Source organism: Falco rusticolus, chromosome 8 (genome assembly GCF_015220075.1).
Source record: "Falco rusticolus isolate bFalRus1 chromosome 8, bFalRus1.pri, whole genome shotgun sequence".
Classification (NCBI taxonomy): Eukaryota; Metazoa; Chordata; class Aves; order Falconiformes; family Falconidae; genus Falco; species Falco rusticolus.
Genome location: NC_051194.1, coordinates 6,535,326 through 6,659,289, shown reverse-complemented (window position 1 = coordinate 6,659,289; position 123,964 = coordinate 6,535,326). Strand labels below are relative to the sequence as shown.

Below are 123,964 nucleotides of genomic sequence, written 5' to 3'. Positions count from 1 at the left end.
AGGGAGGGCTGGGAGGTCCCCAGGGCCAGGCTGCAAACAGCTATCACAGATGGAGCAGGTTTGCAGGGGAGACAACCCCACCATCTCCTCCTCCCAGGGAGGAGGCTCTCGCCTTGGGAAACTAAGCCCTGCCTTTTCCCCCAGCTTGCTCTGGTTTCAGCAGGACAGGGAGATGCCTACAAAGGGTCAAGCAGGTGCCTCCCCTTGCTCCCCTTTCACCCCAGAGCCTCCTGCCCCACCACTGCCCTGGCAGCCCCATGGACCCATGACCTCCCCACTCCCCCCAGTGCCTATTGCTCCCAAAGGCAAACCTGTGGCCTCAGACCAGCACATCCCAGAGCTGCGTGGCTCCATGTACACCTCAGCCCAGCCAGCACCTTCCTCCCATTCCGCAGCTTCTCCTGCTGCCCTCCTGCAGCAGGAGGAAAGGGAGAGCACAGCACATCTGCTATGCATCGTTCCTGCCGTACATCTTTGGAGCACCATCCTAGAGAACAAGGGAGGGTTGGGGCAAGCACAGCCACCCCACTGAATGCCCCGAGAGCATCCCCTCCTCTCTGGCAACAGAGACATCAGTGCAACCCTCTTGCAGAGGACAACCTGCTGTCCCAGCTCCATCAGTCCCACTGCAGACTCCTGCATGCCCTTTGGCTTTTCCCAGCTGCCTGAACCGTGTCTCTGCTGGCACTAGTGGCCCTGTGCTGAGGTGGGCTTTGCAGAGCTGCTCTCCAGAGAGAGGAGTGCTGGGCTGGGATAGCCCAAGACGGATGTGCTGCCAGCACTGCTGTACAGCCCCCGTCTCCCCACCCCTGGGCTTGGTGTTGCTCTTCAGGATCTGGATCAGCTTTCCTGGCAAAATGCAAATGCCACAAATCTTGGGACTATCCTCAAGAGTGCGTTAGGGACAGGGACACATGCTGGCATGTTGCTTTCCAGCACATGCAGGGCCTCTGCTCTCACTGAGTTGGTGATGCAATTCCCCCTGCACCAGCACAGAGCTGGGTGCTCACTATGCAGCTGATGGGTGCTGAGCATGGCTCACCCACCCAGCCTGTGACAGGAGGCATGGGGTCCCAAAGGTGGCCAGGGCCTGGCAGGGAGCATCCTGGCCATGTTTCGCTCCTTCGCTGTGTTTCAGGAGCTGCGTAAGCAGAGGGTTAACGATTCCCACATTAAGTGGCTGCAGATGTGTGGGAAAGTCTGGGGCGACCGGACGGCATCCCTATTAGTATTCACCCAGGAGCCTGCCGCTGCCTCCCGGGGCTCTGCGGAGCACATTTAATACCGAGGCTCATCATGGGGGTTAGGAAGAGTGCGTGGGACGGGGGCGGAAAGGCCCCAAGGCAGGGAAAGGCAGCGGGCTAGCATCCTCTGCCACTGGCTAGTGCCTCCTCCAAACGGCCAAACCCAGGGGATGTAGGGGACGGGCCAGCATCTGTAGGGTCCCAGCACTGTATGGCATATGGTGAGTGCTACCTCCTGACACCACTGTCACCCTGCGGTGTCCGTGGCTGGCATTCACAGTGCTGCAGGATGCTCCCCAGCCCAGGATGCTCCCCGGCATATTGGTCACTTTGGAAGGAGCCCAGCACCTTCTGCCTCCCCTTCATCCCTGGGCCCCCCACTGCCACCCTGGCGAAGCAGGACCATGCACAGGGTAGCCGTTCCTCTGGAGGCCAGGTCAGAGCCCTGGAAAGGGCTGGATGAAGCCTCCATGAAGCTCTCCCCAGGGCCCAAGAGCTGGATCCAGCCAGGAGCAAGTGTTGGCAGCTGCCACACCGGGTGGGTTGCCCAGATGTGGTGCTGTGCTCCCTGGCACCCGCCGCTCCTCTCTTGTGGTCTGTGGCTTGACACCACACCAGAGCGATGCTGAAATTCCTGAGCTGACTTGGAGTTGGTAGAGGCTCAGAGGAACCGAAGCCAGGGGCAAGTCTAGCCCTTGTTAAACCTTTGGAGATGTGGGGAAAGCCAGCATCTGCTTCTTCTTTCCTACCTGCCTCCCTGCTGGCACATGAGACCCATTGCTGGCTCCAGCGTGGCCATTCCCAACATTGTGTTGGGTCACCTGGCTCTGGTGTCTCTTCTCCATGTCAAGTGCAGGATATGGGCTTTTCCCCGTGGTCCCAGCTCCACCTGGGATGGGGCAGGAGATCAGAGAGCTGCTTTGATCCAGGTGATGCCAGAACAATCCAAATACTGCAGTGTCCCTATCTCAGTGGCTGCTGTCCCCTCCAGAGACGTAGCACTACGTGACCCCAGTTTCCCACTAGCACTTAACGGTGCTTATTGAGGCTGGAAATCTCAGCTGAGAGTGGCTCTGGCAGCCCACACTGCAGCTGTCCCAGCCTTGGGGGAATCACTAAGTCCTGCAAGCGCCACAAACAGGGGTGCAGGCACCAAAAATAGAGGTGAGCAATGAAGGGGGGATGAGGCAGAGGTAGCTGAGCTGCTGCACTCCACCCACGCACTCACACAGACGAGTCCCTCTGGCTTCGCTGCTTCCTCTGAGCTGGCCTTTCCCAGGAGCTGCCGTAACCCCGATGTGCTGTTCTTAAATAAAGTGCAAGCCCTGGATGCTCCCTGGGGACATACAGCACGGGCCGCCGTGTGCTTGCTGGGATGCTGTCGGCTTTCCAGGGCTCCCCCAGCATCCCAAAACAATGAACCCTGCTGGCCTTTGCAGACAACTTCTGGGAGAGTGTTTTGTTTGCCCAGGTTGTCTCTGCTCCCAGCCCGGGAGTAGGCATTGGGGTGACCCATTTGCAGGGGGGAGACAGGGGAACATATCCCACCTTGGGATCAGGATGCACTGCCCTCAAGCGGGGTCCATGCTAGGTTTTCCACCCTCTGCCCACCCCAGATAGCCCGTCTCCAGTGCGAGGGGCCCAGCAGGATTGTACCAGTGGGTCTCTCCATCTCCCGCTGGGTTGGGAGCAGTGATGCTGTCCTTGGCACGAGGATACTACCAGGAAATAGCTCTGCTGGGCTGTTCCCAGCAGCCCACATGTCCCTGCACAGCGACCCGTCAGACACATCTTTATCCCTTGGGAAAAGTGTTGGGAAAAGCCATGTGCGCAGCACGTCCCCTCTGACGTCTGCCCCCCATATGAACTGCTCTCACGCTTGCTGGCTCCTTTTCAGCACTACAGCCCATCTCAGCTCTGGGGGGGCTGCCAAGGACCCCCAACACGTGGCCACCACCACACCTGGAGTAAGGGAATCTGGCCGGCCCAGCACAGGGGAGCAGCGGGGTCTCACCCAGCCACCACTGCTTCACACCCTCTCTGCCCCAGCCCAGTGTAGGAGCCCCTCCATCTCCCAGGGGGCTGCCTCTCAGCATCCTTCCTTTCCCCAGCCTCCCTCTCCTGCCCAGGCTCAGCCAGACCCGCATGTCCCCTGCCCTGCATGCAGCTGTACCTGTGCAGCGGCAGGGGTGCCACAGCTGTATCTGTGCAGCTGCAGGGGTGCCGCAGCCAGGCTCTCCTCACCTTCCGCGGTTGCACAGAACAAAGGCTTTCCCCTTTGATTTTTGGCAGTGCAAAGAAAACACTGAGATAAAGGATGATAAGTAGCAATCTCTTGGTATCATCCAGCTGGGGAATCATTAGCTGTGCCCATTGTGCAGGCATTCGTTAGTGAGGCAGAAGGGGATGAGTCTGCCTTGCAAACAAGCCAGGAACATAGATTTCAGTGATGTTGTCCTTACGGGAAGGGCTTTTTAATTCTTGGAAAGGAAAAGAAAGAAAGATAGAAAAGCATCTTTTCAGGGGAGTCTCCTTTTTCAGGATAGCCAGTGTATTTTTGCAGTTTTTCTTGTCTGGATCAGACAAAAGCACATCCCCAAGATGGAAATGGTGACAAGAACTGATGAGTCAAACAACAATTTTGATCCAAAGAGCTTCTGCACCTCATTACAGTCCTGAAACAAATCGAAAAAAATAATACTCTTTTGGATAAACAATAATGCTGTGCCTCTTGAGAGACTCTCAGAAACTATTTGGACTCATCAAATGACTCAGCATGTTCCTCAGCTGGCTTCCACCCTGCCAGAGCAGGAGGGGTGCAGGACATCTGAGATGATGGCATGGCTGAGGTGGAAACTCCTGCTGCCTCTCCCAGCTCCATGCCCCTCGGCAGCCCAAACGGCCCTGAGTCCACAACCAAACCACCGTCTGCTGCAGCATCCCAGTCGCACAAGACCTTTTATTCCCCTTTCCAAAAAAACAAAAGGGCTGGGAGGGCGCGTTGGCGGTCCCCGAGCGGCCGTGGCCAGCCGGGGGTCAGCGGGGCGGGAGGCGCAGTGCCGGCACGGCACGGGGAGGCGTCCGGGGGGAATATGCGGAGTCGGTTCAGTACAGGCCTTCTTTAATAAAAACATGAGTCAGCTGCTGGCGTGGGCAGCGGATTTTCTAAACATCCCCTCATATCCTGAGAAAGGGAGGAAAAAAAAAAAAAAAGAAAAAGGGGAGGGGGGCTTGAAGCCGGGGGGGGGGGGGGGGGGGGGGGGGGGGTGGGGGGAAGAAAAGAAAAAAGAAAACAGGGAAAAAGGCCAGAATTGAAAGCAGACACAGGGAGAGAGCAGCTCCTTTCCTCCGGTTTAAGGAGGCGAGAGCCGGGCTGGTCTGGGCTCCTTTTGTTTCCCGTTAGCCAGGCCCTCACTTCTCGCAGTCATCGGCAGCCTGCAGCAAAACTCCCCTCTCTTGCAGCCCCTTTGGCTTCTCCTCCTTTCTCAATTTTTTTTTTTTTTCCCTCCCCTCACACTCATCTGCTGGGCTTTAATCGCAAGTTTTGCTCTGCAAAGGGTCCCCGCAGAGGGTGGAGGGAGGAAGTCGGAGGGACTCCGCTCCTCATTGGCGAGGCAGCCTCCCCCCTTCTCCTCCTCCCGAGGTCTCTTTTATTTATACACGCACACACACACGCGTGCACACCCCTCAGCCCGGGGCTTTGCTCCACGCTGGGGTTCGAGGTGGCTGGACCCCCTCCCAGGTGGGCTGGGGGCTGCCCAGGGTGCTGCTAAGATGCACTAGAGGAGCAGAGCAAGGGCTTGGCTGCAGCCCAGCCCTGGCACAGCCTTGCCTCTCCTTTTGATTTTATTTTTTTTTTTTTCCCCTCCTCCCCTCCACTTCATTTCTTCCCTTCCCTCTTTTTCTCCTTTAAGTGGAAAAGCCTTGCCAGCTGGGGAAAGCTGGGAGGGCAGGGAGAGCTTCGGCAGGCAGCAGATAAAGAGTGCGGAGGAGGAGAGGAAGGAATTTCGGGGCGGCCAGCGCCCGTGGGACGTGCGGCACAGGCATTTGCCGGTGAGACCCTGCCCAAGGTAAGCCCTCATGTCACCCACCCAGGGGTCAGCTGGCCCTCCTGCTCTGCTCTGGCTCTCTGGCCAGGGAGCCGCGCGCTGGAGGTGGTACAGACCCCAGGGATCCTCTCCTCGAGCTAGCCTAGTTGCTCTGGAAGGGGCTTTGCTCGCCTGCATGGGGCTGGCACCACAAAACACCCTGCCAGGCCCTGGGGAGGTGGTGGTTGACGAAGAGCAGCTGAGCTCTGCGGCATCCCGCGGGAAAAGCCATCCCATCCACTCTCTCCAGGTCCTAGGCTGGGAAAACTGCAGGGAGCCGAGGGACTGGAGGGGTATAGTGCTGCAGCGGGAGCAGGGCCCAGTGGATCTCTGCTTCTCCCTGGGGAGCTCTCGGTCCTTCCCTGGGTCAGAGGGTTACCCTGGCTCTCGCAGCCTGGTGGCTGTGGGAGGGCTGGGATGTGCATGGGGAAGGGACTGCTTGCCACCCCTAGCAAGACATCTTCTAGAAGTGTAAGTGTACCCCACTGCAGAGCAGCATCACCGCAGCATTAGACTGTTTGAACATACCCGTGGTCATCCCTAAATGCAGGGTCTCCTAGGACCATGCTGCTTCGGTCTGTGCCCTTGGTGGGACTCCTGTCCTTGTGGACCAGGCCAAAGTGGAGAGGGATGTCTGCAAGCCCTGCTCAGGGCCTGCACCCTGGAGTGCCGTGTACTGGAGGGGCAGAGCCTTGTAAAACCCTTCTAGGCATGGATATGGGCAACCGCTCTGCTGTCGCAAGTGCCCAGGAGCTGAGGATCTCCAGCAGGCTGGAACTGGTGTGGAATAAAGCTGTGCTGACTCAGGCAGCCCTGACAGTCCAGGGACAGGGGCTGCATGACCTGTGGGGCTTTGGTGCTCATGCTGGGACCACTGCGGGCTCAGGGCATCCAGTTCCTGCACTCATCCGCCAACAAGGAGACTTTCAAAGTAGGACTTGTGGTGGAAAGGGATGTTGTGCTGCTCCATCCTTGCCCTGTTTGCAGGGGCTTGGCAGTCCCAAATCTTTTCAGAAGGTCTTCTATCAATGGCAAGGACTGGTAATGCTGAGCCCCAGTGCTCCCCAGGGGTCATTGGGGCGTTGGTTGAAGGGTCATTTCCCCCTCAGCACTCTGCAGGACAAGGTGACTGTGCATCCCATACTCTTGGGAAAGGGGCACGTTTCGTTCAGGCAACCGGAGCCAGTGGCAAAGCCATAGGTCTGCCTGGCAGAGGCCATGTGCTGGCTTGGAGAGGGAGTCGCCAGGTAGCCGCCTTGGTTGACAGTTAACTCTGGGCATGGTCTGACATGAGGCTTGAAGTTGCTCCTTGACATTGATGTCACCCAGGCTTGGGTGAGATGTGGCAGTCACCAACCCCTGACAATGTCCCTGGGTCCAGGAAACACTTCTAAGTCAGTTGGTGCATCAAGAGGGGTCAGGGGTTTGGAGAAGAATCAAGCCACAGCCACCCATTTGCAGCATGCAAAGGGATTTTCTCTCTCCCTAAAAACCAGCTGCCCCTTTCTCCAGCTCAACAACATGGCGGGTCCTCGCTGAAGGAGCAGGCGGAGGGACTGTGGCCACCCGATCACCTGCCCTCAGCTCCTCTCCTGCATCCCCACACAGGGCTGCAGGTTCAGGCTGCCCATAGTCCGAACGGGCAGCATGATCTGAATACAAGCACGTCCAGCTGTGATGCTGCAGTCAGGGAGAAGTTAGCCATGGCTTGTTGTCCAAAGTCCTGGTCATTTCTAGTGGGGTCCCACAGGGCTCTGACTTGGGCTTGGTCTTCTGCAATCTCTACATTAACTGCCTGGGCAACAGACAAGCACGCGTGCTAAACTCTGGGCTGGCACCAAGCTGGGTGGGCAGCTGGTGTGCAGGCAGATCAGAGTGCAGGAGGATCCCAAGGGCACTGGGATCAGCAACAGCAAGCTGTGACAGCACGCTGCCATTAGGAAAGAAATACTAGATGTCTGTGTGTCATCTTCGGAGCTAACAGCCCAGGCAGCTCATGCAGTGGGAAAGGATCTGGGGGCTATAGTGGACACAAACCGGATTGCAGCGTGGTGTGGGGAAACCCACAGCTCTTCCCATGGGGTGTGCCAAAAGGCGCGTGGCTGGGGGCGTCATGAACAGGCAGGGTGGGGGGAGCTAGTCCCCCCAGCAAATGATGCCAAGCACTTCATCAGGGATAGAAAAGCTCCAGTCCACAGAGTGGAAAGGCTGGGGAGAGCAGAGAGGGATCAGAAGCCCAGAAGAGGATGCAGAGGGCTCGGGGAGGGGTTGATGGGGCTCATTGGTCACTGGATGTTGTGGGGATGTAGTGCACAGTCTTCATGCAAGGGAAAGGTCACTGCAAAGAAACAAGTTAGCTTTCAGGGGAAATGTCTGTAGGTTTAAAGGTGAGAGGCTGGGTGCCTTCAGCCCTACCGGCTTTAAAAGACATGTTGGGCAAACCTCTGGCTGGGGAGATGGGGGCACTGCAAGCAGGGCAATGACCCCATGATCTCTTTCAGCCTCATTTTTGATGGGTCTGTGACAGGATTTCCAAAGCGTTCAGAACAACACTGTTAGAGAGAGGAGAGCACTGAGCCCTTCTCCAGGACTAGGGCAAGACAAAATTGCCTTGGTGAGTACTGGAGGAAAGCTGAGGTTAAGAACCTATCTCTAGCTGCGATAGTGATGCTGTACAAAGAAAGACCATGTTGGCTGGCCGAAGCATCACCCAAATGACAGGCAGGTGTTGCGGGCCGCTGCCAGAGGGTCCGGGCAGGGACTCCTGTGCCCTGCTCCACCCTGGGGCCAGGAGGCCCTGAGGTCCCACTGGCCCCAGTGCCTGATGCCGCACTGGAGTGGGATGGGATTGCAATGGTGTTCATAGGGTCAGGCTCCAGCAAAGTGTCTTCCCAGGATGCAGCAGCAAAGGGCAGGGAGTGGAGGAGCTACATGGTGGCCAAATCCCACAGGAGCACAGCTCTGGTGCTGGCAGTGGGGGCTGCCTTTGGCCCAGAGCTGGGGGGAGCTGGGGACCATGCAGGCTTGGGGCTGGTGGGATGCATCCTATCCCTGCAAGGGAGGATCTGAGCTGAACACTTCATGGAGTTTGTTTGTTTGTACTTCAACCAAGGCAAAGAAATCCCCTGGAGAGTAGTTGCAAGGGGAGGGTATAGACTGGGTATTGTTTCCTCAGAGGCTGGAGCAGCTCCAGGAGGCTCCTTCCGCTCCACCAGTCAAATTGGACATAACCAGGCTTGTTTTAGGGGTGGCTGTTTCCCCTCCTCCTCTCCCTGGTTGCCTAATTAGGCTCCCCGAGCCAAGTGCACCTCTGCCCTGCTCTGCTCCCACTGGGACAACTCCTCCTGGAAGTGCAGTGCTTTCCTGACACCATGGGGGACACTGAGCAGACCCAGCTGGGACAGGGACAGGAACACATACCAGAGATGCACAGAGGGGTGCTGGGATGGATCACGTGCTTACAAGGGTCCATTGGCCCTCCAGCCTGGCAGCAGGAGACGTACAGTGATGCGCTGCCCCTCACACCCTGCTTTTTCATTGTTCCTGGGTGCACACCTGGCACACAGGCTGTGGCATGCCCTGGTCTGTGTTTGTGCCCTTCTCTTGCAACCACCAGCCTGCAGAGCCAGAGGATCACGGTGGGGAGAGCCTGTGCAGAGAGCAGGGAGCTCACAAAAGCTCCCACAGAAAGGCTGCTACCAGGAAAGCCAGGCTGGTGTAGTGCAAATGGTGTATGTCTTGCGCCCATGGCTGGACTCATCTTCTCCAGGGCATGCCTGCAGGGGCATCTGCTCATCTGTCCAGGTCCCTGCCAACAGCCACCCTATGTTCTTCTCCAGGCTCAATGAGAGCTGGTGTGTCATGGAGCTTGCAGGATGCTGTGGGGTGCAGGAGCAGGGAAGAGCTGGAGAGTGCAGGGATTTAACTAGGGCACTGTGCTGGCCGTCAAACCCTGGGCTGCAGACTAGGAGACAGATTGAGTAGGAGGGACCACCTACCCATTATGGAAAGGGTCTTCTCAGCATGTCCCCATGGGTAGCACCAGGGCTGCTCGGAGGGATGAGGGTCCCAAAGCAGGCAGGGGACCCCATCCTGCTGGTCCCTCTGCCTTCCCCCTGTGGGCCCATCTACCACGCGGAAGGGTCTGTGACTGAAATCTTAATGCTACAGAGACACAGTAATTGGCACCAATTAAATTGCTACATTCATGTTTGAATTGCTTTAACTGGCGAGACACACTGTCTTATTTATACAAAAAAATATGTTTGCTTGTGGGTTTGTCTGAACTGGGGCCAGCAGAAAATACACCATTTCGAGCTCCACTCTCTGCAAGCGCATTCTCTGCTCGCAAACTGGAAGTCACCTCGGTTTCAGCCTTTGCTGAGCAAATGGTTGCAGAACAGAAACCCTGCTTTCCTCGGGGCCAAGCACTGCCGGCATCGTGACAGGGGTCCCCTCCGCTCTCCTGCAGGCAGCTGCCAAGTTTCACTCTCCAGCCTGGGAGCTGTTTGGGAGAATATGGTTTGATTCAGGAATTCCTTGTGCAGGGAGCAGGACTCGGCGCCCATTTTAAAGCTGTGCTCAGGGGAGGGCAGGGGGTGATGGCAGCTGCTAGCCCTGACACAGAGTCCTGTCTTAGCTTCTCCTCCAGAGGATCTGCGAGGTTTGGGGGGCAGGGGCTGTTTGCAGAGCATGGGTGCACAGGGAAGCTGATTTTTGCTCCATGACTGAGGGGAGAGGAACTGCTGGAGGTTATAGAGGACCCTGCAGGCAGGATGGCAAGAGCCTGGCCAGAGCACATAGGAGAAGGTTATCCAAGAGGGAGGCATCCCCTGTGCAACCTGCAGATACATAGGGAACGTGTTGGATTTCTGCACCCCCTGCTCCAGAAAGCTCCATCGTTGCCCCCAGGTCCTGCTGTTATAAGGAGGTGGGGGCCAGACCTACATCATATGCAATTGCCTCCTGGGGGTCTGACCCCAGCTTGCCAGCAGACAGGAGAGGGGGGATGGGATGAGGGTGGCTGCCCCACCACTATGGTTCAGCCCTCTACTGTCCTGGGTGCCACCACCCTGGTCCTCCTGCCCCACAGGTGAGCTTATGGAGGAGGGGGCAGGATCAGTCCCCAGCACCAAGAGCTGCACCAGCAGCTGCATTTTGCTTCCTCCCAGGAACCTAGGAGCAGCAGGGCCAAATTAAACACAGCTCCCCTCTGGAAGCAGCCTCTGCCCTTCACACCCCAGCACTACCTGGCGCTGCACTCTCCCACCCCAGCTACAGTGCCAGGCTCCTCTCTGGGTCCCACAGATGGGCAAAGGGTGCCCTGACCACAGAGCTGATGAGTGCCTAATCCCAGATACGAGAGTTTAAAACTCCAGAACAAAGCGATTAAGCTCGGGTCCCTCACAGGCAGCTGAGAAGAGCTGATGCATCTACAGATTATCTCCTCCTCCCTGGTAGATCTGTGTCTCAGGGAAATTGTCAGAGAAGGATCAGGTTGCTCATCCTTCACTGTTGTGTAGGACTAATAAGACCACAACATTCTGACTGCTCCTGGGACTTTGCAAAGCCCCTACATCCTACCAGGGCTCAGGATGGCTCTCTTTCTCCTGCCTCCATCACCCTCCCCTCCCAGCTGATGATTAGTGGTTAATTAGAGCAAGCTGGGACCTTTGGCTCTAGCCCTGGCCCCATCATAGCAGCCACCCTCAAATAGCAACTCTGAGCAGGTGATAGCGATGCTGACATGCTGGGGATTATTTTCCTCCTCATGTATACCTTAGCAGAGCGCTTCCCTTGCATCTCATCTCCGTGGGAAAGCAGACGCAGCTTTCTGGCAGCCAAGGTATGTGAGCAGGGAAAGCCCTGGGGGTGCCAGGACATGAGACCAGCAGCCAGGATGGTGCCTAACCCTTGGTCCCACATCCCCTGCTTGCCCCCTCCACTCCACCAGTGGTGGGGAAAACCAGCAGGCAAACAGGTGGGCTCTGCTCGGAGAGGCAAGCCCCATCCAGCCCCACGTGCTTGGGAGCTGGGAGCCCTCAATATGCCACTTCAGGGGTGGAGGGGCCAGAGAGCTCTTTGAGTCACTGCTGCCAGCCAGCCCTGAGGTGCTGCTGCTTGGTTGGAGGGGCCAGCAGTGAAGCAATGCAGGGAGCTGTGTGGGTACTGAGCCGTGGTTTAGGTGCCCTGCAGCTACGTTCATAACTCGCGTGATGCGTTCTCCTGAAATGTCTTTGCTGTCGGGGCAATGGGGAAGTTGGGGGACGGTAACGGACAGCCAGCTGGGCTCTGTTGCATCCTTTAGAGCATCTTGCTGGAGAAGGGTGCTGGGAAAGGCTGAAATGCTCCCAAGGGGCACATTTGTGCCTCCCCAGGGGATCACTGCACTGCATTGGGCCAGCCCCAAGGCTGAGCAAAGCCCTGCTCCCCACACCCGGTGCGAGCATCCCTTGTCACACACAACGCCAGACTTCGGGGCTGTGCTCCGAAATGCTGGCCAGTCCCCAGCACCACCATGGACCCGTCGTGGCATCACCATGGCCCTGGCACTGATTGGCTGCCCTAGGGAGGGTAAGGGAGACAGGATTTGTCTGGGGTGAGGAGCAGGGTATGCAGCAAGGGACAGCCAGGCACTGCCTCAGCTTTGCCTGGCACGTGGCAGCCGTTCTTCCTAACACCCCCATTCCTCCTTCCCCGACCCCAGGTGAGCCCTGGTCCTCACCCAGGGTTTTCCCACAGCCTGGGCCAAGCTCGCAGGCTCTGGGGAGCAGCCCTGTCAGCCCTGGGGCATGGCCTTTCCTCCGAAAGTGGAAGCAGGGGAGCATATGCAGCTGAAAGGGCCACAAATACCAGCACTCGAGGCTGGGGGATTATTTGTAATGCTGGCACGTCTCCAAACAGATGTTTTGTTTTATTTTGAACTTACACTAAATAGGTCGCTTTTTTCCTCCATCTCCCATGGGCTTAAAATGGAGTGGGAAAGCTGGGGGGGGATTAAAGCTGAGAGTGCAGGGCTCACCATGGTCCCATGTCCCCCTGTCCCAGGTCCTCGCAGCGAGAAAGCCCATGGCTTGAGGTTTTCTGGATCGCATGCGTGCACGTTACAGTCACCCCACACTCGGATGGGGAGGGTGGCCGCAGCTGAAATGGGGCTGCATGGGGCTCACCACCCCACCCCATTCCTCACATGGCTGACCCCAGGGCTGCTGAATCATACCGCCAGGGCTCAATGCGGACTCATCATCCTCCCCGGCAGCTTCCCTCCCTACTTTGGAGTCATGATCCTCATTTTCAGCTTTCTGACAGATGCTGTCAAAGCCTGCAATAGCCCGTGGCAGGCTGGCCCGGAGAAGGCTGCCTGTGATAGCTCATGTCCTGCCATCTGGCTGCAGGACCAGTGCCCTCATGACCACACAACCACCTCCTCCAGGTGCCACTGAAGCAGGGGACCAGGATCTGAGGTCCTGGGCAGGGTCTCTGGTCACACTATCCCTGCTTTCTGCAGCAGAGGCAAGCAGGAAAGCTGTCCCCACCTGTGGCTATGTGGTGGCCCTGAGCTCATACTGCCCTGGAGGTGGCATATGCCCCTGCTTTGACCATCTCCTAAGAGCGTGGTCCACACCAGAATTGTGGCTTTAATCACATCTTCACAGACCAAAGAGCTCTGGCAAAACCACTCGGAGGGTTCAGGCGTTAGCAGTGCTGCCTCTAAGTGCTTGCAAAACCTCACCTCTGCAAGGAACCCCCAAACTCAGGCATGCTGCAAACAGGCACCCAGGGCTCTCAGCATCCCTTGGTCTCACCGGTGCCTGGGTAAAGCCTCAGAACTCCTTGGTGCTGGCAGGTGGTTGGGTGAGGCGGGTTTTGCCCCCAGATGTTCATCCCTTGGGCAGGGATGGCCTGTGGGACCCCAGGGACTCCCCTCCCCTCTGCCCCTCAGCCTGGTTTCAGATTTCCTACCTCTGTGTTTTATCAGCAGCTGTTTATGGGCCTTGGGACGGCAGGCTCCCCATGTGTGTGCCCTGCCTAATTCTAGCCATGTGCTGGGAAAAAGAAAAAGGACTCTGTGATGATAATCTGGCCTGTGAGTAAACACGGTGTCATGAGAGCCAAGGGACCCCAGAGGAGAGATGTTGCAACTCCGGATGGTTCCAGCCAAATGGAAAAAAAAAAAACACCACCAACCACTCAGTTTTATTTAGATTAAAGGGTGGGAAAGAAGCAGTTGCAGAGGCCAGAGGGAGGGTGGCAGAGGAACACAGGACAAGCCAAAGAGTTTCACTGCCAGACAAGCAAAGCTTGGGTTTCAGGAGTCTCCAGCCTTTGCTCAGGGAGCTTTTTGCTGTCGAAAGAGGGGGACGGTGCTCCCTCCAGCCAGGAAAAGCCCTCGCTCCCTGGCTGCGAGTAGCACTGATCATGGGATCCATACGGGGCTGCTTTTTTTATTGCATACGGGCACCCACGATCTCACTTAATGACTCAGATGCGCTTAGACAAAGAAGAAATAAAGTATATTTTATTTCCCGCTAATTTGCACCAGATGTCCCTCGCCTGCTTGGCAGGACGGCAGGGCCAACAAGCATTGTGGGAGCGCCTGGAAGCACAGCCCCAGCAAGAAAAGTTGCTAGAAATAGAAAGCCAGAGGAAGAGAAAGGACCAGAGGCTGTGCGAGAGGCCTGGCTTTGCTTCTCCACTCCCTCTCTCACCGCGGTCGTCCTGTCGCCAGCCGAGATGCCCTGGCAAGCCGGGCTGGCAGCCAGCACCTCTGCCCAGCATTGCAGGATGAGGGAGGCTTGGGCCAGGGGAGCACAGTGAGTGTAGAAAAGCAATGTGGGGCAATGGGTGCAGGAATTGCCCTGGTAATGTAAATTTGCTGAGCTGGGTCTGTGCACCCTGATTTCCAGCAGATAGCACATCCCCTTGCTGGTGTGTAGGGACCAGAGCTCCTCCCAAGGTGGCTGTCAGCACAGCTGCGGCTGCTCTCCTCCTCCCTGGCACGCCGAGCCATCTCCTTCCCCATGCACTAGCTTTAAGGCTGGTTCCGGCTCCCACGGCACTGGAGGTGCTCGCAGGACCCCCATACTGGTTCTCCACAGGACGTTAGTGGTTGTGGAGGAAAGGCAAGAAACATAGGCTAGGCATGCTTGGGAGGAGGGCAGTGGCCTGGGAGGGCCCCCTTGGTGTGGACGCTCATGGTTTAAGACATTTGCAGTGCTGGAAATGTCCCCATCCTACATGATCCATGCTTGGGCACGGGCAGTGTCATGCGATGCTCGTGCCAGTGCTGCCATACGTGCTGTGGTGCTCTGCCAGGAGCACTGCCCCGTACACATGCTGGGAGCAGCAGCAGAGGGAAGGGAGCTCAGAGGTGTGGCAGGGCATGCTGAGCTAAGTCAAAGGAAATTCTCGCCTCGTTTCCCAGGAATAGTCAAGACTGAGCCCACACAACATATTTTGGGCATTAGCAAAGGCATCTTTGGCTTACTAGCATCATTAAAGAAGAGATAGGTCTGAAGTGCGGGAACAGTAATAAATCAATAAGGTTTGGTGATGCCTGGTCTGCTGAGCAAGGCACTGTGAAGTGGGAAGAGTGGCAGAGATGGCTGGAGGGATGGTACTTACTAAATAAAGATGTGACCACCCCCAGAAGAGGCTGGATACAGCATTTCCTCATATCCAAGACCCTGGGTGTAGCCCTGCTCCCGCTGCAGAAATTCCTCTCCAAGTTCATTAGCCACAGAGGCATCAGCCCCTGGCCACCACTCGCAGCAGCAAGCTGGGGAGTGGGAGAGGAGGTGGAGAAGAAAGCTCAGCTGTCTTCATATTTGGGATGCAGGAGAAATGAGAGGGGGCTGCTCTGGAGAAGCTGTGAAGTCATGATATGGGGAATTGGGAGACTTGAGTACTGGTCCTGGCGCAGCCGTGGCCCTGACACATGGCCTTGGCCGTGCCGTCTGACCTCTTTGCTCTGGCTCTCTCTCCTGTGTCCCGTCTGTGAGGGCATGGCTCCATGGGCCATCAGAGCCCAGGGTGCCTTCTGCACAGCGCTGCTGCTGCTGCTCAGGGATGTTGGGGTGCCCCCATTTATCCCATTGCCCCATGCAACATGCTGCAAAAGCATGAGGGTAGAGCTGCTCAGACAGGCTCTCAGCGGTGCCTGGCCACAGCCAGCTCTGGGATGCTGCCCCTTTGCCAGTGCGGCAGCGGGCTGGGAAACCCGGCAGCCCGAGCTGGCTCAGCTCTCCCATCTCGCCAGCAAACCCGCTCGCCACTCCTGTCCGGAGGAGGAGCGGCCGCATTCCTAAAGCCACACGTGCAGCACCGCTGGGCTGATGTGATTACAGAGGACAGATAAGGACAGACAATGTGGCCCTGTCACCGGGCAGGGACAGTCGCCTGTATCTGTGTCTCATTTGGACTCGAAACCCTCCCAGATATTCACTGTCCTGAAGTGCCCAGATCCCAGCCTCGCTGGGCAGCAGCGCAGAGGCGAGCAGGGACGTGGTGTGCAGGCTGGCAGGGAGCCATCCTCCCCCATGGCACTTGGCAGAGCCCCAGCATGGCCCCAGGGACCCCAGACTCCGGGAGAGCGCGGCCACCCCACAGGCATGTGGGCCTGAATGTGGGCACAGAGCTGCATTGCCCAGCCAGCCCAGCCTCCCTGCGAGCCAGCTGACCTCCTGTCTTCTCTCCCAGCCAAATTCCTCTTTTAGAATAATAAACACTGCAGCTTAACAGAAAAGCTCCCTGCCCTGCTGGGCCAGGGACAGCTTGCCCTCACATCACAGTGCCAGAGAGGGGCAGAGGAAGGTCTGTACCTGTGCTGGCAGGGAGGAGAGGATGGTGAGGGGTATAACGTGGGGATGGAGAGCTCAGACTTCACCTTGGCAGCTGCAAGGTGGGAGGCTGCTGCAGAGCCGCAGGGCTGAGGGAAGGGCGCTGGAGGTGGCATTGCTGCAGGACCTCCCTGGCTTCCAGGCATGTACCAGGATGGATGGAAGAAAGTAGTCCCATGGCTTGAAAATCCTCAGGTCCTGGCTGATGGGAAGGTTGTAGGAGTCTAAGGGGTCCATGGCACCCTGCTAACCCATAGTGTTTGGGTCTCTGGGTGGGAAAACATCTGGGACCCTGCTTTCGGATCACTGAATGGGGCTGTACCCACCTCAGCTCTTCCTTGTCTGGCACTCATAGGGTGTATCTTATTGCTCTTGCTGAGAACAAAAGCTGAGATTGAGGAGCAGAACAAGTGCTCTCAAGGCTGGCAGTGAGCTGGGGGTATTTGCATCCCTTGTGAAATGCCTGTGTGCACATGACAGGGAGAAAAAGGTTTGTCCTTCTGCTAGCCATGTTCTGCGTGCATCCTGCAGGACGGGCAGAGCTCAGCACCTCCAGGCATACGTCTTGCCCTGGCCAGAGCAGACAAACAAGGGAGAGCTCACCACTTCTTGTGAGATGTTGCCACCCTCCCACTTTGCTTGGGAAGTGTCTCCAAGAGAAATGCTTTTCTGCAAAACCAGCAGCTTTATTAAAAACAACTATGAACACAGGGGAAGCAGCCAGAGGCAGCAGGTGAAGGCTGCAGGGCTCCCACTGCTCGCTGAACCAGCAGCCATGCTAGCCCAGCATCAACATGCACTTGCAGCCAGCTCTGGCAGAGCCATGGATTGCCCTATCAGTTATCCTACAGAGATCACTGGTGGAGTGAAGGATCTGTCTTTGTGGGAAGAGGAATCCAAGATCTCACCTGGAATAGGACCAACAGTGACAGCCATGAAGATGGTGGACAGGCAGCTAAAAGCTGGGCATGAGTTTGGGAAGACCTTAGGTGCTGTCAGGAGATACTTTGGGAGGGGTCGAATGCAGCCTGGCTTGTGCATGCAGGCAGGGAGGGGTGAAAGAAGAGGATCCCAGTGGTCCTTAAAACCTTGGACATTGAATAATAGATGAATCACAAACCTCTGCAAGGGAGAATTGGGAAAAAAATCTAACTGTTCTCATGGCAGTGCCTTGGAGGGCATTGAGATTAGGTTGTCCATCATCCTCCTCTCTCCTGCAGGTTGGTGCTCTCTGAGGGTGGGTGCAGTGAAGTCATGTTCGTTTACAGCCTGAATTTCACCTTGGTCCTTTCATCCTACGCACCCCCAGCTCTTCCCTGTAAGTTCTCTTATCCCCTCTGGCAAATGCAGAAGAGAGAAGGAATCACAGAAGGGTTTTTCTGGAGGGGGGACAGGGAAGCTGCTGAATAAGCTGGAGACCTGGAAGGATTTGGTGGTAGATCAGCCTTTTGTTGAGCCAAAGCAAGAGAATAATAAAAACATCTGACAAGCTCACGTCATTTAAAAAACATTTCCTCCTTAACATCAAGCAGACCAAGAGGCCACTCCAGGGCCAAGAGGCAGCAGAGCCGCTCAGTAAGAGACAGTGCCTGGGGCCAGGTCAGCAAGTCCAGATTGCCACTAGCTGCCCTCATGCCTGGCGAGCAGCTCCGCAGAGCAACGTACCAGTGTCATGGGGGCTTCTCCTCCGGGTCTGCCTTGGGAGCAGGTTCAAAATGTCTCTTGCACTGGGAGAGGGGAGGTGGTCCAGCGGCAGGGCAGGAGCTCAGCCCTAGATTGCAGTGTGGCTGAGCTGTGAAGTTGAGCTCCATGCAGGAGCATCCCCAAGTTCAGGACAGCTGAACTCCATTTACCCCCCAGCTTTGCCCAGGCACAGAGGAAGCCTTTCCCCTTACTTTTCCCCTTGTTAGCTTCTTCATTTTGCTTTTCAGAAATACTCATCCCCATTCCTGAGGCATGATGAGGAGGGTTGCCTATCACCCCATGACATAGGGGACAGACCCCACTGTTCTTAGAGACCTCTGGCTTCATCTTTTCTGGGCTCTTGGTTTGCATCTGGGAGGGCTAAAAATGCTCTCAGGAAGATTTCTTGAGAAATGTTGATGAAAGGGATTTTTAACCAAAAAGCTCTCTTAAATATTCCCTTTATATATATATATATATATATATATATAAGAAACTCAGGTTTTTGTGGAATTTCTTTGGCCTTGCTTTATTTCATTGGAGGGAGCAGAAAATGTGGGAGGGTTGGAGGGGAATCTGCTTTCTAGCAAGTTTTATCTCACTGGGACTGAGGGAAGCAAAAACTAAGGGAGAAAAAGGCTAGCGGTAGAGCAGAGGGAGGGAGAAAGGCAGGGCTCTGCAGTGCGGGGAGCGGCAGTTCGAGCAGAGATGAGCAAGAGCTGACACAACTGCTGGAGCCTCCAGCAAAACCCCTGTTTACCAGCGGGAGATGCCTTAGAAACAGCTCCTTCTGCAGATTCAGCGTGAGGGGGAACCAGCCACCCCGCTGGGAGGGAAAGGCTGGAAACTGGAAAGAGATGGGAGGTTTCTGAGGTGGAGAAAGAAACCTGGGGCTTGGGTAGGGGCTCCGGGCCCCCCCCTGCCCGGGGTAGCCAAGGGAGCCCTCCTCTGCTGGCAGTGCTGTGCTTATCCCGCTTTGTTCTTGGCAGGATTCAGCCCCAGAGCCCGCCATGCTGCACCCCTCTCTGAAGACATCTCTCTGGCTCCTCATCCTCACTGGTGAGTACTGTGGCCAGGGAGGCGTGTGCAGGATTGGCCCCTGCGTGGGGATGCTGCCCTGGGATGCTCACTTTAGGGCGAGGGGGAGGAAAAGGCACTGCCGTGGGGAGGCACTGGGGTGCACAGCATGCTCCAGGCACATCTGTCTCTCCTAACGACTTGGGTCCATGGGCTAGTGCCACCCCAGTCCCATGGCAGGGTGGATGTAAAGATGACATGCAGCTGCGTGGAAGGAGGAGACCTTTGCAGAGGCAGTACTGCCAGGTGTGCTCAGCCCGTAGCAGACACCTAACAACCTGCATTAGGTGGACATTACCGACACCCCCACGGCAGGAAGGATTCGATCAGACCCCATATATATTATAAACCCCCGCAGCAAAGCAACAGGACGTTTGGCTGCATCTGGGCTGTTTACAGCAGTGCTTCGAGTACCTGGGGACTGTCCCCAGCTGCCCTGCCCACCAGTGGGGACACCAGGGAGGAGCACGTGTCCCAGCCCCACTGGGACATCCAGACAAAGGGTGAAGCAAGGAAGCTGGGAGAGACATGGGGAGCCATTCAGGAAGACCTTGCCTGCTCTATTGCTTCCAAAGGATTTCCTGCAAGGTTTTGCTTTCATTCCCTTTTCACTTTCTTGTAAACTGACATTGTTTCAGCCTAGTCTGTGCCCGTCTGACACTGTCCCTGTGGAGAGGCAGCCAGCAGAGCAGGGAGTTTCATCATCTCCTCTCCCCCTTGTTTGCTAAATGCATGGCCTTTGAAGGTGCATCTGAGACCTACCTCTGCCTTTACAGGGACAGGCTCATTTAGAGGTTGGCAGTACTATCTGTACTGTACTGTCAGCTCCCTGAGCCATCTACACCAACTCACAGGATGCATAAAAGCCAAGAATGTAAGCAAATGTGGGGAAGGCCCAGGTCACCCCCCTTTCCAGCCCCATCCTTACCAAGGATGTCCCTTGGGCTGTTGCAGCGGCACCACAGCATGGCTGCGTCCCAGCGCAGCTCTGTCTACACCCACAGTTTCGGCAGCTGCCCCAAATCCCTCCTGAGCCAGCCTTCTGCTCCTCACCGCCTGATGACACTGGGCAGCACTGAGGATGCAGTTACCTCGCAGAAAGGTTGGACAGGGACAGATGGAGTTAAAGCTTAAGATGGGGGGTTCTCCACCCAGAATTGCCAAGGACAACATGGGCAACTTTGAACGTTGCTAAACCCCGTGATGTCTTATTTCCTCTCCAGTAAGGGTTTCAGGAGGTACAGGGAATGAAGGGTGACCCAGCAAGGTCTAGGTTGACAGGACAGTTTTGAGGAGAGTATGTCTGTGAGTGGTGGCTATGCCAAAGAGGACAAATCCAGCAAGGTTATTTTTCAGTGTAAAGGCTAACACAACAAACCAAATACATTGGCATGAGGTTGTGCTCTAGCATACTTCTCCTTGGACTTCAGAGGAATCCAATTCCAAAAAACAAATCCTCTCTCCCTCCTCTCCCAGGTCTGCCGGAGGTAACGTCGGGGGGCAGTGGGCTGCACATCGAACCCAGAGACACTGAGCTTGTCCTCGGCCTCCACAGCACCTTCTCCCTCTTGTGCTATGGGGACAATGTGCTGGTCTGGGAACGGGAGGGGCAGCCCCTCGCTGCATCCCTGGAGCAAAGGGATGGTGTCTTCTTCAGCAATCTCACCCTCAGGAACGTGACGGGTCGTCACACCGGGGAGTACACATGCACCTACAGCCCTGACCATGCTCCAGAGCCAGCAGAGAGGAAAGCCCTGTACATCTATGTTCCAGGTAGGGGACAGCATGTCCTTGTCTCTGCATTCCCACACAGTTTAGCCAACAGGAGCAAGAAGGATTTGAACTATCATGCTGTCTCTAAGCACCTGGCTCCCCAAAATCCTTCCTCCCGTTGTAGGAGAGCCCTCATGGCAGGTCATCTGGCTGTGGCATGTCTTTGGTATGCCAGTTCATGAGAGAGGCCCATGGGTAGTGTGTTGGGACAAGTCAGGAGGGAGGCAACGGTGCTAGGTGGCAGTGTCTGGGTCTCTCTCACCCTCCCCAGGAGAGGTTTGGCAAACCCACAACATGGCAGCTCTACTTTTCCATGGGGAGTAAGAGAAGAAGCATCCCACTAGTCTGGAGACAGAGCCCTGTGTTGTAGTCCTGGAGGAGCACAGGGAAGCCCTGGTTCAGCTTCAAGCAGCTTTCTGTAACCAACGTTCCTTCTCTCCCACAGATCCCTCCCTAGTCTTCCTCCCTGCAATCACCTCTGAAGAGCTCTTCATCTTCATCACGGGCTACACAGAGGCCATCATCCCATGTCGTGTGACCAACCCACAGATGCAGGTGACGCTCTATGAGAAGAAGGTGGAGAACCCCATCCCAGCTGCTTATGACCCACAACAGGGATTCAAAGGCTTCTTTGAGGATAAGACCTATTTCTGCCGGACAATTGTGGATGACCAGGAGGTGGATTCAGACACCTTCTATGTCTATAGGATCCAGGGTGAGCTGCCATTGTCATAGCATACCTGTACACCTGCTGTGGCTGTTCCTTCAGCCCAATGGCAGGGCACAACAAAGCTCTCCCCCTACCTCCTTAGTGATGCCCCTCATCAATTTGCAGGCTGAATTTAGTTTTGTCTCCATTAGAGAATGGGTTCTGCTGAAGTGCCAACTCCATCCACCAGGGAAAAGACTTCCCAGTGGACCAGTCCACCCAGGATAGATGGACTGCATGCCCACTTCATTATTCATTCCTTTCTTTCACCTTTCCCACAGTGTCATCTGTGAACGTCTCCATCAGCGCAGTGCAGACCATAGTGCGTCAAGGAGAAAATGTTACCCTGATGTGCACTGTGAGCGGCAATGAGCTAGTCAACTTCAACTGGGATTATCCCCGCAAGCAAGTGAGTACTCCAGCCCCACAGGCTCCGGGCAGCAGCTCCAGCCTTTGCCCAGATGTCCCATGACAATCATTCATCAATATCCCCATGGCAGAAACTGTGGGATACTGCTGCTGCCATACAGGGAGGCTTGATGGGGTTATCCTTGGATTAAGGCTGTTTGTCTCAGTGGCCTCTGATCAGCACATGTTCCCTGTCCCTGTGGCAGCCAAACTGGGGTCCTCTACCCCCTCCTCCTCCCTCCCTGTGAGCCTGGCTTTGCAGCTTCAATGGCAGAACATGCTCTTGACTTCTTAGACCGTATCTTCTGTCCACATTGTGCAGGCAGGGAAGGCTGTGGAGCCAGTGACTGACTTCCTACCTGGATCCACTCATGAGATCCGCTCCATCCTCATCATCCAGAACGCAGAGCTAGAGGACAGTGGGACCTACGTCTGCAATGTCTCTGAGGGCTACCATGAGAAGACAGACCGGAAAGACATCACCATCCATGTGATCGGTGCGTTGCTGCCCACATGCCCAAAGCCAGCAAACCACATGGCGTCCGGGCATGATGCCCCAGAGTGACACCCTCTTCTCTCTGCATGGCCTCCAGCTCTCTCTCCTACTCCCCTCTGCCCTAAATAACCATGACAAAAAGCCTTCCCTCACCCCACATCACCGCTGCCCACTTCTTGGCTTCAAAACATCCCAAATTTCCCACTATAGCTTTTTGTGACCCTTTAAGTCACATGAGGGTACGGGTAAGAGCTCTTCTGCACAATGCAATGCCAAGGTGATGTGAGGCCATATTGTTATCTCCAGTCTGTCCTACTTTTGTGTAATTTGAGGGAACTTGCCCCATCTCCACAAAGTAACAGCCTTTCCCCTGCATGCTGCCTGCCCCGTGAGCTCCTCTGCAGCTCTGCATCTGCACTCCTCTCAGACACAAGCCTGAAGCCTTGAGAGATGGATCTGGAGCTGCCCCACCATTTCTGGGTGTTCACAGCATTTTTCTGCAGACCCATGTTTGTCCAAAGGGCTGGAAAGGGGGTTGCTTCTCTCTCTGACCCCCTTATCCCTCCTACCCCCTCTCAGAGCGTGGCTTTGTGCGCTTCCACACCCACCTACCCAACACGGTGTATGCCGAGGTCCACAAGAGCCACACCATTCAGGTGGAGGTGGAAGCCTACCCACAGCCCAGCATTGTATGGCTGAAGAACAACAAGACTTTGACCATGGAGAGCAGCAGCGAGTTCACCATCACCAGCAGGAACCTGTCAGAAACCAGGTGAGGGCCCATCGTTCCTCACCAGGGGGGGTGTGTGTGTATAATTCACAAAGCAACCTTCAAATTGTTGGTTGGACACGGTTGGTGGTTGAATGCCTTTCCATGAGTGGATTTCAAGCATGCCTCAGATGGGTAGGAGCTGGTTGCCTCTGAGCATTGTCAGTCCCCGGGCACCTTCCCATACAAATCACTGTCTCCTCCACTCCTCCAGGTACCAGACAGCTCTGGTGCTTGTGCGGGTGAAGCAGGAAGAAGGAGGATTTTACACTATCCGGGCTTCCAATGAGGATGATGAGCAGGAGCTGTCCTTCCATCTGCAGATAAATGGTGAGGATGGGCATGCAGACATGGGGCTGAGGAGTGTGTGGGGATTTTCAGGAGGTGGCTCCATCCTTTGCTGCAGGACTCTCAGACTGAAGTCCTTACTCCTCTAACTACACAGCTCCAGAGTGGTTTTGTTTAAAGGTAGAGCATTCGAGCAAGACACATGCTCGTTTGCAATATCTCACACTTGGTCTCACAGCAAGGGGGACAGGGAGGCAGTGCAGACACCAGCAGTTTGGCCTTCATGCCCTTGCACAGGGTAGTAAATGCAGAGATGATTGTGCAGCTCTGATGTCCAGGACTTTTCTCTGTGCTTGCCTGTGTTCTCCAAGCAAGCTAGATGGGGGCAGGTCTTCTCCATAGTTCCCTCAAATCTTTCTCTTTTTGCTGTTAGCTTTCAAAAATAAAACACAATTGATATGCTGAGTCCTACCTCACTGTCTCCTAACCCCCAGGCCATGTTAGGGGTATAGTGGAATCAAGTTCTGCTTCCATCCTGCAGTCAGAAAGGAGAATTCACTGCCATCGTTCTTGGTTTCAGTGCCAGCCAAAGTGGTGGACCTCAAAGAGAACAGCAGTGCCAGCAGTGGGGAGCAGACTGTAACATGCTCTGCTGAAGGCATGCCCCTGCCAGAGATCAGCTGGTCTACTTGCAGTGACATCAAATGGTAAGTGGAGTGATGGAGCCCATGGGAATGGCTGGACCCTTGCATTTATTAGAATAATAAACTATTATTTTATTGTATTCTGCTGGCCTACACTCCCAGGCATCCCATGGTGGTACATGGTCCCAACTCTCAGGTGCCTTTATCCTCCCTCCAACCAGGTGCAGCACCAAGGGGCAGCCCACCCGGCTGCTAGGGAACGAGTCCACAGAGATTGGTCTGCAGACCAACGCCACGTACCACGCGGAGCTGCAGGTGTACCGCGTGAACAGCACCCTGCAGCTGCACAGGGTGGATGAGCCCCTGCTCCTGAGATGCACCGTGCAAAACTTCCTGGGCACCAACTCCCAGGACATCACTCTGGTCCCACATGGTGAGGCCTGAGGGGACGGTCTGGGTCAGTGGTGCGGAGCTAGACTTTTCTCTCTGTGTCTCCAGGCCAGAGGTGCTGGGAGCCAGGTCTGTCCTCTGATGACAGCAGTCCTTGAAGGCAGGAAAGCTGGGTATTTCTGCCCAAAATGAAGCCTCCTTTGGGTTGAGCAGGAAAGGCTGCTCCAGGAGGAGTCTGGAGCCCTTATGTCCACTAGACATGGACATCCTCTTGCCACCACTGGCAGGGTCATTCCCTCAGGGAGGCGAGATCAGAGTGCCAGAACAGGTCCCCGGTGCCTTGTTATGAGCCTGCGGGTCACTAGATGGTGCCACGGACTCGAACATCCATGCACTGAACATCCCAAATAGGAGGAAGGATGCTCTAACCCCAGGCCCGGAGCTTCCAGCCCTCCCCCAAGCAAACCAGCCCCTCTAGCTCCTTACACTCTACCATGGCCAAACCTCTCCCAAGGCAGCAAGCCCTCTAATGGGCTGTCAAAACCCATCACCCCAGTATCTCTGGGGTGCTGGCCCTGCCAGTACTGGGCAGGTCTGCCCAGGAGGAGAGGACAAGGACTGTCCCCATGCAGAGGAGAGCTCAGGGCCAATGTTTTTTGAGGGGAAGGTGTGTAGCAGGAGGGGGGACAGTGGCTAGAGGGGAGAAGGGGAAGGGTGCAGGGACCCTTCTGCGTTGCTGTCCCCTCCTTTGCCCAGGGTACTCAGACCATGCAGAGGTGGAGGAGTCTGACTGCTGTCCCTGTTATCATTGTAGCCTTGCCATTCAAGGTGGTCATCATCTCTGTCATCCTGGCCCTGCTGGTCCTCACCGTCATCTCCCTGATCATCCTGATCGTCCTGTGGCAGAAGGTAAAAGAGGAGAGTGCTCCCAGGCTGCCACAGTAGTATCCTTGTGTCAGTGTGGCTGGGAAGAGCAAAGCTGTGAACTCCTGCTGGCATGGGCTTGCTGATGTCCCACCTGTGCCAGGAACCATGGGACTCCATCAGTCTCTGCATGCCCCTGGCATCTGTAGGCTAGGCGTGGAATGAGGCAACAGCTGCAGGGACCAAAGACTCCCTCACAAAGCCCATCCACATCCCCCATGCCCTTTCTGACTGTCAGCCTCTCAGATATCTTTTTTCCCCTTGCTCCCCTTTCCAGAAACCTCGTTATGAAATCCGCTGGAAGGTGATTGAGTCAGTCAGCTCTGACGGGCATGAGTACATCTACGTGGATCCCATGCAGCTCCCTTATGACTCCAGCTGGGAGGTGCCCAGGGACAAGCTGGTATTAGGTAAAGGCTCTGTAGGTCCCTCTGATGGACCCCTGGGGTCCTGGCTGTCTGGGAGTGATAGGTTTGGGCTTGGGATCTCTAAAACAGACCAACCCTGAAAAGGCACAGAGATCCCTGCAGATACGATGTGATCCTGGGACCGGGGGACCATCTGAGGCCATAGTGGGAGGCCAGCTGCTCCCTTTTGCATGAAGTACTGGGTTATTCCTGGCCATCTTTTCTTGCAGCTGAAGGATCCTTCTCTTCCTAGTCAGATGTAAGCCAGCCCTAGCCCCAAACATCATAGTTCAAGACTGCCTCCGTGCCCACCAGAATGACTTTAGCAAGGCTGGTGGGGTTCCAGACAGGGGACTTTACCAAGCTCCCCTCCTCACCTCTCTGCGAGGACCAACTTTGTCTCTTTGCTGTTTCTTTGCAGGACGCACTCTCGGCTCCGGTGCCTTTGGACGTGTTGTGGAGGCAACAGCCCATGGCCTGAGCCATTCGCAGTCCACCATGAAAGTTGCAGTCAAAATGCTCAAGTGTGAGTTGCCCCCACACCACCTTTTTCCCCCACCCAAAACCCACAAGGCCAAACAGTGCCCATGCACAGCACTCCTTGTGCTCCCATTCACACTGGGCTTTCCCCAACAGCCACTGCCCGGAGCAGTGAGAAGCAAGCCCTCATGTCCGAGCTGAAGATCATGAGCCACCTGGGACCTCACCTCAACATCGTCAACTTGCTGGGGGCCTGCACCAAAGGAGGTAGGGGAGCGCTGGGTGCCTTGTCTCCTCTCCCGGCTTCCCAGGACTGTGTTAAGGAAGAGGACTGTCCTCAGAATAATTCCTGTTTTCTGGGTCAGAATGATTTACCTTTCGTCTAGGAAAGCCTTGTGGGGCTCTGAAAGCCTTTCTTTTCAACCTGTTTGAAACAGAGAAGGCATGTTTCTGTTAGCCCCCACCTCCCTCCCCAAACACAAATTTCAAATTGCAAAAACTCTTGATACCAGAAAGGTGGCTTTGCCCCCTGGCCCTGCCCAGACATCTGCAATCTGGTAATGTCCATGTGGGGTGAAGTTCTCTGCCCTGGGGAGCAAGCAGGGACAAGGCAGGGCTGATGTGGGTGCTCTCTCCCACCAGGGCCCATCTATATCATCACTGAGTACTGCCGCTATGGGGACCTGGTGGACTACCTGCACCGCAACAAGCACACCTTTCTGCAGTCCTATGGTGAGAAGGCACGGCGAGAGGCAGAGTTGTACGGGAACACCATCAAGGAGGACCATGTGCAGAGGTACCTGGAAAGCAGCACCCTCCCCTCTGGTGCCTACCCCATCCTAGCCCCCATCCACAAGGGCGACTGGTACTGCCAGGAAGAATACCTACATTTCCTCCAGACCAGTAAAATAAACTCTGGCCCAGCACTGGGACACAGCTGGCCGCTCTGTTACCTCATGAGACCAGCCCGTGTGCCAAGCAGCCACCTCCAAACAGCTCCTGGCAGATGGGGAGTTAGTGGAGGCAATCTGTGTGTCCTGGAGGCTGAGTTTGCTAGCACACATGCTGGCTGCTCCATGCCAGTTGGGAATATTCCCTGGCATCATTAACTTTATTTGCATAACCATAGCTATGCATTGAGTACAGAGGTAAAGGGTTTCCCAGCATGTCTTAACCCTTGGAGACCTCAGCTTTGCATTTTCAGGACAGGTTGCATGGCTGCCAGGCCTAAGGGAGAAGTGCTAGAAGGACTGCCTTTGCACAAGAGGTGCTACAAGGAAAGGGAAATGGTCCTTCGTCCAGTTGCCAGCTGTAAGGGATGCAGGCACATCGGCACAGAGAAACAGTCCCATGGGAAGTTAGAAAGCAGCGTTTCCTTTCAGCACGCCAAAACAATAGTAAAATAGAGCAGTGTTAGGACATCAGCACAGCTGCCCCCTCCACTTTCTGCTTGAAGGCAACTCAGATCCTAAGCACTAAGTGCAGTCTTCCAAGCCCATGGGGACATGCCCTACAGCTCTGGTCCTGCAGCAGGTTTCCCTTGCCCAGCATCAGCACATGGAAGGCCTCAAGGTGCTCCTTCCCAGATGCAGTTGTTGCTAATTCAAGGGAGAGGTGCTCAGGGGTACAGATGTTTGCTGATCCAAACAGGCGAGGTTTAGCTGCGGACAGAGGGCTGTGTTCTGCCTGCTCAGTTCAGCCGTTCAGCCTTCTCCAGGCCAGTCCTGACTAACCTGGAAACATGCACAGCCAAGGTGTAGGGGTTTGCCTGCTCACTCTGCCTTGGGTCTCATGTTCTGCTGCCCTCTGGGCACCTGGGGAGCTGTGTGGCTCTGGTTCCTCTTCCTGCCCTCTCCAGTGCCGAGCTTGTGATCCAAGCTTATGCTCTGCCAGGCAAGGTGAGCATAAGAAGTTTCAGCCTGTGGGCAAGGACACCTGGAGACCCACAAGGGAATATGGCAGGGCTGTTTAAGCTAATGCTGAGGACACCTGAGCTGTTACAAGGTGGTAGAAGGAGGTCTCTGGTGCCATTTGCACTTCTCCCATGTGTGATGTATGACTTCTTTCCCTGCTGTGTGGGACATTTCAGTGCCGGGGTTCAGCAGCTGCAGTCCCACAAATCATTGCCCCATCCCCTGTGTCTCCTCCTCTCCTCTGTATCTGAACAGCCTCTTTGCTACCCTCCACAGTCACCTCTCCTTGTCTGTTGAGAGCGATGGGGGCTACATGGACATGAGCAAGGACGACTCCCTGGATTATGTGCCCATGTCCGACATGAAGGGTGAAGTCAAGTATGCTGACATCGAGTCCTCTAACTACGGCACCCCGTACGAGCTGGACAGTTATTCCCCATCAGGTAACAGCTCAGCCACGGCAGGAGGAAGAGGTGCTTGCACTTGGGGCGCTGGATGGCTTTGCTTGCAGAGGGAGCTGGTCCATATTGCAAAGGTCACCTTTGGGACGAATCCAGCAGTGGTGGCAGATGCCCTCATACGGGAGCTCCCAGCTCTCTCCCTTTGCTGCTGGAGGCAGAGCACTCCCCAGTGGGTCCTTCTGCTGGCTGGCAGCCCATGAGTGTGCTGAGTAACACCAACATCCATCTCCGTTTGCCCTCCAGCTCCTGAAAGAACAGACCGGGTAACACTGATAAATGAGTCTCCGCTCCTCAGCTACATGGACTTGGTGGGCTTCAGCTTCCAGGTGGCCAATGGGATGGAGTTCCTGGCTTCCAAAAATGTACGTATGCTGGCTGGTCCATGGTGCCTGTAGTGGTGGAGGCCAACAGTGCTCTGCCATGTCCTGTGGTCAGCTTCTACTCACTGTCCCTCTGTCCATGCCAACATCCTCACGGGAGAAGTAGTCGTGCAGTTGAAGAGCTGCTGACCACTTCTCTCTGGAAACACAGCCCTGGGGATCAGCATGACTATATTTGCACGTGATAGCAAACCCTGGCTTAGATCTAGCTTCAGACCTCAAATTTTGTGACTCTGGGCTCCTCCCAAGCCATGTGCGGCACAGCTGTGGTGTTATATCATCCCTATTAACCAGGATGACCGAACAGTGATAGCTTCCCTGTGCTAAAGCACAGGGCAGTCTGCAGCAGAGCTACTACTCTCCATGGACACCCCTATTGCACCACATGCTCTGAGCCCCCCAGGCCTCATCAGAAGTGCTTGTTTAGTGGAAATTAATCCTCTCCACTGCAGAGGACTTGACTCTGGGATTTCCTAAGGTCTGGCTTAGCCCAGGGCAGGCAGTAATGTAGTTGGACCATGTGAAACATCACACAGGGTGGGGCTAAGAGAAGAGATAGGGATAGCATCAATGATGTGTGGAGAGAAATTCCTGGCTCTCTGCCTCCAGCCAGCCAGTCTGATCCCAAAAGTGTATGGTCAGCGCTCCCCTATAGAGCACAGAAGAGGAGGTCCCGGCTTCCCACAGTCACACTTTACAGTGGCGAAATTACCATGCTTGCTAGTAGTGTCTGGCAGGGTCTTGAGCAAACCTCGGGGCTGTTCATATGGAAAACACCCAACATGCTGGCAAACCAGGAGGCACAAGCTAGGCTGGTGTAATTCTGATGTCTTCAGACTGCTGGATTGGGCCATCCAGACATGGAGACATCCCCTCTTTGCCAGCCCACCAGCCCCCTTGCTTGGTCAGGCCCTGGCAATCCCCCTTCTGCTGGGTTTTTCAAATTACCATTGCCAGATTTGTATGCCTGTTGCTGTCACAGGGGTAGCAGTCCAGATGAGCAGTGAAAATGTGGTAGCATTGCTAGTGGCTTTGAGCCATGGCTGTCCCTAGAGATGGAGGAGATGATGTGAGGTGACTCCTGTTCCTGCAGCCCCAGGAATGTGCTAGCGCTGGAGCTGGGCTGCTTCCTTGGGCTGCATGGGGCCCCTTGCGGTGACAGTGCCTTGTCTCCCCCCTACAGTGTGTGCATCGTGACCTGGCTGCCAGGAACGTCCTCATCTGTGAGGGAAAGCTGGTGAAGATCTGTGACTTTGGCCTGGCAAGGGACATCATGAGGGATTCCAACTATATCTCCAAAGGCAGCGTGAGTACCATGAGCAATCAAGCCCCTCCTTCCTGGTGCTTTGGGCCTGGCACCCCCTACATGCTCTCCTTGTGAGTTGTCTGTTCATCATTGTGCCCAAGGGTGGTCGCAGGGCAGAACTCCCAGGAGATGGTGTCAACAGCCATCCATCCCGCACCTGATGCGCTCTGCATGCTGTGGAATAGCAGTTGCATGACCATATCTCCAGGCTCTTACAGAAGAACTTGGGCAGCAGCAGCAAAACTAAGGATCATCCCCTGTACAGCCCATCACTGGCAGCAGTGCTGCATCCCTTCCCTGCACAGCACTGAGTCCTGTCCTGAGCTGCGGGCAGGAGGAATGCAAGGTTAGGCAGCTTGACAGTGCTCCAGTGAGTCACTGGACACTCTGGGAAGAGGTTCACAGACTTCTGCTCTAACCACTAGACCACAGGGTAAGAGGAAGTGTTTTCCTGCGAGCAGCTACTTTCCAGAAAGACAGCTCCAATCTTTCTAGGCAGGAGAGGATGAGGCTTTAATTGAGCTTCCCCAGAACCTCCCCTGTGACTTCAACAACAACATGTCCATTCCAGCCCTGGGGCATTTGGGAATATACATCCCAGCCAAGCAGGCCATGTGATTCCCAGAGAAACGGAGTCTGGGGGAGCTGAGAGCAGAGCCAGGCCCCTCAAATCCCGATATTTATCTACACTATGAACTACTTGATTTCACTCATGCTTGCTTCCCTTTGCACAGGATGGCAGACAGGTACTTAGTGCCTGGGCAGGGAGACCTTCCTGCAGAGGGGCTGGGTTCCCAGTCCAGCCTTGGCGTAGCTGTTTTTCCTTCCAAAACAGGAAATGAAACTGGGCCCCTTTGCAATCCTTCCTGGAGATTATTTTGGTATTCATTGTGCAAGCAAATCCCAGGAACAGCACAGCCAGGGCTGCATACAAGCTGGTCAAGTGAGGCTCCTTTTTGTGTATCACTCTGAGTAAGAGCACAGAAAAGCTGGATGTGTCCTTCAGCTCTTTTCTGGTCACCCCATAGCCCTCTCCAGCCTGGTCTCAGGTTTCCATAATCCAGATAGGCTTGGACTCCCTTCAGGAGTGCTGTGATCATGTTGTGCCAGCCAGTGATGGGCTTCCCAAGAACTAGAGAACAGAGAATGCACACCATGACAGCTCATCATGGCAGACAGTGATGGAAATGGTTGTGGCACACACACTCTTTCCTCCTGCCTGCTGAGTTCATCCTGCACAAGGAAAGAGGAAACTGATCCTTTTGAGAAGTGGCTGACAGCAGATGTCAGCACATGTGTTCAGCTGATGGGCAGCTCTGAAGGGTCTTCTCTTCTTGTAAATTGGGTGTCAGGTCTCACCTGTCAAAACAAGTGCTGTAGATGCAACTGACTCTCTTTTTCCATTTTTTATCTCTTAGACCTTCTTGCCTCTTAAGTGGATGGCTCCAGAGAGCATCTTCAACAACCTCTATACCACCCTAAGTGATGTGTGGTCCTTTGGGATTCTCCTCTGGGAGATATTCACTCTAGGTAAGTGTCCTGGAGATCATGGTGGTGTCTATAGGTCTGGTAACGTGTTAGCAGGGATCCCTTCCCAGAGACAATAGAATTTAACTTCTAATCCACAAGTCCCAGTCCCAACCTTACCAGTCAGAGTAGCACTTCATTCCCTGTCTCCTTCTTTCCCATGCTGACATTGCCATTTGGAAGTGAAATGAAACGGAAAAGGTAATGAAAAAAGGAAACCATGGTGTGAAATGCATGTTGGCATGGGGGTGGCAGACAATGCACCAGCCTGATTTCATGCTCTCCCTTTACACCCAGGGGGGACTCCGTACCCCGAACTGCCTATGAACGAACAGTTCTATAATGCCATCAAACGTGGCTATCGGATGTCCAAACCCACCCACGCCTCTGATGAAATGTAAGTGCTGTTCATATACATTTGCCCTGGGCCTGCCCTACACAAACTGCAGAAGCTTTTCTGCCTCTGTTTTCCCCACTGCTAAGTCACCAGAGTACCCTCTCTCTTCCTTCTTGCTAGCTATGATATCATGCAGAAGTGCTGGGAGGAGAAATTTGAGATCAGACCATCCTTCTCACAGCTGGTGGTGCTTATGGGAAACCTCTTGGTGGATTGCTACAGAAAGGTATGTTCAAAGGACCCTGTGCTGGAGGTACAGAAGAAGATTAGTGCTCTGTGGAGGATGCCCCCTTAGTTAAGGCCATGGATCAGGGTTTGAGACCAGTGTTTAGTGCTGCTGTGCAAGCAGATTTTGCTGTGACTAAGGCTGCATTAGTTTGAACAGCCAGTGGAGATGGTTTGGGCATCCTGGGAACGTTGCTGAGACGACTGGCATCACTAGACAGACAGCTGGCATCTCAGCAACTGCAGAAATCAGAACTGGCAGGAGATCAAAAACCTGCCTCCAACTGTTTAGTATTTTGGAACCGTGGAGTTGTGCCCCAGATCTCTCCTTTAGGAAATGTTCATGATCTGTCTTTGGTGGAGTCAGGGTAGTTGAACCCAGCTAGAAGATGCCAGCCCTTCCAGAAAAAACCTAGCAGACAGGGAAAGCAAATAAAGCACAAGTGCGTTTCCTCCACTTACGAGACCTTCCTGCTTCTTTGTTAACCTGCCCTGCGAGAGCAGAGGTACCACCAGGTGGATGAAGAGTTCATGAAGAGTGACCACCCTGCTGTTGTTCGTACAAGACCCACAATCCCTGGGCTGAACAACACCAGGGCTGCTGCCAGCTCCCCCACTGGCAGCATCCTTTACACAGCCGTGCACCAGAACGGGGGTGAGAATGATTATATCATCCCTCTTCCCGACCCGAAACCTGAGACAATCTGTGATCTTCCTCAGGAGGCCTCCATCAGCCGGGCCAGGTAAAAACATTGCTTCTGAATGTTATCCCTTCACCTGACTGCCCAAATCTGAAAACAGGGGCCTCAAGGAAATGGGGATGCTCTGCTGAGGGATAGACCAGAGGTGGGTTTAGCAGGAGAGGAGGGAAGTGTCACCTCCATCTGAGGTGCTGTGGCCTTGCATGGGCCCGCAGGGATGGACAGGAACCAGAAGAGCTGGGACATGAGCTAAGATAGGGTGCTGTGTCACAACCTTGTACATCAGCCAGCACAGCTGGGGACTAACGAACCCACTCCTAAGGAGAAGGGCACACAGGGGCCCATGGTCTGCAGAACCCAGCTGGCTGTGTGTTGTGTTTGACGGCTGAATAGATCCAACCGATAATGTCTGTTCTTCTGTGGAAAGCTACTCGGAGTGGGGCTGCTGGGAGCCTGACACACTTCTCAGCTGTTGGGAATCCTCTCCCACCAGGACAATTGGGACAAGGCACTCATTTCTCTCTCCCTCTTGTCTCCCTTCAGCTCTATGCTGAATGAGGCCAACACATCGTCTACAATATCCTGTGACAGCCCACTGGGCCTCCGGCAGGATGAGGACCAGGATTCTGACCCACACCCAGGCTGCCAGGAGCCAACCACCAGGCACCAAGAGGTGGAGGAGAGTTTCCTGTAGTCAGAGCTGGGCTGACTCTGCATCTCCCTACGGAGAGGCCAGCTGAGGGGCTGACCCAGATGTCACAGAGCGTCATGCTTTGGGCTTGTACATTGGGACATCCCCACCTGTCCCACCATTCCTCCTTCCTTCCCGTTTCCCAGTGTTGGATGGGGAATGAAAGACTTTTCCCCATTACCATCCCCTTCTTCCTTACAAAGAAGTGGCTTAGTGCCAGCAACCTTCCAGATCACTGCCACATCCTCCTCAGTGATCAAACCACTGCAGGAGGGAGACATCTCACAGACCAACATCTTCTTTTCAAGTGGAAGATGTGGGTTGAATCTCCATAAGAGATGACACTTTCTGCATTGCTACAGATGATACTCCAGCCTCTTCCCCCTCTATGGCAGTGAGTTTCATCTCCTCTGCACCAGCACTTCTCTGATGGTTTCAGCACTAGCCACACCGTGGTTCTGTGAAATGCCACTGGGACTTGCTTGGAGCCTATTGCTGGGGTGTAGAGAACCTGCAACACCAACCTGCAGCTGCTTCAGATCAAGAGTACATTGGTAGATTCTTCTCCAAGCACAGCCAAGTCCTGGAGAGACCAGCCAGCGTCTCAGAGATCCTGAATCACCGTTCTCTTTTCTTGACAGCTCTTCTATGGTGGATAGAGTGTCACAAGCACTACAGGTGCCCCTGGCTCTGGGGCACAGCTCTGCACCCACCTAGAGGGGCTGTCACGCCCTGAACCCTTTTGTGCCCAGAAAGGCACCAGGAGCCCCGAGGGCACGCCAGGAACTCCAAATGCTCTCACAAGGACTCTGTTGCAGTAGCAAAGAGGGCAGTCCAGTGTTGTTTGTGTAGTCTGTGTGGACAGTAAGCTAATTATTCTCCATTGAAGATTTAAAGGGAAAAAAATATACTATTAATCCACTAGCCAGGGCCAGTATAAGGAAGCAATATGGCTATTCATTAACCTACTGCCACTAAGCCCAGCTCATCTGCTGGGAAATCATATAAACCTGCCAGCTGCAAAACCTTTGTGTCTTATTTTTGGGAAGCATGTGCTCCCTTTTGATAGACTGTTCACCTGAAGACCCTTTCTCAGGATGGGAGGTCCCACCGGTCCCTCCTGAGTCTTAGCAAGGCTATGGGGAGCAATAAGGATGCCAGAACACTAACCCAGGGACACCTCAAAAGAGAGAGAGGGAGAGAAGCTGGGAAGCTGTTTGGTCACAGCTGAGCTGTATCTCACACTTGCTACTTTCTGAGGGCCAGGCATAGCCACCTGCAGCCTGCCAGGGCTGTGGATGAAGCATCATGGGGAACCAAGCCGAGCAAGAGGAATTGGGGAGGATTCCTCTCTCTTGGAAAGAGTTTGGAAGAATGAAAAGGCAGAAACCTTCCTCCTGCTTCTCACCTCCTTACTTCGCACAGGCAGGCCTGGGAGCTCTTGTGCTCTCAGCTGGCATTTGAATGAGGAGACTCAAAGTAGGAGGAACATCAGGCTTTTGAAATCAGTGAACCCAGCCTCCACAGAGATGAAAGCTGGACCCCAAAAAACAACAGGTCTGACACCATAGAAACTAGCAGGTTTTTTTCTGAAAGGAGAAGTTTCACAGAGTTTGCACAGAGCTCTGTTCGATGCATACCCACTGCTCCCATTAACCCTTTCATTGCCCTACTTTAGGCACATCTCTCTGTGCATCCTACGAAAACTGCAAAGGCAGGTTTAAAAATTCAGAAATTCAATCAGCATCTTTCTGGGCTTCTGCCATCTCAGAGCCACTGAGAATTTTTCTTTTCTTTCAAAAATATTAAATGTCTTCCAGAAATCCCCAGCAAAACAGCTTCTGTTTTAAGTTGTCTACTGTTGCAGTGTTGCCATTTATGCAGCTAGAAGAGGAGTAGGTGTTTTGTGGGCTGACGTCCTTGGTAAAATGTGAACAGAAGAAATAGCACTTTTATTGGCAGCCGGTGGAGTATATTTTCAGCCCATGTGGTCAGATTCTGCACCGTCCATAGGAAACACACTGTGAATGACAACTATTTTTCCATGCTCTGTTCCTCCGGCTTGTAATGAAGGAGCCATTTTCTATGGCCGCAGTTCAGAAATGATCCTAACTGTGGAGAAGCAGTAACTTATGAGACCGTAGGGTCAGACCACTTTATTATTCTAACGTGTAAGGTGCTTGGTAGGATCCATGTCGCTGCAACTTGAGCCCATAGGATGGCACATCAGATCATCCTAATAGCCCCTGTCTGCACCAGCTCCATTAAATTGTCATCCTCTGTCTAAGATGACCAGAAGTACCCAGTACTCCAGGTGAGGTCAAGTCTAGACCTCGCATAGGGCATTAATAGTTCTGGTTTGTACTGGATTTGACTTGCCTGGTGTGGGTTTGGGTAATGTTGGCCTTTTCCCAGGCACAACAGAGTGGTAGTTTGGAGTCATCCTCTGACCAATCTAAGCACCTATGTCTTTCTCCTCTTCCAGCATTTCTAACCAAGATACTCCCTGCTGTTCCAGACATTGGGTCATCAGCACATTTTGTTAACAAACTTTTATTTTTGGGCTGGACTGACTAATACAAATATTAAATACTTCTAGCATCAGGAGCAACCCTAGAGAGCTACTTTTACTACCTCTGTCCAGGCCAAAAGTTTCCCCATCAATTAACCCCTTCTCACCCTCCTTTTGGCCATTTGCTTATTAACTTCACAAATCCCATACTAAACTTCACCTTGTACAGATTAATTACTAATCGAATTACTAATTCCCCACTATCAGATAGTTTCCACAGTCCTGAAAGAAGAGATCTATTTCATCTCCCTGCTGGGGGACCTCAGGTACTCTGTCCTATTATTTAGGCATTAGCTACACTTGGATGCCTGTTGCATTTTGTCCCATTTGTAGATTTCTTGCAATTATTTTTTGCACCAAAACCTGTTCTGGCTGCGGGTGGGGTGCTAACCCCACCTCGCTCTTCCTTCTTAAAGTAGGTACGCCGGACTGTCTGCACAATGGTACCATTCACCACTCCAGAGAAATATGACCAAATATTTGCCTTTGGCCCAGCGATTGCAAGGGCCTAGTCTTGCACTTTGTGGTACTTTCCTGTCCTTACTCAATTATTCCCATCACCATTCTGTGAGGTCATGCACACCCACTGCAGCAAGCAGATCTTCTCAACCAGGAACAGGCTGGCAGCTGGGCAAGGCCAACGTTGTGCCAAGCATCCCTGCAACTCTCCTCAAAGAGAGGGCTTGGCAGGGCTGGGGCTTGCAGCAGCCCCCCAGCTAAGCTCCCCCTGCTCGGGGAGCCAGCTCCAGCCCCCTGCTCCCTCTCTCTCTGCTGCCGACATTCCAGTCCCTGCCTGGCCCAGTGGGTAAGGGCCTGGAGAAATGGTCAGTTGTTCTGTGCCCATCAATTATGTAGCCATAAATTCTCCGGTGAGACTCTGAAAGGAACCGGTCCCTCTGGGTTTTTAATTTCAATGATCAGTATTTTTGTTTGGTTGTGGTTTTGTGTTTAGAGGTGGACCCAAACTGAGCCTTCCAAAAAGGGACACATGCCACAGCTTGGGCCCATCTCTAGTGCAATATCTTTTATTTGTAGATTATATTTTATTCTACAGCTGTTATGTCATTATCAGCACCAGTATATGCATAATCCTACTGCCAGTCACTATTTCATACATACCTAAGTGTATCCCAGAAACTAATGCGACACTCTGGTGTCTCCTTCCACATTTAAGATGCTTCTCAGACTGATGTGTGCACAGGTTTTAATCCTTTTGTCCTTCTCGGTTTGAGCGTGTTATTATTTTTTTAAGTGAGAATGTCACGTTTAGTGTTTGTGTTGTGTTAAGAAATCTAGAGCACAGCGGACTTTACTTGTAACTAAATTGTCTCTGTTCACCTGCCAAGGGGATTGTGGTAGAGTCCCATGGGGACGGGAGGCAGAAGTGCAGTGCAGATGTGCAGCCAGGAGGAAGTCATCCAGAAGTGAGAAATGGCTCTTCCCCTTCTTCCCAGTCAGGGCTCTGAGCTGGGGGAGAGACAGCACCGCAGATACAGGGTGCTGGGCAGTGGGTTAGGTTTGGGCAATGGGGAAGCCCAAGGTCTGCCTGTGTAAAGCTGGGCAGATCTGGAGAAGGGGATTTCACAGATGTCTCCTTTTGGGGGCTTTTTCTAAAACAAGATGTCAGCTAATGTGCTAAGGAAGCAAACCCCATGCTCCAACGCGCAGGCACGAGGAAGGGCTCTGGTTGGGCTCAGTGCTTAGCTCAGGTCCTAGGATCAGTGTTCCCAGTTCCCAGTGCAAACCACGGGATCTCCCATACAAACAGGAGAGCAGTGGGCTGCCAAGCCAGACCCAGGGAGCCCAGATGCAGCCTGGTTGCCCTCCCACTTGGAAACGTGAAGGTTGCCCTTTGGCAGCCCTCGGCAGTCTTTTGGCAGCCTTTGCCCTAGGTTGTTGCATAGGCAGAGAGCAGCCAGGGCAGCTGCAGGTCCTCACTGGGTACCCAGCAGCTCCCAGGCCATGCATAGGTCTTTCCCGCAGCAGATCCCAGCCCTGCCTGGATGATGGGTGGTCAGCGCTGACTGTAACAGTGGCAGCACCATGATGTCTACAGGACTTGCCTGGGGCAGGCCAGGTATTCTTAAAAAGTCAGATTTCATGGGGCAGCACATGGGTTGCTGGGGTCCCAGCATAATTCCCATGTTTCACCCGAAGGGCTGAAGTCTCTGGGACATGCCAAGATGGATCCAGTTGGCTTTGGCAAAGGCTGGGGAATTGCTCCAGTTCAGCTCCAGCAGCACTTTGGAGAAATTACTTTTGCAGGGGTGGGAGGAGGCAGAGAAGCCAACTCCTGCTGGAAGGCCTGCAATGTCCCATCGTTCCTGTCCTTTCCTCCTCCATGGATTGCACCAGAACTGCAAAGCTTGCCCAAAGCGTGCCGTCTGCCCTCTCCCATTCCTGCTGCGACGGCTTGCTGCATCGCACTGTTACTCTGCAGCATCTCTGAACAGAATCAGCCCCTGCCTCCATGCTGTCTTGTCATCCTGAGGGCAAAGGAAAAAACAGAGTTCAGACTAAGGTACCAAAGAGTTAACATTTTCCTAGGTTTACAGATGTATTTGTAGGATTTGTACTATGTCACATCTATAGCCATGAGATATTATTTTTATGCTGTAAACTTTTACAAATACATTTTTAAAGAAAGAGTCTAAAAATAAAGGTGTTTTTCTTTTTGCAAAGTTCCATCTCTTCCTATGTTTGCCTGGTTTTGGTTGCTCCCACTCAGATGGGGCTGGGAATACAGCTTAACCATGTCGTGGTGGAAGGTAAGCATGTTAATACGCTGTGCATGACCCCAACGCTTAGCAAAAGCTAAGCTGGGAGCCAGGCAGAGAGAAGCACAGCAAGGCAACAGCTGAGCCCAAGACGTGGTAAGGAAAAGGGGCTGCAAACAGGGCAGGGTCTGCTCAAGTGTCTCTAGTAGCTGGCCAGCTTGTGGGTTGTGTTGCATTGGGAGGAGGCAGGTGGAGGGAAGGACACCGGGAGCAGTTCCTATGTGTATTCCTAGTGTTTGAGGTTTGGGCCAGTAGCCCCAGACAAGGGCTTGCACGCTCCTTGGGAGCATTGCTGTGTTTGTCCTCACATCAGGGTAGGGATGTGGGAGATGCCAGACTGAACAGTGTTGGGCTGAAGGAAATGGGATACACCACAGAGCTGCTGACTTTTCCACATAGTTTAGTAGCTCAGGGTGGTGGGAGAGACTGGAGGTAGCAATGGGGAGGACACCAGCAAGAGCCACACAACAGTGCACAGGGCTCACCGTGTCCAGCCCTCCTCTGAGCCGGGCTCTCCTCCCCTCCGTCTGGGATGAGGAAGTTGCTGATACTCTTTAAAGATGCAACTCCAAAATACTGGCTCCCCACACTGCCACTCCCTTAGGTCCTCACGTCCCTTTGCTTTCCTCCTGCTCCCCTCACCTTTCCCCAGTCACATCTGCAGAAGTGCTGGGGTCCCCCAGTGCCTTGAGAGGCAGGCACCTCTGAGTCCAGCCCTGTTTTCTCCTCTCTGGCTCCAGTGAAACTGCTCCTCCTGGAAATGCCCCCGGCTGCTGAGTGGAGCTGTTTGCAGCCAGCTCTGAGCCACATGCTTGGAGAGCCTGGGGTTGCTGTGAAGAGGGGATTTTGAACTGAGGTTCAAATATATTTATGTTGACCCTGTTTTCAGGCTGCATGATGCAGCCCTGGTGCAAGTCACCACTGGCAGCAGACGTGCCTCCCTCAGCAAACCCCTTGTGTACCCAAAGGCTGAAGGCACTGGCTGCAGCAGCAGACAGGTCCCAGCAAGGCTCCCCCTTCCAGCATGGTCTGCTCTGGGCTCCTGACTTTGCTCAGTTTGCCGGAGAGGAGGTTTGCAGACCCCCTGACGAGCTCAGGCTGATTCTTCCCAGATATGTTCTGAGTCACCTGGCACGGTTCAGCCACAACAGGCAGACAGGGCATTTTTGTCCAGGAGCTGAATCAGCCAGGGAAAAAAAATCACCTTGTCTCCAGAGAGGCTGCGGCAAAGGCTTGGGAGGAAGGAGGGAGGGGGAACTGGTAGACCTCAGCCCTGAACCCAGCTGGCTCCCACTGCCCTATCCCTGCCTGGCAGGCCTTTTGCTTGTCAGGATGCACCAAAGAGGGGTCATGGCGCTGGGAATGAGTAGCCAGACATGGGAACTCCCAGCAGGACATTTTCCCTACTCTCAAACAATTCTCTCCAGTGATGAGACAGACACCTCATGGAAGAGCTCAGGGAAGCAGAAAAACTTGGACTGCAGATAAAAACCCTGGCCTGCTGCAACCAGGGTTTTTAGCTGTTTGGGTACTACCAGTTCACTGGGTACATGGGTGTCCCGTGTGTCCCCAGACTGCTGCAGGGCAGTTCAGACAGGCATGACACCATGGCCAGCTATACTCAGTGCAGGGGTCCTGTAGGGCTGGAATGATCCAGCCCTGCTCCCAGCCTGGGAAACAAGCCTGAAATCCCAGTGCTCCCAACCAGTGCTCACAGCAGCCTCCATTCTCCCCTCCACAGCCAGCCTGCAGCTAGCCAGGCACTGAGCAAATCTCATGCCATCTCTCAGCAGGCCTTCCTGGCCATCAGGGCCTCCACAGACATTCCTGGGCTTCAAGTTACTCAAAGTAAGGCTGCAGCTCCTCTGAGAGCATCTCTGCCCCTTGCTCAGAGCTGTTTGGGCATGCGAGCCCCAGCAGCACTCCTGTGGCTGAGCTGCTGTTTGCAACCACAGAATGTGGGGTGCAGCCTGCAGGCAGGAAGAGATGGCCACTAATGAGGGAGGAACCTCAGCAGACAGCTTGTCCCACTGAGCATCCCCAGTTGTGCCCAGCCCAGCTTGGGGACTTGTGTGTACAGGCTGTGACTTGTCACCTGTGGACCACTGCCATCAGAGATGCTCTGCAAGGGTCCCCCTCAAAGAGAAGGGAGGCTGAGAGATTGTTTCCCTTCTTTGTATTAAACCTGTCTGGTTTGATACTTGTTAACACTGGTGAGTCAGTTCTCTCTGAGCTGGCATTTGTTCCTGGAAAAAAAAACCCAACAAAACCAAACTTAAAAAGAAGAAGGAGGGAAACAAACATCCTTTAAAAAGCCCCTTTGGCTCAAAAGGAGGAAAGGATAATCAGGCAGACATCTCCTGTGGCCCAGCCACTTGACAGCCCCCCAGCTCTGGGCAGGAGCCCCCCAGTGCACCATGCTGCCTTTACTTCATGTTCTTCTTCCCCACATCCTGCCAGGAAAAACTGCTGAGAGGAAATCTTCTCTGGCCAAAAGCTGCCTTTCCTTCTCTTGGACTCCCTCATGTTCTCCAGCCATCCTTCTGGCCAAAACCAAGAGCTGTCTCCCTGTTCCCATGACTTTTAGTCATCTCCAGCAGTCAGCCATGCTCTCATCTCTTGGCCCAAGACCTTGCCTTGCTGGTACCTCTTTGATTGCCCCCTTTGGAGAAGCTCATTCCCCTCCGGTGTGCAGAGGCAACAGGGGCACTTCTCTGCTTGGCACCTTTCCATTGCAAGTGCAGGCTCAACAGCCACCTCCGTGCAGACATTTTGGAAAAGGTCATCTCTTTCTGCCCACATTTCACAGCCGGCGTCCCTGTCACCCCCTCACCGAGGTGGCTGTAGCTGGGTGCAGCTAAGGCAGAGCTGGCTGGCTCACCCCAGGCAGAACCTTCCCCCCCCCCCGTGCTTCCCAGTGCTGTCAGGTGGTGGCCACAACTTCCCACTCCATTGCTGCTGTGAACTTCTGCTGCAGCCTGAGGTTACCCAGAGATAGAGCAGAGAGCAAGGGGCACCCTGTGTCTGACTTGGTCTGCTAGCATCTTGCTGACTTGAGCATCCTTAGGAGAACTGTTCTGCTGCAAGCCTCACCTCCTGTTTTGGAAGAGGCATGGTCCAGGGAAGGGTTAACAAAGTGCCTAATTACTGCTCCCAGGTGCCTGCCAGGTTGTCAATTAGGAAACAGCTTCAAATAGCCTCCCCACCAGCAAGGCAGTATGACTGTGCAGAGGGGCTCCTGGGGAGGAAGGGTCTTTGCTTGAGCCTGGTGCCTGCCTAGTGGTGACTGGGTTGCTGTGAGCTCCAGGCTTGGAGGTACTGGGAGAGGAGGAGACCTGGGATCCCCCTGTGTCCCCCAGCCCAGCTGGGGACAGGGAAAGGTCTGCAGGCTGCACCCCAACATGTCTCCCTGCTGAGGAGGGTGGTGAAGGCAAGTGTGCAGCTGGCTGGGCTCAACCCTGCCTCTGCGTGGGGCTGGGGGGACCCTGTGTGGCCACAGGACCCCTCTCTGCACCAGGGTGGTTAAAACAAGGTAACATATTGTCTTCAATTCTTCTCACCTGGGTGCTACCTCAGGCTGAATCATCCTTGTGGACCTGTGGTGAGGGAGTCAGCCATGTTCCTGTGTGTGCCCTCAGGACGAGGAGCCAGCAAGGTCCGCCAGCCCTGAGGTAAAATGGAGTCTCCTGCCATCAAGGCAGGTCCCAGCCAGGCTCTTTGTGTCCCCAGGCAAGAGGAGAGAGTATAGAAGTCCCTGGGGGGCTTGGGTGGCAGCAGCCAGGGCCCACAGGGTGGGTTCAGACCCCAGCTGCTGGGCAGTGCCTGAGGCTGAGCCCCTCTGAGGTGGGAGGGTGGCCCTGCAGTGGGGTGCATGCCCGGTCCCACCTCTGCCAAGGCCCTCTGTCACCAGTGACGTCTCAAAACATTGCTTCCCCCCCCCCCCCCCCCTCCCATTTCAAAAACAAACAACAAAAAAAAGGGAATTTCTTAACTTGTGGTCATCTCAGAAAGGAGAAGCTCCCACCGAGGGAGTGCTGGGGACGGTGCCCACAAGGAGAGGTGCTCGCTGCTTGAGAGGATCCTTCAGCCGCCTCCCTGCTTCGCGCTGGGGGCACGGTGGTCCCTGGGGACATGGGCCCTGCTCTCCTCCTGCTGCTCACCACAGCTGGCATCTGGCATGGTAGGTCTATTGGCCCACCTCAAAGCCCTCTGGTGTCTCCACATCACTCTGGGGCAGTTTTGTGGTATGGCAAGGGGTCTTCTGGGTGTGCGGTGCGAGTGCTCGGTCCCTCCTGGGGCGAGGATGGGTGGTAGCCTCGGTGGGGATGGGGCAATGCTGAAGTTGGGTTAATGGACACTCGGCTCTTGGTGGTGGAGGGTGAAGCCTGGCTCCCACTCATGTCTACCAAAAGCCTGCCGTAGGCTGGGATGGTCCCTGTTTCTGGAAGTTGCTGCATAAAGTAGCTACTGCTGCTGTGGGCAGGTTCAAGGAACTTTGGTGTGGGTAGGGAGTTGGCAGGAGAACGTGTCTGCTCCATGGCACAGCAGGGAAGGGACACCGGCTTGGCATTTAGTGCAGACTTGGCTGTAGCAGATTTCTGAAGACAATCAAGAGTTGCTGTCACTATAGAGGGATGACAGTGGTTGAAAGAGGGTGTGTTGCTAGTCCGAGCTGGCTCTGGAGCCCAGCGGTGCTGAGGGCTTGCTCTTGGCTGCCTGCAGTGCTGCCAGGGTAAGGCCAAGGGCTGTGGAAAGGTGCATGTAGCGCAGGAAGACCCTCAGCAGTGGGGAGATGGGAAAGGGAAGCTTCCCACTGTTAGGGTCTGGGCAGGGATTAGGAGGAAGGAGAGGTTCAGTGGGGTCTCCTGAGGGAAGCAGTCTCTGAAATAACGCTTTGCCCAAATGGGGCAAGAGCTGGAGGTGCTTGGCCTGCAGGTGAGAGAGTGGGGAAAGTCTGCTGCACCAGTCCTTCCAATGTACCTCATGCCCAGTTGGAGATGTTTGACAACTGCTGTTTTCGTGTGCGGCTGGCACACATGACAGGGTATAGAGCCAGGATGTGGTGGAAACTGACCTCAGGCAGCCAAGGGTAACCAAAGGAACCAAGGGAAAGGTGAATACGCCTGGTTTTTGAGGCTGCGGGGATGGCCAAGAGGCAATAACCCATCAACCTCAAGAAAGAGTCACTAAACCTGTTTTGAGGTTTTCAACCAAACAGACAGAAACCAGTATTACTAATCTTACGTCAAGTGCTGGCAGCCTCTCAGGTCTTTTGTGGCACTTTCTTTCATTTTCCTCTGGAGTTTGCTTGGGGACACAACGAGACTCTGGTGTGAAGTTCCCCCTGAAAGGGGGCAGCGTTGGGGGGAAAGCATTCAGTATGTAACAGATGTAACGGGGAGGCGGTGTCTGAGCCACTCTTGAGCCACTGCAGTGTTTGTATTTTCAGCCCAGGAAATTTGTATCCCTCTTGCTGTTGCACTGCATGGTGTTTCGCTTCAAGTCACATCATTGACGTGCTGAGCAGGCTTTTTCCAGGTCTGCTGTGCTAGGATCTGGATTGTGAAGGCTGCAGGATTTTCAATTTCATACGGTTTTTTTTAAGATAATAGAGGCTAGGCAGGTCTGACAAATCTGCAAGAGATCATAACAATAGCTGATAGGATCTCTCAGAAGGTTTCTCGAGGCACTGAGCACTGCAGGTGACTAGCTGTGACATGCTCATCAGGCCTGTCTGCCATGTCAGGGTGTTAAGACACACATTTGTCCGAGTACCACGCTGTTGGCCATCTGCAGCATGTCAAGGTTGCCCAAAGCAACAGCCTCTAGTCAAGCAAGAGCCTGACTTCCTTCTCATACCTCTTGGATTGCAAGTGCATCTTCTGAGAGTTCCCAGGGTGACGTGGTATGACCAGTCTGATGGGGGCTCTTGCTGGGGGAGTGTCAGGTGCTCAAATCTCAGCTTCAGGTCAAGCAGAGCAAAGAGTTGAAACCTGATCAGCTCACATCTGTGTTCTTGGCCATCTTGAGAGGTCTTCCTGGGTTTCTTTTGTTTTCTTATTGTGGATTAATCTAAACTTTTGAGGTAGAAGCCCCAGGCAGAGATGTGATGAGCACCCTTGTCCCCACTCCTTGCCCCCCTGATACTGTAGGTGATGGCTCTGGTGAAGGTATGTGTCCTCAGAAAAGAAGTTTTTCCTTGCCATCATTGAGAGGAGAGCTCAGGCCTGGTATGGGTCCCTCACGGGGCCGGATCTTAGGCTGGTTATCCCCCAGGATCATGTCAAGGTCCTGATGACTGGATTTTGTGGTAAGATTCTTGATCATCTGTCTTACCAGCCTTCAGGTCTCCTTCCTCACCATTTCCAAACCCTCAGCAGAGGAAAGTATGTTTTGACGGGCATGGAAGAGGCAGGGACAGAGCCTGCAGCTGTAACTAGAGGTCATGGTTACACAACCAAAGTGTGGTAAAACCTTTGGCCAGCAGTTACTGGTAATGCTGCGGAAGCTGCTGGAGAGCAGCAAAGAGACATCCTTGGGCTTCGTGCAAGACTGCACACTGGTCAGCAGGGAGAAAGCCTCCTCCAGCAGCCCTGCTTCCCCATTCTGGAAAGGGACATGCTGGTCTGTCTCATCCCCCAGCACACATGGCGCACATGAAGGTGTGGATGCTTGGGTGACCTTCACCTGGCATTGTCCTGCACTTAGTGGCTCTGCCCTGTCTGTCCTCACTCTGCTTGTGTGGTGGTTGTGCCATTGACAGGAGTCTCCAGTGATAATCTGAAGGCTGCTGGCTTCTGCACTGTTATGGAGAGTACCTATCCTGAGCCTTTTCTGACCATAGCATCTCAGTAGTAACCAGAGTTGATGACAACAAGGATGCAGAGTGACATGACTCTTGTTTTTCTTGTCCTGTTGTGGACAAACCAAGGACCAGTTATAACATGGTCTTTCCCTGAGCCAATCTGAACACAGTTCTGAGTCACGGAGCTTGGCTGCCCCATCAAATGGTGCTGAAACCTTGGATGTGGAGGGATAGCTGAAGTGGAGAGTAGGTGAGGGAAAAGCGTCCAGTGACAGAGTTATAGCAACAGAAATGTGTCAAGCCCTGCTACAAGATGCAGCTTAGCAAAAAGGGAGGAACATTGTACCTCAGACGTGTGGAAAATGTGGTTTTAAAGGATTCTGGGATATCTTTTTCTCTGCTATGGGAATAAATGAGGCTTTTAATCTTTCCACAGAAAGATAGAAGCATCACAAAAAAAACCCCACCCCACAACATGGAGATAAAATGTCAAATATTCCATACTCTGAAGCTCCCTGTCCTCTGTTTCTTCCAACAGGGTTTGAGAGTTGATCCAGGCCTTGTTTGGGTTTCCTCTGGGCAACTATATTGTTGTCATGCACCTGCAATGCTCTCCAGGGTCTTGAGTCTCATTCTTGACCCTTTGTTAAGTGGAGGGAGGCATCAGCTCAGGACCGCTTAAAAGATGCTCTTTGAGTTCTGATGGATGGGCTCTGGTGTTACAGCCCTGAGCACAGCTGGTAGCACAGGACATATGTTGGTACCTTAGACATAGTCTTCCTCACTAAATGAGCTGTGAGCAGGGGTGCATGAGGATAGGTGTGTTCTGCTTCTGCTGGCTGTGTTACAGGGACAGTGTCCAAGGCAGCACCTAGGCACAGATTTGCTTTAAACAGTCTTTGCTACCCATGACCAGAAGTAGCAGCTTTCTCTTCTCCCTGTGACCAGGGCTGCATCATCTGGCCACTGCTCCCCTTCCCTTTGAAGGATATGCAAGTGCAGCTGGACTAGTGGTGCCGTTATAGGGTGCTTTACCCTCTCCTGCTTCCTGAAAAGTTAGAGCTTTTATGTTCATTTGGACAACAAATCTTTCAACTAAAGAGCTCCTGGGAGTCCAGAGCTGTCTACTGCAGAGTTTGAGGCATCGCAAGACCAAACTCAGCCCTTGTTTCTGCTGCTGCCACCCTGGAGGAGCACTGCCTATGGTGACCTTCTCTGCAAAAAGCAACAAATTGGTAAATTGGTCGGCTACCTTTATATTTAGTTTTATTTGAACCTGTGTGTGTGTCCCTTTAAGATGTGTGGATGGGTTAGCAACTGGGAGGAAAAGCAGAAGTGGGAGAATAGCCCTGGAGAGGGGCCGGAGGGGGATGCAGAGCCCCCCGAGCACAGATAGCCATTTGCAATGTGTTTCCTGTCCTCCCCAAAGGCCTGGCGTGGGGGTGGTAGTACCACTTCTTCCCTAGCCCCGCGGCACTGATTCATTTCTCACTTCCCCCCCCCACCCTAAATATAGGTAGTGACTCAAAGAACTCGCTGATGCGGCAAAACAGGAAAAAAAATATTTCCTTCTGACACAAAAGGCTGGACTGGGGACCCTGGTTCCCCTTTATTCAGCCAGCAGAGAAGCCATCTTCAAAGTAAAGATGGCATCAGAAATCCAGCTGCGTTGAACTGCCAGTGTCGGCATGGCCTGGTGTGCTGTATGTACAACTGCAGCTGTGGGCTTTCACGAGCCTTGGTTTCCTACCCCCAAATAGGGATAGTAATGCTGACTCACTTCGTAACATTTTGGTAATATCTGCAAGGAGAATGTACTGTGTGACTGTGGTAAGGCATAAGTAGGTGTCCTTCAAAATCCAGTGCCTGGCACCCAAAAAGCCAAGGGCATGCACTGACCTCCTGCTCTGATCCTTTCAGACATGAAAGAAGCTTTCCGTGTCTGCTGTATCTCATCATAGTGCCATCACACTAACAGAGATTAAATTTAAACTTCACCAAATGGTGTTATGGGCTAACCAAGTTCATATAGTAGCTCCAGCTCTGCCACAAAAGGAAAACCATTGCAAGAAGAGGCAAAACCTGACAGGAAAATTTTCCAGGCCAACATCTGACCTAATTGGCTCCAGATGATTGCTTTTCCTGTCCCAGTGCTCTATGTTCACTTGTGGGGTTTTCTCTCTTCCTGGAAATTCATTCCTTGGAGTATCAGGCCATATTGGTCTGGTGGTATTGGGAATGGCTGGAGTGATATGAACTGAAAAGCTTGTCTGAATCCTAAGCTCAATCTCTTCCTGATGTTGAGCTACTCCATGCTCCAGACTGAAATCCAACAGAGCATCTTTAAGGATCATGTTTGCATCCTCTCTTTTTCTTTTGTAGGCTCAGCGTCCCCCTTGATCAGCCCTGACCTCCCTGCTCTGGTTGTCAACACGGGTGATCCAGTCATCTTGCGCTGCTCAGGAGAGTCTGAAGTTGAATGGAAAAGCCAAAAGGATGCATTCAGCAACCACACCAGCAGCACACTCAGTATTCTCAAGGCCACTTACAGGGATACAGGCACCTATAAGTGTGCTTATGTCAACAGCAGTGACAAGGGCATTGCAACTGTGCATCTGTTTGTGCGAGGTAGACATGCGCTCCTCTTCTGCTGGCACAATGGCCTCCTTTCAGGGAGCACAGCCATCGCTTGGGTCCTTTCTATGGCTGTGGTTGTACATGTGTTTGGGGAGCAGTGTAGGCTCCTAGTGTGGCAGGGGCTCACCCACAAACATGTAAGCCCATGTAAAACCATGCCCATGGCTGGAGCACTAGGGCAGAGTACGCAGCTGCACCTCACGCATATGTGGGAATGGCCTGGACCTCTCCCTCAGTTTACCTTGGCTTCCCTTCCTGAAAAAACAGGGTTGAAAATTTGTTCAATGTTGGAATGAGCACTGAAATGAGAACTGTATTGCCAGCACCCTAGATAAGGGAATCACATGACTTTCATCCTCACAACAGGACCTGAACCCCAAATATTCTTTTACCCCAGAAGTTACACTGTGGTAGCTCCACCACTTGAGTTCACTCCTTTCCTTGTCCTGGAGACACTGTCCTGGACTGGGAAGCTGGAGGTCTGATAAATAAAGCTAACACCTTGGTGAAAAGTTGAGAAGCGAGCATACTTCTCGGCCTCTCTTGCCTATGTACGTTTGTGAGTTGATTGCTGTGCTCCCCTCTAACGCCTTAGCTGGAGCTGGGCTGCTTGTGTGAGTTTTTGGAGGCTGAGTCAGGCAGGCATTGAGCAGGGCTGCCCCAGCGTCGAACTCCCACTGTGCAGTGGTGCTGGAGACTTGCCTTTGCTGGAATGTGTTTCTCAGCTTTGATGCCTTTTCTAATCCTGTTCTCTGGCCTACCTTGTCCCCTCTTTAGATCCTAGTAATGTCTGGTACACCCCAACTTTCCGGATCTTTGTGACCAGAGGCAGTAATGCTGAGCTCCCCTGTCTTATCACGGCCCCTGAGTACGGATCCAGTGTGACACTGACAATGGATGAAACATCTCATCTCTCACCTGGGACCAACTATTCTTTCAGTAATGAGAAAGGAATAACACTATTCAATGTGCAAAGCGAACAGAAGGGCTTTTACCGATGCCAAGCAGTGATAAATGGAAAAATAAAGAAGTCATCAAGAATAAGGCTGATTGTGGAAGAAGGTAAGGGGTTGGGGTTGCTGCTGTCCTCGGGGAGACAGCAATAGCTAAGTTAGTAGGTAGATAAGGAAAAGCTCCTCACCAGTGGCAGGAAAGACCTTATGAACCTGCAATCTTTAAAGGGTATTTGAATTCCATTATGCTCTGGCAAATTGGCTCCTTCAGGTGGGTCTCCATGGGTTCAGCAGTGTCCAAATCTTTGCAGGCGCTATCACAGAAAAGAGTAAAAAGCCAGCCTATCTCCCTGATGTTCTGCAGGTCCTCAGGCTCTGATGCTTGGGTGTAACCATGGCAGAAGGTTCCCCTTCGCTTTCAACCCATAGTGCTGACTGCTGTGCTCTCCCCTGCCTGCACTGCTTCCCATAGACACATGCACAAAAAGGAGGGATGATTGCTAGGGAAGGAGAAGGCTGGGGGTAGAGAGACTGAAGAGGATGGAAAGGAGAAGGTATCTAGGCCCTAGGGAGTCTCCAAAGCACATGGGGTCACTGGACAGCTGACACTGAATCTTTCCCTGCTTGCCTTTATGTAGCACTGGAGAAGCCTGTATCAGTGATGATGGACCCTATAGACCATGTGCGAATTGTGGGTGAACCTTTCCAAGTCACTTGCAGAGTAATTGCTCCATCCCATAAGTATGACATCAGATGGGTGACAACAGCAAAAAACGTAAGTTTTGCAGCTTCAAGGGGTTATAGGGCTTTTCTGGAAACTGAGACACAGGGTGGTAAGAATTGTCCAGACCCAAGTCACCTGCAGCAAAGCCTTGAACTGCCCAACCAAAGCAGCTATTCGAAAAAGCCGTAGAAATCTGAATATGGCCATTCCTTCCTTAGGATGACACAGGGTTAAGAAACACCTGCCCATTGTCAGGACCTTGCTGTAAGAGAGAAGTGAAGTATGTTGTTTCAGCTGAGTTCATTGGGCAGGAGCCACAATACCTACTACGGCAACATCTATCCACCCAGCTCTGCCAGGGCTTATAAGGCAGCAAACAAGTCCAGGACACACAGTTCCCTGGAGAAAAGATGGGTGAAGAAAGGGAACGCGTTTCAAAAACCTGTTGTGCTGACTTTTAACTGCTAGATGGTTAGATAAGGTTTGCTGGAAGTCCTCATTATATCTGATGCCTTTGTTAAGGAGTTGAAATAATACACCTTGTGTGATTAAAACACATCTTGTAAAGCCAGCTTATGGTCAGAAGGCTAACAACAGCTGTAAGCCTAATTGCTCTGGAATATCTGCCCTGAACACCCAGGTTTAATATGCCTCTTGGTCTCCTCACAGATGGCTTTCAGCGGCAGGGGCTCTACAACAAAGCTTAGTAGTCCAGAACAGGAGGGGCTGGGTACAATTGTCGTAAATACTCAGTTCCATCCTCTGCCCTTCCAAGAAAATGCCTAATGTTCCTTCTTTGCCTGACAGGTCAGGAGAACTAAAAAGCCTAGTTTTGAAAATGAGAACTACTTCATCAGCGACATCCTGTCTGTTCCAGCAGTGACCATGGAAGATAGTGGGAAATACACTTGTATAGCTAACAATTCAGCGGGCTTCAGGAATGCCTCGACAATGCTTCAGGTAGTAGGTGAGTGCTTCTCCAAAAGACCAGCAAGGTGTGGGCTGAATCACACCTAGACTTGAGTATTTGTCGCTTCTGCCTCCATCTTGTTGCTAGTGTTGTGGTTGGAAACATCATTCTTGCTTGTGCCTGAAGGCTCACATGAGAACCGTGTTGCTGCTGGGAAAGGAACTGGTGTTCCCTTCACTGTCTTGAGAGGCAGGAGGAAATTTTTTGGATTCTGGATGAAAAATTGGAAAGCTCTTCTCAGTTTCTGTGTGTTTATAAATAGCTGTAAGATAAAAAAAAAGAATGGGCAAGGTTATCCTGAAGACCAGGAAAGGCTGGCTAGAAGGAAGGGCAAGCCACATGAGTAGAGAATGGATCTTTGTCTCATCCAATAACAATCCACATAAAAGGACTCAAGTTTATTATACACTTGCTTGTATCTCAAGACAGAAAATTCATCCTTGCAGCTTCTAGGCTGGTGTTTGCTGATGATCCAAAGCCACTGCATACCATGGCTCAGAAAGAAGGCTTGGTCTGAGTTGTTTCTAAGTGAGAAGCCAGGAGTTTAGCTAAAGGGCCTGTTGTCTATGGACAATCAGAAGATACAGTTTTAGCTTCGTGCATCTCTTTCCCCATGAAAGTTCTCTAAGATTTTCTATCTCTCCTCAGGCAGAGTGTAATCCAAGCTGCCATGACAAAGCAGCAACTTAAAAGCATTCCTTTGGCTACTTAATCTGTGTAAGGCCTCATTCCCTCCTGCGGTCTCCCAGCTGAGCCTGCCTTTTCCAGTAATGGCCCATTTGTGAAGCTGGTATAAGCTTGTTTCAGGTCTCTGGACATGACTGCTGATGGTCATGCTCTCCATCCCGCAGAGAGAGGTTATGTGTTCCTGACCCCAGTGCAAGCCGCCAGCCAGGAGATTGCTTTGGGAGAGAGTCTGGAGCTGCAAGTCCACATCGAGGCTTACCCAAAACTTCTTCACTGGGGCTGGGAGCACACAGATCCCTTGAAGAACTCTGAGACCACCACATCCAAGGGCGTAATGATCTCTGGAAACAACTGGTATGTGCTCTCTCTCTCTTCTACACTGGCCACGACATGTTTCCAACAATGTTTTTTCCTTGTGAGACAAGCAGATCTCATGCTACTGGCTGACAGAAAACTCTCTGGTTTCAAAGAGGGAAACTGTTCTGCCTTTCTTATCTTTCCACTATTATTAACAAGCCACAGTGAGCAGGTCTGATCAGGTTAAGGGGGACACCACCTCTGTCTGACTTGGCAGCTTTCTCTTTAGAAAATGTTGTGGAAGACAGTATTACATTAGTGGTCTGGTTGTTCAAGTTCACACTCTCCTTGCAGGAAGAAATTGCAGAGGTAAATGAACAGTACAAAAAAATCTAATTCCCTTGCTGCTTCTCAGACCTGTCCCATGCCTTGAAGTCTGGAGAGTGTATGTACCAAGGGGCACTGTATGCCCCATGTCAAGAGAAGCCAGAAACATCACTGTGTGGATAAGACCTGATGGAGGGCACAGACCTGCTCCTCCAAAGCCTACAGACAACTGAGGAGAAAAGGAGTCTGAAAGAAAGAGAATAATTCCATTTGTTGGGGAGTTTTGGCAATTCCCCTTTCATTTTCTTAGAAACCAAAAAATAATACACAAGAGGAAGTGCCTCTTGGCAAGCATGATGGTTTTAGGGCAAACTTTCTTGCATCGGGGTCTGAGAAATGGGCGGGGGGCAGAGGGGAGTGGGCACTTGATGAGCTAAGAAATGGGAGGAATAACTCATTCTGCCAAAGGCAGGAGGACCGGCATATTCTGGCCCTTCAAAAGTGATGATTTAGATGTAAAACGCTTCTTTCTGAGCATTCACCCACCTGTAGCCTTTCAGAAATGCTGTGCGCTTGGTGGCAAGAGATCTTTCCTCTAAGAAAGATCAGACCCTCCCTGCTTCCCCTGAAGAAGCAAGCAGCAGGCTCCTCTCGTGGGCTGGGCTTAGTGCTGGGATGTGTTCACCCACTGCAGGGAGCAGGAAGCAACAGCACCTTGCTGAGCTGTGTGAGTGCTTGAGTTTCCTCGGCACAGCTTTCTTCACGGTGGTTACTCTCTCTGTGTGAGCAGGTATAACAACACACTCTTCCTGAACCGCCTGCAGGAAGGAGAGGGAGGTCTCTATACATTTTATGCCCTCAACAACGAGACCAACGCATCAGTTACCTTCAGTATCTCTGTGAAATGTAAGTGCTTGGCTTTGCCCATTCTTTGCTTGCCCTGAGGCTGCTACCCAGCTGGCAGCAAGTAGGGTGCAGTACCCGTGTGCTTCCAGCCCAGCACCCACAGACACACAGCCAGACTGCGTCTGGGACCCAGCCCAAACCTACATCCTGGTGTTTTATTGTTGCACACATGGGAAGTAAATCAGAGCACAAGGAATGTGCTCTTCCTCTGATCATAGCATTCACAGTTTATGTGCCTTCCCCAACAGCTCCTCCAAGGATCTGCAAAATCAAGGTGCCAGCCAATGACTCCAGCATCCTTCAGTGCATGGCCATCGGCTACCCTGCCCCACGCATTGAGTGGTACCAGTGCCCTCTTCACTCTGAGAGGTAAGAAATGCCCAGGAGACTGAGGACCTCCAAGGTGTGCACTTGCCCTTGCGATGCTGTTATTTGCTGAGTAGCACCACGTCGGCTTGCTTACAGGCAATATAGCAGAGTCTGTTCAGTAACATCAACAAGGATGTTGCTCTGCTAAAAAAAGTGGTTCTTAAGGACTGTCTGAGGACAGGGAGCAGGTACTATTCCCTAAGTCGTAAGCTTGAAGAGTTCAACCACCTGTGATTCATGTTTTCCAATGCTTTTCTGAGGAACATGTGGATGATTTGAAGTGCCTTGATGCATGCTGCTGTAGAGCTACATCCTGGCTGGTCCTAGTTGTCTTTCTGGGACCTCCAGCAGGTCTGAGGCTCTGCAGAACACAGGCTTACTGAGCTACAATGTGATGGAACTGGAGCTGCCTGGACAGAGGTTGCTGTGTCTCAGTACCAGCCCCATTCAAGGAGGGAACTGCTGGCAGAAGACAACTGTAGTCATGTGGAGGCAGTTAAGGCCCTGTCTATACAGGACTTCCGTGTTCAGGGAGAGGTCTTTAACCAGGTGGCAAGTAACGTCTCGTAGAGCTGCAGCCCCAGTCCCCTGCGCCTCCTCTCTAGTCTGAGACAGGCACCGATTCATTTATGAGCGACTGTGCTGCAGAGGAATGCTCAGTCTCTCCTGCTTGGTATCTCTGCAGATACAGCGAGGACTATCGGTTGCTATTGAATGACTCCAGTCCCCAGGTGGTGAACGTGTTGCCGTTCCGAGAGGTGGAGGTGGAGAGCGTTGTCCCTTTCCAGGAGCTGGGTGACAATTTCACCTTCTGCTGTGTGGCCATTAACAGAGAGGGAAATGCTTCTGACATGTTTCACTCGCTCACCATCACCAGTAAGATACAAACTGATAGCTTGGCAGAGTGGGGGAGAATCTGGGGACTTTTGAGGGCCCATTTTCCTATATGTGTATATCTTTAGTGTATTGCAAGAGAGGCGGAATAGGTTCCACAAGCTCGCTATCCTCACAGGAGGTGGGAAGCTTTGGCATTTGCCGGTCCTAGGAGCTATGTGGGAATTTCTGGCTGGGTGTAGCCTGGTGCCAAAGGCTGAGCTGTGCCACGAAGACTTACAACTGCAGGGTGTAGCTCCAGGTTGCAGCACAGTCAGCTGTCTATCAGCCCACTGGAGCCCAGGAACTGCATCTTTTGATGGGACTGTTCTTGCTGCACATATCTTGGTCACCTGGTGCTGTTTGTGTGGAACTGGGGTTCACAGAGGAAACTGTTGCAGCCTTGAGTCAAGAATTTCCCTCAGTTCCCAGCAGCTCTTTTGAGTGTCTGAGGCCAGTGCTGGGTTATATTGCGTACAGGGGAAGCCTAAGTGAACAGCTAGGCAAAATGCTCCCAGAGATGGGATTGAAACATGAGTGTTTTACTCATCCGCATTTTTTTGTTCCTCTAGGAAGTGTCATGGCCCCCCCAAACAAGTTCTTCAGCCCCATTCTCTCCACCTGCATAGGCACATCGGTCCTGCTGCTACTGCTCCTCCTCTTCCTCCTCTACAAGTACAACCAGGTCAGATTCCCTGCTGCATAGCAAGGGCTGCAAGGGCTGCCCAGCCTCAGAGACCACAGGGCCTCAGCTGGCAGCCATAGGCAGGGAACGTTCAGCTTGGAGGTACCAGGCAAGCTACTTCCATCTCCATTGCCTCCCAACTTTGCCCAGGGGTTTGCTGCCGCAGGACAAGGCTCACACATCAAATCTGGTGTTAACACCTCTCCCACTCCGGTCCCTCAGTCTTGTAGCCCCGAGGTCAATGAGGATATTCCTTGGTGTCAGACAAAGGTGCTCTCACTCTGTGCTGTCAGTTGTCAGTGAATCCACAGACTGAATTAAGGAGGGAAAAAAAAGTGGTTTGTAGCTTGCATCTACTTTTTATTTTCCTCCCTACTTTATAAAAAAAAAGTCTTTATGGGGAAACAGGATGATGTTAGAAGGCGTTTGTCTCCAGGAAGACTTGGTCACAATTTTTATGCAAGAACTTGCCCCATTTTCTCTGCAAGACTCATTTTCAGCATTTGGTTGGATTCCTACTTAGTTGTTTCTATAAACTGTATCAATTAGTAGCCACCTCTGCTTCATCAGTGGGTGAAAATCTCCTGGTTTTCAGCTCTCCCTTTTGGCACTTTTCCTTTGACAGCCCATCAAGGCAGCAAATTTTGCAGCAAAGTTCTTGTGCTAGTTGTCAGAAGATCCAGCAGAGTGCTCTCCCAGGCAAGCACCTACTGCTTCACAGGCAGAGCTGTCTTTAGCCAGTAGTCCAGAGACAGAGAGAGAGAAGGGTGGATTGTTTTGTAAGCACAGCTCTGAAGAAATAGCTTTTGGGAAGGTCTTGCAAGCCCAAGAGAAGCAGGACGTGTTTATAAATAATATTACCTGCTTCAGCCATGGGCTTCTTAAGCCGTAGCTGATTGCTGCAGTGCCAGGTGAATTGTGGAGCAGAAAGAAGCAATGCTCACCCTCTGGGAGCAGGCCACAGCATGTAAACTGAGTGCATGTGGCATGAGGGACCTCCACCAGAAACTGTACTGCTTGGTGCAACCTGTCTGGGCCTTTTTCAACAGCCTGCATGGGCATGGATATTCAAATCTCAGGCAAATTAAAAAGAAACAGTGGTGGGGGGAAAACAAACAGATGCTTTGCATCAAAACTGCGGATCTGTTTGCCTCAGTTATGGTCCCTCATGCCTGTGCAAACCCAGCTTTGAGCATTTACTCATATGCTGCATCCTTCTCTGCAGCTCTCCAGGCGAAGTGGTGAGGAGAAGCATTTCAGTACACACCTCCCAGTAGCTGGGGCACAAGGTGATTCATCACAGCAGTGGCCATTCCACCCATCCTTCCCTGCGTCTGCCTTCATAGACCTGAGACTACCTTTGCCCTGCTGGGGTGCAGGTCCTTGCCTGTCTCCTCGTACAGGAGCTAAGGCCACATGCAGTATTCTCGTACGCAGCTATTTCACCGCCTTTCTCTGTATTTGTGCCTCCAGCTGGCTCCCTAGCCCTCTCAATGTGAATGACAGCACCCAGCACAAACTGGCAACTGCCTCTGTTCACAGGCTCCAGCACTGCTTCTCTCTGCCTTGCCTGGCTACTTCTGCCCTGCAATTCGTGGAAAAGAGAAGAAATTCTTACTTCTCTTTCTCCATTTATTTTTTTCCCCATAAGGGAAGCAGGGCTGGGCCAGCTCCACTGTTCTGCTACGCTCAGCAACCCAGGGTACCAAGGAGGCACAGTGGGGACATCGTCTTCCAGCACCAGCTGGGCACTGTCAGCTACTTGTCTGGTGCGATGTGCTGGCTCTGCCAGGCCAAGTGAGGGCAACGCGCTACTTCTAAACAAAAGAGGCATGAGACCCTCCTCGAGTCATGGGTGATGGTTTGGAGGGACTTCGTAAGAGCAAAAGGACTGGGCTGTACAGACAAAGTCCCCCTCTTTCAATCCAGGTTCAAAGCAAGAAATATTTGGTGGGCTGAAATCTAAGTCTTCCCTCTGTGCCTGTGGGGTGAGAGCTAGAGTGCACGCTGGGCCTGGGGAACCCTCAGGACTTGAGGAACGTTGGATAACTGGACTCTCCTCCTTACAGAAACCCAAGTACCAGGTGCGGTGGAAGATCATTGAGGCCTGTGAAGGGAATAACTACATCTTTATTGATCCCACTCAGCTGCCATACAATGAAAAATGGGAGTTTCCCAGGAATAACCTCCAGTTTGGTAAGGAACCTTCCTTGCTGCTTGCCTGGTGGTGTGCAGCTCACCGCAGAGCTGAAATGCTCCAAAACACAGAGCCAAAGCAACTGGGCAATATCCAGAGCTGCATTCAGACATTTCAGTAATATCCTTAATTAGGTCTTGCTGTCCTCTTCCACACAAGCTGGTAAATGTTGGGGTACAACCTGCTCCAGCCTTCCATTGCTCTGAGGAAGGTTGAAAGGATCATGTCCCTCCTCTTGTGGGTCATTCCTAATGCACAGAGCTAGTAAGCCCATGTTTGAACATGGCCTCTTTGCTCACAGTAGAGCTCCCCTCAGATGTTAACCAGCTCCTAAGCAAGGGATGTGTCATCTTGTCTGGGCTTAGCAGGAATCCCCACCCAGCAGACATCCTCCCGCATGCAGGTGCATGCAGGACAACTGCTCACTCTTTTTCTGTAAAGCATTTTTATAAGCATACTTTTTTTCCCTCTGCAGGAAAAACTCTTGGAGCAGGAGCCTTTGGAAAAGTTGTAGAAGCCACCGCTTTTGGGCTGGGCAAAGAGGATTCAGTCCTCAAAGTGGCTGTGAAGATGCTAAAGTGTAAGCCCACAGCAATTTGCAAAGTTTGAAATCCCCCAAGCTCCTTTGGGCAGGATGTAATGCATGTTTACCACATGTGTCGGTGCTCCCAGGCTGCAACATCTACTTTTAGATGTTTCTGTGACAAGTACTAGGTGCTGGAATCATGCTGCTGTCATTTTTGTGGACACATGTGGCCAGAGGCACAGAGGACACAATTTTCTTTCTGAGTGTGTCTCCTCCTTTTGTTCCATATCTCTGTCTGCACCTTTTTCTGTCCTCACACTTAATCTCTTCTATGTCCCTCCCTCTCTCCTTCACACAGCCCTTCTCCTCTTGCAGCATCAGCAGACACAGATGAGCAGGAGGCTCTCATGTCTGAGCTGAAGATCATGAGTCATTTGGGACACCATGAGAACATCGTTAACCTGCTGGGAGCATGTACCTATGGAGGTAGGATCCCCCAGTCCTCCTTCCCCCATGGACCCCTCCCATGGCCTGCTCTGAGGCTCTTTCTTACTTCTCCTCAGTCTCACAACAGAGACAGCTGATGAGATTGGTGGTCTTTTTTTGAACCTAGAGCTTTGCAAGGGCCTGTGGGCTGGCCGTTTCCAGATATGCTTATGTGGAGTATGGGTTCTGCGGCCCCTCCCAGGGAAAGCGATCTTCAGGGCAGGTCACAGCATCATTTCTTAATGAACCCCTTCTGCCTCTCTCCCAGGCCCAATCCTTGTCATCACTGAGTACTGTCGCTATGGAGATCTGCTGAATTTTCTGCGGAAGAAGGCTGAATACATCATTATCCAGGATTCTGCCCTGGACACCTCTTTAGACAGTGCTGCTGATTACAAAAACATTGACCTAGAGAAAAAATACATCCGCAGGTAGGAGCAGAGCTCAGGTGGCCACAGGACTGAGCAATGCAGGGAGGGCCTGGGTACCTGCTGGGCAAAGTGTGCAAAGAGCTGTTCTGGAGAGATATTAAAGCCAAGGGTCTGGGGACTTGGGGAACACCAGGCTGTAAAAACCAGTGGGGTTGCCTTTGTTTAGATTCAGTTACCTCTCCAAGTTTTTCAGTCTTTGACAAGTGTTGAATACCCCACAATAAATCCAGGTTTCAGTCCAGTCTTCCCTTCCACAATCTAAATTGTTGGGCACGTGGCTTTTGTAGGACAAGAAGCTGAGTGCTCCCCATCAGCCACGGGCAGTCCCTTGACAAAAGGGGAGCAGTACTTGGAGCTCCATACCACAGGGCACCTAGGTCCCCTTTTCAAATCAGCCTCAACGCAGACTTTCCCTTTGCCCTTAAGCCCTAGCTCAGCCACTTCCTGCAGGCAGGGATGTGGTTTCTTCTCTCAGTGGGTGTGGAGAAAGGCAGAAGGTACTACTGGAGGGTTGCTAACAGGCTGCCTCCATCTCTGTTACTTCTGACTCAGTGACAGTGGCTTTTCGAGCCAGGGTTTGGAAACATATGTTGAAATGAAGCCTGTGTCATCATCATCATCTTCGGCGTCATCAGATTCTGCGCAAGCTAGGGGTGAGTTAAAGGCTCATTTCTGTGTTTCCATGATTTCTTTATTCTGGCCATCCTGTCTGGTTTAGCTCTGGGGATCCATGATATAGCATACCTTGCATTACTCCACAGGTTTGCAGCAACTCTAAAACTTTGCTTTGAATTTCAGGGAAAAGCTCGGAGGAAGAAGATGAAACCAGGGAGGACCTCTGTCCCCTCAGTCTCTCTGACCTGCTACAGTTCTCCAGCCAGGTGGCCCAGGGCATGGCATTCCTCACATCAAAGAACGTGAGTGCCAAGAGGACAACTGCCCTCAGCACCCCAACTGGGAAACACCACTCCAGCCAGCAGGCACCAGCCATCCCCATCTGCATGAGGCTCAGGATGTTTTTGGATGGGGTGGCCAAGCTCAAGCAAGTTGCTGCTGGAAATGGGCCCCTTTGCTCTGTTCATGGGGTTCAGACATGCTGAGCCATGGTGACTGGTGTTCCCTTCAGAGCATGTGTCTCCCACGGGCTCCAGACAGGCCATAGCAGCAGGGCAGTGCTATGGGGGGGTAACTCAGGGCTGTGCATTGTGCTAGTCTCAACATTTTCTCCCCAGCTTTCACATGAGGTCAGGAACTTCGATGTGAAGCTTTCTCGCATTGACAGCTTCTCCACTGCCCCAGGGACAAGGAACTGAAAGCGGCTGTTGAGCTGTCTGCCAGAGCTGGCTCCACTTAAGAGTATCACAGATTAACTGTACGACACTGTATCCTCATCTCCGAAACAGTCAACAGCCCCTGGTTCTCAGCCTCCTCCCCTGGGGAAGATGACAGCCCCATGTGATTGAAGGACATGGCATGAAATGTCACATCTTAGCATTGCAAATGAAGTTGAAAGAGCCCATACTCCTCCTATGTGACACAGTGCCTCTTACAGGGGCTTTTCAAGCAGTACATGTCCCCCTTGTCCCTATAAGTGTTGTTTCAGTGACACGCCTGGGCTATAGGGAATTAGTTGGGACTGCTGGCGCATGTTGGCTGGATCTCAGTTGTGCTTCTTTCTCCCCAGTGCATCCACCGTGACTTAGCAGCCAGGAACGTGCTTATATCAGATGGACGGGTAGCCAAGATCTGTGACTTTGGCCTGGCCCGTGATATCATGAATGACTCGAATTATGTTGTAAAAGGAAATGTAAGTAATTGAAACGGGGACAAAAGAGGGTGCAAGGGTAGGGGCTGGGTGGAGCACAAAGGACAGGGTGGCGCAGCCTGCAGTACTTTCTGCCCTTCCAGGCCCGCCTGCCCGTGAAATGGATGGCCCCAGAGAGCATCTTTGACTGCATTTACACAGTGCAGAGCGATGTGTGGTCTTACGGCATCCTCCTCTGGGAGATCTTCTCCCTTGGTAAGAAAGAAGCAAGTTTGCAACCATCTTTTGCTTTCCATGGCTTACCACTGCCCTAATACTTCTGCAGAAAAGTTTCCAAGAAAGGAGGGTTGACAAAAATCTAGGTTTTACCACAGCCTTAAAACACTGTGTTATGCTTCCAGAGGGATCATTAAAAACAAAGAATCCTGGCTAATTGGCTCTAACTCAGAACTCCCTGAGGAGCAGCGCTGGCTCAGGCGATGCCCCAGGCTGCCTCTTCCCATCCTGTAAGGCTGGAGCAACCCCGTAAGCCGCTGATCTGAGAGCCACCTCTGCTCCTGTCGCCGTCACAGGTAAAAGCCCGTATCCAGGCATGGTGGTGAACAGCAAGTTCTACCGCATGGTGAAGCAGGGGTACCAGATGGCCAGGCCTGACTTCGCTCCCTTGGAAATGTGAGTGGATGCGCCAAGGTGCATGCAATGGGTGACAGGGTGGCTGGAACCACTTTGTGGGCAGGCAGGGAGATGGCCCAGGGACCCCGGTCACAGGGCTGCCTGCTGGTCCTGGGTGCCTCTGCCCTTGAGGTTCAGGTTGGATCCTACCAGGCTGCTCCTTGTCCCCCTAGGAAAGCAGGACCTGGGGCAGTCTGTTACGATGCTCTGTCCACTATTTCCTCCGTTTATGGACATGAAGATGGGAGAGCTCATGTTAGATGTCTACATTCCTGAACTCTGTAGGGGTTTTTCTTTTTTTTCAGTCAGCTACTTTTGACTCTAGGACTATGAGAAGACAGGCCTGAGCAGCTTACAGCAGGACAATGAGTTTAAGCTTAAAGAAAAAAGTACTGGAGGCACAAGCACAAAACTTGATAATTAGTTTGCTTCATCTGCTTCTGTGCTCACCTTTTGCTAGAGTACTACACATGCACCAACCGTGGGTTTTACAGGCAGGGCCTGGGGGTGCAGACCCTGAAGCAGCTTTCAGCAGTGCCATGTAACTGCCCTGCCCCTGTTGGCCCCGCAGGTACAGCATCATGCAGGCGTGCTGGAGCCTGGAGCCCACCCAGAGACCTACCTTTGACCAGATCAGCTGCTTCATCCAGAAAGAGCTGGAGACGCAGAAGGAGCAGGTGAGAATCTATGGAGAGAAGGGGGAAGGGACAGGTGCTTTCCCCCTACATGAACATAGCTCCTGGGCAACTTTCCTGGTGATGACCCTTACCTTTAACTGATGGGAGCAGCTTAGTCTTGGTGGGAAGTGCAGAGAGGCATCTACCTTCCCCATGCTGAACAGTTAAGTCACTCCCCACTGTGACCAAAGGAGGGTAGATGAAGAAATGCAGCTGCTTTGGAGCAGCCCCTGCGGGCAGCAGTATGGGCAGCGATACAAGTACCAGTGCAGCAGCCCTGCCCTGCTCCCCTGGATTTGGGGTGCAGCCGGACAAAAGATGCGCTGGCTTGGGACCAGCTGTCTGCAGGCTAGCCCTGCCCTGTGGGCACAGCAAAGGGCAGCGTGAGTTAGCGTCCCCAGCTGCTTGTCTGTGCAGAAACAGATGTTGTACACCACTGGAGGGACTGAAACACACCTGAGGTGGGATGGGGTTGTGTTCCTTTTTTTGCTTTCAAGGACTACACCAACCTGCCCTCCACTGCTGAGGAAGACAGTGGCTGCGATACCTCTGGCTGCTGTGAGGAGTCCTGCGAGCAAGAGGAGAGTGGCCAGCCCCTTCTTAAGAGCAACAACTATCAGTTCTGTTAGCTGGTACCACCACCCCAGGGTAGATCCCAGTCCTCCCAGTTCTGCAGAGTGCACAGTTCTGCCCTGCCCTAGGACACAGGTGCCTCCTGCTTTGGCCCTCCTCTCTGTGATTTCCGAAATACAAGTGTTACCACCTCCCCTCGCTGAAAGGACAGTGCTGGAGTGACTCAAAACCAAGACGCACCATGGGGTCCCCAAGGTCTTACCACAAGCATAGCATAGAGTTGTTAGGACGGTAACATGCTCCATCTCTACAAGGTACAGAGAGCCCCCAAGGAGGCTGTGGAGAGTTTGGGTTTTGTAGGTTGGTGGTTTTTTTTTTTTTCAAATACTAGTTGTAGCCAAGTAAGCAGTTTCCAAAAGTCACTCACATGACTAAACCCCTGTGTTTTATGAGCATGTCCTGAACTAAGTCCTGAAGCTGGAACTGCTCATGCAGCAGCCCTCTTTCTTGGTGCTCTCTTCCCTTTGTCAGTCTGACCCTGGATGTTGCAGAGTGAGTGTTCAGATACAGGTAAACCCCCTACTCGGCATTAAATATGCATTAGCCTGTGTTTCCTCATGCAATCTACCTCTCTGCAGATGATGCTTCTGCAGGGAGTGTTTTGTGAAGCTCGGGGAGACAACCCCGGAGTTATGTGAACTTGTGCCCCAGTAACAGGACAGAGGGACAGCTGTCTCTCAGGTAGAACACAGAAGTAACCAGTGCCCTTCCACAAGAGCACTGGACACAACCCAATCCAGGAAAGAATGGCAGCTTAAACAGATCTGGAAATGATCAACATAACACATCCTACAAAACTTCTGAATTATTAAACATGTAGCAATCACTGCCTTTGTCATGATTACAGACATGTTCTTGTACATATCTTCCTGAGTGTATTTTTAATAGTACAGCTATTGTTTTTTCCCCATAAGCTGGAGCCTAATGCCCTTAAACTTGTTTCTTGTCTAGCTCTTGTTTTAGGTTACTAATGCCACAGCTACCTGGTCCTGTGTAGCCATCAGAAGTAGCTAAGTAACCTTCTTAGCTTCACCTCATTCCATAGGCAAAGGATCAGTATTCCAGGTACAAGCACTGACAGGGCTCAGGCAAACTACAAGACAGAACTCCTGTATCACAGGTGGCATTTGTCATACTGTGAGCAATTATATCATGAGCCACTTCTGATTATATTAAACCTGGTTTTATGCTAACACCAATTCATTCCTCTTTACTAAGTAAAAAGCTAATGTATTTGTATCTGTCAGCGTTATAAAGAATAAGATGTTTAACAAAGTAAGTTTCTTCCAGGGCTTTAAGGATTGTTCTCAGGGGGGAACAGATCAGAGCACAAGTGATGCACTGGTCCATCCTCTCACACCCTCCAGCTCTGCTCCAATTCCTCAGACGCATTTCTCATTACCAGTTCTCAAAACCATTCAATCTCGTGTAATGCAGAAACTTAATAAAAGCAAGGTTTTAAAGCGCTGGGCTCTGCGTGGCCTGTGTGTAATTGGAGAAAAAAAAATGAAGTAGTCCCTGTTGCACATGGATGTAATGGGGGAGCAATTTCAATTGTGATGACGTGACAACAGTCACTGCATTTGAGATGGGCATGTGGCAGCGGAATGCCAAGGGCAGGGTAGATGCAGAAGGGCCCTGGTGACCAGAGACTGACGCTTACTGTGGCAGAACCTCCTGCAGCAGTGGCTTTGATGCAGCTGAAGCCCCAGCCCAGGCTACTGAACACACCCTGAAGAGAAGTTATGTCACCTGCTGCAGCCTCTCTCCTATCAAAGTCACCTCAAGAGCTGCCCTGTGCAGGGAAATGCAGAGCAAGAGCACACAGCCCTTGGAGTTGGCCATCTGCAGAAGCTACTTCATTGCCACTTACTGAACTATACTTCAGCTATATTTAGCAGGATAACTTTGACATCCAAGCAATTTTTTGAACTCCTCCCTCTCAGAACACCTTGCTTCTAAGAATACCAGGCCTTTCCCCACTGCATGGCAGTGCAGACTGGAATCCTGGTATACATGTACACACTGTTTGTGCCCTTTCCTGCTACAGTCCTCCAGATCTTGTACACAAAAAACCCAAGTCAACTTGGCCACAGTTTCACCCCAAAAATTGGAGATAATTTATTAAACTTTATCACTGACTGAAAAAAGTCACTAATGTCTCTTATAATAAGTTAATGTTCTTAACAGAAAAACCCCAAGCCATGATTACTGCATTTGCTCAGACTTAATACATTTACTTTAACAGTATGGTACTCAATAGGTTCCCCTTCACAGAAGGGAGTTTTCAACCACACCACAAGCCTCTGAATCTTCCCCACTGCTCACTCAGACAAAATAAACTCCCTGGACAGTGACTTGGCAGGCTAGCATCCTGCTTCCCGCCTCTGCAGGTCACAGCAAACATCCGTCCACCTTCATCACCAGCAACGCCAGAAGGGAGCTGGCAGCAGCTGCAGCCCAAGGCGTTCTTCCGCTGTGCTGTGGGGGCAGAGGTCTCAGCCCACCTCCTTTCAAGGAGCTGATAAAGCAACCTGGGCAGCATGAGACTTCTTTACCCCACACAGCACTGTGTGGACACAGGCAAGGCAGATAGGACATCTGACAGAGTGCTGAAATTGCACATGTGGATACAGCTCTCCCAGCACCTCCTCTGAGGATGGAACACCACACCCTGCTCGCTCTGGTGACACTGCATTCGTTTTTCCTTGAACCCACAGACAGCCTTTATGATTCTGTTCTAAGGGCAGGACAAAGAAATGCAAGTCCTTGAACAGAATGAAGCTGCTTAAAAAAAAGAAGCATCCAGGAGGACAGCACAGAAGTTTTCAGCGTCCTTCCCCTTTCCACAGCCCCCACCTTACGCAGTGGTCATACAGCCCTCCATCGAGCTTGGTTCCCCTGAGGCTCACCCAGTCAGTTCTTACCTTAACACACAGAACACACTTCACTCACTGCATGTTTCAGCTTCTAAATTATTAGTGCTTATGTGAAGGGACAGACAATTGTAGAAACTTTCTGCAGCTGAAGCATCCATGATCCTGGACCCAGGAGTGCAGTCTCCATGGAGGTTCCCCAGATACAGCTTGTTAAAGCTGCATGGCTCCTCCTCCTCCTCAACTAAAGGCTCCTCGCAGCCAATGCATACAAGACCTCTGCAAGATTTCCAAGCAGGAGTCAGTGTCCTAGACTAATCTATTCAGAACGTTTTTGGGGAAATATTAGCTTTCTGCCTTCTGTGCCTCCTCCCACATCCCCAGCCCTACCACCAATACACACAAAGAAGTCAGCAAGCAAGACTCAGAATTAAAAAACCTGTGTACTTGACCATGCATATTCCCCGTCTACCAGCAGTGCCTCTCCCTTCTCCACTCACCAGTTATAGGGAGGGCAACATTTCACACCGTTGAACAGCAGGTCTGTCACCCACCTGGGGAGGCAGCTGCCACCTTCACCAAGGCAGGTGACAGACCCATGCTCACAGCAGCCATCATGACACTACGGAAGCACACAGCTCTTTGGTCATTAATAGCAGTCAAAGCCACCAGCATCACATCTCCAACCTGTAAAAATAAACTCTTAAGCCAGATAGCTGCCCAAACCTTGCAGAAGCTGGCCCAGCCCACCCATCCACACAACCGGGGACAAACCAACAAGATGTTTTGTTACTCAGCAACCTCTATCATCCTCCTGCTTCCCCTCTTCATCCTCCTCTGTTTCCGTTTTAATCTGAGCCACTCCGAGCCGGTACAGAGCATCACGAATTACCACCTCCCCAGGCTGGCAGCTCTGTACAATCTCCTGGATCTGCCGATTCACAATTTCCCTGCTGGTGAGGAAGTCAATGAGACGGTTGTAGAGGTAATAGTGTGTGGCATTGTCGAAGGTGATGGGCCTTTGGCGGATGTTGCTAGTTTTGCTGTCATTGATAGCAGCAATGATGGCGCTGTAAGGCTCCAGCTCTCGGCACAGGGAGATGCAGTGATGCCGAGCTGTTGGATCTTGGTGGCTGTTCTGCTCCAAACCCATGTGAACAATCCGGCGTGCTGATGACTTGGTGATTGGGTGCTGAACAGAGTGCTCTGCCACAGTCATGTCTACGCTGTAGTGCTGGTCTAGCAGTTCAGGGCAGGACACATACTGGGAGAGAGAGAGAGAGAGAGACACAGACCAGGTAGAACGAGAAGCAACTTTCCCACAACTAAGACGATGATGACAAAATTACTGCTTGGCTGAACTCCAGCCAGCACTGCGACACACGACAGAGGGAGGGCTAACTGGCTCAGGCTTCCCCTAAATGCCACAAAGGTGGTGCTGTACACTCCCTCCTCACTTGTACGCCCCCAGAGATAATCCCAAGGCACTACAACCCTCTTCCTCTCCCATTTCTCAAATAATAGCTGCAGTTTGAGAGAATTGAGTTGCTGTGTCAAAATAAGCAACACACTCCAAAGTTCACGATTTGAACTGTTACAATGCACCTCCAGCACAGCGCTTCCTATTACAGAGCATGAACCTAACACAATACCCCAAGCAACATGAAAAGCTTTCCACTATGCTCAGAAGCTACACACTGGCAAAGCTGTGAATCAGGAGATGCTCAGTAGGTCAAATTATCTTGAGGCACAATGCATGTTACACATAATTTTGTTAAAAAATATTTACTTATTTTAAATCTCACTTGAAACTTTTCCATATCGGACAGGCATAGCAGAGTGCAAAGGTGGGCACAACTTACTGTTGGAGGATCCATGGGGTCAGAGAAGCAGCCCTGGTTTTTCCCCCACATCTGGGAAGTCAGGCCAGGACAGCAGATGTCTGCACACAGTGCCACTGAAGAGGCTGTATCAACAACATACACTGGAGGCCAGTGACGTGAGGAAACCAACAAGTCCACGTGATCCCGGGCATTTTCTGCTCTTACTATGTACTTTGAGCCACACACAACCTGGAAAGAAAAGGATTAAGACCAAACATTACAGTAACACTGAAAGCTTATGGAAAAAAAACTCAGTCTTAAAAAAAAAATAAATTCAAGCTTCCTTTCAGGTATTCCAGACAATGCAGTAACCACACAGCTACGTTCTCTAAAGATACTCTGTTTCCTCCTCATACATGTTCACATTATCTCGTTCAGGTAGAGGTGATTTTCAATTCCACCTCAGCAGCAACATCAAAACTGGGCTTCAGATCACTAGTCAGTCTTGAAATATCCTGCAGGACCGCTCCTACTCCAAGCCCCCAAGGCACTGTGTTTCATTCCCAAGGCTCAGAGAGGCCCACTCCACTGCTTCGATTTAATGAGGGAGTTCCACACTGGTAAGTCAGGTAGTCGTCAATAGCAAGGTAAGATTGTTGACTCCACCTGCCCTTACCTGGTGTGGACAAACTTTGTAGATCTTCCCTCCTGTGTGATGAGTAGAGGCTGGTGTGATGCTTGTCCCATTCTGTACAAACTCGTAGAGAGCCAGGAGGGAGTAGCAGAGCTCATCCTAGAAAAGACAGGCCCAGAGAAAGTCTGTATGTGGCTAAAAGTAACGGACTCCTCCAGAGAGGGAGAATGCTGCAGGCAAGGTCACCTAAATCCTAATTTGCACTTCATCCAATAACTTCCTAATCCCACCCTCAGCACCATGAGGATGACAAGCAATTACACGATGCTGAGCCTGTGACAAGGTAATTACAGGCTTCCTTTCTTCTAGCCCACAAAGGTTCAATTTATTTCACCATGTGTAAGTTACCCTATAATCTGCAGGCACTCGCTTCAAAACCACCCCTGCCCTTAGTGTAGTCAGATGAGACGTTAATTATCTAGGATGGCAAGTGTGAACGAGGGAAAGTCAGGGAGGAACAGCTCCACTCCTGCGGGCCTTGAATGTGGGCAAACAAGCCATTACCTTTGTATCTGAAGCCTTCCAGGGGATGCCACACTGTGTTAGAAAGCCCTGCAGCTCTTCCTCACTGTAAGAACTGATCAGCTCAAGCCTGAAGATTTCTTCCTGAAGGAGCCTCACCAAGGCACTCCCATTACCTGCAAAGGCAGGAAACAAGTCTCAGCACTCATTCTCAGGAAGGGAAGTCACCAAAATATTTTTTTCTGAAAACTACAGAAGCAGAGACTGCACAACCAACTGTTGGCAAGAGAAAGCCACGAACAGTCCTATTTCACAAGTGCGTCACAGCCCACACTTCTCCGCAACCCTCTGCTAGTGAGGTCACCAGACTGAACCCAGCAGAGCTGGAGACTCCATGAGCACTTAACTTGTCTGCCCTGTTGTTTGTAACCTTCAAATGACTGGTTGGACTGACATGAGGATAAACAAGTGACAGAAGAGCACAGAGCAATGTGACTGCAGCCTCCCGACTGCAGCTCCAGGCTTACCCTTCACATCTCCTCCCTGGTTCTTTCTCTGGAGCTCCACTTCCACAAAAGCCCCTGTAGCCCTTCTGCAGTTCAGCTCATCAATACCTGCAGCCCTGTCTGCAAAGCCAACTCATATACTCGTTCAGCTTGCAAAGCCAGTTTTCCTTCTTATACCTCATACTCGAACTGTCAAGGGAACCAGGTGCTAACTAAATTTAGCTCTCTCATATCTGAGCTTATTCATCTCATGGTTTCTTGTTACATGCAGTCAGTGCTCTGGATATACTGAATGGTGACAACAGAACTAGCACATCCATCTCCTACTCTTTTGACAAGTTCTGCAAGAACTTAAACACCCTTTTTTGAGATCGTGGTACTGAGATACCAAGCACTGTCTGCAGCTTTCACAGTCCAAGTATCAGTCTAATACGAAACAAATACTGGCTGGCATTCAAGTTGTGCATGCATCCTTCTGCAATCAGACCATATCTCATTTGGGGTGCAGTGCTCTCATGTCCCCCATGTCTCAAATGCATCAGAGCACACCAGTGCATTCAAGCTTCACTGGGCAGGCCAAAGCTCAAGCTATAAGTATCCTGAGAACAGCTGAACTCACACCAGTGTTCTTGCCCTCTCTCAGCAAATTCAAGAGTCACACAACGATCAATTCTCAACTCTAAACATCACACTAAAAGACTGAAGTCTCCACCACATTAAGTACTCTCCCTTAATAAGCACAACCTCAGCAGTTACCTGGCACTGGCTGCGCATCCAGGTTCTTGTCCTTCTCAGTATTGATCACCATAGCTCCTCTCATCAGTGGAGGGAAGAAAGGAGCAACAATAGAGGCATCAAACTTTGTGATGGGAATGCTAGAAGGAAAAGCCACCTGCTCAATCACCTCTGTCTCCATTGTGGACCAGAAGTCTTCCGCATTCACTTCACTCGATGGCAAGAATTCTGGCCAAGTAAACTAGAAAAAGCAAGAAACACACTGGTCAAATACAAGTAACTGTAATTCATTTGACAGTTCCGTGTCAGCCTCTCTCAAGGCATGAGGACTGCTACCCAGGGGAGTGCTCAGCTCAAATATAACAAGATGGCTTCAGGCTCCTAAAGTTCCCCACAATCACTTTTCATTGAGTGAGAGTCAAAACCATTTATTTGACATAAAAGACAGATATGCTGCATACTACTAGTAGGACTTTTTCCCTCGTTAGAAAAGACAGCACCTCAAGGAAACTGCTGCTGGGAAAAAAAAAAAGCTTTTGTGTCAAGGCAAGATGGCCAAGTTTAGCAACTTTCATTCCAGGTCCCAGCTGTCAGAGGCTGCTGGACAAAAGCTGTGGTCCAGGGACAGAGTATCTTGTTTTCCCCAAATCATACATCAACACCTCTAAGAGGAAGTTCAGGCATCACCACTCCAGCCACATCCTCTTGCCAGGCATCAGCAGAAAACTGCTCACAGAGGTCTCGTGTAATTACCGTGCATTATGAAGATCAGAGTCAGCAAAAGTCATTATGATCTGCTTTGAACACTAACAGGATGTGAAGCCTGTGAAAAGCCTACCTCTGTATTTTTCAGTGCCAGGACATTTTCCACATTCCTCTGGGCTATTTCCACCTTGGGGGTTATGCCACAGATTCCACAGATCATATCATTGTAATCCCGAACTGTTAGGCATTCAAAGGCCCAGTAGCCGTTGCACAGCAGTTCCTGGAGCTGAACCTGCTCATCAGGGCTCAGGCTTTTTTCTGAAAAGTAAACATGCCACTGTTAGAACTTTCACTTCCTAAAGACAGTGGAGGTAGCAGAACTCTTATATGCAGAGTAAAATCAAACCTGTCCTCCAGAGGATCATTACGAAGAACTGGTCACAGAGGTACTGTTGGGTTTAGGAAGTGATTTAACAGAAACATACCACACTACAATAGGTGAGGTTTGCCTTTTTATAACCTAACAATCAGCAGGTCACAGTTTTGCGGAAGTGTCATGGTAAAAAAACAAGAAGGACAACCCACCAGTTTGCTCCTGAACAGAGTCAAGAATATTGCCAACAGCCACTCTGGGATCCTCTCCAAGTTTAATGTGGTTTCGGATTGCAAACAGAAGATCCAAGCTCACTAGCAGCTTGTTACCCACATTGAAAAGGCCTGCAATTAAAACAAGACTGTTATTATCTGTAGGGTTCCAGATCTTCCTCACAAAGAAAGATATTCCTTACTGATAGGCAACATACTCACACAAGCATGGTTCAGAGGATTATGGAAACATGTGAGTAGTGCTTCTGGGACTGTTCCCTCTGCACATCAGCAAGATGAGCTCCTTTCACAGACTTGCCTTTACATTTAAAAAGCTACAAGGAACAGCAGCCAATCCATCTCCTCAGCTCCACGCTGCCTTGCAGGAGGCCCACGGCGACTGCCACTCACATCTCACCAGTCAACACTGAGAAACACCACTCTGCAGAGGTGTCTCTGACTACGCTCTCAGGGGCTGCCTTGCAGAACTCAACGTTTACCACTTACACAGAGGGGATCTACATCAGCGAAGCAAGGCACAGTCTTCCTCAACAAAGTATTCACACATCTTTTTCCTCACAAATACAGATTTACTTGCAGAAGCAGCAGAAGAATAGTGCAAGTCAAAAATAATTCACAACTAATACACTTGGGAAGGGAATAGGCTCTTCTGTGCAAAGACAATGCCCTGACACAGCCCCAAGGCTTCTGAAGGGTTTAGACCAGGGGTCCTCAAAATTTTTAACCAAGGGGCCGGCGCGCGGATGAAGTGGCAGGCAGTCATCTGCGGCTGCTTGGTTTCCCCCCACAACCCCCGTCGGGGGGCGGGGGGGGAGGGTTCTGTAAATACCAGGGGCCAGATTGAGGACCCTGGAGGGCTGTATCCGGCCCGCGGGCTGTAGTTTGAGGACCCCTGGTTTAGACTGTACTCATGCCTTACATTGGTATGCTTACATTTTCCTACCTGTGTAAATATCAGTGAAGCTATGGAGAGCCAGGCACTGCAGGTTCAAGCACACTTTGACCTGAGCTGTAACCACCTGTAATTTATTAGCTGTCAGCAGCCAGCACTCCTGAGGACCAGCAAGGGAACTGTAACAGACAAAAGAAAACTGAGAGAGCCAAGCCAACAGGTTTTTCAGTCCAGTCCTGCAGTAACTTAAAAAGTTCTAGTCGAATTGAGCTCATTAGTATGTCAGTGAAAGCCAGTTCACATCATTTCACAGCAGAGAAAAAAACCCTTTACATTTTAAAATGGATTCCACCGGCAAAGTCAGGTCACCGCTCACATTCTTTTAACAGCACTACAGTATCTCTCCAGCTCTACAGTATTTGAACGGTGGAGAAAATCTATGGTCCCAGCTGCTCTGTTGCTGCCCTATTGCTGTAGGACAACAAATGGTGACTAGTAACACATTCTACCTGACAGCCTGTCCCTGCACACACAAAGATTCAGAAAGGTCTGCTCCTCTACAGTACAGCTGCCGAGGAAGAAGTTCAGACAAGAAAATGCTAGTTGTGCCCTAGTGGCAGAAATATAGCCATCCACCTGAGAAAATAGGAATCAGAGTCAAAGCTAGCTCCCTCCCACTGGCAGGGGTTTAATTAGAGCCTACGCAGGCACACATGGGAGTCCCACACACAGAGCATTGCAAAGCAGCCCAGCACAGAAGCAAGGATTTACAATGTGCAGGTTGGTAAGTCACAAGTGACAGACAGGATGCAAGACAGCACTGTTCTGCAAAAATTACTGAGTATAAAAAGTACCTCTGTTGGAAAAATCTCAATTAGTACTAGCCTGACCAAAACAAACATCCATCATTGGTATCAAGAAAATCTTTATCATTGAAGAAAGAAACACAACACAAAACTTCCCAACATTTTGCTGTGAGAAACATTTTAGCTTATGCTTTCAGCAACAGGAGGATGTTTGGCAAACCCAGTGAGAAGATATCCTACAGGCTTTTATAAAAGTCTAATTAAGGTAATCTAGCCTATACAGTGGTAGTTTCTGAAAGTCCTTCAGGTTTCAATTTGGATATTTGTTCAAAAATAGGATTCACTCAAGCCCACACTAAGCCATGAAAAGAACGAAAACACCATAAGCATCCACACAGGAAATATTCAGATCAGGAAGAGAGAAAAAAGGGAGATCACATAATGCACATTTACAATCCCACAAGTTTGCCTCTGTCAGCCTCAAAACATCAGAATGGAAAACAAAGAAGGGATGACTAACAAAAAGACTCTGTTTCAAGAAAAAAAATACTAGACTTAGCAGTCACTCTTTGATCAAGCTCTCCTGCTAACAGAAATGGTAACTATGACAAACTACACTGCACAGGAGAAACAGAATCAGCTTACTGCTAAGCAGCTAAACCCTTTTCACACACATGTAGCTTATTCATTGTCACTTACACCAGCTTCAGCACTGACGCTAAAGCAAATATTATTTCAGGCACGCTTCTAACATAGAATACCAACACGAGGTTGAAAGAGTCACAAGTCTAAAACAGAATCTTACTTCTGTCCCCCTTTGAACAATGGGCTGTTACAGAGGAGGCACTGCGCAGATGGAGACTCATAGTAGTTTGACCAGGAGGTCTGCTCTATGGTGACTGTCTCCTCACTCACGTTGGACAGGATGAGACGCGAGCTGTTGAGTTCATGGATGAGCGTGAAGACCTCAGCCAGTTCCGATTCGTTCTCTGGGATCTGCATTACCTTGCGCAGCAGCTGCAGGGTGGATTGACGCTGGATCTCTTTCTGGGATGGGGTTAGGGGCTCGCTGGTGTTCAGCACATCAGACTGACCCGGAGTGACCTCCTAGAAAGCAAGTAGAACACTCACATACTCAACTAGGCAAGCATGGGGATGAAATACTGAGAAGCCCAAAGTCATAAAAGGCAGCAGAAACACAGTAACATATGTACCCAGCAGACTTGACTTCTACTCCACTGATCAATCCTTGACTCCAGACAGTAGCGTCAAGCCTAAGTTACTTCACCAAAAATACTTTATTACAGCCCAGCCTTTCAGGAACTCCTATTATAGTGCTAGACCATCACAGATTTGCCATTAAACTGGACTGTTAGTGCAGGGACTGAAGTTCAACAAGGTGAGGACAACCACCAACAGGAACATAAACACCTCAATAATCCTGGAAAACATCACTGCCTTTTCTCCACAGGTTATCAGGCACATTCTCTTGTATAACATGATCAGCCAGCCATGGGAGCCTGCACACCTCTCCAGAAGCTACAGGAAACAAGCACTAAATGAGAACTAGGTGCTGTGATATAGAGAGTACACTAATAAATTAGAATTGATCAGCTATAGTCCTTTGACACCCCCTGCCCCAACACATAGGCGATCAAGTGTCATGGTTTAACCTGGCAGGTAGCTAAACACCACACAACCACTGCCTCACATACCTCTCCCCATGGGATAGGACAGAGAATCTCAAAAAGAAAAAAAAAGTAAAATTCATGAGTTGAGATAAAGACAGTTTAATTGAAAAGGAAGGAAAAGAATACTAACAATAAAAGAATTAGAATATATAAAACAAATAATGAGCAATACAATTGCTCACCACCAGCTGACCGATGCCTAACCAATTCCTGAGCAGAAACCCCCAGCCAGCTTTCCCCCTAGTTTATACACCGAGCATGACATCATATGGTATGGTGTATCCCTTTGGCCAGTTTGGGTCAGCTGTCCTCTCTGTGTCTCCTCCCAACTTCTTGTGCCCCCCAGCCTTCTTGCTGGCAGGGCAGTAATAAGAAGCTGAAGACTTCTTGACCGTTACTTAGCACGCTGATGTTTTAGTTGTTGCTATCAACATTATTCTCATCCTAAATCCAAAACACAGCACTACACCAGCTACTGGGAAGAAAATTAACTCTATCCCAGCCAAAGCCAGGACATCAAGACAAAACACACAAGCACAGGAAAGCCAAAGTCTAGGCGGCTCAGAAGAATAGCAAGAATGCAAACAGGCTTATCTGTTTAATCACTTAAACTCTTCTGCCAATATTTCAACCTGTTTTTCTGTCTAGTCTAACAGCGAGATAAATGATCGGTCCAAAGCCCAGAGAAAACAATGAACTGTGTGATAGGAATGTTAAACACATCTAGAACCAGAAAATAAGAAAAAACTAAATGAGGAAGAGACAAGCCACATGCCTCTCAAAATGCAAGCTGAGCCAAGCATGCTGCTGTTCCTTACACAGCTGCTTACGTGTACTTCACACAGGCTGTTTCAGTTTGTTTGGTTTTTTTTAAAAAAAAAAAAAAACACTACACAAAGTTATGTTCTTCAAAATAAAACAGAGCAAGTGGAAGAGTCATATTACCACACAGACTGAAACGCAGTCTGCCTGTATGCTGAGTGGCCATTTCAGCTAAGGACAGGACAACTCTTTTTTTTTTTTTTTAATTTCACAAACAAAACAATTCCATATGAGAAAAGCTAACCTTTGAAACTTCAAATGCAAAAAAGAAAACCCAAACAAATGAAACCCAGAAGTCTGTATTTACATCCATGCAGATCACCAGATAACTGAAAAACATCTTTCTACAACAGAAACAAAATACATCCAGAAATAAATTCAGGCTGGAAGTAGAGCTGCACTACAAACTCCTAAAAATAGGAAGCTCTAATTAAGATGCACTAACTTAATTGACATTAGCTACAACCTGGTCACAAAGCAGAGCACATTGGAAGCTTCCTGGATGAAGTCTGAAGGTCAACAAAGCTGACACAACAAATGTGTCTTCAGGGGTGATCTCCCCAGTATACACCGACACGCCGTAAGCATTTTTAAGCTACAGAGACATCCAGTGGTAGAACTGAGCGCACTCAGTCTCATTCTCAGCCTGAAGCACCATTGTTGCAGCAGTTGGAATAGCACAAACATCAACACAAGTATCTTCAATAGGACACTACTCTGTTAGGAAAGCTTACCATCATGAAAAAAGATTATGTTCCCATGGGCATTTGCAAACTAAGGTCCCTCCCTGCCAATCCCCACAATAGCCATTTGATAAAACAAACTATTCCGAACCTTACCAGGGATTTTGCCGTTTTCTCAGTTCTATCTTTGGCAAGATTGTATCCGCAGCTTGGACAGATTCGTGGCTTGTGTCTGTTTGTATACACGTAACTACAAGAGGGGTTCTTGCATTTCCCTCTGCCACGTGATGTTGCCAATCCCAAATCCTGAATGACACAGAAAAAAAATACCGTTTGCCGACCCTGACTTTCAGATGTCTTAGACTTCTAATGGTCAGACACAATCTTAAAGGTCCTTTCCAATCTAAATGATTCTATGCCAACAAGATTCTAGAAAAGTCTGCTTGAATATCACATGTTTTTTCACCACTTTGTAACACCTTGTTTAAAGGTCAAATAGCAGGCGCTGTCACTTTGCACAGAGCACTTTAACTAGCACTTGAACATTTTGGGGCCACCTCCAGAGACCAGAAACACACATTAAATTCATTCAGAAACCACTGATCATCCCCACTGAACTCAAGAGGGGATGGAGATTACACTAAGACATGGAAGAAAAAAACCTGGTTCTTAACAAGGCCCCAGACAGGACTGCAACACAGTACAGTCACCCTGGATTAGGTCAACAGGTGACATACAAACTACAGATCATCTCACATTTAATACGAGATACATTTCTGCAAGTCAGTAAAACAGAAGTCACAGAACAGTCTCACCCCAGACATGACACTCCCTACCGTGTAAATCAGAGCAACTGCAAGATTCTCACCAAAGTTACGGTGCAGCTGTACTTGTAGGAAGGGAATATGTCTGGTTTGACCTCCACTACTTTCACCTGAGATGCCCTGCTGGTCAAAGCACTGTGGAGCTAGAGATTGAAAGCAGAAAAAGCAACACCCATAAGACACCTACTACTAAATACACACATCCTGTAAGCCTGTAAGCAATAACTATTAGCAATCCCCCCCCCCCCCCCCAAATCAATTAATGTTCATTTAATATTAGAGGACTACAACACACTGTTTTGCATACTAAGGCATTACAATTCAAACAGAAGCATTTCAGCACCTTGGCATACTCAGTCATATTTCACAGGTGAAAGACTCAGTACTGCACCTCAGGTTATCAAAACACTAGTAGATCCTCAGAACATCCTCTGGAAGTAGCTGAGGGGTTCTCAAAGCAGCCAGCAGAAAGGTTGTCCAACAGCACCTCCCAGTTCAGTTCCTACACTCACCCATCTAGCATTCATGCTACTTCTGAGCCATATCATACAAACTGTCAGTCACAGATTTTATCACCATAAAGCTGCTACATTTTAATGTTCTATTTCTCACCACTCAGGTCATATCCCTCATCCTGTGGGGAAAAAAAACACCCAGGAAAATAATATACATTTGAAGAACAAACCATAGGTACCTTTCGCTCCTCTGCACTTGGTGGCTGCAGAATTGACTGGCCCAATTGTTTCAGCGTACTGGGCTTCAAGCCTGATGTTCTCACAGGGGAATGCTTGTCTTGAAGAAGGAAAGGGATGCAGCAAGTTAGGAGAAAACAGGTCCTGTTTCGTCCTGACATCTTTGGTAAATGCCACCATAGTCATGTGGGATTTTTTTTTTCTCTGAACTTGAGATGACCCAAGTAAGTGTTTCATGGGCGATTTACTCTCAGTTAGAGAGCAAGAAGAGTTTTTTTCTTAGCATAGGCCACTGTCCCCCTCCAGACATAACCTATTACTTGACAGAGACCACTTCAACATAGCGAGGAAAGACAACCGCTCCCAAACCCTACCAGAGTATACTGCTTTTACCGGTATTCGCAAAGGCCTGTCTGTTGCTAGGCTGCTCAGTGCTGGCTTCTCTCCCCACGCCGGCTGGTGCGGGCAGAATGGCTCGCATGGGTCTCGCTGCAGCCAGCAAGGAGGGCTTGGGTCTTGGTTTACTCTTTACTTCTTGTCCTTTGTGTGCGGCAGCTGGAGCATCGATTCTGAAAGACAAGAGCTACAATTGGAAAAATATTCCATTGATTCCCCCTCAGTTTCAATTTTCTTCTCTTCCCTGAACTGTGCTTTATTAGCACAATAATCACAGCTATTACAGTAGAAAGATGAAAAAGTGCTAAAGATACATCTGCCCTGTGACTACAAATTAATTGTCACTTAAAAAAAATTAGCTCTGATGGACAAAATCTCAAAGGAACAATCCTGAACTGGCACAAAACAGACAGCAAACAGAACAGGTCTTACTGGAAACACTGCCAACAGCCTTCAATTTCTTGGATTAGCCTCATCAGCACACAACAGACATCATACACTCCCCTAACATATGGAAAACTGACTCACCCCGTTGGTTTTTTCGCAGAGGCATTTGGACTCAGCATCTCGGAAGATGGTGGGATCCCCAGCCCTACGCTCTCTTTTTCTGCCTGCTCTGAAGAACAGTCTCCTAGCCTTTGGCTTTCTTGACCCAGCATCACTCCAACAGCACTCCGTTTGTCTTCAGCAGGCACATTGTTCGCAAGAATGTGAGCCTCAGAGATGATCACTTCCTCCCACTCCATCTCCTGCATTTGCCCTCCAACAGGCACAGCATTCAGCAGCTGGCTGACAGCTTCAGAGCTTTCCAAGGCCGACTTGGAGGTACTCTCACTAACAGCTGCTGGTTCTATAAATGCTGACTGTTGACCTCTTTTAGCTGCTGGAGTTTTAAGAGAGGTGCCTGAATTTGGCTCAGATTTGCTTTTTGGTTGCTTTTCCTGGAAACAAAGAGATAGTCACATTTCAGAGCTTTAGGCTTTCACAGATAAGTAAGCTCCCTTCACATATGCCAGGTTTGCCATGGCCTATTTAATGCTGGATCAAAACAGCAAAATTCTAAGTATTTAAGCAATGAATTGTACAAGAGCAGGAAGACATCATCTCCTACTACAGCAAAGTCCCTGTTAACATTTTATCTAGCCTCCTGGCCCTTCATGTATTATTTTTAGACACTGTTTACTTTGAAGAATCAGTCTTTCTCAAACTCCCTCAAGTACCGTCGTTAGCATCAACTCAAACTCACCCACTACCCTCTGTAAGAAGGACCCACCTCCTACACTCCCCTTGCATAGCTTCAGCTCTCTCACACCGTCTGTTCTTCCACACTATTCAGGAACCAAAGGGAGCTAGATAGAGAACTTGCAACTTTTGGATACATGCATTCAGAAAAACATGCACTTGGCAAGTCAGGAAACAGAGGATTACTCAGGAAGGCTTTTTGACTTTTAAGAAAAGTGTTACCTTCAAGACTAAGGCTACAGAAGGCATGAATTGAGGTCAATAAAAGCATGATGCAACACTGGATTGGTAACATGCAAGAAGGTATCAGAAATGGAACCAAGAGTTTCTGGCACAATAAACACATTAATTCTAAGCTCTCTATAGAGTTCAATCTCAGAAGGATAATCTAGACTTTTAAAAACAGACATAACCAAGTCCCTTCCTTTCTACAAAACAGGAAGGTATGTATATATTTAGTTTCGGTTCTACTGATGTTATTACTGGTTAAAATAAAACTGCTGGTGCATGTTTTTCCCCAAGGCATGACACCATAAAAACAAGTGGAACTGTTTATGCAAATGTGTTCCCAGAAGAGCAGAAGAAAATGGGAAGACAGAAAGAAAGCTCCTCTAAAACCTTTCAGTTCTAATTAACGTAGGATTTAACAGGAGCAGGCATGCCATACTCTGGTAGAAACATGTTTTTGCAGTTAGCCATCTACCTACTTCAGCAGGTTTACAGAACAAAAACTAAGACACCATCATCACTATTTGTATCCTACCACGCAGAAAAGCCAGCCATCAGCTCAGACACTACAGAGTTTGTAAACTGCCTGAAAAAGTTCTTGCCCCTAAACATTTAACGGATCTAGACACAGAACTATGAAGGTTCAGAACAAATCCACATAAAGCCACTGAATGTCAGTGCAAATTTTCATATTGAAAACATCCTTTAACTTGTGCTTGAGAAGCTGTTTCAGACAAATGTAATAAACACACAGCTGTTCAGAGCAGATTAATTACCATGACATTGCCAAGGTCTAAGGAACAACTGTTTTTTGCTGTATACAACTAGTAAAAATGCCAATAACTTAAGCAAAATAGGTATTGTGTGGAGAAAGACTTTTCCACTCAATTTCACAACTCCACCAACAGCTGGGAATTTCCTTACAGTCAAAGGTCACAACATAATGAATGATCAGACACATGGCCATGAGCCAACAGCACTTCAGCTTCTACTAGATCAACTTCATTACCTAGCTCCCAAAGGATCACACACCTACTATAGTTGAGAATTATTCCTTCTTTCTGCTGAAAAACCAATGTTGAAAGACCACAGGAAATCTCCACTTGTAGAAGAACTTCAAACAGATAAATTACCACAAAACAAATAGTTCAACCAAGTTCCTGAGCTTAGGTAGAGCTGCAGCAGGAAGAACAGGCAATGCCTCCCAGCCACAGGAACTATAATGCAGGCAGAGTGTATCCTCTCAATGACAGAGAGTTACTGAATGCAGCCCCATCTGTTCTGACACCGTTGCAAGTGACGTCTTTACCCAAGGTGTGGTGATTTCAGGTCTGTCTCACCTTGGTCAAGTGTCCTCTTCAATGGTACTTGCCCCAGCACAAGCACTGGAACCTAAGTGCAGGGATCAGTTCTGGTATATCTGACCTCCTGTTCCAAATCTACAGGTCTAGAAATATCACAGGCATTCAAAGAAACAGCACTTTTCGTCTGAAAATTGGGGAAGGAAAGGCAAATTTACCTTTGGGATCCATTTCCCTCCCAGGAAGTTCCCACACGCTGGGCATTTTGGTGGCTTATGCCTGGTGACGTAAGTGAAGGAACAGCCGGGATTGGTGCAATTTCCATGTCCCCTGCGAGTATAGGTGGTTGTCTGAAACAAAAGTTGTCAAGAATTTTCCTACAGAACTGAAAAACCCACAAAGCTAGGCTCATTGTTCCCTCTTTCCTTACAAGCACAAGTGTTATTCAGCAAATCATCAGCCTTCCACTATGATTCCTTTTACTGATCAGCCCACACACACCTGGATCACCATGAGTAAGCACCATAACTACTCTAGAGTCTCAATGCTCAGTCTATACAAATCTCCAGTGTCACCAGAATTCAGATCAAATTGCAGAGTGCAGATGAACAATGCATATAACCTACTGGAGAAGCGAACCTCGCATTTACAGTGCTAGAACAGTTCTCTTATGAATAAGTCACAGTAAGATGGTATAAAAATGATTCAAACAGTAGTCCACAGTGAGGCAAGATGTGATTAATAGACTCATGTCAACAGGGTGACAAGACTTGAAGACAAGCACTCATGAAGTAGAAACAATTTTCATCCGCAATTTGTCATTGTATGCAGTGGTCAAGTACTCCTCAGTGCTTTATTGTAACTTGCAGCATCACCAGGCACTGTTTACAAAGACAGCTAAAGCAGAATCTGTCATCTTTGTCAGGACAACCACACCAACAAATTGAGGTTTTGTCAGCACAACACCACTCAATATTCTGTACTCACTCCCAAGGGAGCTGTTGTGCTATAAGTCCCTAACTAGGTACATTTTCTTCTGAAAATGCAAGTGCTCCTCTCAAAAAAATGAGACAATTTAAGTTAGGTGCTTCTCAGGAACAAAAAACTGAGATATTTCCATTCTCCCCAAGATACCTGGAAGAATATCACACTATCTGCCACTATAAATATCTGAAGCGTCTCACCAGCTAGAAGCACAGAAGACTTGGAAAACAGGATTTGATGCTAGCTTACACAACACAAGGAGCTGCAGTGCTGACTGTACAATGAAGTCCTACAGTGACTACAGAAATACAGGCGGATGGAGTGGTTAGATTAGAGAAATAATATTGTTCTTCCTCATGCAATGGGCTGCAAAACTTTTTATGTGGGTTCTCAAAACATTAGGTCAGTAGTCCTGTCACGTGGCCAAAGCAACAGCCATTCGTAAGACTCGGGAGCTCATGTTTTCCTGTCATAAGAGCAGATTCTTGCCCATGAAAGGATGGACTCTGGCATTTTATGAGACAAACAGCATCCAAGTAGAGGACATACATGGCTACACAGACCCTGAAAAGAGCAACATGGAAACTGCTACTGGCCAGATGTGCTGCAATAGCATTATTTACTCTATCTGCTTCCAAGAACTCCTTGAGAAAGGTGGCAGCAGAAACAGGCTCCAGTAAGACACTCTAGGAAGTCAGAGACCCTATTAGCACACACAAGGCATAACACCAGGGACAAGAAATTTACAGGAGGACTCCAAATTGGATTATCTTTAAGAACTGAACCATGATTAAACCCTTCCTACTGTAGCACCTTTATGACAAACCTACGGTAGTATAGTCATGCCTTTCTATCACAGAAGACTGGATTTCTTACCAATTTAATTGATGCTGGGTTCTCCACAACAGAATGAGCTGGCAAAGGTAACATAATAAACTGCGTAGCAGGTGCAGAGGAACTACTCTCTTCAGTATCCTAAAATGAAGACAAAGGGAAAATACTTGCAGAAAACAAGAGACATTATGACCTGTGTCCCACCCTCTCATGAACACTGCTATTGAAGACATGTCTTAAGGACTGATGAGACCAGAAAACAGGAAAGAGCAGTGATCATTTCAAAAGCAATGGCCTTACCAGGTCTACTCTGGAAACAACCAAACTGTTCACAGCTTGAAATTGTAAACAGCAGATCCGATTCTTTACAGAGTAGTTTTCTATAATCAATCCCTAACAGCTCAACTTAAAAGGACTGCCTTCTACCCCTCTGCAACTGAGAAGACAGCGATCAGGAACACAGAGGTAACATTTTTTCCTCCCCAAAATTTTGCAGTCCAACAGCAGAACCCACCTCAAGTATTGTTATAAGAAACAATTAAAAAACCTCAAGCAGTCATCTTACAACACAAGCAATATCAGCATATGGCAGAGTGCACCTGCAAGCAGACACTGTAATCACCGAGTTACAAAAGTTGCTGTTTCCCTCACCACTGAGCGTAAGCACACTGGGCAACAGAGGATCTACTGCAGCCATCAAGGATCTTAAGCAAAGTATGTTAAACAGGACTCAGGTGAGACTCTGGAAGGAGCCCAAGTCTCACTAGAAAAACTTACCCTCACCACAGTCACCACAGACACACCGTCTGAAACCTGAGGACGGGCCACAGCAATGCTCCCGTTGGAGACATCTGTGGAGCCACTGACTAGAGTCTCTTCAATAACTACCCGAGCTGCCTGATAGGGTTGCCCTTCTATTTCCAAAGAAGCCTCATCCAAGAGGATATCTCCAGCCACTTTCTCTGTCACCGGCCCAACATAGTGAGAGAGAACCTCTGACGCAACCGCTTCTTCCACAGCATCTGGCTGACCAAAGGAAGCAGTCTCTTCTGCTAGTCCTTCAATGGCGATGCATTGCTCAGAAATGCCAACATGGCTCGAGTCCACAGGAAGGACAGCATCACGGGAGACATTTGTGATGTTAGTGGAAGCTGTTAAACCTTCGGGTGCTGCCTGACCCTGTGTCACGCACCGTTCCAGTGACTGCCTGCTCCTGTCTTCTTGAAGAGTGGTTTTGGGAATAATTATATAATCTGAGCGAGGAAGAATCTTACGGAAACCTGGAATGTCTGGAACTACTGCAGTTCGAGTGGACACCTTGGAGTTCTGTTGGCAAAATCAGAGTATGGAATAAATGAATATGAGAAAAGGAACAGATTCAGTTCTCAGTCGTACTATTTTAGTGCCCAAAGTTCAAACAGTTTCCTGACACAGTCTGCTGGGAATTTCTCCACCTGGCAGAGCCTGTAGAATCCCTCCCAGCCCTGGTTTTACACTTTACCATCAATCAAACTTTACCACCCTGATGAAATGGCACAAAAATAACTACCATTCCCATCAGCAGGTACTAGACATATCGATCTTGAATTTCAAAACATTATCCCTCGACTGAACAGAAGGCAAAAACAAGGGGCAGTGGCCTCGCACACTGCTTCTTTGTAGGCTGTTGTAAGCAGAAATACAAACTGGAATCTGCAGTTAAATGATTCTCCCACACACAGTGCTGTGTAAGCAGTTAAATGCCTCTTCACATGGCAAAGAACTGCCAGAAAGATGACTTACTGGATCCAATCCCTCTTTCTCTAGCTTGGCTTTCTCCAAGTAATAGCTTTTTTCAGCCACGCTGAGCAACCTCCAGCTCTCACTGATCTTTTTGTTGATTTCAGATTGAGGGAGGTGTGGGAGCTCTTGCTGTACTTTCAAGTAAATATCATAATAGTAGAGGAGGTAAGCAGATCTGAAACAACCACAAAACAGAATATTAACTCCATTCTACATAAACTCCTTTGGACAAAGAAATCCACAATGTTAATGTTCATCTCAAGGTCAGATGACAAGCACATTACATCCAGTTCTACTTCTAAATGAATTTTTTAATCAAATGAAAACGAAGATACTGAGGAGAACCTCTGAAGCAAGCAAAAAGAACCTAAGGTAAATTATTCTGGAGGATACAAACTCCAGCACTGGTAGTACCTGTAGAAACAAGGATGTCAGAGCAGCCCCAAAGGGTCAAATTAATGTTTTATATCTCTGATGTTTTACATCATGGAGTATTCCAAGTGTACTGCAAAGCTCAGTCTCATCAGAAACAAGGAAAACTGCTCCCATACCCTACACAGGAGCTAAATGAAGACAGAAGGAACTTACCTAGGCTTTTTGGCTTTTTCTCCATGATCACCAGTACTTTTATATTTCTTTTTCTTCTTAGATGGCACCGGTGATGCGTAAGTGTAAGTGCCTTCTATTTCCTCCATTACCACAGTTACTTCAGTGCCATCATATGGAGCCTCCATTGCTAAAAATACATATTTTATGTTACACACTTGCCAAGTTATACATTTCTCCCAGCAAAAATGGCTCTTAATCATCTTTGTAAACCGACAGCATCATTGGCATGTAAGTTTGACTTTAATTAACCAATATAATTACATGTTAGCTATTTATCTATTTTCAGACAAAACCATCTTTATTACTATGACCTCAATACCGTCAGCTCCCTGCAAACATGCTGCATCTGCACGCAAAAGCTGCCATTCCCCAGGAACCTCTCGGATAAGTTTGGTAACCCAGAACAAGCCTTACGCCCAGCAAGCAGGTGTCCAGCTACAAGGTATCACAGCCACACTCACAAAAGCAAGGCCAGAGGCTGAATAAACACGGAAACCTCATAATCCTCTTACTTACCACATCTCTGGGGCTCCTCGCTTAGCGCCCGGGGTGCTGGGCGGCAGAGAGCACACCAGACGCCTCAGTAGATAAACAACAACACTACCTGTGCTCGCGGGCGGCCCACGCACGACCCGCACCTCGGCCCAATCAGCCTCTAACCCCAGGCAAGCCAAAGCCCTTTAAACCGAGGTCCTGTCCCCTCCACAGCGCCCGAGGTGAAGCGGGGCGGCGGGGCCGCCTCCGGCCCCGGTGAACCTGCCCCCCCTCCCCTCCCCTCCCCTCCCCTCCCCTCCCCTCCCTCCCTCCCTCACCGGGCAGCACCGGGGATGAGCGGCCGGACAGGCAGCGAGCTGCGGTCACGTCCCAGCCGGGGCGCAGCGGCGCGGAGGAGGCAGCGCCGGAGCTACGGGCCAGCTGCATAGAGGAGAGCGGGCGGGCGGGCTAGGCGGAGCGGGCCGCCCCGGCATGCTGGGCCGGCTGCCAGACCGGGCCCGGGCCGCGCGTCAGGGGCGGGACAGCACCGGGCCCCTCGCTTCGGCGGCTGCTCGCCACCGCCGGAAATGCTGCCCGCAACAGCATCCGGGTCACGGCGTGACGGCCGAGGGGGCGGGGCCGGGACGGGTTGGGCGGGGCCGGGACGGGTTGGGCGGGGCCGGGACGGGTTGGGCGGGGCCGGGACGGGTTGGGCGGGGCCGGGACGGGTTGGGCGGGGCCGGGACGGGTTGGGCGGGGCCGGGACGGGTTGGGCGGGAGCAGCGCGCGGCCGCCCCGGGCGGGTTGGCGGGAGCGGCGGCGCGCGCTCCCTCTTCCCGCCGATTCTCCTCAGGGCGGCGCGCGCGGCCGGGCACCGCGCGTTTAGAAAGGTCCCGGGCCGCTGTTAGCGAGGACTGCGCTCCGCAGGGCAGCATCGTGTCCCTGCCTTCTTCACCGGCGCTGGGCAGGCTTTCGGTCTGGCTTCCCACAGCTTTTCTCCCGGAGCACAGGGTAGAGGTCCAGCCCTTCCCCTCGTGAAGCAGGGAGGCAGCAGGACGAAGCCGTGCTCCTCAGCTTTGACCCTGTCAGCCCACCAATGCAGTCAGCCCACTTCCCGGTGTTGAGGCAGATGAAGTGGCAACCTGATATTTAGATCCAGCTGAAAAAAAATATTTTTTTCCACCAGAGAAAGCTCGGTGCCACTCAGCTGAGGGGTGGTTGTTCCACAGCCAGCTGATTGGGAAGCCACCCCGGCACAGGTCCCAGCAGGAAATGTGCCTGTGGGTGCAAGACCCACCCCAGGTATGTCTTTGAGTCCCAGCATTTCTTTTATCAACATTTTTCTCAGAGTTTTGAAAAATAGAAATTTCCATACGTAACAAAGTAATTGTTTTCTCAGCTTTCATGAACGCTTAAAAAATACCGGTTTTCTCTCCAAAGAACAAATAGGGCTCTCTACCCATGTTGCCCAAAAATTAGGGTTCTTCACCCGGTGTGCAAAAGACAAATAGAAACACAGAGAGTCAAGACATATTATTTCATGTCTGCGCAGCAGGGTGCTGGGTGGTAACCCTGCAAAGCTGGCCCAACTTTTCTTGGGTGTAGGAGGTCTATATACAGTTCCACAAATGTGAATTAGTCATTGTAAAACATGACTGGCTATAACTCATTATGTAGTGTTATATACAATACACATGCCCCAGAGGGTGTGGGGGGCTACCTTTTTAAAGTCTCTGTCTCAAGGGGAGTTACTTTTACCATTATAATCATATTATAATGAGGAAAAGTTATTTTGGAGTAGCTTATTTCAGCAACTGGTGGGTCAGCAAATGTTTCTTTTGTCTTAATTCCACAACGTTGAATCTTCAGAGTCACTGTATCTGGGTCCTGTTAGCCTTATCAGTTCCTGGCATTACTTCGCAATCCTCTTTCTGGCTGTTTAGCATCAACTCCCCACTTTGAGACTTAGATATATTTTCTGATAGATGACATTATTCTTGTTTCTTTTCTTTCTTTCTTTCTTTCTTTCTTTCTTTCTTTCGTTTTGATGTCTTTGTATATCCTTTTTCTTTCTAATCTCATCGCCATTTTGTGTTGTGACTGTTGGTACAGAGACCGCATTATTAAATTTTTCATACATCCAAGAACAATGTGAAGTACCACAATAAACAATATAAGCATGATTAGATTTTGCAATAAACTCTGCAACCACGCAAAGAAAACCCTAAATTGTGGAGGATTTCATTCAACCAACCACTTTCCATACTGTTCATTAAATCAATTTGGGCTATTCGTTTCATTTGATCTAGTTGTTTATCTAGATTCTCTGTAATGTTAGGAATATGTATGCAACAGCTATAGTTTGTAAGATCTAGGAAACCACAGACTCCATGTTCATGTAGTAGAAGTCTAGTGCCAGCTGATTCTGTAAAGCTGTCTTTGAAATGGCCTGCAACAGAAAAAGAGGTCTTCCATCCCAGTTTGAGTGGCATTGGCCAACACCTCCATTTGTAAAGTTAGATTGTGTGGTATTAATGGATTCTCAAGGGTTGCAATCTGGGGTGTAAAGATTGATTCCAGTACCCAGGTAACAACAATTCCTGTACTAGGATACTGCCAAAGTTCTGGATTTGTTTCCCTTTTTGTCCTTTGCCACAAGGCAGGTCCCAAAAGTTACTTTCTCCAAAGTGGGCATAAGGTGAACAATTCTAATGTCCAGTATTGGTTCTGACCTGCAACTGGGAGATGAGTTATCCACTCACCTCCACTACTAATCCATACAGTGTGTCCTAAAGCTAAAATCCCTACCTGAGTACAATCTCTGTCTGGTCAGGTATTATTGTTCATTAAAAGAGACCAGGTATCATTCAAAGGAGTAGTATAGTTTTGACATATGCATCGTAACTGTAAAGCCTGGGCAACTGGGCCTATGCTTTGTACCTTGGGTCTGAGCTATTACAATTGTATGTCTTAGTACAATTCAAATTCTTTTTTTTGGTATTTGAGGGTGGTTTGGGCGTTATTAATACTAGGGTACACTAATTTTACCTGCAAGGGGTCCTCGGGATTTCCTTTATTTCCCTCCTATATGATACACCATTTAACTGTTTGAGCATATTCCCAGTCTTCTGTTTGTGGGGCCTCCCAGACTGGGGGAATTTGACAGCCCCATGGAGTGTTAGTGCATTGGTTTCCTGAAGGCTTATATATAAGTTCCATCACTCATGGGGCTTGGGGTTTAGTTATGTTACAGCTCATATCAGGGAGGCCTAAGGCTGGGGCTTCCATTGATTTCTTTTTAATTTCATCAAAACTGCTTCATTCTGGGGTCCATTCCAACAGCTTACCTGTACCTGTGATTGTGGTATATAAAGGTTTAGCTATTAGTCCGAAATTAGGGATCCATATGCAACAGAATCCTGCTGTTGCCAGGAATCCTTTTAGTTGTCTCTTAGTCTTTGGTGCCACAATCCAGCATAGATCCTCTTCCCTTTCTTCTCCCAATGCTCATTGTCCCTTACATACATTGAAGCCAAGATAGCAGACCTCTTCCTTTGCAATCTGAGCTTTCCTTTTCAAAGCTCAGTATCCTGCTACTCCCAAAAAGTTCAATACATTTATCATTGCTTCCATGCAGATTTGTTCCATGTCAGCTCTGATCAAAATGTCATCCACACACTGTAAAAGAGTAACTTTACCGTCTCTTCACCACTGTTCTAAATCTTTGGCCAATGCCTTACCAAATAAAGTAAGGCTGCTTTTAAAACCTTGAGGAAGAACAGTACAGCACAGCTGTGTCTTCCTGTAGAAGGGTTTTCCCGTTCAAAGGCAAAAATAGTTTGACTCTGCTTATCCACTGGAAGGCAAAAGAAACTGTTTTTCAGATCCAACACAGTAAAGTAAGCAAAGGTGTTGGGTTTGGTACAGTGGGATGTACACCTTTTGTTATTTGGTTTATTACTCTTAAATACTGTACTAGTTAATGTTCTTGAGAGCAAGGTTTCCTTACAGGCAGGACCACTGTACTGAACTCAGGCTGACATTCTCTAAGTAGTCTATATTGTACAAAAGTATTTATCAGGGGCTGTTATCTTTTACATGCTTCCAGTCTAATAGGGGATGGATTTACCCCTACCAGTCTTACCCGTGGTTTCAGTTCTATTCTAATCAGGATTATATTTTTTGCTTTACCTGGTTTCTTTGAAGCCCACACCAGAGGGCTACCACATTCAATACCACCTCTGGGATATTGTCTTCAAGCTCCCCTGAAGTTTTATCCATCAGTAAGCAAATCTGTGCTTTCCAGGCTATATCGGATGGGATGTGGAGCAGTATGGTGTTCTCAGAGAAAGTTATTTGAGCATTTAATTTGCAAAGTCTCATCCTAGTAAAGGAAGGGGGCATTCAGGCATATGTAGAAACTTATAAGTTAATTTAGTATTTACAGTCATGCATCCCATAGGTTGTAAAAATGGCTGTAAAATTCTTTTTCCCATTGCCCCCACAATTGGGATCATAGTTTTACTGAGAGGCCCTTTGCAACTAGTTATAACTGAGTGGGTGGCCCCACTGTCTATTAAAAATACATAATCTCATTCTCCAGTTTTATTGGAACCAAGGGATCAGCTGGGGCAGCCTTAATGTTCTCCTCCAGTCCTCTTCATTTGTTATCTTAACCCTCCAACATGGTAAAGTCAGTGTTTCCTGATTGATTTTGCTCCCCTTTACCTTCCCTCTAGGGATATTAATTTTTCCAGTGTCCTTCCTGTTTACAAATATCACACTGATTTGGTCCCAAAGGTGGTCAGCCTCAGGGATTTCTTCCCAACCTTGATCCCATTCTTCCCCTTCCCCTCTTTATTTCTCCTCTTCCTCTACCTATTCCTTTGTTACCTGTAGCAGCCTCAGTTACAGCTGCTGTCAACAGAGATGCTTACAATTTAATCCTACTTTTTTTGTTTCCTTTCTGTCTTCTCAGTTGTTATATACTTTATATGCTACCTCTATCAACTGCAAGATAGACATTTCTCCCGCCCCATTAACAATGTGCAACTTTTTCTTGTATCTTGTGACAGTTATCTAATAAATAACATGTTAAACATTTTCTGATTAGCTTCCTTATCTAAATTCAAATCTGTCTGCTTTTTAACTATCTCACATAACCTTTCACAAAAAGCTGACAGACTTTATTTAGGATTCTATCTCACCTCATGTAACTTTGACAAATTTGTTGGTTCAGGCACCTTATACTCAATTCTGTATGATAAAAAACCACTAATACTGTTTCAATTTTGGTTTGCCTAACCCTGTATTGGGATCCCATTCAGGGTTTTTCCTGAGTGGTAAATAGTCCTAAGCGTCTTCCTGCCTATTTATGGTGGGTTGTGTAGAGGAAGGAAGGCAGTGGGTTGATTAGCATTGATAATATGCAGCTGTGGCCTTGAGGAACGAAGGCAGTGGGTTGATTGACATGGAAGATGTGCAGCTGTAGCTTGTTCCTGTTAAGCAGTTAAATAGCACTGAGGATGGGGGGAGAGGGGGTTAGATGGAGGAGCTGGAGTGGGGTTTGGTCTCTGGAGAAGCAGTATGGACAGTAGGAATTGACTGGTAGTAAAGCCTTGCTGCAGCTAGTTTGATTGTGCTACAACAGGTTTGCTTAGCCAGGTTTTGGCAGTGGGGGGCTACAGAGGTAGCTTCTGTGTGAATGTGCTAGAAGCTTCCCCCACATTCAATGGAGCCAATGTTAGCTGGCTCCAAGATGGACCCACCCCTGGCCAAGGCTGAGTTAATTGGCAATGGTGGTAGGCTATCACAAAGTTGCTATTAAGAAGAAAATAAAAAACCCGCATACATCTGTGCCAGTGAGAGAAAGGAGTGAGGCTATGTGAGAGTAACAGCCCTGCAGACCCCAAAGTCAGAGAAGAAGAAGGGGAGGAGGCACTCCAGGTGCTAGAGCGGAGATTCCCCTGCAGCCTGCGGTGAAGACTATGGTGATGCAGGCTGTCTCTCTCTTCTCCCTTCCTCCCACCCTCCTCTTTAGCTTTATCTAATACTAGTCTCTTTTCTTCTGCTCTGAAGAAAGTATTCAACATAGCTTGTACATCTTCCTATTTAGGATTATGTGTTAACATTATATTCTCCCAAAGCTGATAAATTCCCTTGAGGTTTTCTCAATAAGATCTGCAGATTGTTGCCAGTTCAATAAATCAGAGGTAGTGAAGGGCGCATGTACAAAAACTGGCAAGCCCTCCACTCCCACTGCTTTTCTCAGAGTTGCTGATTGGGTTTTTCCTCCTTGTCCTGCTAGAAACAGGACTAAAATTTTTGTCACCCAACTGTGTTTTGGAAGTTTCTGATGATTTTTCTGCATTTGTACTGTATGGAGGCAGGGCTGTGAGCACCAGCAATTGTACATCCTGGTTCCTTCCCCTCCACAACATGCAGTCCCACTCTTATTACAACTGTTTCCACATACAGCCTCCTTTACTGGCACACACGGCATCAACATATCTCCCCACAGTTTACACTTTTTCTAAATATCTGGTTTTCTATACAAAGTCATGAATGCATCAACATATGGGACTTCATCCCACTTTCCCAGCTGGTGACAGAACAACATCAGTTGTAATACTGTGTTGTATTATGAAGATCCATTTTCTGGTCATCATTCACCATCGCCTAGTTTATAATTAGGCCACCACTGATTACAATACCATGTTGTCTTCTCTTTAGTATCAGATCACCCCAAAACTTATTCCAATTTTTCAAAAAACAACCCAAAGGGCTACAGGGAGGAATCATGAATTGGCCTGATCCCATATCAATCACCTATATTTATTATTTACCTGCACCTTATACCAATTACTCCCTATGCATACTCAGCTCTGACCCCACTGGTCAATTAAGGCAACCCTTGATGAGCATCTACATGCAACTTTAATCTTCGTGGAAGAAATTGAGTTTATAATTAAATTTTACACTTACCCATCCAAGGATTCACCCCTCTTTCACCCCAGTGCAAATACCTATTTGAGCATCGCACCTCTGAGTCACTCATCACCGTGACTTTGGAGAGAGTCTGGAGGAGTCCCCAGTCAATAGGTCAGTGCTTGTGGGAGCTCTGTCCAGTCCAATCGGCTGTTGGGGATGGCAAGACAGCCCGAGCAAGGCTTTATGGCTGTCCCATCTGGGTCACCAGAAAATGTTGCCCAAAAATTAAGGTTCTTCACCCGGTGTGCAAAAGACAAATAGAAACACAGAGTCGAAACATTTATTTCATGTCTGCGCAGCGGTGGGTGCTGGGTGGTAACTCTGCAAAGCTGGCCCAACTTTTCTTGGGTGTAGGAGGTCTATATACAGTTCCACAAATGTGAATTAGTCATTGTAAAACATGACTGGCTATAACTCATTATGTAGTGTTATATACAATACACATGCCCCAGAGGGTGTGGGGGGCTACCTTTTTAAAGTCTCTGTCTCAAGGGGAGTTACTTTTTACCATTATGATCATATTATAATGAGGAAAAGTTATTTTGGGTAGAACTTGTTTCAGCAACTGATGGGTCAGCAAATGTTTCTCTTGTCTTAATTCCACAACGTTGAATCTTCAGAGTCACTGTATCTGGGTCCTGTTAGCCTTATCGGTTGCTGGCTTTGCAATCCTCCTTTGGCTGTTTGTCATCGCCCGTAACCCTCTTCCTTTGAATCTTTTGGAAAGTGGGATATTGGGCAGCTATTGCTTTAACACGTTTTTCAAATTACACATTTTAGCTTTTTTTGTCTATTCATATCTATTTCTGTGTTTTACATCATGACTTCTAACTTTAGAGAAATGTAAACCACATCTATCTCGTGCCTTCTCAGATCTCTGAGGAGCAGAATAAGGGCTCCTCTTGTGTAGTAAGTCATTAATAAAACCCACAAAGCAGTGATAGAACAGCCAGTACAAAATCTGCAACCAGTTAGATATTCTCCTAAAGTCCTGCAGTCATGTATGTGCTCGGCTAGGGTTTATGTGCAATAATTGCTGGCAAACTGTTCTATGTCAAACATTGTGTGGCTTTGTCCAACCCACGTACTTTTCCAAAGCTACATACTTTTATTTGGATCAATATATGACCACTATAATTTTGTTGGAATTATTACCTAGACAGATATTTGGGAAAAAAAAGGCTGTTTGGCTTTACAGAACTAACAAACAACTGAAAAAATAATTTAAGGGGAAAAACTTGAAGAAAAGCAGCCATGTGTCCCTTGTCATTCATGGAGGAGTTTCTCACGGCGTGCATGCTGTTGATGGTGCTAGAAACTCAAACGCTTTCCTATATTTGGCATTTTGACTCTTCCATGGACATATGGCTTTATCTCAGAAAAATTATATTAACAGGACATATATAATTTTAACTATGCTGTAATAGTATTTTGAGGAACAGGGGAAGCTTCTATTTAGCGCTATCTATTGTAAGCCTGAGAGAAGTTATAAAGGAATACCTGCTGTGTCAGGAGGGGAAAGGCACTCTCCCCCAAGGACACTTTATGCATCATTACCTCAAGAAATGAAAGGTAACGATGGATATTACACAGGGATCTCCCTCTTCATTTCCCTGATAAAGTAAAAGGGCCACTTTGAAGGAGTTCAAAAGACAGGCAGGCACACCGAATTACAGCAGGTACCAGCGTTTACTTTTGAAGAGCTGACTTCAGAGTCTGCTTAAATAGATGAGAAATCGTAGCAGATTATTATTAATTTCATCCAGCTCCATCTCCCTCATCTGCAAAGCCTTCCAAGGCTCAATCCCTTCTCCTATTCAATCAACACAATGTTGTCATGCAAGTGAAGTGGGGCCGAGGCATCTTTTCTGAGTACAATTTGACATCATCTCTGTGTCAGCCCTCAAACAGCACCAAAAGAGGCTTTCATGGCACCAGCCCCTGAAACAAAAGCTGTATGAGGTTGAGACAGAGTGACAGCAAGAAGGAAAACACTGCCAAGAGCTTCAGGGGTTGTTTTCACAGTGGAGGTGGAGGGCTTAAAACCCCAATGGGACCTACTCTGAGCCTCCTCCATGGTGAAGGAGGTGTGGGGGGGATTTAGGAGCAGTCAGGCAGACCTGTTATCTGCTATAGTCACCAGTGACAGGTTTCATTAATCCTTCTAAGTCATTTTAAACCTTAAGATTTGCTAGGACACTACCCTGATGACCGTGGGGTTATGTTTTCCTTTGAGAGTAAAACCACACTGAACTCGTTCCTCTGTGCTCTGCACACATCTGCTATAGCTCCCATTTCTCTCTGCCATCCATGGTCTTTGTGCTGATAGTAACTGCAGCAGCATGATAGAGCAGCAGTCAGAGGTCTGGAGACAAAGAAGGACCGTCTGCCTGTCTGTGGAAGGCTAAAGGAGCCCCTTTTCCTTCAGAAATGTTGCAATAAAGATGTTACTATTTTTAAAATGGCACCAGTGGAAAAGTAAAACGGGATTTGTTACATTTTGGATGAATCCTGGTATGCTTGGGAGCTATTTGCAAGAACAAACATCAGGGATCTCAGAAATGTTAACATTTCCAATGTTTCTAATTATATATACAGGTTTCAGGTGGTGGGGAGTTTACAAAACAACCAAACTTTGGTGTTAATATGTAGCTGTCTTTATTGAACAGGTAACTCTCAGCACAAAATTATCCAATGAGAAAAGAGACCAAAAGTGATATACTTGATTTAGGTACCAAAAGGTTATCTTCTTGTTTTATCCAAAACAAAGCAGCCATTAAAACAGTAAGAGTTGTTGTACCACCCTCTCATTTAGTCTTCCAGGATCATAAAAATTTCAATTTCTCTGAGAGGTGGCTATAGCTGCATGTAGCACTTGGGGTTCCTGTTTATAAAACAGAACCCACCTCTCTTCTTTGAAATTGCTTTCATTTCTGAGTTGCCATCCAACCAATCTATTCAACAGCAGTTGAACTAGCACACATTTTACAGCAAGTGAAATACGTTTGTACAAAGGTTACATAAAACATTTTCAAGATATTCATTCAATTTTTCCTAAACAGTAAAATAGGAGCAATGATTCATATTACTTCTCTGTTCTAGTTGTTCCAATAAAATTGTTAACAAGGCTTGGAGGTGACCTTCCTATTTTAAACTAAAATTTGATGTCTACACAGTTTTCTGTTAAACGAGGTATAAAAGTATGATATGTTAGGTGATGAAAATAATGAAAGCTCTGAGAAAAGGCACAGTTAAAAACATTGTCTGTAGAGAGTTTATGAAGGAGAAGAGAAACCTAGTGATGCATTTGTGTAAAATAATGAACAGTACCAAACAGGCTAGGCAAGCATTCCTATTTTTTCTTTACTGCCAATAAAGGAAAGGGGATAGCTTTTGAAATTGAAAATTCTAATTTCATTCAGATTTGCAAAGTGAAATTGAAGCATAACCACTCAAAGCTCACAGGAAGAAATTCCTACAGCTTTGCTGCCAGTTAATCACAGCACAGTGCAGCACATCAGCAAGTATCCAGAACTCAAACTTCACATGGATAATGCACCTATCTAGAAAACTGCCTTGGGATGAACAAGTAGGAGCTAAAAAACTTTAAAGAATAAACTCACCACTATCTAAAGGACTAGAAAAAGTTCCCCAAGGCCTCATATCTATTGGTGAGGGTTGAATGCAGTGCTGGTGGCTATTAAAGACAGAGCTTTGACTAGGTCTGACACTTTATAGAGTCCTGAATATATTTTGTTTAAACAAACATCTCTATCCTACTCATTTCTTTCCCCAGGAACGTCAGGAACAACGTGCTGTTGTCCCTGTTGTAGCTGAAGTTCTCCCCAGAGAACTAGAAAAATGATTTTGCCTCAAGAAAGATTCTGAGTTTTCTCCCACTATCTGTAAGTTGTGTTCACTATTTGCTTGCAAGAAAACCCCCAAAAACAGTGAGGCCCTGAGGTGCTGCATGGTCTTTCTGTGGCACGCTCATGACAGTGCCCAGGCCTTGGTGCAGCTGTGGAAGAATCGGCCTGGCAGAAAGCCAGCATCCCTGGTAGTGCTGCTGCACCGTCGTCCCTTCCTGAGCAGGCAAGACTGCCAGCCAGCAACAGGGCAGGTGTGCCGGCGCAGCAGCTCTGTGCTTGGATGGGAGCAGCACCTGCGTTAGAGGAGGGAGTCATTATCTTATGGTAGTAAATGAGAGCAGATGGAGCCAGCACAGGGCTGCGCGCTGGGCCCAACAGCTCATTCCCAGCACGCATGCGAATTCTGTCCTTCCTGCCATTTGCAGCTGTGGAACTGTTATTATTTTCCAGCATTTGTGCTGTGCTGCTCTCTCTGACAGGACGTAGTGCTTTATTTCATTACAGTTTTGTTAAGTAGCTTGTAACATTTTTCTGAAATCTATCAAGATAACGCCTCCTTCCTTTAATGATGTGTTATCTATTTTGCTCCATGTTGGGTTTTTTCCTGTTGTTCCCAAAGCAATGTGTTTGCTCAGATACTTTCACAGCTTATGAAGTACAAAAATGTATTTCACTGATTATGGTACATGGTAAATACATTTGTTAATGCCTTATGAAGGCAGCTTGTGAAATTAGAGTGTCCTTTGTGCCTGGCATGCTAAGTATGACAAGCTTGACTTGGTCTATGTGGTTTGTGAAGGAAAAGCTACTCAAAGACTTGTCATTTGGGGTTGCAGCTCTAATATGACACTTAACCAGCAACAGCAGTGAAATCTACTCAACAGTAGTAATTAGGTATGTGATGGGAGGCAGGAAAACGCTGCTTCTCACTCCCCATTTTAATGATGAAAAAATTGAAGCACAAAGAGATGAAAAAGAATACCTGAAGATTGATACCTCACAAATGTGGTGAGGTCAATCACTGGTTGACACAAATTGTTGGTTCTAACACCATCTCAGTCAGTTTGGGGCCAGGGCTGGAGGAAAGCACCCCCAGCTTAACAAACAGGGAATGGCCATACAATAATGAAATCTGTTGTCCTGGTTTTGGCTGGGACAGAGTTAATTTTCTTCTCAGTAGGTGGTACAATGCTGTGTTTTGCGTTTAGTATGGGAGTAATGATGATAACACACTGATGTTTTTAGTTGTTGCTAAGTAATCAAGGCCTTTTCAGTTTCTCTGGCTCTGCCAGCAAGAAGGCTGAGAGGCACAAGAAACTGGGAAGGGACACAACCAGGACAGCTGATCTGGACTAGCCAAAGGGCTATTCCACACTACAGAATGTCATGCTGAATACACATACTAAAGGGGGTTGGCCAGGGCCTGGGGATCGCTGCTCTGGGACTGGCTGGGCATTAATCAGTGTGTTGTGAGCAACTGTGTGATGCATCACTTGGAGTTTTTTTCTTTGGGATTTTATTTCTCTCTCCCTCTCCTTTTCATTACAATTGTTGTTGCTGTTGTTGTTATTATTATTATATTTCATTTTATTTCAATTACTAAAATGCTTTCATCTCAACCCACAAGTTTTACCTTTTCCCTGATTCTTCTCCACATCTCACTGCAGGAGGTGGCAGGGGGGCAAGTAAGCAAACCACTGCATGGTACTTAGTTGCCACCTGGCGTTAAACCACATTTGTAAAGGCTTTATCCATCTGTATCCTACAGCTTTCTGTACACCTGCATCCCTGAGAGTTCAGAACAATCAAGCATGTCTTTTGGGATGCCCTAAAATATTCTCAACCTGAGATCAGTCAACTGGATCCAGATAAACATCTGTTCCTGTCCCTGTGAAACTACACCTTTCAGCACAGCTGCTCACAGCCACAGCTGTCACCAAAACAGCAGGACCCCAGAGTGGCCCCATACCGTAACTTAATTCCTTCTCAGAAATGCAAAGCCAGAAAGAAAGGGAATCTTCAAGTCAAGGTCTTGGCCCACATTCACTGGCTGACACTATCTAAAGTGTCTCTACAACGCAGACAAAAGACCCACATGCTACATGCATGGCTGTACCTCAGCCAGCATTGGTAGGGATTTGGTAGCTGCAGCAGCAAGCTGCTCTGAAGGAGCTGGGCAAGATTCCTCAGGAAGACTGAGCTTCACTGTGTCACAGCGGTGCTGGTCCCCACCCCTGCTAAATTAAAGCTTACTCAGAAAGGTTGACAGAAGTTATGGCCACACTTTTCACTGCAGTGTGGATGTACAGTAAAAGGCAGCACAGTGCCAGGAGTGAAAGCAAGAGCCAACAGCTTCTCTCCTGGCACCGCACAGCTGGTTGCCCGCAATAAAGGGTAAAGCCTGACTGGGTGGGTGAGAGCAGAGCCTTCTCGGGGCTGAGCTGGGACTGCAAAATGAGCTCCCTCAAGACTTGGGAGCTGCAATAAACTCCACTAATTTCTGGTCCAAAAGCAGCAAGGCTGGTTTTTTTTAAATCTTGCCTCCTGCAATATAATTAAGTACATAATTTTTTTAGAGATAGCCACCAGAATGGGACAATCCTTGCACTTATCTTCCTCTGGAGATACAATGGGAGAATGAACAACAGGAGAGATGTGAATCACTTAATGCTATATTGGAAAGAGTACAGATACTGGTACAGCTAGTCTGTGCTGCATAGAGTATGTGTGAATCCCCCCAGAGTCTTGCTCATTCGCCTGCTCTGCAGTGCGTATGAAAACAAGGAGGCTCTGGTTTGCTCTCAACGTGTTTGAGGTATGTCCGGGATGCTGACAGTGTGCACCACTGCCAGGCCTTCAGTAGCATGGCTAGGAAAGAAATCCGCCGGCTTCCCCTTCAGTGGTAGCTGATGGCTGACACCACCTAGTGCTCTGCGACAAGTACTGGAGTGCCACCCCAGCAAGGAGGCAGTTTTTCTGAATACAAAAAGCAGCTGCAACTGTCAAATACAAAAAGTGCAATCCTGGGTCTCCAGGATGCTAATCTGATTTTAAACAGAGCAACTGAGTGGAGAATCAAGTACCCTGACAGTTCGCATTTTTACAGTGACATTCAGAACAACTGCATCTCCTGGTGTTTTGAACAGGGTAATACCATTACTGCATGCAACACTGCTAATCTCATCTCTACCCTTTCCACTGAAGAGGGGAACATCAAAGCTTTAACATCTGCACCTCCTACCTGGTATCTGCCTACTGTCTCCTCTCCCCTCCCTGTTCCCCAGTCCGTTCTGAGCTGAAGCCCTTGCCTTATCACATTCAGCAGTTGTCTGTTGATGACGAGAATTAAAAGAACTCGGAGCTGTGGCTCAGCTTGCATTGACAGAGCATTTCTAAATGTCTGCAGGCCTCTGGCAAGCAGAACTCGGTGCCAGGGTCTCTTTTCACATAATACATTGGAGTGACTTGGCATATCCGTCGCTCTGGAGAGTCCCTGAACAAACTCTTAGCTGCACAGTTTGCGTGGAGAGACACAGTCAAGCTGCCTCCAGCCTTCAGACCTCCAGTGTCTTACAGAGGGTTTGTGGACTCTAAGGTAGGATGATATCCAGGAATGAAGTCACATCCCCATGCTTCCTTCTAACAAGTGCTGGCTTGTTTATACAATCCCCTCTGATAATATACTACTGGAAAGTCCCAGCCGAAATCATTGTTGCACTGTAGGGGCTGCACCTGTTTGTTAATGCCAAAAGGCATCTATCTCGTATTTATTAGCCCAACCACATGGGAATATAAGGTATGAGCTCTGTATAGCATTGTGCTAACCATGAAACTCGAGAAGTCCTGGCTATTATCAAAGGGCTATAAACATCCAAGAGGCAGTTTATTAATACAGTAGGTTGAGCCTACAGTACAACACAGATAAGAATTTTTAACTCAAAACAGACTGATAAAAGAATGCATATCCTTGCAACTCTGGATTGAAAACATCGAATCTGCACTGAGTTACAACCACTGCAACAACAAGAATATATTAAATTCTGTTTAGGAACCTAATTTTTAACTTGCTTTTATAAATCACCTGTCATTTGAATGCATAACTGAAGAACTTTTGCCACAGAACCGGCATTCTGGTTTTTGAGTGGGCACAGTGAAATGTGTGCATGTGAGGAAGTACATTATTCACTTATTTCTCCTAATATGGTGCAGGGTACCAGAAATACCAGAATACATGGGAGCATGACCAGACCTGATGAGAACACTGTTAACAAAGGGGAAGTATATGCTGAGAAACAGAAAGCAGCTTCTCTGAGTAGGATCCATTCATCTGTGGAATGGCCTTGTAAGGAACCAAGGGAAACCCATGACTTGAAACAGAACTGGAAGAGACAAAACAGTAACGAGTGCACCGGAGGGAACAAGGAAATTCTGCCCCAGCTCTTCCATTTGACAGGACTCCTGTGCGGCTGGTGCCATGCCCATTAGTGCTTGTTAATGAGAAGTCTCAACCAGAGCTCAGATTTGTGATTTGTCTTTAATAGTGGAGAAGTAGGTTAAAAATTCCAGGAGGGGGCCACAAGAGCCTTTAAGGAAAAAGAGAAGAAGAGGCTGCTGACACGCACATAACAACTGACATCTTTTAGGGTGTCCTGTGGTGAAGGGTAACTTCAAGATACAGTTCGTTAGAAAGCCAATTACCCTCATGCTCCATGGCTGCAAAATTCATGGAGAGCCAACTGAACCCTATTGAACTTTTAAACCACTTGGTGAATCTCAACAAAATTTGACAGAGGGGTCAAGGTCTCACGATGTTTTATTTGAAAAGTTTTGAGCAAGAGCACAGCAGGTAGAGAGTGCCACTTGTGTGAGCTGGTGCATTATTAGACACCAGAGAGACAGGCAGCAAGTGTAAGGCCGTCAGGAAACCTGGTTTTCCTTGTTCTGTGGCTCACTGAACTCTTAGCAAATGTATTTGTTATGAGTTGCGGCTCACACTTTCACAAGGAGCAGTTCAAACAATTACCAGGATTGACTCCAGCCTCTGGGGAATCTTGAGACCCTTGAATAAAAGGCTTGCAAGTTTGGGGTGGGGTGGGATGGTGGTGTAGTATTCTGTTAAAAAAAAAAAAAAAAAAAAGGAGAAATAAATTTCTCTTCAAATAATTGGTGCAACATGGACCATAGATGAGCAAATACATGGCCTGATCATAAGAACCATGAGAGCAGGTTGCTTTCTAGTGTCCTAATCCGGCTGTGATAGATGTTCTGCCTCAGAAGGTCACCCCTGCACTCCTCCTAAATTTAATTTTTTGTCATGCGGATTGCTAAGGTATGCACCCAATGTTGTAAATTTGCTTTGCAGCCAGAGCGCCTCATCCTTCTCTTCAGGCTGCACTGATGCTGCAGACCAGAGCTTATCAATTTCCTAAGTGGTTTCAGCAGAGGAAGCTCCTTCTTCCAACTGCACATCTTAGCAGTCATCAGGGAGGGAAGCACAAAACCGTAAGAATTGGCTAAAACCTGCTTTTTTGAATTAGTCTCATTGGAACAGAAAACAAATGTGTTGGTATTTCTTTAGAACCATTCTTGTCCAAACAATTCAGAAATGCTTATGAGCAGTGGAGCAAAGCCTGGGGTCATCCTTCAGTCAATACTCGTACTCCACGTTGAAAGCAGTAGATGCTGATGAAAAATTCCAGGCACTGTCACCATTAAAAACCTTCCCACACCTGGATTCACAAATCATTACTTTTTTGAGAGTCTAGAATAAATATTTACCCCCCTGAGAACTCGAAATTTGTTTTTCTCGGAGTATTTAACAGTACTTTGCAAGTAAGGTCTGCCTCCTTAATACACAACTGATGAAAACATAATTATTGTAAGTTGTGTTCAATAATAATGCTTTTTACTGCAGCAGTGCTATTCAGCTGGCACATATGACATGTTTTACAAGCCTCTGGGTGCTGCATTTGTCCTGTTCCACAGAAGAGGAAAGCAAGATTCAGCATTTTAAGATGAGCTTATCTAGGATTTGACAAAGCTGGAAAAGAGAACCAGCTGAAAAGAGTTTTACTTTCTATCCGTAATACAAGAAAATACAATATAAGTGCTGTTCTTCAAGGCAAAGTGGAAGAAGTAGCAATTAAAGGTCTCCTGAACAGCAGATGCCAGGGACAGTGAGAAGTCAGCACTGCCCCTCTGTTGGTGGTCCTCTGGCAGAGCTGTTTGCTCAGGCACCTCTGTGGGGCTGGGGACTGCAACCTCCACTGGTCCCACTGGATCCCAGAGTGGGGGTCCAACCACAGCCTGAAGTTTCCCTGGTCTTGTTAGTAAATGGAAGGGGGTGAGGAAGTGACTGCTGCACTCACAGCAGGGATGGGGAGTGCAGAAAGCTTTCAAGCAGCACAAGAAATAGTCCTGAGGCTGACTCAGAGAGGCACGTGTGCGAGGCACCAGATTCCTCAGGAGAGGCAAGTTTGGACGTGATGACTGTGGCCTCTTGTTGCTTGTGTCCCTGCATCCTAGAGAACAGGGCCACATGGATGGTCACGCTATGGACATACCCAGAGCTGCACATGCACGAGGTGCAAAACTCCACATGACTGATGCGACTTGTAGGGAGACTTTTGCCTCATAGTTGTTTTCACCTGTGAGGGCTTGAATAATGCTGCAAAGTGCTGCAGCTTTTACCTGTGTAGAAACAGCCATCAATGAGTCAGAACATGGAAATAGCTCTGCTGACAGCGAAACAAAGACCCTGGTCTCCTGCCATAGCGTAGAGGCAGTCACTGTGTTCAGAAAAGAGCAGTTCCCGATTATGCATTCTAGTATACAGAGTGATTGCTCAGAGAACCTAATGTTTCTGCAGAACCTTTTCACCTCCTTCAGTCTTTTTGTTTACCTGCAAAACTACTGGCTATTGAACACGGAAAGTCCAGAGGAGAGCAGCAAGAACAAACAGAGGTACAGCAAATGAGCCCTGTGAGGAAGGACATTAAAAAATGACTTGGTTTAGTCTGGAGGGGGTGGAAGAGATGCATGATAATACCCTTTAAATATATAAAGGTGAGGTATAGAAGGTAGTAAACTATTATCTGTGTCTGCCAGGAGACAAGAAGTAACAGATAGCAGTAAAGGAGATTTATTGGTTAGACATTAGGAAGGGCTCAGAACAGACTGTGCAGGGAGTGGATGGAATCTCCATCACAGGAGCCTTGGAAGAGGTGAGACACCCTGCAATCAGCAGTGATTTAGCCAGAGGAGTTCCAACTCCCTTCCATTTATTTCTTATGATCTTTTCTTATACTATTCTTATAGTATGTACATGACTAAACCACCCCAGAACATGTCCTTGCTGTCTGGGAAATCTATGAGAAGTACTTCAATAGCTGCATTTCAGAGAGAGAAGTTCTTGCTAGGCTGTTGTAGCTGCTTGGGTTGCAGTGAGATTAGCTCATGTCCTTTTAATGACATAATTAGAAAGACCAGAATTCCAAACAAACTTTTTGGTATTAGCAACCCAATTCTACTAATTATGCATGAAGCCAGTTGGAATTTCGCACAACAAAGAACTGCAGTGCCAGGCAGACCTTACAAAGACCAGTGAACCCCATGCTTTGGTAAGATGTCTTTGCCACAATAGCAGTCTCGTGTTATTGCACTCCTTGAAGCAACAGACAATTTCAATCAGTTCTTGCCATGCTAGTTTTGCTCTCTTAGCTTTACTTAATTGCGAACTGCAGGCTTGTCTCGGAGAGTTGAAATCTGCACTTTGAAGCCACTAGATTCTTTTATCTAGGAATAAGAAATGGGATTTCATATAGTGAAGTTGTTGGTAACAATGCTGGACCAAAAATGCTGAGCCACTGCATAAATGCAGTAGCTGGGGTCCACTTACACAGCCATCTGCTGAGTTCAACCTTGGAGATAGCTCCCAGCAACTGAAGCCGTAAATTATTATTTTAATAATCATGTCTGAATTCCTGTCTGAAGTCAACAGCCACAGCAGAAAGCAAGTCAAATTTTATGCTGGCCTCATTGCCTGGGTTTGCTATCACTGTGTGTACACTCACCAAGCCCGCAGGTTTGACTGCCCCCTCCCCAGTTTTCACATGGAGATCTCTTGCTGATTCCTCTTTTGAAGGTTTTTGTTTCTGGTGCTCAAATCTTGGCTGACAGGAGCACAACCGTGCTGTGTGCTGATTGCAGCTGGCAGGTGGATTAGAGCACATTCAGATGGCTGTGAAATGCCTCTATGAGACAGAAATGGCAGAACAACGGATTATTTCACCATGAAGAGCCCAGAAACTGATGCAGACAGACATGTTGAGGAGACAAGCTGAAGGAGCATGCAGACATAAAGCACTTTTTGCTTCCATGAGCTCCAAGAGATCTTTCCAGCTGAAAGTTTTGGGGATCTGCTGCCAGTTCCCTTCCTCCTCACCTAAGCTGGTTGATTTCTCTGAGGTGCAGGATGTTCTCAGATTCTTCTAAAATATGTGGGAGTGACAGTTGCCAAGTAACAAAAACTCATCACTCTTTTCCTGAAATGCACAATTCCTCGTTTTTCTGTTTTGTAGAATGGACAGATGAAGCTGTGATTTAGGACATGAGTCTGGGATCAGGATCATCTGGACTCCAGTCTTGCCCCTTGATAAATCTATTGAATACAGAGTTCAAGGTGAAGTAGGGATCTGACTGCCCTTGTGGCTCCCATCTTCAAAAACAAAACTGGGGATGCGTATCATGATTCAGTGAACTGACTTAGTGACCAGTGTAATGAGATTTCATTAAGAACACAGTGATGCTGCAGCCAGGGAAAGGCAGCCTGACATTTTATTAAGAGATGTCCTTCCCCCCCCACATACTTAAAAACACATATGGTTGATGTCAAGCAAGGTTGGAACAAAGCTGATAGATCCCACTCCTTCACAGGAATTAGGAGCAAAATGAAGCATATTGCAATATTTGTGGAACTAGAGATCCACAGAAGAGAAAATAAGATGATCAGGGATGAAGAAGCTGCCTTAGAAGAAGATGTGATGAACTTGGAGAAAGCTGAAGAAGGACAGCATCAAGATTTACAAAATGAAAGTGGCACTGGGCAAGCAGTGGTTCAGCTGCCATTCAGCAAGCCCCACGGTACTGGAAGCAGAGAGCATTTGCTGAAACTATCAGAGGATTGGTTTTAACAGATAAAAGAAAGGAATACTTTATACCTGCTGTTACTTCTTACTTGTCTCTAATTTGATAGAGGCTCTGCGCCATGGCAGAGTTCATTCTCCCCCTCATCCTGGTCCCAATAGAGCCAACAATCTACCTCTATAAAGAACTGTATTAACCTCCAGGTTTCATCCAGGGGCTCATCCTCTCCAGAATCAGAATATCTTGAAATCTTCTTCTGTGACCTATTTTCCTTCTTCCTTCCTTGCAGCAGCAAGGAGAAGCACCTTGCAGATGAGCTGCCTGCATATCCTCAAGATGAACAGTGTCTGAAAGTTCATAACACATTAGCAGAGTGACATGGTGAGTACTCCATGCTCACGCACTTCAATAAGCTGGTAATAAACAAAAGGGTTTCTCCTCTAATGCTCACAGTCTTTGCTAGCACACTGGAGAGGACTGAACTAATGAAGATCTCCTCCTGTGAGCTCCATGAGGCATCTGCACTATTCCTTCTGTACTCATTACACTGAGAAGAACATAGACCAGAAAAAGCATTCTTTGCTGGCTATAAATCATGAGTGACACTAAGGTATTGCCATTAGCAGCAGAAAAATTCTTTCCTCCCACAACCTCATTCAGCCCATATACATACAACACTTTGGCAAAGGGTGCTGGGATGTCTGGATAGAAAATTAAATAGAGGTTGTGTTGTCTGAAGATAAATGGGTACCTCCCTCGGCGTGTGTGTGTGACTGTCTTTTTCTGATTTGTCTTTTAACTTACAAAACACTGAGCCTAGAGATAACGATGAGCTTTAAAAACCTAGCCTTCTTCCCCTCCCAGGCCCTCCTGAACAAATCCCTTCTCTGAAATGAGCTCAAAGAGAAGATAAGTGTTCTGGCAGTAATATGCAATATTATTTTTGGCACTTGAAGAATCTCAAGCTAGATAAGGGAAAACTGAAAAGAAGACAAAGCTCTGTTTTTTCAGATGCAAGGGACCAAATTCTGCTCACCCATATGAACCCAGAAACCTTTCTTTTTTCTGGATTATTGCAGTAATTCCTGATTTCACCAGGTCAGCTGATCCTGAGGCCTTATTTAAAACCCAGCATTTTCAGACACCCTGGTGAAATCATGCAGTAACAGAGCCAAAAGACAAAGGCACGCAAAGAAAGCACCAGCTCCACAGCTCCTGCCCAAACAAAAGCTAATTTGGTTGCAGATCATGCTAGCTGTAACAATGATAAGATTAACACCTGATATCAGAGGAAAGGCTGAGCTGTCTGTGACCTCCTTCAGCAGAATAGCACTCCAGCCCCTCTCACATTAGCATATATTAGAGGAACTGTCTCTTTCCCAGTCTAGTATGTATTTCCCTACAGACCCTTTGTGAAAAGCTCAGAGCAATGTTTCTGCCAACATGTTTGTGGGCATAGTGAATAAAACATGTGCCATTTAACATTGTTTGCTTGCGCTGCCATGGGTAATGGGAGAGGGCACATGTTACTACAGGGCAGAGAGCCACGAGGGGATGGACCTGGCCTTCACAGGAGCAGGATGAAGCACATGCAGGAGCGTGCCACATCTTTGATTCTAACAGAGCCCCGACTGAAAGACCCAGCTCACCCTGCACTGATCTAAATACCGGCTGTATATATAGCCTCAAGACAAGGAAAAGTAAAAAGCCCAAACCTTTGCTCTCTTTACAGGCATTACCTTGTTATAGACATATATGCTTTGGAAATCAAATGAGAAGGGATTTTCAGAGCAAACCAAGTGTTTTAGAGGCAAAGTTTCTAGTGCTCAGAGAGCCTCCTGTGTCCAAAGCACTGCCTTTGCTCTGCAAATTTTTACGTGCTTTGTCAAGCCTGAAATTTTGAGAAGAGACTCTGGGACTCGAGAGCTCTTAGAGCAGCCTGTAATAGGAAACAACAGTTACTGATGCTGCTGTTTTTAAATGATGATGTTGCCATGTCTCAGCTGTTCTTGTCTTTGGCATGGGAGTAATGGCTGCATGGGACAGTTAGAGGCATCCCCACCTGCAGTGTCTACTCAAAGTTAATCATCTGCTAGGGGTCGCTTGGCAATTAAGAACTGTTCAGTGGTACATTTTATAATACAAGATTTGTATTAAGTGACCAGAAAGCATGTCCTAGCATGAGAAATAGTGTGTTTCTCAGGGAATTCAGAACCTCCCTCCTAAAAGCTGTGAAATATCCTTGAGTTACCTCAGTGAAGCAGCACTTTGAGGAGAATGTCAGCAAGAATTGGGAAGAGCCCTAGAGGAAATCCATTTGGTCACCGGGAACAGCACTGTCTTCCAGACAAGGTTTGATGAAACACTTGGTCATTTTCATTTTTGTCACTGGGCTTCTCACTCTGTAGGGAAATACCTCATCCCTACCAGCTGTTGTGCCACTGACATGAGTCATTCCATCCCATGTCAGTAACACCAGGGCCAGCTCTGCAGAGAGGAGCCCAGCTTAGCAGGCATTCACTGAGGCACCTTTGGCAAGGAGCAGGCAGTGGGAAGATGCCTTTGACTCTAAGAATATCTGTAACAGCTAGAAGACCTGCCCTTGACACCAAAAGAGCAGGGTCATACCCTGTCCTGAGCTCTGAATAGTACAAAAACTTAAAATTCTTCTGGTCTGTGGTTTCATGGAACTGGTCATGGCAGTAAGGTTGTCTTTAGTGGAGCATAATATTTGGGGAATCTTCATCTCCAAGAGATTTCTGTTTCATAGAAACAAATTTACTCCTGCCTTTGTGCAGGCATGACATTCTATAACATACTATTTATTTGCCCAAATCAATCTCCTGTAAGAAGCTTTGCTTCCTTGCTCTCCGCCTTCTCCTGTTCTGTTTGACAGTGGACGCTAGGGCCACTTTCCCTCAATAGAGGCATTGTGGTTTTCCACAGGGGCAAGTACACACAACTGAGAGCCAATTTTCCTGCCAGTAGTGGCTGTGGGAAGTTGTAACTTTTTCCAATGGCAAGGAAAAAGCAGCAAGTTCACAGGCAGAAGTCTTATCAGTAAATCTGCACAAGTCTATTAAATAAAGCAAACAGAACTTTGCTGTTAAACTTCAAGTAAATAGTTTCTCCTTCTCAGTTTGCTCCAGCTTAAAAATCCCTCTGCCCTATAAATGCCACTGCCAGTGATTATTTGCAAAGAGATGTGATCTATTTATTTGTTTATCTATCCATATTTAGTTTAAAAGTCTGGGCTCAAAATTAAACAGTCAGTCATAAAGTCATTATCTGCCTTGCTCCACAATCAGATACTGTGTGTGGTGTCACAGGACAAAACCTTTGGCAAGGCCCCTAGAAGAGCAATTTAGCTCCTCATCCATCTCAGCTGGCAGTGTGATTGGCTTCCAAGCCTGCATTGCTAAATGTGTTATTTTACTCTGACATATATTATTGAGTGTTAAATCACTTTCTGAAGTGTTTATTGGCAATAGTTGAATTCTTTCCACTCATTTAAGCTGCTTTTGAAACAAAAATATTTCCTTGTGTCTTGGAGTTTGATGGAAATATGGGGAGAGTTCTTCAAGAGGATGGACTGTAGAAATGACCAGCTCATTAGGTAGGGACAGAATTTACTAGTGCTATGGAGGAGAATATCCTCCTTCTTGCATCAGGATGAAAAAGCAAACTCCCACCACCATGGCATGGCACTTCACATAGGGAAGGTTTGCCTGTGTCTTGGTTCTCTCATCATGTCTTGGCCTGTCAGGAAGAAGATGGCCCTTTTACTGGAACATCTATGACATCCTGACAGGATTTTCATAAATCCTGAAGCTCCCTGAAAAGAAAGATGGGCTGTGATCTGCAGGATCAGGTGCTAAGAAGGTTGTTAGGCATGAGCATGCCCATGCCTCCAAGTGTGGAGTGTGGTCTGCAGCTCCTGCCTGGCTGTGATGGTCTCAGGAACCAGACACCACTTTCTTGTACCTATATAGGAAAATGGAGCAAAGGATCAGAGAGCAGAAACAAACAGGGAGATTAAAATCTAGTGTGGCAGTTGGAAACTGAGCTGGAAAACAAAGGCCAGAGGCATGTCAAGCTGGGGAGGAGGCAGGAGAGATGGATTTTCAAATAAGCCCTTTGACAATTCATCTCTTGAGGACTCCAGGTGTGATGGCCCAGCAGCCTGATCCAAGCTGGTATACTCAGTACTGCAAGTCCTCTTACCTCTTGTCCTTGCTCCAGTGAAGACCTACAAATTAAAGTTTTTCTTTCCTTTTTATCTTTAATGAGGAGGTCTGCGTTGAGTCTCTTTCCTGCATCTGGGAGTTACTTTGCAATCTGATGAACATTGACTTTCAGAGACAACACCAATGACAAGCTGCTGAGATACAGTAGCAATCAAGGCTCCTTTGATGGCAGAGCTAAAAATACGCTCCCCAGCTGACACAGCCTTTGGGAGGAGAACATATACTTTGGTTTGAAAGAATACATCTTCCTTTATCTCCATGTCTTCTTCTGCCAGAAGACACCACATCTGTGATAACCATGCAATCAGTTACCTCTGTCTTCTGAACTGAAGCACCCATGTACAGACCCATACTACCTCCGACCCCAGAAAGAGTAAAGCTTTACAACCCTCTGAGTGCCTTGGAGAATGGTGACACTGGCAGTTTTTCCTCCCTGGTCGTGTTGGCACCCATCAAGTTATCGCATGGCAGAAACCACATCTTAGGGTCTGGAGGAGATCACCTCTGCCAGTCGCCTAGGTTCTGTTTCAGTCCTCTTGATAACTGCCCCAGCTCTTTCCTTTCCTATCTGCTTCTCTGCCTCCTCTCCTCCTTGCTAAATCCAGGGCACTGGCTCACAAGCTTTCTAGATAATGAGGTGTCCTCAAAGAAAACTGTGGTAAATAGTATCACTGCCACCTCCTGGGCTTTCTGAGGACTAGAGCTCTTCCCATGGCTTGCAAATACAGATTCATACAAACGCTGTGCAAGAGATCATGAACCGCCCAGCTTCAACCTGCACCAGCCTGCTCCCGCCCCAGGCCTGTGGATCGATGGCACTAACCAGCCCCTTTTCACAGAGGAGTTTAGGTCTCCCTCCCCTTGGAGGCATTAGCTAAAGATGGATCATTAAGGCTTTTGGGTAGATGTACAGATGAACAAGCACACACAATAAAGGTTCCACATTTGTAACGCGTAATATGTCAGGAAGTAAAAGGTTGAGCAACCCACTTTGGCAAATGGAAATAGCAAAAAGGGGCATATTTTTCTGGCCAAATGAAAGTCTCCTCTGTGTGTAATTTTTCATGCTTCTGCATGCATAACTTGAACGCAGAGAAAGGAAAAATTCATTTGTTTGGTCAGACAGAAATACACCAGATTTATTGTTTTGAGAGATACAGGGGGGTACTTCTATGTGGCTGTGGTAGATATAATGTTTTAGCAACACAATGTTTTGCCAAAAAAAAGGCATTTACCCAAGAATGTCTCTGGGCTCAGTCAGCCTCAGTCCTGGAGGTGGATGTCACATCCCTAAACCTCTGTGGGCAGTGGTCCATTGCCAGGAGTCTGTTTGATGCTCCCATTTAGGGTGTTGGCCCTGAAGATGTATGACCTCCCTCTAACTGAGCCTTCAGTGTGGATGCTTTCTGGCTTGTTCTGGCAACGGAAGAACATAAGGAAGCCGTTCCGGTAGTTCTTGTTCATCCATCCGTAGAGCAGGGGGTTGACAAAGGTAGAGCACATGGCCCCGACATGGAAGACAGTGTACAGGAGTTTGTACTCATGGAAGATAAGAACCAGATCAAGATCAATGGCAAGCTGGAATATGTGGAAGGGGAGCCAACAAACTGCAAATACCACAACTACCATCACTAGCATTTTGGTTGTCTTCCTCCTCCGGCACTGGTTTTCATTCCTAGAAGTGGGACTGACATGGTTTTTCAGCTTGAACCAGATCCTGGTATAGGCATAACAAATAATTGCAAGAGGAAAAACATACTGCAGGAGGAGCATGGACAGACTGTAGATAGTGGCATCTCTGTTATTACCAGAAGGCCATTTTTCTGAGCAGACAGCCATTTTGAGGTTGATGGATGGAATTTCCTCATATCGGTACTCTCTGAAGATGGCCAGAGGACCTGCTAGGACAGCTGCTGCCAGCCACATGATAGCTATGATTGTGAAGCTGAGCCTCTTGGAAATCCTGCTGTCCAGGTGGAAAACAATACACCGATACCTATCCAGGGCAATCACGGTTAAGGTGAGAGTGGACACATGAACACTCAGAGCTTGAGCATAAGGGACCAGATGACAAAGAACAGCTCCAAACTTCCACTCGTCCAGCAGTGTGTATACTAGGGTGAAAGGCAGACAGAGTGTGTCCACCATCAGATCTGCCAGGGCCAGGTTAGCTATGAAGAAGTTGGTGACGGTCCTCATGGTCTTGTACTTCACTATGATGTAGATGACCAAAGAGTTGCCGACGAACCCCAGCAGAATGATGAGGGAGTACGCAGCAATCAGAACAACTTGGACCCCCAGGATCTTGGTGCTGTCCATCATAACACTGCGGGATCCAGAGAGATCCTGGCTAGGAGTGACGAAGTCTTTGTCATGCCAGCCCTGTGACAGCTTCTTCTCTAACACTGTCTTCTCCACGGTGAGGGTGCTGTTGGCTCCCTCCAATGGTCCCATGCCTGGCCTGAGACTTTCCGTCAGTAGGAAAAGGAGGTCTGGAACACAGACACAGGCAGAAGTGAGAGCATGGGAGACAGCAGAGCACCTGCAAGAACTGAGATTCAAAGGGCATGTCCCACATGGCATTTTGGGCTAAACAGCAGCAGCAGGGACATCCTCCTTCCTTCTCCCTTACCCCCCATCCTTCCTCACACTGGATAGCCTTCCAGCTCTCTTACACCTCCTGTTAGAGCCTATGATCAGTTGAATGCCAATTCCCCAAGGAAAAGTCAGGGGGAAATGTAACTTTTCACACAAGTTTCTGAGATTCTGTTTGTTTGAACTGAACAGGATAAAAACCCTCAACCAGTCAGAGCCAGATTGGTAGGTTCAGAAAAGATCTCCTGGTGAGGGAGCCCCTTTGCACACTGCCTTTCCTGCTTCTTCAGGCCAGGCTTTGGAAAACAGGGAAGTTGCTTCAAACAAACCAAAAATTTGGGACCTCTTGGAGCTGTACAGAAGAAATCAGTGATGATGTCAGTCATCTTTCATGAGATTTACTTGCCTACAAAAATGCCCTAATTCCTTAAGAACTGGGAAAAGAGGAAAACAACAAGACACTTAAATTCAGGGTGTTCTTCTCCACTTCCCTATAAAAATTTATTCCCAGATGATGCACCACTTTTTCTTCCCGTTTCTTATTTCTCACCTCTCTGGGTGAAAGTATGTCACCCTGTCTCTGCATGAGTCTCCACCACTGCTCCTGCTAGTGATGCTACCACTCAACTTAACCCAGTGGAGCAGTACCCCCTGCTCCCGACCCTGGTAATGTGGTTAGCATAACAAATGTCATTTCATGAGGCAAGCAGCCACTCTCTTGCTGCTTGGGTCATGGATTCATTCCCGTTCCCTCATTATTTGGCCCTAAAGGTCCTGTGAACCAACTAGATAAACCAGTTTCCTTCTTCCCCTCCCTGCCAGCATCAATGTTGCTGGGCACCAGGATGATTACTCCCTCTCTTGCTGGCCTTGAAGGTCCCAGGCACCCGGCCAGCTCGGTCTTGTCGGTGACCCTGTCACAGGACAGGGAAGTGTAACAGCACTGTCCATAACAGCAAGCAGTTACAAGTCCTCAGAGGGGAACTGCTGGACAGTGACACCCATGACCCACCATGGCCAGGGACACCCCCACTCTCTGCTTCTTTGGAGGACTGACTTGTGTTCTTTCATAGGATTTTCGAGTCTAGATTATGATTGTTATACTGATACAGCAAACCATGTATTGGGATTTGACCTGATCTGCAGAGGGTCCAGGTGATGATAAATTATAAGTTTTATTATAAATTCTGTGTTATTCAGGTGATTAGAAATCATAAGTTAAGTTGTATTATAGATCTGTATCATGCTACTCATAGACTGTACTGCATTGATTCCGCTTGTAGAAATCCTGTGCTGTTCCAATCATAAATTCTGTGCTATACTAATCATAATACCCTGTTAAGGAACTAAAGCTTTAATTGTAACCACGATTTAGTGTTGTCACCATTCTGCCAAGGATCCCCGAAAGAACCTGTCTGTCCTCTCAGTGTCAGTGACACTCAGGCATCCGCCAGCTTTGCAGAGGAGGGAGCTCCTGCTGGGACGTGCATGTGCAGGGAGCAAACTGCTGAAGCTGTGAACAAGCCTCCCGCAGAGTCGTTGCTGAGCATCCAGGCACAGAGGCCTGAGAGCCAAAGCCCCGGCCTCCTGCCACGTGGTGCTCCCATGTCTGCATGACTGTGGCTTTGGGAGCAGGGAGCCTGATTGATGAGCCAGCACTGACTCGGTCTGGAGCCCAGGACTGCCATTTGGTGCCATTGTAACAGCAGAGTGTTGTCACAGCAGGGTTTTCGTTGGGTCCAAACACAGCAGGAGAAAAGCCAGCTCTGTTACTGGCTCCTTCTCAGCCTCCATGTCTTGGAATTGCTGCCAGGGTATGTGGAGAGGGGTGGACATGGCCCCTCACATATCCCCTCTCCCCAGCACTGTTGGGGGGGCTCTCACTCCCACTGCACGCTTGACCAAAAGTAAGCAAGTCACCCTGCTGTCCCAAACAGGGGGTCTGCAGAGCATCGTGTTTTCTCTGACCCGCAGAGAGAAGGAATAACACCCTGCCACTGCAGGAGGGAGGCAAAGGACTTAGATGAAGCTGGAATTAGCAGCAGACTGCTGGGTACCTTCTCAGCATCCTTGAGGACGGAATTGGTCTGGGTTTGTACCAGGTGTGATGGGAGCACTGCTGGCAGGCTTCCCACAAGTCCCGTGTCCTGCAAGCCAAATATTTAAGGACAGCCTGTCCTTCAGAAAGGAGAATGTTTTCTGGGCAGAACACCTGCGTGTCAGCTAGTTCCTTAAACAAATAGCATAAAATAGTGGTGGCAAGATGGTAAATATGGCAGCAATTACATTGCAATGGATAATAAATGGCTGCTTGTTCTTTCATGGCTCCTCAGAGGAAGGATTGTGAGTCCCCCTTGGGAGATGCTCCTAGGAATCCACCTGACCAGCTGCAAACCCAGGTCCCTCTAGAGACCCAGGAAAGGAGCTGCCCGTGGCAAACCGCCCCTGCTGGCACACCTGCTTCCTCCTGGCCTCTCCATGTCTGTTGGCTTGCCTGACTTGCCTAACTCTGCTGGTTGATTTATGCCAACGATTCCTGTAAATGAAGTTGTTCGGCTCAGATACCATAATAATGGAGACCATATAGCTACGACTAAGAGGGGAGGAAGGTGGCTTTAAGCAGCGGGAGGGAAAAAGGGGTGGATTTGCTGGGGTGAGGGTTTGCTTAAGGGTGATCTCAGACCTCCACCACTGCCCCCAGCCCTGGAAAGGCAGCCCCAAAGACCAAAGGGAGGTCCCAGCTTCCAAGGCAGGAGAAAGAAGCTGAAAGCCACTCCATGCAGCTGACACAGCGGGAAACAGAGCAGGGGAACAGGCAGGGCCCCGGGAAGGTGGCACAGCCACAGCCTCTTCAACAGAACCCAACCCACGTGCAGCAGCAGACCGCAGGCACCCATGCTGCAGCTGGCCCCAAAGCAAACCCTACTGCCCAAGAAGCAACTTCAGTGAAGGAAACAGGGCGAGTGCTGGGCATGCTTTCAGTGGCTGTGCTTTCCCTGCTTGCTCTCCGTCTGGGTTTTATACCTTCCAAATAGTCTTTATCACTATCACTCGTTATCCCCTTTTCTGTGGCTTGCCTGTCCCATTTATCTTCAGTACCCAAGTCCTGGCACGACACCATGGACGCTCCCCTCCCTTTTTCCCCATCTCACCCACCAACTCGCTGCTAATTCCCGTGTTCACATCTCAGGCTATTTCCTTTCGCTAGAGACTGGCAGCTATCCACCATCTGAGAGGAGCCAGGAACATCATGGTTATTGGAGCTGTTTCACTTCCTAACAGAATGGCCTTAATGGAGTTATTATTTGCTTTGCTTTGCTATGTTTTTTTCCAAAGGGGAACTATTAAAAATCAATTAAGGCATTTTAATTAAGAGACAAAATGGTCATAATAAATGTTCCCACTCTAGGGGCTGCCTGGAGGTCACAGGGATGCTGCTAGAAGTAGACCAAGGTCCATTCCAGCAAGTAATGGAAGTGCTGGCATATGTGTAGGCTGCTGCCGAGCACATGCTCCTGTGCCCAGTGGGCCTGCCAGGCTAGATGGAAAAATCCTTGGAGCTGAGAGCCAACTGCTTATGGGAGAAAACAGCAGGGCAGACCAGGAGGAGGCAGAAATACTACCCTAAGCCCTTTCCTCTGTGCTGAGCTGCTACGAAGGGATGCAGAAACAGAGCACTGCCTGGATCCTCTCTGCCAACTGAGGTTCAGCCTGAGGCAGGGCTGGGACCCAGGGGGATGAGTCTATGATTCTGTGGCCCCCAACGAGGCAGAGAGCTGTTCCCTGCACCAGTAGGCTTCAGCCTTTGGGAAGGCAGAAAGCACAGAGGAGGTGCAAAACCTCAGCCCTTTGCTAAGCACACTGCTGTCAATGACCGAGAGGGACAGTGACCACCGACCACTGTGATAGCTCCAAAATCCATTCCTACAGAGTGCCTAGACTGGGTGCCCCGGGATTCACACGCACTTCTGCTTCCTGGGGACACCCTGGCTCCCTCCTGTGTCCCTGCCACAGCCCCAGGGCACATCCAGACCTGGAAGAGCCATCTTCAAAGCCTGGCAGGGTTCAGAAAGCAGGACTGGAGCTGTGGACATAGTGCTGGAGAAAACAGAGCTTGTTAATTAATTTCCTCTTTTTGTCCCAAGCAGTGAGACCGGGGCTGCTGCAGCCAGCAAGCACTCAGCATAGGGACAAGGGGTGCGCAGAAGAGGGAGGTAAGGACAAAGACTGCTCTGAGCGTGGCCAGGAATTACAATTCTATCACAGTTATCATTGATTTGAAAGGAGGCAGTGGAGGGGCTTGGGCCAGCTAGGCTCTCTGGCTAATGACAGCCAAATCTTTCTACAGCAGCGCTGGGGTGTGAGGGCTGAGGCTGATGGATACTTTCACGGCTTGTCTCACTGATTTGTTTCATGCTGTGTCCTTCCCTCAAAGCAGCTCAACTCCATGAAAGCCCTTCATCTCCAGCAGCCCAGTCTGGAGCACTGACTCATCTCATCCCCAGCCCCATACCTGGCAGCACGCGGGTGTCCACAGCAAGGAGGTCTGAGACCATCCCTCATCACCAGAACCCAGCTGTCACCCTGAGGCAAGCCACCTTCTACCACCTTCATGTTCCCCTACAGCATTTGTGAGGCAGCAGCATTCAGCCCTATACCTCACAGCACAGCGCTAAAGGAGGAGAACACAATAAACTATCTTTCTTATATGTTATATATGCTTATTATATGTTAATAATAATAATAAACAATTAAAATAATATGGAGGTTAACCAGCTTGCCAGAGGCCACACAGCACATCCACTGCAGGGCTGGAAACAGAGCCCAAGTTTGCTAACTCCAGCCTCCTGTGTTCACCACCAGAGAGGACTCTGTATCTGTCAGGATGAAACCTGAATGTAGATTTCAGGAGCTGCATGGAAACGCAACATGTGAGTGACAGAGGGGAGGGGGGGTTGCCTTCTCTGTGCAACGGGATGGTTTCAGGACAAACAGCACCCCTGGGATGATTTCCTGAAGCCAAAGAACAGGCAGAAATTGTCCCAGGTTCTTCCATCTTCAGTGAAGGAGTGATCACCCTACTTTGACACTATGAGAGAAGGGAAGACCCTCTAACCTGCCTATCATCTGCTGCAGCTTTGTAAATTATCTATCCAGATCAGGCCCATTGGTGCAAAAACTAATGGCATCAGGCATGCATTGCCGCCCCTGCACTTGCAAAGCTCCAGGGCCCCAGAGCTGCTCCTGGGGAATCCCAGCATGGAACTGGCACTGGGAGACAAAGTGCAAGGAGGTGGAGATACACCAGGGATTTCTTGTGGTTCCCCACTCTAAATATTTGCATGTCCCTGCCTAGGCTGGAGCCATGGAAGACTCTGAAGGCAATGAGGCAAGGAGGATGTCTTAGTCACTCAGCTCAAGACAGGATGAAAAAGAAGGTGATGAGAAGAGATCCATTTGGCAAGGATAAACACTTTCTCCTGGAAATTTCTCCTACAGAAAGCAGGGTGGGACAGTGCAGAGCCCTCCGCCCTGTGGGATGCGCCATGGGAGTAGAGCAAGGCTGGCTAGGAGAAGGGCTCAGTGGGTGATGCTGCGATGGAGACACACCAGCTGCCGGGGCTGCAGGAGGGAAGAGACAGCTTGGTGGAAGGATCCTGGTTAACCTGGGGAGTCTCTGACCCCCTGAAATTTATGGAGTCCAGGGTAGATGAGGCAAAGGAGGAGTCCCTAACAGAACAATCAGGGAGAAAACTCAGTATCCTGCTTTGGGACAGACCAGAAACTCTGTAGGTGAAACACGAGCTACAACAGGACTAGAAGAGGCTCTCTCTGTTCAACAGTTAACATGCAGTAAGTGCAGAAAGCAAGCAAGCACGAATTTTCCTCCTCCTGCAGTCCCCTATCTCCCTTTGCATCTCTCTCTTTGAGGGCACTGATCTCTGGCAGCGAGCTGAGTGCCAGCAACGTGTGCAGTCCCAGCACGGAGGAGCTGACGGGAGGTTTGTACCAAGCCATGAGGAGGCAGATTGTGGGAGAGATCAGGATTTCTCAGGCAGCCACGCACCTCAGCCCCACACTTGCAACACACTGCTCTGTAGCGGTACGTGCCGGGTTTCTGCAGCCCCCTGGAGCAATCTGCTCTCCTGACTGCTCTTGCTCAGCATCCTGCTTCCCAGACTCCCTGCTTCTGCTCAGGGATCTTTCAAAACTCTCCTACTGGTATTTCTTGTTCACTTTCTATTCCAGCTCTCAGGGCTGTTCATCCCCAAATGCCATTTCCCAAAGATGCTTGGACCTTTTTTGCCTGAACTATGTGGCATGGCCAAGACCTGGTCCCGTCTCAGCCCTGCCACTCAGATGAGCCCTCCCCAACCCACCTGCAAAGGCCAGAGTATCCTTCTCCTTCAGGAACCGAGCTGCTCACCTTGAGTTATCGTCTCATTGCTGGCCAGGACGGAGCGCTTGGTCCTCTCCACTCACTGGGAATCAACCTGTGGCAAAGGGGTGAAAAGCACTTTTCTGCAACTGTCCTCGGAACAGTGAGGAAGTCAGGCGAGGATCTGGGCTGCCGGAGGGTGCTTCATCACCGGGGGTAGCTTCAGTACCCCACCGTGAGCATCTGGAGAGCACCCTCTTGCAGGGTGACTGACAGCCCTAGTCTCACAAAGCTGGATGCTGTGTTAGCTCCTGAATGAGAGAAAGGCAGGGAGCGTGTGTTTAACAAACAGAAATGGAAAGGGGGAGGGAGCCTGCTGCTGCTGTTTATACAGTGTTCAGCCACTGAGGGGCTTCTTGCATCGAGGAGAGAGAAGCTTTTCCACCACATCTAGTTCCCTCTCCAGGGAAAAGTGGTGGGAGCTGGAGGTCTGCAGGCTCCTCGTCCGTGCCACTGACCTGGGCAAGTGTCCATCCACCCTCACTCCACAGCTGTCCCATCTGCTCAGGCTTTAAACTCATTGGGACAGGCACAGTCTTGTCCAGAGGTGGATCTCCCTTGCAGCAAGAGGTCTGCAGGTCCTGCAACTCAGCAGAGCCTTCACAGACCTCCCCCATCCTCCTCTGCCTCTGTGTTTGTACAGTACCCTGCTCAGAGCAGTCTGCTGCTGCGGGACCTGCCTTCAGGTCCTCTTGGGGTGCAAATAAAAGTAATAGAAGTTTTAGCCATTTGGCAATGGCTCGGTCTGTTTTAGATACAAACTCAGTGTGGAGCTAGGAACCCAAGTGAGTTTCTATTTTAGGGTGCTCAGCGCTGCCCACACACCTGGAGCAAGAAAGAGAGCGAGGCACAAAAGCAGCATTCTCATGACCAAATCTGTAAAATCCAAGCTCACTGGAGCCCAGGGAAGCACCCTGAGGGCAGCACAGGGAAGCAGGAGAAGCACAGCTCCCTGCCTGGCCAGAGGTTTTGCCTTCAAAGAGAAGAAGTCAGGTGTGTTCCTAGCATAGGATTTCCACCACAGTCAACATGTGAGTTAGCAGCTCACCTGGGCTAGGAGATGCTCCCAGAGGTCAGGGAGGAGGATGCCTCTCTTCACCTTCCAATATTTACAGCTAGAATTCTATCAGAGGAGTCTTGCTCTTTACCCCCACAGCGGACTTTGGTTTCCTTTTCTTTGTAAGAATGGAAAGGGGGGGGGCTTTCAATCAATTTTCTGTACCACAAAAGTCATGATACACCAGGAAAAAGAAAATACTCCAATGGCTCAGCAGAAAAAGGAGAATGAGAACATTCCTGAAGTCACACGGAAATTGGCATTTGAACCCAAGACTCAGGCAAGGGTCCTCAGGAGTCCCATCCTTCCCTTCCTCTCCCCATCTCCCCTTCAAGAAGGAAAGGGCTTGGCACACAGGCGCTGACAACCAAGCAAATCCGCCAGCTGCGCTGACTGGATTTTTGTAAGGTTTGTGTCTTATCCCACTTTGTTTTCCCTGAGGACGTTGATTTAGCTGCTCTGGAAAGCTGAGAGTGGAGGGGAGCAGGACAAGATAAACCTGCTTGGAAGGGACCATCACTGTCTCCCAGTGGTCCTCGGGGAGAAGCAAAGAGCAGCTAATGAGAAGTGAACGGTACATACTATTCCCTGTGCTCCTGGTGGATGGACACCCCTCCTCTCCAGGGTCCTCAGCAGTGGATGGTTCATTTCTGCTCAAGAGAGATATTTTTTTTCTCCTTCCTCTTCTGGTGTAACATTCTCCTTGCACATTCCCCAGAGTCCTTTGCTACAGCTCCCCACTCTTCCCAGGGCTGGAATTAGATGCCTGGGGAAAAGGCAGTGATTGACAGGAGAGAAGCTTGCTGCAGCCTGAAGATGTGAACCTTCACCAGTACCATGGGGTGAATTCCAGTCATTTTTGGCACGTGGTGTTTTCTGGATGATGGCGAATGCAAACTCTTAAATCACGGATTAGTCAGTGCAAGTCCCCAAGACCATCCTCTCCCACGGTCTCAGCAGTCCAGCGGAGAAGATAGCACCAAAACCTGTGATGCTCCCAAACAGCAGCTCATCTCTTCAACCAGATAACCTAGTCAGCCAAAGAGCCCCTGTGCTTGGCAGAACAGGCAGAGCCCAGGAAGGGAGATCTGCCCATGATCCATGGTGATACACGCAGCTATGAGTTATTCCCCAGTAAGCAATCCTCCCGCGACATGGAGCAGTACAGTGAGGAAGGTCAAACTCTCCACATGCCTGGGGTGTCACTCCAACTGGCAGCCACTGAGCCAGGGTTTGGTTCCCGCTCCCTCTGCACTCTCCAGCCCTCTCCCCGGCAGCCAGGCTCTTCTCACGGCACCGCAGACACGGCTGCCTGCCAGCCTGCCTAATCTCACCCAGCTACAACATAATTACTACCGGCAGCAAGTGCACGCAGCACAGCTCTGGTGCTGCCCGGCCCTCGGCCTCTTGGCAGCTAAGGGACACCCAGGGTCTGCTGTGCCAGAGCCCCTCACCCTCTTGGTGGGTTGAGAGGAAGAATTGTGGCGCAGGCTGTGGCAGCCTGAGCACCGAGGTGCAAAAAGACCTCCCCAGGCAACTAACAGATCCCAAAGCAGCTGAAGGTCTTCCTAGCCTCAACCTGCAACTCCACCCTGAAGTACGAGGATAGGGAAATACAAAGATGGCCCCATGCATTATTCTGGGGCGTGGAAGGCTGCACAGCCCTGAGCAGAGATGCCAGAACCCCCTGCATGCACCGCTGTAACCTCAGACCCTGGGGTATCCGCACACACAGGCTGGGTCACACAAATGCCTGCACAGGTGTCCCCAGAGCCCCATGTCCTTTCAAACATGATGGGATTGTTCAAACGATCTTTGCAGCCCAAAAGCCTTTCCCAGTGGTTGGGCTTTGATTAGGCAAAAGCAAGTCTGCTCACCTGCTCTTCTGAGAATACAGCAATGAATTTTATGCTCCAGGAAGCAAAAATGATGTCAAAAAGCTGAGAAATGGGGCAGAGGAGAAGGCTGGCTTTTCATCGGCCCACAATCTGCTCTGCCTCAGAGAGCAGGCAGGTCCTCGGTCTGAACACTTTGCAGATGTAAGCCATGTTCTGTAGCTCAACTTCTCTCATAAAAGGCATATTATCTGATCGCTCCCTGGGAGAAATCTCTAAGAAATCTGTTACCAAGGCTTCCAGATGCTCCAGTTCACCCTGCTTCATCTGGAGCAGCAACACTGACATACTTAAAAAAGCAGCTTTTCATTTTTCAAACATCTGTTTAATTCCACCTGCATATAACCAAAACATTTCCACTGCTGCTTCCTGTGGTGTCAAGCCTGTGTTTTCCTGAGCAACCTCAGAAGCATCAGCTTGTTGTGGTAACACAAAAGCCCCTTTTCCATTTGAGCCCCGGAGTTCATGGGTGCAGTGGATTTGGGAGTCTGTGATGCATTCGGGAACGAAATTAACGCAAAACTGCTCAGGGGTGGGAGGGAGGACAGAAAGCTGCCTGCACCCTCTCTGAATTTAAAAGCAGGTTCTCATTTCGTAACTGCTTTTTGTCCCCATATGAGTATTTCTGGAATTAGTGGAGGAGCAGAGACAGCATCGGCAACAAGGCTTTGCTAAAATACATGAGTGATCTGAGACCACAATGAGAGGCACTGGAGAAGCACGAGGCGAGATGAGCTGTGTGGGTTGGCCTGGGACTGCCACAGCTCTGCTCTGCTTCAGGGCAGACGGAAGATGGGGATGCTGAGCGAGTCTTCAGGACGAGGGTCAGTTAGCCAGGAAAGAGGAGATCATACGGAAAGAGATTAACGGGGTTTGTGTCCTGCTGAAGAGGACACACATCACTGTGCTTCGGCTCCTGGCAGAGCTGGGAGCAGAAAGGGACAGAGCTCCACTTGGGGCAAACCCACAGGGCTCATTTGATTAAGCCGATTAATGCCAAAGAGAGTTTACCCCTTCCACGCCCTCCCCACCTCTGGATCTCCCTCCAACATGCAAAATCCCCTTGATTATCCTCACATCAGGGTAGAAGGACTCTGGGCAGCTCGGCAGTGTTCCTGTGGGCAGAGACCGGTGCCTCTGAGCCCAGAAACAGCTCCTGCATTTAGCTGCCGTTTCTGCAAGTCACTGCACTCAAAGCTTTTCTAATTTATTAGTGGGTTGTTGCTTGTTGTTTGTGTACCGAGCCAGCTAGAAAACAGCTTCTGCAGAAGAGGATAATTGCAGTCAGATAAGCTCTTCAGAGCCGGGATTGCAAGGATACAATGTATTGTACACCAGCAGTTGTCTGGATAAACTAGAAAACTGGCTGAGTTTTTGGGTAGGAACGTATTTCCCGGTCTGTCACAGACCCCCTGTCTGTCTTTGGGCAAGTCACTTGACGTGTCTCAATTACCTGTAGGTAAAAAAGGTGATAAAAGTGCTTCACCCCAGCAAACACACTCGTGGAGCAGTGGGCTACGTGCACTACAGGGGACTGGGTGCTGGGATGTGCGGTACTGGCAGCCTTGCTGGGACAGCTGAGGGATGACACTTTTGCCCCGTGGGATTTCTAAGTCTCTCATCTCGTTTAGGCAGTGTGTTCTGCAGCCAGGGTCTTGCTCTGCCAGGCTGAATACTCATGGTTCATAGTCCCACCATGAAGTTACAAGTTTGTGGCTACTCTGTCACTCCTGAGATGACAAACGGTGCCATATGCCGGGTTGTGGCAACGGGAGCAAGCAGAGCTGGATGGGCTGATGGCAGCCCCAGCCTAAACTCTACCTAAGTGTCAAGACCAAAGGGGATGCAAGCATCTGGGAAAAATTCAGGGCATGGCGAGTTTTCTGTGGGCTTGGTGCTGCCAAAAGACATCAGGTTTGCAGGAGCTGAGATCCGGTGCTCAGCACCACTGTAGAGGCAGCAGGATTGCATTTGCTGCTTCACTACCATCTTTTCTAGTCCTGTGGGGACCCACATTAGCTGTCAGCAAGGAGCAGCTTACCCGCACCATGCTCAGCTCTGTGGTGCTGGGCTGGCAGCAGTGTCGGTGCACACCAGCACTGGTGGCAGCGCTTCACACCAGGGCGGGAGGGTCAGATCCACTCCTGCTACAAACCCAGGGATTCGGCTGGTAATCCATTTGACTCTGTGTTGCCCAGAAATGACTCAGAAGCCACTGACTGACGCTGAGAGATAGGTATGACACCGAGTCCCCCAGGAGAAAGAGCAGCATC

General features: G+C 49.4%; 4 protein-coding genes across 7 annotated transcripts; 2 read left to right on the top strand and 2 right to left on the bottom strand.

Annotated features, from left to right (window-relative positions):
* The first annotated feature begins 4,588 nt into the window (after positions 1-4,588).
* On the top strand, positions 4,589-39,039 carry PDGFRB (platelet derived growth factor receptor beta). Of its 3 annotated transcripts, none has more exons than XM_037397975.1 (24): positions 4,589-4,986; positions 5,159-5,314; positions 18,843-18,912; positions 20,407-20,703; positions 21,149-21,418; positions 21,694-21,821; positions 22,143-22,317; positions 22,896-23,088; positions 23,300-23,415; positions 23,954-24,080; positions 24,239-24,450; positions 25,222-25,316; positions 25,609-25,741; positions 26,160-26,264; positions 26,375-26,485; positions 26,861-27,014; positions 28,408-28,574; positions 28,836-28,954; positions 30,156-30,278; positions 31,697-31,808; positions 32,103-32,202; positions 32,323-32,428; positions 32,932-33,170; positions 33,672-33,822. In XM_037397975.1, the coding sequence occupies exons 3-24, from the start codon at positions 18,864-18,866 to the stop codon at positions 33,820-33,822; spliced, it is 3,282 nt and encodes a 1,093-aa protein (XP_037253872.1). In that variant the 5' UTR covers positions 4,589-4,986; positions 5,159-5,314; positions 18,843-18,863. The 3 variants fall into 3 exon arrangements, with proteins under 3 accessions (XP_037253872.1, XP_037253873.1, XP_037253874.1); XM_037397976.1 differs by adding an exon at positions 17,391-17,488 and having other exon boundaries at positions 4,589-5,314; XM_037397977.1 differs by having other exon boundaries at positions 4,589-5,314; positions 33,672-39,039.
* A 4,126-nt stretch (positions 39,040-43,165) lies between these two features.
* Positions 43,166-64,256, top strand: CSF1R (colony stimulating factor 1 receptor). The gene is made up of 21 exons (XM_037396914.1): positions 43,166-43,348; positions 48,356-48,601; positions 49,388-49,672; positions 50,202-50,338; positions 51,095-51,254; positions 52,109-52,298; positions 53,359-53,474; positions 53,723-53,843; positions 54,529-54,719; positions 55,289-55,401; positions 57,471-57,597; positions 58,074-58,178; positions 58,500-58,610; positions 58,879-59,041; positions 59,594-59,694; positions 59,840-59,958; positions 60,726-60,848; positions 60,950-61,061; positions 61,379-61,478; positions 62,050-62,155; positions 62,653-64,256. Exons 1-21 carry the CDS (start codon positions 43,300-43,302, stop codon positions 62,782-62,784), a joined length of 2,907 nt encoding a protein of 968 aa, XP_037252811.1. The 5' UTR covers positions 43,166-43,299; the 3' UTR covers positions 62,785-64,256.
* Positions 64,257-64,879: 623 nt separating this feature from the next.
* On the bottom strand, positions 64,880-86,043 carry HMGXB3 (HMG-box containing 3). Of its 2 annotated transcripts, none has more exons than XM_037396912.1 (20): positions 85,794-86,043; positions 84,961-85,108; positions 84,373-84,547; positions 83,368-83,916; positions 82,633-82,731; positions 80,991-81,122; positions 78,530-78,942; positions 77,999-78,174; positions 77,608-77,705; positions 76,958-77,056; positions 76,246-76,395; positions 73,699-74,000; positions 72,139-72,266; positions 71,175-71,306; positions 70,723-70,907; positions 69,906-70,125; positions 68,686-68,819; positions 68,164-68,280; positions 67,527-67,736; positions 64,880-66,928 (listed from the first exon to the last, which is right to left on the bottom strand). In XM_037396912.1, the coding sequence occupies exons 1-20, from the start codon at positions 85,900-85,902 to the stop codon at positions 66,458-66,460; spliced, it is 4,047 nt and encodes a 1,348-aa protein (XP_037252809.1). In that variant the 5' UTR covers positions 85,903-86,043; the 3' UTR covers positions 64,880-66,457. The 2 variants fall into 2 exon arrangements, with proteins under 2 accessions (XP_037252809.1, XP_037252810.1); XM_037396913.1 differs by lacking the exon at positions 85,794-86,043 and adding an exon at positions 85,498-85,744 and having other exon boundaries at positions 66,458-66,928.
* Positions 86,044-110,855: 24,812 nt separating this feature from the next.
* On the bottom strand, positions 110,856-112,190 carry LOC119152657 (neuropeptide Y receptor type 2-like). The gene has a single exon (XM_037398236.1). It carries the CDS (start codon positions 112,157-112,159, stop codon positions 110,996-110,998), a length of 1,164 nt encoding a protein of 387 aa, XP_037254133.1. The 5' UTR covers positions 112,160-112,190; the 3' UTR covers positions 110,856-110,995.
* Between the last annotated feature and the right edge of the window lie 11,774 nt (positions 112,191-123,964).

Excerpts from the sequence above, each read along its gene's own strand:
- HMGXB3 (XM_037396912.1), bottom strand. The coding sequence starts at position 85,902 with ATGCAGCTGGCCCGTAGCTCCGGCGCTGCCTCCTCCGCGCCGCTGCGC. Across the intron at positions 77,057-77,607 it reads CAAGTGCAGAGGAGCGAAAG|CTCCACAGTGCTTTGACCAG; the intron begins GTACCTATGGTT and ends TTCAATCTCTAG. Across the intron at positions 67,737-68,163 it reads ACAAAGTTTGTCCACACCAG|GTTGTGTGTGGCTCAAAGTA; the intron begins GTAAGGGCAGGT and ends TTTTCTTTCCAG.
- PDGFRB (XM_037397977.1), top strand. The coding sequence starts at position 18,864 with ATGCTGCACCCCTCTCTGAAGACATCTCTCTGGCTCCTCATCCTCACT. Across the intron at positions 21,822-22,142 it reads GGGATTATCCCCGCAAGCAA|GCAGGGAAGGCTGTGGAGCC; the intron begins GTGAGTACTCCA and ends CACATTGTGCAG. Across the intron at positions 28,955-30,155 it reads AGTTCCTGGCTTCCAAAAAT|TGTGTGCATCGTGACCTGGC; the intron begins GTACGTATGCTG and ends TCCCCCCTACAG.
- LOC119152657 (XM_037398236.1), bottom strand. The coding sequence starts at position 112,159 with ATGGGACCATTGGAGGGAGCCAACAGCACCCTCACCGTGGAGAAGACA.
- CSF1R (XM_037396914.1), top strand. The coding sequence starts at position 43,300 with ATGGGCCCTGCTCTCCTCCTGCTGCTCACCACAGCTGGCATCTGGCAT. Across the intron at positions 57,598-58,073 it reads CAGGAATAACCTCCAGTTTG|GAAAAACTCTTGGAGCAGGA; the intron begins GTAAGGAACCTT and ends TTCCCTCTGCAG. Across the intron at positions 58,611-58,878 it reads GGGAGCATGTACCTATGGAG|GCCCAATCCTTGTCATCACT; the intron begins GTAGGATCCCCC and ends CCTCTCTCCCAG.